Source organism: Ranitomeya imitator, chromosome 3, assembly GCF_032444005.1.
Source record: "Ranitomeya imitator isolate aRanImi1 chromosome 3, aRanImi1.pri, whole genome shotgun sequence".
NCBI classification, from domain to species: domain Eukaryota; kingdom Metazoa; phylum Chordata; class Amphibia; order Anura; family Dendrobatidae; genus Ranitomeya; species Ranitomeya imitator.
Genome location: NC_091284.1, coordinates 445,208,559 through 445,351,609, shown reverse-complemented (window position 1 = coordinate 445,351,609; position 143,051 = coordinate 445,208,559). Strand labels below are relative to the sequence as shown.

General features: G+C 45.0%; 1 protein-coding gene across 2 annotated transcripts; it reads left to right on the top strand.

Moving 5' to 3' along the window:
* Positions 1-29,233: 29,233 nt before the first annotated feature.
* GUSB (glucuronidase beta) lies at positions 29,234-121,629 on the top strand. Of its 2 annotated transcripts, XM_069757374.1 has the most exons (13): positions 29,234-29,493; positions 45,816-46,004; positions 51,058-51,239; positions 67,842-67,984; positions 72,921-73,108; positions 74,283-74,435; positions 77,986-78,164; positions 79,897-80,043; positions 86,528-86,612; positions 89,070-89,246; positions 93,697-93,832; positions 93,915-94,026; positions 121,515-121,629. In XM_069757374.1, exons 1-13 carry the CDS (start codon positions 29,290-29,292, stop codon positions 121,612-121,614), a joined length of 1,995 nt encoding a protein of 664 aa, XP_069613475.1. In that variant the 5' UTR covers positions 29,234-29,289; the 3' UTR covers positions 121,615-121,629. The 2 variants fall into 2 exon arrangements, with proteins under 2 accessions (XP_069613475.1, XP_069613474.1); XM_069757373.1 differs by lacking the exon at positions 121,515-121,629 and having other exon boundaries at positions 93,915-94,826.
* The last annotated feature ends 21,422 nt before the right edge of the window (positions 121,630-143,051 follow it).

The following is a 143,051-nucleotide window of genomic DNA, read 5'->3' as shown; positions in this document are numbered from 1 at the left end:
CATGCACGGAGCTGAGACTGACCGGAAGGAGGAAGAAGAGAGCACCACGCTGAAACCTCCTGACGGCAGAATGACAGGACGGAGGATCAGTGCGGCGCCTGAGGTGGTGAGCTAAAGGCAGGACAGAGTACGTGGAGGCAGCGGCCGCAGCAGAGGTAGTGGCAGCGCGGCGCCTGGTGCAGTAAGCAGGGAGCGGAGCAGAGGACCCGGGAGCGGAGGCAGCGGCGGCAGCAGCCGCAACGGAGGTGGTGGTAGCTGCAGTGGGGTAGCGGCAGCAGCGGTCGCCTGCATGACAGGCGTAAGAAGAGAGCCATGTGTGGATGCTGACGGTAGTGTTACATGAAGCTTGTTGATGGTTATAGGAAGTGATTGCAGTTATTTAATCCAAAGGGGGTGCAACCATATATTAAACTGAGGGTACCAACCATTTTGTTTGGATCATTTTGGGGATTTTGTGTGAAATGATGTCCAAATTGCCTTTTTTTCCTCAGTTTTTTTTTTTTGCGTTGTTCCAATACACACAAAGGAAATAAAGACGTGTATAACAAAACGTGTAAATGCCAAAATTTTCTGGGATAAATACTGAATTCTCTGAAACAATTTCAAGAGTGCCAACACTGTCACTTATTACATGGCAATCCATTTTGTTGTGTATAGTGCCATCCTGTTTTATATAGTGCCATAGCAACCTCTATTATGTATAGCGTAATGTATAGCACTGAACATAAAGGAAAAACAAGGTGCAGTCTTTTTATATCAGAGCATCTGTGTGTTCGTGACATGTCAAGTGATACATCAGATGCTGGAGAGGCTCATAATCTCTATACTGCTCAGGACCCTGACTACTCTTAATCTGTGCCCTAACATTACTTTCAGGCTCGGTTTTAGACAACGTGGTGCCCTGGGCAAAAGTTTAAAGTGGAGTTTCAAATGTTAACATATTGCACCATCACACAGAAACATTTTAGTTGTATTTACATGCGCTGAGTGAGAGGCGGACACTGACAGCTTCGGGCCCCTGTGCAAAAAATGTGTCTGGGCCCCCTCCTTTTATGGCGACAAAGTTACGTGTGTGTATATATATATATATATATATACATACATGGATATATATTACATAGTCTCCTTTATTATGAATATTGCTGTCCCTTTTACAGTGCCCTCTCTTGCTAGGTACAGCACCGTCCCTTACATGATGGGTTATTATATCCCCTTCATGACCTTGGGATTTTTCATTTTTCCGTGTTCGTTTTTCACTCCCCTCCTTCCCAGAGCCATAACTTTTTTATTTTTCCGTGAATTTGGCCATGTGAGGGCTTATTTTTTGCGGGACGAGTTGTACTTTTGAATGACATCATTGGTTTTAGCATGTCGTGTACTAGAAAACGGGAAAAAAATTCCAAGTGCGGTGAAATTGCAAAAAAAGTCTAATCCCACGCATGTTTTTTGTTTGGCTTTTTTGCTAGGTTCACTAAATGCTAAAACTGACTTGACATTATGATTCTCCAGGTCAGTACGAGTTCATAGACACCAAACATGACTAGGTTATTTTTTATCTAAGTGGTGAAAAAAAATTCCAAACTTTGCTAAAAAAAAAAAAAAAAAATTGCGCCATTTTCCGATACTCGTAGCGTCTCCATTTTTCGTGATCTGGGGTCGGTTGAGGGCTTATTTTTTGCGTGCCGAGATGGCGTTTTTAATGATAGCATTTTGGTGCAGATACGTTCTTTTGATCGCCCGTTATTGCATTTTAATGCAATGTCGCGGCGACCTAAAAAACGTAATTCTGGCGTTTCGAATTTTTTTCTCGCTACGCAGTTTAGCGATCAGGTTAATGCTTTTTTTTAATTGATAGATCGGGCGATTCTGAGCGCGGCGATACCAAATATGTGTAGATTTGATTTTTTTTTATTGATTTATTTTGATTGGGGCAAAAGGGGGGTGATTTAAACTTTTATATTTTTTTTATTTTTTTCACTTTTTTTTTACTTTTTTTTTTTACTTTTGCCATGCTTCAATAGCCTCCATGGGAGGCTAGAAGCAGGCACAACGCGATCGGCTATGCTACATAGCAGCGATCTGCTGATCGCTGCTATGTAGCAGAAATGGAGGTGTGCTGTGAGCGCCGACCACAGGGTGGCGCTCACAGCCACCGGTCATCAGTAACCATAGAGGTCTCAAGGACCTCTATGGTTACAATGGAGACGTATCGCCGACCCCCAATCATGTGACGGGGTCGGCGATGACGTCATTTCCGGCCGCCCGGCCGGATGCGGTAGTTAAATGCCGCGCTCTTCGATTGACAGCGGCATTTAACTAGTTAATAGGTGCGGGCAGATCGCGATTCTGCCCGCACCTATTGCGGGCACATGTCAGCTGTTCAAAACAGCTGACATGTCCCGGCTTTGATGCGGGCTCACCGCGGAGCCCTGCATCAAAGCAGGGGATCTGACCTCGGACGTACTATCCCGTCCGAGGTCAGATAGGGGATATAGAGCCATGTTTTTTTATTACATACCGTCCTCTCTTGTTAGATATATAATGCAATTATGGCTGATGGAGCATGGGAAAGCTTCTTTTCTAATAGAGGAGATGATGGACTGGTAGTCTGGTCACCGGCTACTCCATATCTAACAAGAGAGCGGACTATGTAATAAAAGAGGGCGCTGTGAATAACAAGCGCCCTAATGAGGTAATAATGAGGTAATAATGAGGTCCTGGTTATGGGGGACTTTAACTACCCGGATATTAACTGGGAAACAGAAACCTGTGAAACCCATAAAGGCAACAGGTTTCTGCTAATAACCAAGAAAAATTATCTTTCACAATTGGTGCAGAATCCAACCAGAGGAGCAGCACTTTTAGACCTAATACTATCTAATAGACCTGACAGAATAACAAATCTGCAGGTGGTTGGGCATTTAGGAAATAGCGACCACAATATTGTGCAGTTTCACCTGTCTTTCACTAGGGGGACTTGTCAGGGAGTCACAAAAACATTGAACTTTAGGAAGGCAAAGTTTGAACAGCTTAGAGATGCTCTTAATCTTGTAGACTGGGACAATATCCTCAGAAATAAGAATACAGATAATAAATGGGAAATGTTTAAGAACATCCTAAATAGGCAGTGTAAGCGGTTTATACCTTGTGGGAATAAAAGGACTAGAAATAGGAAAAACCCAATGTGGCTAAACAAAGAAGTAAGACAGGCAATTAACAGTAAAAAGAAAGCATTTGCACTACTAAAGCAGGATGGCACCATTGAAGCTCTAAAAAACTATAGGGAGAAAAATACTTTATCTAAAAAACTAATTAAAGCTGCCAAAAAGGAAACAGAGAAGCACATTGCTAAGGAGAGTAAAACTAATCCCAAACTGTTCTTCAACTATATCAATAGTAAAAGAATAAAAACTGAAAATGTAGGCCCCTTAAAAAATAGTGAGGAAAGAATGGTTGTAGATGACGAGGAAAAAGCTAACATATTAAACACCTTCTTCTCCACGGTATTCACGGTGGAAAATGAAATGCTAGGTGAAATCCCAAGAAACAATGAAAACCCTATATTAAGGGTCACCAATCTAACCCAAGAAGAGGTGCGAAACCGGCTAAATAAGATTAAAATAGATAAATCTCCGGGTCCGGATGGCATACACCCACGAGTACTAAGAGAACTAAGTAATGTAATAGATAAACCATTATTTCTTATTTTTAGTGACTCTATAGCGACAGGGTCTGTTCCGCAGGACTGGCGCATAGCAAATGTGGTGCCAATATTCCAAAAGGGCTCTAAAAGTGAACCTGGAAATTATAGGCCAGTAAGTCTAACCTCTATTGTTGGTAAAATATTTGAAGGGTTTCTGAGGGATGTTATTCTGGATTATCTCAATGAGAATAACTGTTTAACTCCATATCAGCATGGGTTTATGAGAAATCGCTCCTGTCAAACCAATCTAATCAGTTTTTATGAAGAGGTAAGCTATAGACTGGACCACGGTGAGTCATTGGACGTGGTATATCTCGATTTTTCCAAAGCGTTTGATACCGTGCCGCACAAGAGGTTGGTACACAAAATGAGAATGCTTGGTCTGGGGGAAAATGTGTGTAAATGGGTTAGTAACTGGCTTAGTGATAGAAAGCAGAGGGTGGTTATAAATGGTATAGTCTCTAACTGGGTCGCTGTGACCAGTGGGGTACCGCAGGGGTCAGTATTGGGACCTGTTCTCTTCAACATATTCATTAATGATCTGGTAGAAGGTTTACACAATAAAATATCGATATTTGCAGATGATACAAAACTATGTAAAGCAGTTAATACAAGAGAAGATAGTATTCTGCTACAGATGGATCTGGATAAGTTGGAAACTTGGGCTGAAAGGTGGCAGATGAGGTTTAACAATGATAAATGTAAGGTTATACACATGGGAAGAGGGAATCAATATCACCATTACACACTGAACGGGAAACCACTGGGTAAATCTGACAGGGAGAAGGACTTGGGGATCCTAGTTAATGATAAACTTACCTGGAGCAGCCAGTGCCAGGCAGCAGCTGCCAAGGCAAACAGGATCATGGGGTGCATTAAAAGAGGTCTGGATACACATGATGAGAGCATTATACTGCCTCTGTACAAATCCCTAGTTAGACCGCACATGGAGTACTGTGTCCAGTTTTGGGCACCGGTGCTCAGGAAGGATATAATGGAACTAGAGAGAGTACAAAGGAGGGCAACAAAATTAATAAAGGGGATGGGAGAACTACAATACCCAGATAGATTAGCGAAATTAGGATTATTTAGTCTAGAAAAAAGACGACTGAGGGGCGATCTAATAACCATGTATAAGTATATAAGGGGACAATACAAATATCTCGCTGAGGATCTGTTTATACCAAGGAAGGTGACGGGCACAAGGGGGCATTCTTTGCGTCTGGAGGAGAGAAGGTTTTTCCACCAACATAGAAGAGGATTCTTTACTGTTAGGGCAGTGAGAATCTGGAATTGCTTGCCTGAGGAGGTGGTGATGGCGAACTCAGTCGAGGGGTTCAAGAGAGGCCTGGATGTCTTCCTGGAGCAGAACAATATTGTATCATACAATTATTAGGTTCTGTAGAAGGACGTAGATCTGGGGATTTATTATGATGGAATATAGGCTGAACTGGATGGACAAATGTCTTTTTTCGGCCTTACTAACTATGTTACTATGTTACTAAAAATAACAAGAATACACTATGTAAAAGACAGCACTGTACATAACAGCAGAGGAAGCTATATAATAAGGGACGGCACCATATATAACTAGAGAGGATGGTATGTAATAAGGGACGGTGTTATACATGATAAAAGAGGAAACTAACTAAGGATGGTGTTATGCATAATAAGTGTATATACTATATACTAAGGGACTGTGTTAGACATAAGTGAGTACACTATATACTAAGTTACTGTGCTATACATAAGTAAGTACACTATATACTAAGGGACTGTGCTATACATAAAAAGTGACACTATATACTGAGGGATGGAGCTATACATACATAATAAGCAACTACACTATATACTAAGGGACTGTGCTATATATAATGAGTACACTATATACTAAGGGCCTGTGCTATGTATAATAAGTGAGCCCACTATATACTAAGGGACTGTGTTAAACATAATAAGCGATAATAACGTCTTCCTCCTCCTCCCCTGTTCCTAAATTCATTATAAATCCCCCTTCCTCCCTTCCCAATCCCCCACACCCCTCATTGTCCTCCTCCCCCCGCATCCCATTATTCCTCTCCCCCACCCCATCATAGCCTTCTCCTCCAGCACCCATCATTGCCCTTTCCACCACCTATATCATTGCCTTCTTCCCCACCACCCCCATCATTGCCCATTACACCACCTCCATCATTTCCTCCTCCCCTATCACCCCTATCATTGCCCTTTCCACCATCATTGTCCTTTCCACTACCACCATCATTGCTATTTCCCCCACCACCCCATCATTGCCCATTCCATCACCTCCATCATTTCCTCCTTCCCCACCCCACTTTATTGCCCTTTCCACCACCCCCATCATTGCTTTCTCCCCCACAACCCCATCATTGCACTCTCAATCACCCCATCATTGCCTTCTCCCCATCACCTCCATGATTTCCTTCTCCCCATCATTGCCCTCTCCTCCACCTACACACACAAACACATACCACAATTCACCTCTCTGCACGTTCACGCACACGCACGCACACACCACCACCACTTATCTCTACACACACGTACGTACACACATCAGACAACACCTCTCACCTCTCCGCATGCTCTCCCGCAGCCACAGCATCACAGTCGCTGGCAGCTTCCTCTCACTGGCACAGTGGCTGCGGCACTGAATTATGATGTCATCCTGCCGCGCCACTGACTGCTATGTGAGACAGGAAGCATGGGCAGGAAGCAGGACGGATCGCTGCAGCTCCGCTGCCATTTTCTCTTCTAGGAAGCGGAGTTGCAAGGATCTCTCCCTGCCTGCCGCATGAGTGCAATCTGGCCAGGGGCCCCCTCGGAGCCTCAGGGCTGGATAAACAGGCCAGATTACCTTCATTATTAGCCGCTCTTCAGGGGCCCCCCGGTGCCACTGGGCCCCGGTGCAGCCGCACAGGCTGCACATGCTGTATGGCTATATTCACACTTTGCGGTTTTTACCGCGGAACCGCCGCGATTTTGATGCTGCGGGTCCGCAGCAGTTTCCATAGCGTTTACAGTAACATGTAAACCCTATGGAAACCGCAAACCGCTGTGCACATGCTGCGAGAAAAACCGCGCGGGAACGCAGCGGTTTAAAACCCGCAGCATGTCACTTCTTTGTGCAGAATCGCTGCGATTCTGCACCCATAGGAATACATTGAACCGCTTACTTCCCGCATGGGGCTGTGCCCACGTTGCGGGAAGTAAGCGGATAATGTGCGGTTCCTACCCGGGGTGGAGGAGAGGAGACTCTCCTCCAGGCCCTGGGAACCATATTTGGGGTTAAAAAATAAAAAATCATGTTATACTCACCCTCTGAAGTCTCAGCGCTGCACGCGGCCGTCCGGTCAGAGTTGCTGTGCGACCAGGACCTGCGGTGACGTCGCGGTCACATGACCGTGACGTCACGAAGGGTCCTTCTCGCACAGCATCTTTGGAACCGGACCGCCGGGTGCAGCGTCCAGGAGATCCGGACATCAGAGGGTGAGTATAACCAATTTTTATTATTTTTAAAATTACTATTGATGCTGCATATTGCTGCATATGCAGCATCAATAGTATAGGCGGAAACCCGCAGCGGAAACCGCGGAACAAACCGCGATAAATCTGCAGGGAGAACCGCAGTTGTTTTGCCCTGCAGATTTATCAAATCCGCTGCGGGAGAACCCGCAGAAGGACAACGCAAAGTCTTCCACATAGTATAATGCCACCTATAGTTCTCATAGTATAATACACTCCCCATAGACCTCCCTATAGAATAATACACTCCCCAAAGTCCTCCATATAGTAGAATGCACACCCCATAGTCCTACTTATAGTATAATGCACTCCCCATAGTCCATCATATAGTATAATGCACTCCCCATAGACCTCTATATAGTATAATGCAGCCCCCATATAGTACACAGAGTATAATGCAGCCCCCACTTCATATAAGGAGTGTAATGCAGCCTCCATATAGTACACGGAGTATAATGCAGCCCCCATATAGTACACATAGTATAATGCCACGACACATATAGTACATAACACAGTATAACGCAGCATCATAGAGTATAACGCAGCCCCATTGAGTATATCGCAGCATCGTAGAGTATAACGCAGCCCCATAGAGTACAATGCAGCGATATAAAATATAATGCAGCCCCCGTAAATTATAATACAGCCCCCACAGAGTACAATGCAGCACCACAGAGCATAATTCAGCCCCATAAAATATAATGCAGCCACCACAGAGTATAATGCAGACCCCATAGAGTTTAGTGCAGACCCCATAGCATATAATGCAGCCTAATAGAGTATAATGCAGCCCCCACAGAGTATAATTCAGCCCCATATAGTGTAAGGAAGCAACCAGTATAATGCAGGACCCATACAGTATAATTCACACACCATATTACTCCAATATTATAGCCACTCACTAACTTAAAACTGAATAAATATATACTCACCTCTCATCGTTCTCCCTCTGCTCTGGTCTCTGCAGCATGTGTACTCAGCTTCACTGCTTGGCACAGGATGGCGCACGATGAAGTCACGCCCGCTGCTTCAGAAGCAGAGGGGGAATGATGGGAGAGGAAGCGTCACTTGGCGCTCTCTCCTCCATCATTGATTTCAACTGTATCGGTATCTATGATGCTGATACAGTTGAATGTGGAGGTGGGCGGAGCCGATGCTGGCCCTCATAGTGGCCTGCCTCTGGCTGGGGGCTCCTAGAGGAGAGGGACTCTAGGCAAATGCCTAGTTTGCCTGCACATAACGCTGGCCCTGCTTACTTGTAGATCTTGCCTTGTATTCTGAATATATCAAGCAATGTTTGGGGGTTTATTGCCCCTTTATTAGTTTCTTACCATTTGTATGCATATTTTATTCACTTAATTGTATTTGCATTTTAAGCTGTACATGCTTAAACCAGGAGGACAAATAATCCTATTAACGGGGATATCCGGGACTTTATAAAAAAAATGTACCTAAGCACTAACAAACAGTTAATTGCTACTTACCTGCCTGTTGTGCCTGGTGCTGTTCTTCTGTAAGGTTCCCGAGCGAGGTAGTCGTGGACACGCTGCTGCTTCTGCATGCTCTACCACTGTTAGGACTCAAACCCAGCAGCTCTTGTGCATCAGTGGACAGCTCTTCCCTCTGAGCTATTTAGCTCGCTGGACAGTTCCTTGCTGAACCAGATAATAGTACCCGTGTTGTTCCTGAGTGTCTCCACCCTGAGTTCCTGATTGTTTCTGCAGCGCCCCAGAGACCTGGTCGTTGCAGTATGGCACTCTGCCGCTAAGGAGAGTGGCGGTACGTCTGATGAAACTAAGGAGTTCTCCTGACCAGGTATCACCAGAGCACATTACACTTCACACTCCGGCCACTAGGGGGAGAAAAAGGCTTTATTTATTGGGCCACTCCTCACATTGGTAAAACTAGGGGCTGGGGAGGAAGTTGGTCAGAAGATGACTGGGTTGGAACCAAGCAACATCCCGTGGCAGGGGGTGTTGCAGGGAGAAGGCACAGGGGGGTCCCTGTCAGGCGTGGGAACCTGGCAGGCACCTAGCGAACAGAACAGAACGTAACGGAACCGCACCTGCACACCCTGCGGCGGTATCCATCCAGGAGAGAGACACGAAGGGAAGGATATTGTGGAACAGCGTAAACGAGATCAAGCACAAAGGAGAGCCAGTAAGAGTCATGCCGAGAGAGAGAGGCAACATCTTACTGAGGCGCGTAGTCGGTGGCCGGAACACCGTAGGAGTAACTGACTTCAGGCCTTACTTCAAACTCCGCCGGACAGTCAATTATAGGTTGGCTGTCTACCTTACTACACCTACGAAGACATAGTGGGCAACGGGTGGAGAGGGGCGTCTCTAGGGTCCCGGAAGAGCTCCGAGCCTTCCCATCAAACGGGTGGCGTCCTAGCCATAACATACCTGGGGGACATTAGAAACTAGTAACATCTGGAACCAAAGAACGAGAGAGAGCTGTAGAGAACAAACGAACGAGAACAGCAGTTGTGAGGACTATTCCGAATGCTCAGCAGGGTAGGACTACAACACACAGGCGCTAGTGGTAGGCAACGATTTCCATCTGCGAAGGAAACTCTGGATGTGCCCATCGGACCGGCCGGTCTCTGATAGCCCTGTTAAACGTGCTCTGGATTGAGGATCCTGAAGTTTTCAGTAAAGAGGTAAAGAAACTGCAACCCTGTGTCCTCGTTATTGCCTGCACCTCACACCATCACCATCCACCTTACTGGGAAGCCCTGGGGACACACTTCACCTGTGGGAAGTTATACCATCCAGCTGCCATTCCATCACCCCAGTGGACCCCACAGCAACATCGGTCACCCTGACCGAACACCACAGGTGGCGTCACAAACCCCTGACAGACTGTACCACCACCTTCATTGGACGCCCCTTAGCAGGGTCGCGGACCGGGTCTAGCCACCGTGACAGCCTCAGAACCGAACCAGAGAGGCCCGGTACCGAGAACCCGTGGCCCTGTGTCTGGGGGCGATCCATTTCCAGCCCGATTTCCTCATTGGCTCAACCCTGTGTTCTCCCGATTGAACACCCTACTTAAACCTGGCACTGCACTTCCTTCCTTGCAAGATTATTGTCTTACCAGCCTTTAGACTAGCTGCTTTCCACCTGCTGCTTGTCCTCAAGACTCTACTGCTGTTGCAATGTACCAACCTCTGGCTATTTCCTGAATACAATACCTGCTTATCCTTCCAACTATACTGCTGCACCATTTACCGACCTCTGGCTATTTCCTAACTACGATACCTGCTTATCCTCCCAACTATACAGCTGCACTGTGTACCAACCTCTGGCTATTTCCTGACTACGATACCTGCTTATCCTCCCAACTATATTGCTCCGTGTACCGATCTCTGGCTATTTCCTGACTACAATACCTGCTTATCCTCCCAACTATACTGCTGCACCGTTTACCGACCTCTGGCTATTTCCTGACTACAATGCCTGCTTATCTGTTGTGAATTCTGTTGTCGGGCTCCCTCCTGTGGTCATGAATGGTACTTCGGCTGGTTCTGTCCATGGACTTCCTCTGGTGGGTGTTTCTGAGTTTCCTTCCACAGGTGACAAGGTTAATTCGTTAGCTGGCTGCTCTATTTAACTCCACTTAGATCTTTGCTCTATGCCACCTGTCAATGTTCCAGTATTGGTCTTGTTCACTCCTGGATCGTTCTTGTCACCTGTCTTCCCAGCAGAAGCTAAGTTCCTGCTTGTATTTTCTTTGGTTTGCTATTTTTCTGTCCAGCTTGCTATTTTTATCGTTGTCTTGCTTGCTGGAAGCTCTGGGACGCAGAGGGAGCGCCTCCGCACCGTGAGTCGGTGCGGAGGGGTCTTTTTGCGCCCTCTGCGTGGTCTTTTTTTAGGTTTTTGTGCTGACCGCAAAGCAACCTTTCCTATCCTCAGTCTGTTCAGTAAGTCGGGCCTCACTTTGCTAAATCTATTTAATCTCTGTGTTTGTATTTTCATCTTTACTCACAGTCATTATATGTGGGGGGCTGCCTTTTCCTTTGGGGCATTTCTCTGAGGCAAGGTAGGCTTTATTTTTCTATCTTCAGGGCTAGCTAGTTCCTAAGGCTGTGCCGAGTTGCATAGGGAGCGTTAGGCGCAATCCACGGCTATTTCTAGTGTGTGTGATAGGATTAGGGATTGCGGTCAGCAGAGTTCCCACGTCCCAGAGCTCGTCCTTTATTATCAGTAACTATCAGGTCATTCCGTGTGCTCTTAACCACCAGGTCCATTATTGTACTGACCACCAGGTCATAACAGTACAGGTGGCCCAAAGTACTAATGCATCTCAATAGAGGGATAAGAGAAGTTCTGAGACCATTTTTTTTTCTTTGCAGTGTGTTTTGTCTCTCTTTTCCCCTTTACCTCTGGGTGGTTCAGGACACAGGTGTAAACATGGACATTCAAGGTCTGTCCTCTTGGATGGATAATCTCACTACAAGGGTACAAAACATTCAAGATTTTGTGGTTCAGAATCCGATGTCAGAGCCTAGGATTCCAATTCCTGATTTGTTTTTTGGTGATAGATCTAAGTTCTTGAATTTAAAAATAATTGTAAATTGTTTCTTGCCTTGAAATCTCGCTCCTCAGGTGACCCTGTTCAACAAGTAAAGATCATTATTTCTTTGTTACGTGGTGACCCTCAAGACTGGGCATTTTCCCTTGCGCCAGGAGATCCGGCATTGCGTGATGTTGATGCGTTTTTCCTGGCGCTTGGATTGCTTTATGACGAACCTAATTCAGTGGATCAGGCAGAGAAAATCTTGCTGGCTCTGTGTCACGGTCAGGATGAAGCGGAGATATATTGTCAGAAGTTTAGAAAGTGGTCTGTGCTCACTCAGTGGAATGAATGTGCCCTGGCAGCAATCTTCAGAAAGGGTCTCTCTGAAGCCCTTAAGGATGTCATGGTGGGATTTCCCATGCCTGCTGGTCTGAATGAGTCTATGTCTTTGGCCATTCAGACCGATCGACGCTTGCGTGAGCATAAAGCTGTGCACCATTTGGCGGTACTATCTGAGCATGGGCCTGAGCCTATGCAATGTGATAGGACTTTGACCAGAGCTGAACGGCAAGAACACAGACGTCGGAATGGGCTATGTTTTTACTGTGGTGATTCCACTCATGTTATCTCCGATTGTCCTAAGCGCACTAAGCGGTTCGCTAGGTCTGCCACTATTGGTACGGTACAGTCTAAATTTCTATTGTCCGTTACTCTGATTTGCTCTTTGTCATCCTATTCTGTTATGGCATTTGTGGATTCAGGCGCTGCCCTGAATTTGATGGACTTGGAGTATGCTAGACGCTGTGGTTTTTTCTTGGAGCCCTTGCAGTATCCTATTCCATTGAGAGGAATTGATGCTACGCCTTTGGCCAAGAATAAGCCTCAGTACTGGACCCAATTGACCATGTGCATGGCTCCTGCACATCAGGAGGATATCCGCTTTCTGGTGTTGCATAATCTGCATGATGTGGTCGTTTTGGGGTTGCCATGGCTACAGGTTCATAATCCAGTATTGGACTGGAAATCTATGTCTGTGTCCAGCTGGGGTTGCCAGGGGGTACATGGTGATGTTCCATTTTTGTCTATTTCGTCTTCCACTCCTTCTGAAGTTCCAGAGTTTTTGTCGGATTATCGGGATGTATTTGATGAGCCCAAAACCAGTGCCCTACCTCCTCATAGGGATTGCGATTGTGCAATTAATTTGATTCCTGGCAGTAAGTTTCCTAAGGGCCGATTGTTCAATTTATCTGTGCCAGAACACGCCGCTATGCGGAGTTATATAAAGGAATCCTTGGAGAAAGGCCATATTCGCCCGTCGTCATCACCGTTAGGAGCAGGGTTCTTTTTTGTGGCCAAGAAGGATGGTTCTTTGAGACCTTGTATTGATTACCGCCTTCTTAATAAAATTACAGTCAAATTTCAGTATCCTTTGCCGTTGCTGTCTGATTTGTTTGCTCGTATTAAAGGGGCTAGTTGGTTCACCAAGATAGATCTTCGAGGGGCGTATAATCTTGTGCGTATTAAACAAGGCGATGAATGGAAAACAGCATTTAATACGCCCGAGGGCCATTTTGAGTACCTGGTTATGCCATTCGGGCTTTCCAATGCTCCATCAGTATTTCAGTCCTTTATGCATGACATCTTCCGAGAGTACCTGGATAAATTCCTGATTGTGTATTTGGATGATATTTTGGTCTTTTCGGATGATTGGGAGTCTCATGTGAAGCAGGTCAGAATGGTGTTCCAGGTCCTTCGTGCGAATTCCTTGTTTGTGAAGGGGTCAAAGTGTCTCTTTGGAGTTCAGAAGGTTTCATTTTTTGGGTTCATTTTTTCCACTTCTACTATCGAGATGGACCCTGTTAAAGTCCAGGCCATTTACGATTGGACTCAGCCGACATCTGTGAAGAGCCTGCAAAAGTTCCTGGGCTTTGCTAATTTTTATCGGCGCTTCATCGCTAATTTTTCTAGTGTTGCTAAACCGTTGACTGATTTGACCAAGAAGGGTGCTGATGTGGTCAATTGGTCTTCTGCAGCTGTAGAGGCTTTTCAGGAGTTGAAGCGTCGTTTTTCTTCTGCCCCTGTGTTGTGCCAGCCAGATGTTTCGCTCCCGTTTCAGGTTGAGGTTGGAGCAGGGGCTGTTTTGTCGCAAGGAAGTTCTGATGGCTCGGTGATGAAGCCATGTGCTTTCTTTTCTAGAAAGTTTTCGCCTGCTGAGCATAATTATGATGTTGGTAATCGAGAGTTGTTGGCCATGAAGTGGGCATTCGAGGAGTGGCGTCATTGGCTTGAAGGAGCCAAGCATCGCGTGGTGGTCTTGACAGATCACAAGAATTTGACTTATCTTGAGTCTGCCAAATGGTTGAATCCGAGACAGGCTCGATGGTCGTTATTTTTCTCCCGTTTTGATTTTGTGGTTTCGTACCTTCCGGGCTCTAAGAATGTAAAGGCTGATGCCCTGTCAAGGAGTTTTGTGCCTGACTCTCCGGGTGTTCCTGAGCCGGCGGGTATTCTCAAAGAGGGGGTAATTTTGTCTGCCATCTCCCCTGATTTGCGGCGGGTGCTGCAAAAATTTCAGGCTGATAGACCTGACCGTTGCCCAGCGGAGAAACTGTTTGTCCCTGATAGATGGACTAGTAGAGTTATCTCTGAGATTCATTGTTCAGTGTTGGCTGGGCATCCTGGAATCTTTGGTACCAGAGATTTGGTGGCTAGATCCTTTTGGTGGCCGTCTTTGTCACGGGATGTGCGTTCTTTTGTGCAGTCCTGTGGGACTTGTGCTCGGGCTAAGCCCTGCTGTTCTCGTGCCAGTGGGTTGCTTTTGCCCTTGCCGGTCCTGAAGAGGCCCTGCACGCATATTTCTATGGATTTTATTTCGGATCTTCCCGTCTCTCAAAAGATGTCGGTCATTTGGGTGGTTTGTGATCGCTTTTCTAAGATGGTCCATTTGGTACCTTTGTCTAAATTGCCTTCCTCCTCTGATTTGGTGCCATTATTTTTCCAGCATGTGGTTCGTTTACATGGTATCCCGGAGAACATCGTTTCTGACAGAGGTTCCCAGTTTGTTTCGAGGTTTTGGCAATCCTTTTGTGCTAGGATGGGCATTGATTTGTCTTTTTCCTCGGCTTTCCATCCTCAGACAAATGGCCAAACCGAACGAACTAATCAAACTTTGGAAACATATCTGAGATGCTTTGTTTCTGCTGATCAGGATGATTGGGTGTCCTTTTTGCCGTTGGCTGAGTTCGCCCTTAATAATCGGGCCAGCTCGGCTACTTTGGTTTCGCCGTTTTTCTGCAATTCTGGTTTCCATCCTCGTTTCTCTTCAGGGCAGGTTGAGTCTTCGGACTGTCCTGGTGTAGATACTGTGGTGGATAGGTTGCAGCAGATTTGGACTCATGTGGTGGACAATTTGACATTGTCCCAGGAGAAGGCTCAACGTTTCGCTAACCGCCGGCGCTGTGTGGGTCCCCGACTTCGTGTTGGGGATTTGGTTTGGTTGTCGTCTCGTTATGTTCCTATGAAGGTTTCCTCTCCTAAGTTTAAGCCTCGTTTCATTGGTCCGTATAAGATTTCTGAGGTTATCAATCCTGTGTCATTTCGTTTGGCCCTTCCTGCTTCTTTTGCCATCCATAATGTGTTCCATAGGTCGTTATTGCGGAGATACGTGGCGCCTGTGGTTCCATCCGTTGATCCTCCTGCCCCGGTGTTGGTTGAGGGGGAGTTGGAGTATGTGGTGGAGAAGATTTTGGATTCTCGTATTTCGAGACGGAAACTCCAGTACCTGGTCAAGTGGAAGGGTTATGGTCAGGAAGATAATTCCTGGGTTTTTGCCTCTGATATTCATGCTGCCGATCTGGTTCGTGCCTTTCATTTGGCTCATCCTGGTCGGCCTGGGGGCTTTGGTGAGGGTTCGGTGACCCCTCCTCAAGGGGGGGTACTGTTGTGAATTCTGTTGTCGGGCTCCCTCCTGTGGTCATGAATGGTACTTCGGCTGGTTCTGTCCATGGACTTCCTCTGGTGGGTGTTTCTGAGTTTCCTTCCACAGGTGACAAGGTTAATTCGTTAGCTGGCTGCTCTATTTAACTCCACTTAGATCTTTGCTCTATGCCACCTGTCAATGTTCCAGTATTGGTCTTGTTCACTCCTGGATCGTTCTTGTCACCTGTCTTCCCAGCAGAAGCTAAGTTCCTGCTTGTATTTTCTTTGGTTTGCTATTTTTCTGTCCAGCTTGCTATTTTTATCGTTGTCTTGCTTGCTGGAAGCTCTGGGACGCAGAGGGAGCGCCTCCGCACCGTGAGTCGGTGCGGAGGGGTCTTTTTGCGCCCTCTGCGTGGTCTTTTTTAGGTTTTTGTGCTGACCGCAAAGCAACCTTTCCTATCCTCAGTCTGTTCAGTAAGTCGGGCCTCACTTTGCTAAATCTATTTCATCTCTGTGTTTGTATTTTCATCTTTACTCACAGTCATTATATGTGGGGGGCTGCCTTTTCCTTTGGGGAATTTCTCTGAGGCAAGGTAGGCTTTATTTTTCTATCTTCAGGGCTAGCTAGTTCCTTAGGCTGTGCCGAGTTGCATAGGGAGCGTTAGGCGCAATCCACGGCTATTTCTTGTGTGTGTGATAGGATTAGGGATTGCGGTCAGCAGAGTTCCCACGTCCCAGAGCTCGTCCTTTATTATCAGTAACTATCAGGTCATTCCGTGTGCTCTTAACCACCAGGTCCATTATTGTCCTAACCACCAGGTCATAACACTTATCCTCCCAACTATACTGCTACACCGTGTACCGACCTCTGGCTATTTCATGACTACGATACCTGCTTATCCTCCCAACTAGGATGCTGAACCGTGTACCGACCTCTGGCTATTTCCTGACTACAATACCTGCTTATCCTCCCAACTATACTGCTACACCGTGTACCGACCTCTGGCTAATTCCTGACTACAATGCCTGCTTATCCTCCCAACTATACTGCTCCATGTACCAACTTCTGGCTATTTCCTTACTATGATACCTGCTTATCCTCTCAACTATACTGCTGCACCGTGTACCGACCTCTGGAAATTTCCTGACTACGATGCCTGCTTATCCTCCCAACTATACTACTGCACTGTGTACCAACCTCTGGCTATTTCCTGACTGTGATACCTGCTTATCCTCCCAATTATATTGCTCCGTGTACCGACCTCTGGCTATTTCCTGACTACGATACCTGCTTATCCTCACAACTATGCTGCTGAATCGTGTACAGACCTCCGGCTATTTCCTGACTACAATACCTGCTTATCCTCCCAATTATACAGCTGCACTGTGTACCAACCTCTGGCTATTTCCTGACTATGATACCTGCTTATCCTCCCAACTATACAGCTCCATGTACCGATCTCTGGCTTTTTCCTGACTACGTTACCTGCTTATCCTCCCAACTATGCTGCTGAACCATGTACCGACCTCTGGCTATTTCCAGACTACAATACCTGCTTATCCTCCCAACTAGGATGCTGAACCGTGTACCGACCTCTGGCAATTTCATGACTACAATACCTGTTTATCCTCCCAACTATGCTGCTGCACCATGTACCGACCTCTGGCTATTTCCTGACTATGATACCTGCTTATCCTCCCAACTATGCTGCTGCACCATGTACAAACCTCTGACCATTTCCTGACTACAATACCTGCTTATCCTCCCAACTATACTGCTGCACCGTGTACCGACCTCTGGCTAATTCCTGACTACAATGCCTGCTTATCCTCCCAACTATACTGCTCCATGTACCGACTTCTGGCTGTTTCCTGACTACGATACCTGCTTATCCTCCCAACTATACTGCTGCACCGTGTACTGACCTCTGGAAATTTCCTGACTACGATACCTGCTTATTCTCCAACTATACTGCTGCCCTGTGTACCAACCTTTGGCTATTTTCTGACGATGCTACCTGCTGGTGCTGCCACTAGTAGTTGCAATTTCACTACTCCAACTCAGGTCAGTCTATAACAACCACCCTAAAGGATTATCGTGTCCCAATCCTGGTGTGCTGTTCGGTACAGGGTGCAGCTCACTTGTGGGCCATAGGCCTCCGCTGACTTCGGACTTCCATCTTTAGGAACCACCACACACAATCCAGGGGACACCAAGTACTTTTCAACAGTCAAACTTTTACTGAACAGTTCACAGTCATTACAGTGGAGCATCTCGGATAGGGCAGAACAGGTTACAGTCTTTCCCTTAGGTACTGGACATTACTTCAGCTCTAGTATTCAATCCCGATAAAGTGTCCCTTTTCCTGCTGTCTCCACTACCTCTAGGGATCCCTCCCCAGCTATGGCATTGCACCTGTATTCCATCATCCTCTGCCTTTGAGGATCCATGTCTATCTTCCTCTGCAGGTTCGATGTGCCCGAGTGCCCCAGCGACAATCTCGTGGTCCAAGGCCCGATGAATGGATGCGCATGAAGGAGTTGCATGGCAATCCACTGCCCCGAGTGATAGGCCCATGTTGGCCCTAGCAGCCCTCTGCACTTGAACTCAACAAAGCACTTGCTTAAACCTTCCACTACTCCTAACCAGCCATAACCATTAAGTACCTCTTCTTTTATTAACGCTATTCCCTTCCCATCTGTGGGCCTGTACCTAACATTTACTATTTCTTATCTATTTCCTATCTCCTACTGTATATTACTAATAATCCTTGCTTCCATTTATCTATAAACACTTATCTCTATACACTATCATGGGGCTTTGCCATCTGCCCCGCTTTCCTACACATTACTATAACATATTAAATAGGAATTATACACATATACATTAAATGCATAAAATGCATAACACTGTTCACATTACACAAGCATCCAGCGTTTATCTTCTGGATAGGGACCGGGTAGGACAGTCCACGTCCCTACACTATCCATAAGACCACTCCTGTCGGGAATTTAGAAGCCTCTGCTGACGTCACGTCTACAGAACAGAGGCTTCTTTTATGGTCTCTTCTGTAGACAGGGCGGGACTTCCATCATTCTGATTGACGCTGCCTAACTGTGAGTCCTTCTTTTCACTTTGATGTAGCTGTATCCTTCACTATTCGCAACATATATACAGAGTGTGCGGTGTACTATATTTTCTATGTACGTGGGGCTGTTATAGCCCACTACACCTGCACCTCGCTCCCTTATTACCCTGAGTGCGCGCCAATTTTCTCTACATAACTGTGGGAACTGTCAATCAGGAAGTCCTGAAGGCCGGTCACACAAATATTCATGTTAGCTTTATCTTTTGCATTTTGAATTGATAAATACGGTAAACTATTAACACTTCTTTAATTGAAAACATTCTTACTCTGTAGCAGTTTTTTTTGCGCTGGCATAACCCTTTTACACAGTCCAGGCTATCATTTACACTTTTCCTTTATTTTGGATTCACTTTTGTGTTTTGCAAAACAAAACCCTAGAAACCTCCCACTAAACTTCAATGTGTGATTGCAGCCTATTATCCGAATATAAAATCCAGAGCATCACTTTACATTTCTATGTTTAGAATTTTTTTTATTTAAATGCTTTAAAAAAAAGCAATGCACGTGATAAGTTATGTCTGCAGCTCATGTGGAGACCTATGTGTTGTCATGGTAACAGACCACTGAGTGTGTGTAGCTGGACCCTGCAGTCACTGGGTCCGATGATACAGTGACCGGAGGTGATCCTCCCGCAGAGAATCATTCCGCCACCTAGAGGTCACCTGAGTTCATGCTATCACTTGTGGCACCGCTGCATTTATAAAATTCTCACACAGCTGTAGTGGCGTAAAGTGAGAGCACGAACTCCGATGATACACAGCAGGAGTATTATCTCCGGTCAGTGTATCATCGGAGGCCACTGTAGAGAAGTTACATCTCCCGATGTGACAGTTCTACATGGGAGATCGTCGTGGGTCACTCGTTATTAAATGGATTATATCGGAACAGGGAGTATTTGTGTTAGGTTTTTTTTTTTTGCAGGAGAACGAGGAAAACTGTGTGTTTTATTTCATTAAAATACTTTATTCTGGCTGTGTTTTTATTTAACATGTAACAACTATAGGATTAGTAATGGATAGGTGTCTCATAGACGCTTCTCCATTACTAAGCCGTGGGCTTGATTTCACTTTCAATACAAAGGTGACATCAACCCCACAACTATTACCCCACTTGCCACCGCTACAAGGCAAGTGGGAAGAAAAGGGCTAAGTGCCAGAATTGGTGCATCTTTGAGGCGCGCCATTCCTGGGGCGGCTGAGAGCTGGTGTTTGTAGCCAGGAAGGGCAATATCCATGGCCCCTTCCTAGGCTATTAATATCAGCCTGCAGCTGTCTGCATAGCCTTTGCTGGTTATTAATTACTAGATTGTGGCCCGATTCGAACGCATCAGGTATTCTAGGATATGCATGTCCCCGTAGTATATGGACAATGATGATTCCAGAATTCGCGGCAGACTGTGCCCGTCGCTGATTGGTCGAGGCAACCTTTATGACATCATCGTCGCCATGGCAACCATTATGACATCTACGTCGATACTGTGCCCGTCGCTGAATCAGAAACGTGAGATGTCTACGTCCTTTATGACATCATCGTCGCTGTGCCCGTTGCTGATTGGTCAAGGCCTGGCGGCCTCGACCAATCAGAGACGCGGGATTTCTACGTCGATGCTGTGCCGGTCTCTGATTGGTCGAGGCCTTGCGGCCTCGACCAATCAGAGATGCGGGATTTCCAGGACAGACAGACAGACAGAAAGACAGACAGACAGACAGACGGAAAAACCCTTAGACAATTATATATATATAGATAGGGGGTGTGGAGAAACGGGGTCAGTGGGTGCCTTCATCCGCTGGCCCGGCTGTCTTTAGCAAGACTGCATGGACCAGGGCTCTTGCCACTGAACGCCCACTCTATCTCCCGGTGGGCAATACACTACACAGACAATACAGGGTTAAGGTAAAACAGTGTGGCAATACTTTATTGAACCACAACACACCATAACAAACAGAACAATCTCAGCAATTACCCCAAGATGGTGCACATTACAGGGCCTCACCCTTCCACTGACTCGCTAAGATAATGGAAGATGTTATATCAGAGCTCCCAGGGTCGCTATTCCACCTGTGATACACACACAGAGAAGAGATATCAACAAGCGTAGGAAGATGACAGAACAGTCCATAGAGTCCGTACAAGGTCAAAAGCCAGTTGACATGATGTCAGAGCTCCCAGGGTCGCTATTACACCTGTGATACACACACAGAGAAGAGGTAGCGACAAGCGTAGGGAGATGACCAAAAACTGTCCATAGAGTCCATACAAGGTCCAAAGCCAGTTGACACGAGAGTCACCACTTGGCTTATCTGACCATCTCCATGGAACCAGACGACCAGCGGGTCCCAACCCTGGCTTTCTCCAAACATTATCCATGGCCCAGAGATGGTCACTGGATCAGATCTGTGTCCTTCCAACCGGAGCCGAAAACCCCTAGGTTGTTTCCTATAGAATCATAGATCAGTGTCCCTCGTGATGGTGCCATGATGAATTGGCTGCAGTCCGTTCTCTTGTCTGTTGTGTGGTTTGCCGAAAGTCCGGCTGGTAGCTCTGTGTTACTACAGTCTCCCATGATGTGATCTCTGAGTCTTTTTATACCCAAGACATGTAAGCTATTTTTAGAATTACCCAGGGTCCTTCAGTCCAACATCAAGATAAGGTAAACAATGGTGATGGGATCAAGAAGCCCTATCAGCACACATCAATAAACAAAGCTTAACACACCCTTTGTACAGTCACTATTACAGACTTAGGGTACCGTCACACTCAGCAACTTTCCAACGATCACGACCAGCGATACGACCTGGCTGTGATCATTGGAAAGTCCTTGTGTGGTTGCTGGGGAGCTGTCACACAGACAGCTCTCCAGCGACCAATGATGTCCCCGGGTAACCAGGGAAAACATTGTGTTACTAAGTGCAGGGCCGCACTTAGTAACCCGATGTTTACCCTGGTTACCATTGTAAATGTAAAAAAAACCACATACTCACATTCCGGTGTCTGTCACGTCCCCGGCGTCATCTTCCCTGCACTCCTCCTGCAACCTGTGTCAGCGCCGGCCAGCCGTAAAGCAGAGCGGTGATGTTTTTTACATTTACAATGGTAACCAGGGTAAACATTGGGTTACTAAGTGCGGCCCTGCGTTTAGTAACCCGATATTTACCCTGGTTATCGCTGGATCGGTGTCACACACGCCGATTCAGCGATGTCAGCGGGTGATCCAGCGATGAAATAAAATTCCAGACTTTCAGCTCCGACCAGCGATGTCACAGCGGGATCTAGATCGCTGCTGCATGTCAAACACAACGAGATCGCTAGCCAGGACGCTGCAACGTCACGGATCGCTATCATTATCGTTGTAATGTTGTTCAGTGTGAAGGTACCTTTAACCCCTTAATCCCATATGACGTACTATCCCGTCCAGGTGACCTGGGACTTAATTCCCATGGACGGGATAGTACGTCATATGCGATCGGCCGCGCTCACGGGGGGAGCGCGGCCGATCGCGGCCGGGTGTCAGCTGCCTATCGCAGCTGACATCCGGCACTATGTGCCAGGAGCGGTCACGGACCGCTCCCGGCACATTAACCCCCGGCACACCGCGATCAAAGATGATCGCGGTGTGCCGGCGGTGCAGGGAAGCATCGCGCAGGGAGGGGGCTCCCTGCGGGCTTCCCTGAGACGATCGGTACAAGGTGATGTGCTCACCGTGTACCGAGCATCTTCTCCCTGCAGTCCCCGGATCCAAAATGGCCGCCGGGCTGCATCCGGGTCCTGCAGGGAGCACTTCCGGGTCAGGATCAGGCTGCAGCTGCAGCTCTAATCCTGCCCGGCTGTATGTTAGATCACCGATCTAACAGAGTGCTGTGCACACTGTCAGATCGGTGATCTGTGATGTCCCCCCCTGGGACAAAGTGAAAAAGTAAAAAAAAAAATTTCCACACTTGTAAAAAAAAAAATAAAAAAAAAATTCCTAAATAAAGCAGAAAAAAAAAAATATTATTCCCATAAATACATTTCTTTACATAAAAAAAAAACAAAAAAACAATAAAAGTACACATATTTAGTATCGCCGCGTCCGTAACGACCCGACCTATAAAACTGGCCCACTAGTTAACCCCTTCAGTGAACACCGTAAGAAAAAAAAAAAAAAAACGAGCCAAAAAACAACGCTTTATTATCATAACGCTGAACAAAGAGTGGAATAACACGCGATCAAAAAGACGGATATAAATAACCATGTTACCTCTGAAAACGTCATCTTGTCCCGCAAAAAACGAGCCGCCATATAGCATCATAACCAAAAAAATAAAAAAGTTATAGTCCTCTGAATAAAGCGATGCCAAAATAATTATTTTTTCTATAAAATAGCTTTTATCGTATAAAAGCGCCAAAACATAAAAAAAATGATATAAATGAGGTGTCGCTGTAATCGTACTGACCCGAAGAATAAAACTGCTTCATCAATTTTACCAAACGCGGAACGGTATAAACGCCTCCCCCAAAAGAAATTCATGAATAGCTGGTTTTTGGTCATTCTGCCTCACAAAAAAATCGGAATAAAAAGCGATCAAAAACTGTCACGTGTCCGAAAATGTAACCGATAAAAACGTCAACTCGTCCCGCAAAAAACAAGACCTCACATGACTCTGTGGACCAAAATATGGAAAAATTATAGGTCTCAAAATGTGGAGACGCAAAAACTTTTTTGCTATAAAAAGCGTCTTTTAGTGTGTGACGGCTGCCAATCATAAAAATCCGCTAAAAAACTCGCTATAAAAGTAAATCAAACCCCCCTTCATCACCCCCTTAGTTAGGCTAGGTTCACATTGCGTTAATGGGTTAACGCTAACGGACAGCGTTGCACGGCGAAAATGTCACAATTAACGCCGTGCAACGGGTCCGTTAGCACAACCATTGACAGCAATGTGATTTTCAGGTGTAGCGCATCGCTAGAGCGTGCCATTTTCGGCTCGCGCTAGCAAGGTGCCATTCTTTTGTGGCGCGCCTCAGACGCTGCTTGCAGCGTCCGCGGCGCGCCCGAGGTCCGATCCCCGATCTTCCAGAGCGGGGACGTTAACGCGACCACTAAACACGACACCTAAAAAGACATTGTGTTAGCGCAATCCGCTAGTGCTAAACGGATTTCCCTAACGCAATGTGAACCTAGCCTTAGGGAAAAATAATAAAATTAAAAAAAATGTATTTATTTCCATTTTCCGGTTAGGGTTAGGGTTAGGGCTAGGGTTGGGGCTAGGGTTAGGGTTTGGATTACATTTACGGTTGGGATTAGGGTTGGGATTAGAATTAGGGGTGTGTCTGGGTTAGGTGTGTGGTTAGGGTTACAGTTGGGATTAGGGTTAGTGGTGCGTTTGGATTAGGGTTTCATTTATAATTGGGGGGTTTCCACTGTTTAGACACATCAGGGGCTCTCCAAACGCGACATGGCGTCCGATCTCAATTCCAGCCAATTCTGCATTGAAAAAGTAAAACAGTGCTCCTTCACTTCCGAGCTCTCCCGTGCGCCCAAACAGGGGTTTACCCCAACATATGGGGTATCAGCGTACTCGAGACAAATTGGACAACAACTTTTTGGGTCCAAGTTCTCTTGTTATCCTTGGGAAAATAAAAATTTGGGGGGCTAAAAATCATTTTTGTGGGAAAAAAAAGGATTTTTATTTTCACGGCTCTGCGTTGTAAACTGTAGTGAAACACTTGGGGGTTCAAAGTTTTCACAACACATCTAGATAAGTTCCATGGGAGGTCTAGTTTCCAATATGGGGTCACTTGTGGGTGGTTTCTACTGTTTGGGTACATCAGGGGCTCTGCAAATGCAACGTGACGCCTGCAGACCAATCCATCTAAGTCTGCATTCCAAATGGCGCTCCTTCCCTTCCGAGCTCTGCCATGAGCCCAAACAGTGGTTCCCCCCCACATATGGGGTATCAGCGTACTCAGGACAAATTGAACAACAACTTTTGGGGTCCAATTTATTCTGTTACCCTTGTAAAAATACAAAGCTGGGGGCTAAAAAATCATTTTTGTGAAAAAAAAAAGAATTTTTATTTTCACGGGTCTGCGTTATAAACTGTAGTGAAACACTTAGGGGTTCAAAGTTCTCACAACACATCTAGATAAGTTCCATGGGAGGTCTAGTTTCTAATATGGGGTCACTTGTGGGGGGTTTGTACTGTTTGGGTACATCAGGGGCTCTGCAAATGCAACGTGACTCCTGCAGACCAATCCATCTAAGTCTGCATTCCAAATGGCGCTCCTTCCCTTCCGAGCTCTGCCATGCGCCCAAACAGTGGTTCCCCCCCACATATGGGGTATCAGCGTACTCAGGACAAATTGGACAACAACTTTTGGGGTCCAATTTATTATGTTACCCTTGTGAAAATACAAAACTGGGGGCTAAAAAATTTTTGCGAAAAAAAAATAAATTTATTTTAACGGCTCTGCGTTATAAACTGTAGTGAAACACTTGGGGGTTCAAAGCTCTCAAAACACATCTAGATAAGTTCCTTAGAGGGTCTAGTTTCCAAAATGGTGTCACTTGTGGGGGTTTTTAATGTTTAGGCACATCAGGGGCTCTCCAAACCAACATGGCGTCCCATCTTAATTCCAGTCAATTTTGCATTGAAAAGTCAAATGGCGCTCCTTCCCTTCCGAGCTCTGCTATGCACCCAAAAAGTGGTTTACCCCCACATATGGGGTATCGTCGCACTCAGGACAAATTGCACAACAACTTTTGTGGTCTAATTTCTTCTCTTACCCTTGGGAAAATAAAAAATTGGGGGCGAAAAGATCATTTTTGTGAAAAAATAAGATTTTTTATTTTTACGGCTCTGCATTATAAACTTCTGTGAAGCACTTGTTGGGTCAAAGTGCTCACCACACCTCTAGATAAGTTCCTTAAGGGGTCTACTTTCCAAAATGGTGTCACTTGTGGGGATTTCAATGTTTAGGCACATCAGGGGCTCTCCAAACGCAACATGGCATCCCATCTCAATTCCAGTCAATTTTGCATTGAAAAGTAAAATGGCGCTCCTTCCCTTCCGAGCTCTGCCATACGCCCAAACAATGGTTTACACCCATATACGGGGTATCAGCGTACTCAGGACAAATTGGCCAACAATTTTTGAGGTTCAATTTCTTCTCTTACTCTTGGGAAAATAAAAAATTGGGGGCGAAAAGATCATTTTTGTGAAAAAATATGATTTTTTATTTTTACGGCTCTGCATTATAAACTTCTGTGAAGCAATTGGTGGGTCAAAGTGGTCACCACACATCTAGATAAGTTCCTTAGGGTGTCTACTTTCCAAAATGGTGTCACTTGTGGGGGGTTTCAATGTTTAGGCACATCAGTGGCTCTCCAAACGCAACATGGTGTCCCATCTCAATTCCTGTCAATTTTGCATTTAAAAGTCAAATGGCGCTCCTTCCCTTCCGAGCTCTGCCATGCGCCCAAACAGTGGTTTACCCCCACATATGGGGTATCAGCGTACTCAGTACAGATTGTACAACAATGTTTGGCATCCATTTTATCCTGTTACCCTTGGTAAAATAAAACAAATTGGAGCTGAAATAAATTTTGTGTGAAAAAAAGTTAAATATTCATTTTTATTTAAACATTCCAAAAATTCCTGTGAAACCCCTGAAGGGTTAATAAACTTCTTGAATGTGGTTTTGAGCACCTTGAGGGGTGCAGTTTTTAGAATGGTGTCACACTTGGGTATTTTCTATCATATAGACCCCTCAAAATGACATCAAATGAGATGTGGTCCCTAAAAAAAAATGGTGTTGTAAAAATGAGAAATTGCTGGTCAACTTTGAACCCTTATAACTCCCTAACAAAAAAAAATTTTGGTTCCAAAATTGTGCTGATGTAAAGTAGACATGTGGGAAATGTTACTTATTAAGTATTTTGCGTGACATATCTCTGTGATTTAAGGGCATAAAAATTTAAAGTTGGAAAATTGCGAAATTTTCAAAATTTTCGCCAAATTTCCGTTTTTTTCACAAATAAACGCAAGTTATATCGAATAAATGTTACTACTAAAATGAAGTACAATATGTCACGAGAAAACAATGTCAGAATCGCCAAGATCCGTTGAAGCGTTCCAGAGTTATAACCTCATAAAGGGACAGTGGTCAGAATTGTAAAAATTGGCCCGGTCATTAACGTGCAAACCACCCTCGGGGCTTAAGGGGTTAAGGTACCTTCACACTCAGCAACTTTGCAACAAGAACAACGATCCGTGACGTTGCAGTGTCCTGGACAGCGATCTCGTTGTGTTTGACACGCAGCAGCGATCAGGATCCTGCTGTGATATCGCTGGTCGGAGCTAGAAGTCCAGAACTTTATTTCGTCGTCAGGTCGGCGTATATCGTCATGTTTGACATCAAAAGCAACGATGCCTGCAATGTTTTTACATGGAGCTAACAACCAGCGAGAACGATAAGTGAGTCGCCGTTACGTCCCTGGATCGCTCCTGCATCATTCTGGAGCTGCTGTGTTTGACGTCTCTACAGCGACCTAAACAGCGACGCTCCAGCGATCGGCTCGTTGTCTATATCGCTGCAGCGTCGCTGAGTGTGACGGTACCTTTAGGCTATGTGCACATGTCAGGATTTCTGGCAGAAATTTTCCTGACAAAAACCGGACATTTCTGCCAGAAATCCGCATGCGTTTTTTTTTTTGCGATTTTGATGCGTTTTTTGCGCGTTTTTGATGCGTTTTTTTTTTGCGTTTTTTTCCAAATGCATAGAATAGCGGGGAAAAAGCGAAAAACCCCGCAAAATTAATGAACATGCTGCTTTTTTACCACGATGCGTTTTTTTCGGCGAAAAAAACTCATCATGTGCACAAAAATTGCAGAATGCATTCTAAATGACAGGATACATAATGTATGCGTTTTTAATGAGTTGTATAGTGTTTTTATCGTGAAAAAGATATGAAAAAACCTGAACGTGTGCACATGGCCTTACACAGTATGTTAGATAGTGTATCAGTTGGCAAGTCTGTCTTCTTGACCCACCAGACATAAACACTTAAATTCACACGCCAATATACAAATAAAAAGCCAGTTCTTTTGGTTTGCAAAAACATGGTTGTCTGGGAAATTAAGATACAATCTGGTTTCTTCACAGGGGGACCCTACATCATTTTTCTTGGGGTCCCCTATTTTAATAGCCAGTAAAGCATGTATTTCTATGCAGCTGAACGCTACGCTCCGAGTGACAGCAGCAGTGCCGGGTACTGAGGTGCGAGGTGTGTGTTTAACTCTTTATGTACGATTTTATTACGTTTATTCCTAGTGATGAGCAAATATACTCGGTACTCGAGATTTCTTGGGCACGCTTGGGGGTCCTCCGAGTATTTTTTTTAGTGCTCGGAGATTTAGTTTTTCTTGCCGCAGCTGAATAATTTACATCTGTTAGCCAGCATAAGTACATGTGGGGGTTGCCTGGTTGCTAGGGAATCCCCACATGTACTTATGCTGGCTAACAGATGTAAATCATTCAGCTGCGGCAAGAAAAACTAAATCTCCGAGCACTAAAAAATACTCGGAGGACACCCGAGCGTGCTCGAGAAATCTCGAATAACGAGTATATTCGCTCATCACTATTTATTACTAAACATCGGGCTTGGTATTATCTATAGATATTCACTTATATTTGATTTGTGTGTGTGAATATTACATGTGAACATGGTATGTGATGATATTATGGTCTTAAATGGAGTATGGAAAAGAAGAGGTGGGACAAAGAAATGACACAATTTTTTTTTTGTGTTAAATAATATATCTTTATTTAGCTTGGAAAAACGCATACAAATCCGCGTTAAAAATCCACATCAAATCCGCACGGATTTTCAACTGTGTTTTCTACCAAGAGAGGAAGAATCCGCGCAGAAAATTCCACGTTCGCACATAGCCTACAGCACATAACAGTACACTCGGTCCCTGCAGTGGGAGCGCAGATAAGGTCACCATAAGGCTATATGCACAGGTAGAATGGTCCGCTGCGGATTTTTCCACAGCGGATTTGATAAATCTGCAAGCAAAAACGCTGAGTTTTTGCTGCAGATTTATAGCGGATTTACCGCAGTTTTCTATTGGAGCAGGTGTAAAACCACTGTGGAATCCGCAGAAAGAAGTGACATGCTGCGGAATGTAAACCGCTGCCTTTCCGCGCGTTTTTTTTCCGCAGCATGGGCACTGCGTTTTCTGTTTCCCATAAGTTTACATTGTAATGTAAACTCATGGGAAACTGCTGCGGACCCGCCAGAAACGCTGCAGATTCGCAGCAAATTCCGCATCATGTGCACAGACCCTAAACCCCACCCGCCTTCTCTCCCCCAGTACTTCCCACATTAGGTTCCTCCATCACGTGACAGAGCGGATCACGTGACCTGCCGCCGCTGTCACACACAGAGCAGGGAGAGAGCAGACCGTGGCCATGTGTGGACTATGGGGCTGCTGGACGGGGCTGCTCCTGGCCACAGGCCTCACTGCTGTGCTGGGGGGCGGCATGTTATATCCGAGGGAGACCCGCACCAGGGAGCTGAAGGAGCTGAACGGTATCTGGAGCTTCCGGGCTGATAATTCCCCTGATAGAGATGAGGGGTTCCGGCGGCAGTGGTACGGACGGTGGCTGAGAGAGGTCAGTGCCCGGAGTGTGCCCAGGTCTGGTGTCCTCTGAGCCATGGCGCTCCGCTCCGTTCCTGGGCGACCTCACAAGCCAGGCAATGGGATGGCAGACATGGCTGCGTCTCTGTAATAACGGGATAGGAGCATGTCACCTCCTCCTCCCCAGTGCCAGCTCCTGTGTGTCAGTGCCCCCTCCTCCCCAGTGCCAGCTCCTGTGTGTCAGTGCCCCCTCCTCCCCAGTGCCAGCTCCTGTGTGTCAGTGCCCCCTCCTCCCCAGTGCCAGCTCCTGTGTGTCAGTGCCCCCTCCTCCCCAGTGCCAGCTCCTGTGTGTCAGCGCCCCTCCTCCCCAGTGCCAGCTCCTGTCAGCGCCCCCTCCTCCCCAGTGCCAGCTCCTGTGTGTCAGCGCCCCCTCCTCCCCAGTGCCAGCTCCTGTGTCAGCGCCCTCTCCTCCCCAGTGCCAGCTCCTGTCAGTGCCCCCTCCTCCCCAGTGCCAGCTCCTGTCAGTGCCCCCTCCTCCCCAGTGCCAGCTCCTGTCAGTGCCCCCTCCTCCCCAGTGCCAGCTCCTGTGTCAGCGCCCCCTCCTCCCCAGTGCCAGCTCCTGTGTGTCAGCGCCCCTCCTCCCCAGTGCCAGCTCCTGTGTGTCAGCGCCCCCTCCTCCCCAGTGCCAGCTCCTGTGTGTCAGCGCCCCCTCCTCCCCAGTGCCAGCTCCTGTGTGTCAGCGCCCCCTCCTCCCCAGTGCCAGCTCCTGTCAGTGCCCCCTCCTCCCCAGTGCCAGCTCCTGTGTGTCAGCGCCCCTCCTCCCCAGTGCCAGCTCCTGTGTGTCAGCGCCCCTCCTCCCCAGTGCCAGCTCCTGTCAGCGCCCCCTCCTCCCCAGTGCCAGCTCCTGTGTCAGCGCCCCCTCCTCCCCAGTGCCAGCTCCTGTGTCAGCGCCCTCTCCTCCCCAGTGCCAGCTCCTGTCAGTGCCCCCTCCTCCCCAGTGCCAGCTCCTGTGTGTCAGTGCCCCCTCCTCCCCAGTGCCAGCTCCTGTCAGTGCCCCCTCCTCCCCAGTGCAAGCTCCTGTGTCAGCGCCCCCTCCTCCCCAGTGCCAGCTCCTGTGTGTCAGCGCCCCTCCTCCCCAGTGCCAGCTCCTGTGTGTCAGCGCCCCCTCCTCCCCAGTGCCAGCTCCTGTGTGTCAGCGCCCCCTCCTCCCCAGTGCCAGCTCCTGTGTGTCAGCGCCCCCTCCTCCCCAGTGCCAGCTCCTGTCAGTGCCCCCTCCTCCCCAGTGCCAGCTCCTGTGTGTCAGCGCCCCCTCCTCCCCAGTGCCAGCTCGTGTCAGCGTCCCCTCCTCCCCAGTGCCAGCTCCTGTCAGTGCCCCCTCTTCCCCAGTGCCAGCTCCTGTGTGTCAGCGCCCCCTCTTCCCCAGTGCCAGCTCCTGTGTGTCAGCGCCCCTCTTCCCCAGTGCCAGCTCCTGTGTGTCAGCGCCCCCTCCTCCCCAGTGCCAGCTCCTGTCAGTGCCCCCTCCTCCCCAGTGCCAGCTCCTGTGTGTCAGCGCCCCCTCCTCCCCAGTGCCAGCTCGTGTGTCAGCGTCCCCTCCTCCCCAGTGCCAGCTCCTGTCAGTGCCCCCTCCTCCCCAGTGCAAGCTCCTGTGTGTCAGCGCCCCCTCCTCCCCAGTGCCAGCTCCTGTGTGTCAGCACCCCTCTTCCCCAGTGCCAGCTCCTGTGTGTCAGCGCCCCCTCCTCCCCAGTGCCAGCTCCTGTGTGTCAGCGCCCCCTCCTCCCCAGTGCCAGCTCCTGTCAGTGCCCCCTCTTCCCCAGTGCCAGCTCCTGTGTGTCAGCGCCCCCTCCTCCCCAGTGCCAGCTCCTGTCAGTGCCCCCTCCTCCCCAGTGCCAGCTCCTGTGTGTCAGCACCCCATCCTCCCCAGTGCCAGCTCCTGTGTGTCAGCGCCCCCTCCTCCCCAGTACGACCTCCTGTGTGTCAGCACCCCATCCTCCCCAGTGCCAGCTCCTGTGTGTCAGCGCCCCCTCCTCCCCAGTGCCAGCTCCTGTGTGTCAGCACCCCATCCTCCCCAGCGCCAGCTCCTGTGTGTCAGCGCCCCCTCCTCCCCAGTGCCAGCTCCTGTGTGTCAGCACCCCATCCTCCCCAGTGCCAGCTCCTGTGTGTCAGCGCCCCCTCCTCCCCAGCGCCAGCTCCTGTGTGTCAGCGCCCCCTCCTCCCCAGCGCCAGCTCCTGTGTGTCAGCGCCCCCTCCTCCCCAGCGCCAGCTCCTGTGTGTCAGCGCCTCCTCCTCCCCAGCGCCAGCTCCTGTGTCAGCGCCCCCTCCTCCCCAGTGCCAGCTCCTGTGTGTCAGCGCCCCCTCCTCCCCAGCGCCAGCTCCTGTGTCAGCGCCCCCTCCTCCCCAGTACGAGCTCCTGTATGTCAGCGCCCCCTCCTCCCCAGTGCCAGCTCCTGTGTGTCAGCGCCCCTCCTCCCCAGTGCCAGCTCCTGTCAGCGCCCCCTCCTCCCCAGTGCCAGCTCCTGTCAGCGCCCCCTCCTCCCCAGTGCCAGCTCCTGTGTGTCAGCGCCCCCTCCTCCCCAGTGCCAGCTCCTGTGTCAGCGCCCTCTCCTCCCCAGTGCCAGCTCCTGTGTCAGTGCCCCCTCCTCCCCAGTGCCAGCTCCTGTGTCAGCGCCCCCTCCTCCCCAGTGCCAGCACCTGTCAGCGCCCCCTCCTCCCCAGTGCCAGCTCCTGTGTGTCAGCGCCCCCTCCTCCCCAGTGCCAGCTCCTGTGTGTCAGCTCCTGTGTGTCAGCGCCCCCTCCTCCCCAGTGCCAGCTCCTGTGTGTCGGCGCCCCTCCTCCCCAGTGCCAGCTCCTGTGTCAGCGCCCCCTCCTCCCCAGTGCCAGCTCCTGTGTGTCAGCGCCCCCTCCTCCCCAGTGCCAGCTCCTGTGTGTCAACGCCACCTCCTCCCCAGTGCCAGCTCCTGTGTGTCAGCGCCCCCTCCTCCCCAATGCCAGCTCCTCCCCAGTGCCAGCTCCTGTGTGTCAGCGCCCCCTTCTCCCCAGTGCCAGCTCCTGTTTGCCAGCGCTCCCTCCTCCCCAGTGCCAGCTCCTGTTTGTCAGCGCCCCCTTATCCCCAGCGCCAGCTCCTGTGTCAGCGCCCCCTCCTCCCCAGTACGAGCTCCTGTATGTCAGCGCCCCCTCCTCCCCAGTGCCAGCTCCTGTGTGTCAGCGCCCCCTCCTCCCCAGTGCCAGCTCCTGTGTGTCAGCGCCCCCTCCTCCCCAGCGCCAGCTCCTGTGTCAGCGCCCCCTCCTCCCCAGTACGAGCTCCTGTATGTCAGCGCCCCCTCCTCCCCAGTGCCAGCTCCTGTGTCAGCGCCCCTCCTCCCCAGTGCCAGCTCCTGTCAGCGCCCCCTCCTCCCCAGTGCCAGCTCCTGTCAGCGCCCCCTCCTCCCCAGTGCCAGCTCCTGTGTGTCAGCGCCCCCTCCTCCCCAGTGCCAGCTCCTGTGTCAGCGCCCTCTCCTCCCCAGTGCCAGCTCCTGTGTCAGTGCCCCCTCCTCCCCAGTGCCAGCTCCTGTGTCAGCGCCCCCTCCTCCCCAGTGCCAGCACCTGTCAGCGCCCCCTCCTCCCCAGTGCCAGCTCCTGTGTGTCAGCGCCCCCTCCTCCCCAGTGCCAGCTCCTGTGTGTCAGCTCCTGTGTGTCAGCGCCCCCTCCTCCCCAGTGCCAGCTCCTGTGTGTCAGCGCCCCCTCCTCCCCAGTGCCAGCTCCTGTTTGCCAGCGCTCCCTCCTCCCCAGTGCCAGCTCCTGTGTGTCGGCGCCCCCTTATCCCCAGTGCCAGCTCCTGTGTGTCGGCGCCCCCTCATCCCCAGTGCCAGCTCCTGTGTGTCGGCGCCCCCTCATCCCCAGTGCCAGCTCCTGTGTGTCAGTGCCCCCTCCTCCCCAGTGCCAGCTCCTGTGTGTCAGTGCCCCCTACTCCCCAGTGCCAGCTCCTGTCAGTGCCCCCTCCTCCCCAGTGCCAGCTCCTGTGTCAGTGCCCCCTCCTCCCCAGTGCCAGCTCCTGTCAGTGCCCCCTCCTCCCCAGTGCCAGCTCCTGTGTCAGCGCCCCCTCCTCCCCAGTGCCAGCTCCTGTCAGTGCCCCCTCCTCCCCAGTGCCAGCTCCTGTGTGTCAGTGCCCCCTCCTCCCCAGTGCCAGCTCCTGTGTGTCAGTGCCCCCTCCTCCCCAGTGCCAGCTCCTGTGTGTCAGCGCCCCCTCCTCCCCAGTGCCAGCTCCTGTCAGTGCCCCCTCCTCCCCAGTGCCAGCTCCTGTGTGTCAGTGCCCCCTCCTCCCCAGTGCCAGCTCCTGTGTGTCAGTGCCCCCTCCTCCCCAGTGCCAGCTCCTGTGTGTCAGTGCCCCCTCCTCCCCAGTGCCAGCTCCTGTGTGTCAGTGCCCCCTCCTCCCCAGTGCCAGCTCCTGTGTGTCAGTGCCCCCTCCTCCCCAGTGCCAGCTCCTGTCAGTGCCCCCTCCTCCCCAGTGCCAGCTCCTGTCAGTGCCCCCTCCTCCCCAGTGCCAGCTCCTGTCAGTGCCCCCTCCTCCCCAGTGCCAGCTCCTGTGTCAGCGCCCCCTCCTCCCCAGTGCCAGCTCCTGTCAGTGCCCCCTCCTCCCCAGTGCCAGCTCCTGTGTGTCAGTGCCCCCTCCTCCCCAGTGCCAGCTCCTGTGTGTCAGTGCCCCCTCCTCCCCAGTGCCAGCTCCTGTTAGTGCCCCCTCCTCCCCAGTGCCAGCTCCTGTCAGTGCCCCCTCCTCCCCAGTGCCAGCTCCTGTGTCAGCGCCCCCTCCTCCCCAGTGCCAGCTCCTGTGTGTCAGTGCCCCCTCCTCCCCAGTGCCAGCTCCTGTCAGTGCCCCCTCCTCCCCAGTGCCAGCTCCTGTGTCAGCGCCCCCTCCTCCCCAGTGCCAGCTCCTGTGTCAGTGCCCCCTCCTCCCCAGTGCCAGCTCCTGTCAGTGCCCCCTCCTCCCCAGTGCCAGCTCCTGTCAGTGCCCCCTCCTCCCCAGTGCCAGCTCCTGTCAGTGCCCCCTCCTCCCCAGTGCCAGCTCCTGTGTCAGCGCCCCCTCCTCCCCAGTGCCAGCTCCTGTCAGCGCCCTCTCCTCCCCAGTGCCTGCTCCTGTGTGTCAGCGCCCCCTCATCCCCAGTGCCAGCTCCTGTGTGTCAATGCCCCCTCCTGACCAGTGCCAGCCTTCATGTATGTGACCCACTCTCCTCAACAGGGCCAACACCTTGGCAAGCACCCTACCTTAGTCAGTAACTATGTGTGGTAATGCACCCATCTCACCATTACCAGCTTTTGTGTGTAAGAAAGAACCCCCCCGCCCCCCCTTCCCCCTGGTGCCTTCTCTTTATGACTTTCACCCACCACGGCGCTGGCTTATTTTTTGTAGTAAAGCCTCTTCCTGACAGAGGCAGCTCCTATGTGTGTTGCAGCTTTCATGTGTAGCAGAGCACTTTGCCCCATTGGTGCCCTTTGTTCTATGTGGCAGAGCATCATCACCAGTGCCAGCTCTGGTGTGGGGCATAGCACCATTGCCTTTGGTGCTGACTGAGTGGCAAAGCACGTTACCCAACACAGTGCCAGCTTTTTAGCATAGTACAGTACCCTTGTCAGCACTGGCATCTTTTTGTGTAGCAAAGGACCATTCTCATCAGTGCCAGCTCTAATATGTAGGAAATCAGAAGGGAAAGAAATGCGAGTTGTTGCTCAGCTGCTTGTGTCGGGCAGGGCAGGCACAACACTGCTGTACAGGTGAGTATTCTTAGGCTATGTGCACACACTGCGGATTTTGTTGCGGATTGGCAGCTGCGGATTCGCAACAGTTTTCCCTGAGTGTACAGCACCATGTAAACCTATGGAAAACCAAATCCGCAGTGCACATGCTGCGAAAAAAACTGCGTGGAAACGCAGTGTTGTTTATTCCACAGCATGTCAATTCTTTGTGCGGATTCCGCAGCGGTTTACACCTGCTCCTCAATAGGAATCCGCAGGTGAAATCCGCACAAAAAACACTGGAAATCCGCGGTAATTCCGCAGTCAATCTGCAGTGTGGATTTTTCTGCGGATCTACCAAAATCAGTGCGGAGAAATCCACGCACCATTCCAGCCTTATTCCGTCAGCTGCGTCTGCTGAATCCCGGGCCCACGTGTATGGGGTCTACAGACTGGTTATGTGAAGCAAACAAATCATGGACTTGGTGAGCGCTGCCTGGAAGATGAGGATCCAAGAGGTAAATATAAAACCTTTATTATCTCGGAAAGAATCCTGGGCCACATGTACGGTTTCTGTATTGGATGTGGATGTGGTGACCCCTTTTACAAGCTATATATTTTGTAATATAATAAGCTACTGTAGGTTCTAATACGCTGTATATGTAATAGGCTATGTTCAATTTTACAGTTACTGTTTTTTTTCTGGATGACGAGAAATATTACCGTTAAAGCCATATACAGTAGGTGTTACAAATGTACGATAACCCTAGGCCTATCAGTCCGAGAGTAATTTAAGCTTTGCTCCCCTTTTAAACGAGTTTATGTAGTTATTCTAAATGCTATGGCTTATAGTATAAAACCGAGTTCTAAAGGAACAGCATTTGGTCGACTGTCAACAAGGTTGCGGACCTGCTGGTCGTTTGGCGGTGGTCCACATGTAATTTATGGTAGTACCCAGCTATTTGTGTGCGGCTACACTGCATTTTATTATGCACCACTTATTTTTAATTTTTAATTCCTCCTACACAAGTGACCCCATTTTGGAAACTAGACCCCCCAAAGAGCTTATCTAGATGTGTGGTGAGCACTATGAACCCCCAACTGCTTCACAGAAGTTTATAATGTAGAGCCATGAAAATAAAAAAAAATCATATTTTTTCCACAAAAATGATCTTTTCACCCCCAAATTTTTACTTTCACAAGGGTAGCAGGAGAAATTGAACCCCAAAAGTTGTTGTCCAATTTTTCTTGAGTATGCTGGTACCCCATGTGTGGGGGGGACCACTTTTTGGGCGCACGGCAGAGCTCGGAAGGGAAGGAGCGCCGTTTTGGAATGCAGTCTTTGATAGAATGATCTGTGGGCGTTATGTTGTGCTTGCAGAGCCCCTGATGTACCTAAACAGTAGAAACCCCCCCACAATTGACCCCATTTTGGAAACTAGACACCGCAAGGAACTTATCTAGATGTGTGGTGAGAACTTGAATGCCCAAGTGCTTCACAGAAGTTTGTAATGCAGAGTCGTGAAAATAAAAAAATATTTTTTAGCCCCCAAGTTTTTATTTTCACAAGGGTAACAGGAGAAATTGGACCCCAAAAGTTGTTGTCTAATTTATCCCGAGTACGCTGATGCCCCATATGTGGGGGTAAACCACTGTTTGGGCGCACGGCAGAGCTCAGAAGGGAGGGAGCACCATTTGACTTTCTGAGCGCACAATTGGCTGTCGTGTTTGGAGACCCCCTGATGTACCTAAACATTGGAAAGCCCCCAATTCTAACTCCAACCCTAACCCCAACACACCCCTAACCCTAATCCCAACCCGATCCATAATCCTAATCACAACCCTAACGATAATCACAACCCTAACCCCAAAACAACCCTAATCAAAACCCTAAATCCAACACACCCCTAATCCTAATTTCAAACCTAACCTCAAACCTAACCCTAATCCCAATACACCCCTAACCCTAATCCTAACCTTAACCCTAATCCCAGCCCTAACCTTAACCCTAATTCCAAACCTAACCCTTATCCCAAACGTAACCCTAATGCCAACCCTAACCCTAATACCAACCCTAATCCCAACTCTATCCCTAACTTTAGCCCCAACCCTAGCCCTAACTTTAGCCCCAACCATAATTTTAGCCCCAACCCTTAGGCTAGGTTCACATTGCGTTAGCGTATGCGCTAAACGGACTGCACTAACGGACTGCGTTAATGCAATGTCCAAAAAGTAATCGCGTTTAGCGATCTGCGCTAGCGAGAACTGACCCAAAAACGCTGCAGACAGTGTTCGAGGTCCATTCCAAAATAACGGCACATTGCTAACGCATGCCAAAAATGGCATGCGTTAGGGATGCGTTAGATACATTGCGGTCATTGGGTGCGTTAACGGATCCGTTACATTGCGTTAGTGGCGCTATGTAACGGATTCCGTTAGCGGATACCCACTAACACAATGTGAACCTAGCCTAACCCTAGCCCTAACCCTAAATTTAACCTTAGCCCTAACTTTAGCCCCAAACCTAACCCTAGCCCTAAGGCTACTTTCACACTTGCGTCGTGTGGCATCCGTCGCAATCGTACCGATGCAAATGTGAAAGAAGCCTGCCCCAACCCTAACCCTAAATTTAGCCCCAACCCTAACCCTAAATTTAGCCCCAACTCCTCTAGCTGCTGGCCGGCAGATCATGGCGGGCGCACTGCGCATGCGCCCGCCATTTTCTTACCGGATGAAGAAGCCGGCGGGCAGGAGGGGACGCAGGAGGACCCAGGGACACCGGTAAGTATAACTGGGTCCCCGAATCCCCCTATGTGATCGCACATCAGAGGACAGAGAATGACGTCACTTTTTTTTTTTTTGCGGCCGCCGGTAAACAGTTAAATACCGGCGATCGCAAAACAGGGGTCAGTAAAAACCGACCCTGATCATGTTCTTTGCCGGCGATCGCAACCCTGGGGTTGGTTAAAAAAAAACCCGAATCATGTTCTCTGGGGTCTCGGCTACCCCCGGCAACCGAGACCCCAGAGAACATCCGACTCTGGGGGGCGCTATTCACTTTTTCCACAGCGCTGTGGATTAAGTACCCTTAACTGCTGCCGTTAAAAGGCGTATCGGCGGTCATTAAGGGGTTAATATAGGTCACTGATAACATAGTAAATTAATTATACAAAATTGGAAATACGCATAAAACATGATTAAAATACAATATTATAATCCCCTACATATGACTTGATGTATGAATGATCTGAGTTTTTCTATCCAATAAGGAAGTTAGCCTGGGCTAGCCTCTGGGAGGATTCGCCATATTAACCCTTCCTTATTTCGTATACCTTCATTCAAACCACTAGGCTTTAAAGCTGATTGTTTGAAAATCCGTTAGGATTCTCTATTAATATAGTTTCTTAAAGGGAACCTGTCCCCCCGTTTTTTCAGATTGAGATATAAATACTGTTAAATAGGGCCTGCGCTGTGCGTTACTATAGTGTATGTAGTGTACCCCGATTCCCCACCTATGCTGAGAAATACATTACCAAAGTCGCCGTTTTCGCCTGTCAATCAGGCTGGTCAGGTCGGGTGGGTGTGGTGACATCGCTCTTTTCTTCCCCAGCTTTCCGTTGGTGGCGTAGTGGTGTGCGCATGTCGCAGTGATGAATCCACTGCGCGCACGTGAAGAAGCAGCGCGCGATCTGCGCTATTACCCCCTGTCATCGGTGGGGGCGGCCATCTTCCTGGGGCTGCGCGTGCGCAGATGGAGTGCTCTGCTGCACGGGGCTTCAGGAAAATGGCCGCGGGATGCCGCGCGTGCGCAGAAGAGATCGCGGCGGCCATTTTCCCAAAGCCTCGGCCAGGAAGATGGCCGCCCCCACCGATGACAGGGGGTAATAGCGCAGATCGCGTGCTGCTTCTTCACGTGCGCGCAGTGGATTCGTCACTGCGACATGCGCACACCACTACGCCACCAACGGAAAGCTGGGGAAGAAAAGAGCGATGTCACCACGCCCACCCGACCTGACCAGCCTGATTGACAGGCGAAAACGGCGACTTTGGTAATGTATTTCTCAGCATAGGTGGGGAATCAGGGTACACTACATACACTATAGTAACACACAGCGCAGGCCCTATTTAACAGTATTTATATCTCAATCTGAAAAAACGGGGTGACAGGTTCCCTTTAAAGCAGTTAGTGTATCCTCTGGTGTCTGTTCTATTGTTAATTTTTAACTGCTTGGACCTTTTTGATGTTCTGTTAAATAGTGTCTCGATAAACTGTGGTTAGTAACCCATTGCAAATGTGATCTCTCTGCTTAGTCATCCTTTTGAGTAGTGATTGTATGGTCCTCTCCACATAGTGAGGAGTAGCTACATTGTAATAAATACAGTGCCTTGCAAAAGTATTCACCTCCCTGGAACTTTTCAACCTTTTCCCACATATCATTCTTCAAACATAAAGATGCCAAATGTAAATTTTTGGTGAAGAATCAACAACAAGTGGAACACAATTGTGAAGTTGAATGAAATTTATTGGTTATCTATATATATAATTGTCTAAGGGTTTTTCCGTCTGTCTGTCTGTCTGTCTGTCTGTCTGTCCTGGAAATCCCGGCTCTCTGATTGGTCGAGGCCGCCAGGCCTCGACCAATCAGAGACTGGCACAGCATCGACGTAGAAATCCCGCGTCTCTGATTGGTCGAGGCCGCCAGGCCTCGACCAATCAGCGACGGGCACAGCGACGATGATGTCATAAAGGACGTAGAAATCCCGCGTCTGATTGGTCGAGGCCGCCAGGCCTCGACCAATCAGCAACGGGCACAGCGACGATGATGTCATAATGGTTGCCATGGCGACGATGTCATAAAGGTTGCCTCGACCAATCAGCGACGGGCACAGTCTGCCGCGAATTCTGGAATCATCATTGTCCATATACTACGGGGATATGCATATTCTAGAATACCCGATGCGTTAGAATCTGGCCACAATCTAGTTTTAAATATTTGTGGAAATTCAGAAACTGAAAAGTGGGGGGTGCAATATAATTCGGCCCCTTTACTTTCAGTGCAGCAAACTCACTCCAGAATATCATTGTGGATCACACAACTTGAATTGCAATTTAGAAATTGATTTATAAGAAAAATATCACCTGTGATACGAGACTGAAACTCCCTGCCCCCTTCTATGATCATATCACAACACAGACACTATGACCCCCCCACAGCGTTAACCCCTTCATGACCTTGGGATTTTTCATTTTTCAGTGTTCGTTTTTTCACTCCCCTCCTTCCCAGAGCCATAACTTTTTTATTTTTCCATCAATTTGGCCATGTGAGGGCTTATTTTTTGCGGGACGAGTTGTACTTTTGAACGACATCATTGGTTTTAGCATGTCGTGTACTAGAAAACGGGAAAAAAATTCCAAGTGCGGTGAAATTGCAAAAAAAAGTGCAGTCCCACACTTGTTTTTTGTTTGGCTTTTTTGCTAGGTTCACTAAATGCTAAAACTGACTTGACATTATGATTCCAGGTCAGTACGAGTTCATAGACACCTAACATGACTAGGTTATTTTTTATCTAAGTGGTGAAAAAAAATTCCAAACTTTGCTAAAAAAAAAAAAAAAATTGCGCCATTTTCCGATACTCGTAGCGTCTCCATTTTTCGTGATCTGGGGTCAGTTGAGGGCTTATTTTTTGCGTGCCGAGATGACGTTTTTCATGATTGCATTTTGGTGCAGATACGTTCTTTTGATCGCCCGTTATTGCATTTTAATGCAATGTCGCGGCGACCTAAAAAACGTAATTCTGGCGTTTCGAATTTTTTTCTCGCTACGCTGTTTAGCGATCAGGTTAATGTTTTTTTTTTAATTGATCGGGCGATTCTGAGCGCGGCGATACCAAATATGTGTAGATTTGATATTTTTTTTATTGATTTATTTTGATTGGGGTGAAAGGGGGGTGATTTAAACTTTTATATATTTTTTTTTTTTCACATTTTTTTAACTTTTTTTTTTTACTTTTGCCATGCTTCAATAGCCTCCATGGGAGGCTAGAAGCAGGCACAGCACAATCGGCTCTGCTACATAGCAGCGATCATCAGATCGCTGCTATGTAGCAGAATTGCAGGTGTGCTGTGAGCGCCGACCATAGGGTGGCGCTCACAGCCACCGGTGATCAGTAACCATAGAGGTCTCTAGGACCTCTATGGTTACCATCCTGACGCATCGCCGACCCCCGATCATGTGACGGGGGTCGGCGATGAAGTCATTTCCGGCCGGAAGCGGTAGTTAAATGCCGCTGTCTGCGTTTGACAGCGGCATTTAACTAGTTAATAGGTGCGGGCAGATCGCGATTCTGCCTGCGCCTATTACGGGCACATGTCAGCTGTTCAAAACAGCTGACATGTCCTGGCTTTGATGCGGGCTCACCACGGAGCCCTGTATCAAAGCAGGGGATCTGACCTCGGACGTACTATCCCGTCCGAGGTCAGAAAGGGGTTAAGATCTCACAGATGAAACTGACATTGGTGTATTTGGCGGATTGATCGTTTTTTTTGTTTTGTGTTTTTTTTTTTTTTTATTTAACCCCTTCACCCCAAAGCCTGTTTTCACCTAAGTGACAGGGCCAATTTTTACAATTCTGACCACTGTCCCATTATGAGGTCATAACTCTGAAACGCTTCAACGGATCCTGGTGATTCTGACATTGTTTTCTCGTGACGTATTGTACTTCATGAAAGTGGTAAAACTTCTTCGATATGACTTGCATTTATTTGTGAAAAAAACAAAAATTTGTCGGAAATTATGAAATATTAGCAATTTTCAAACTTTTAGTTTTTATGCCCTTAAATTAGAGAGTTATATCACACAATATAGTTAATAAACAACATTTCCCACATGCCTGCTGTACATCAGCACAATTTTGGAAACATATTTTTTTTTTTGTTAGGGAGTTATAAGGAGTTATAAGGATTTCTCATTTTTGCAACAAAATTTGCAAAACCATTTTTTTTACGAACCACCTCACACTTGAAGTGACTTTGAGGGGTCTATATGACAGAAAATGCCCAAAAGTGACACAATTCTAAAATCTGCACCCCTCAAGGTACTCAAAACCACATTCAAAAAGTTTATTAACCCTTCAGGTGCTTCACAGGAATTTTTTGAATGTTTAAAAAAATTGAACATTTAACTTTTTTTTCACAAAATTTTTACTTCAGGTCCAATTTGTTTCATTTTACCAAGGGTAACAGGAGAAATTGGACCACAAAAGTCGTTGTACAATTTGTCCTGAGTACGCCGATACCCCATATGTCGGGGTAAACCACTGTTTGGGCACATGGCAGAGCTCGGAAGGGAAGGAGCGCCATTTGACTTTCCAATGCAAGATTTGCTGGAATTGAGATTGGACGCCATGTCGCGTTTGGAGAGCCTCTGACGTGCCTAAACAGTGGAAACCCCCACAAGTGACACCATTTTGGAAAGTAGACCCTCTAAGGAACTTATCTAGATGTGTGGTGAGCACTTTGAACCTCCACGTGCTTCACAGAAGTTTATAATGTAGAGCCGTAAAAAAAATTTCTTATTCATTTTCACAAAAAATGATCTTTTTGCCCCAAATTTTTTTTCCCAAGGGTAACAGGATAAATTGGACCCCAAAAGTTGTTGTCCAACTTATCCTGAGAACGCTGATACCCCATATGTTGGGGGGAACCAATGTTTGAGCGCACAGGAGAACTCGGAAGGGAAGGAGCAGTGTTTTAGTTTTTCAAAGCAGAATTGGCTGGAATTGAGATCGGACGCCATGTCGCGTTTGGAGAGCCCCTGATGTGCCTAAACAGTGGAAACCCCCAATTCTAACTGAAACCCTAATCCAAACACACCCCTAACCCTAATCCCAATGGTAACCCTAACCCTAGCCCCAACCCCAACCCTAACCCTAAGCCTAGTCCTAATCCTAGCCCTAGCCCTAATGGGAAAATGGAAATAAATACATTTTTTTACATTTTATTATTTTTCCCTAACTAAGGGGGTGATGAAGGGGGGTTTGATTTACTTTTATAGCGTTTTTTTGGCGGATTTTTAGGGTTGGCAGCTGTCACACACTAAAAGACGCTTTTTATTGCAAAAAATAGTTTTTGCATCACCATATTTTGAGAGCTATAATTTATCCATATTTTGGCCCACAGAGTCATGTGAGATCTTGTTTTTTGCGGGACGAGTTGACGTTTTTATTGGTACCATTTTCGGGCAGATGACATTTTTTGATCGCTTTTTATTCCGATTTTTATGAGGCGGAATGAACAAAAACCAGCAATTCCTGAAATTCTTTTAGGGGGGGGCGTTTATACCGTTCTACGTGTGGTAAAATGGATAAAGCAGTTTTATTCTTCGGGTCAGTACGGTTACAGCGATACCTCATTTATATCATTTTTTTATGTTTTGGCGCTTTTACACAATAAAAACTATTTTATATAAAAAAAAAATTGTTTTTGCATCGCTTTATTCTGAGAGCTATAACTTTTTTATTTTTCTGCTGATGATGCTGTATGGCGGCTTTTGTTTTGCGGGACAAGATAACGTTTTCAGCGGTACCATGGTTATTTATATCCGTCGTTTTGATCGCGTGTTATTCCACTTTTTGTTCGCCTGTATGATAATAAAGCAATGTTTTTTGCCTTGTTTTTTCTTTTTTTTTTCTTTGCGGTGTTCACTGAAGGGGTTAACTAGTGGGATAGTTTTATAGGTCGGGTCGTTACGGACGCGGCGATACTAAATATGTGTACTTTTATTGTTTTTTTTTAATTTACATAAATAAATGGATTTACTGGGAATTGTTTTTTTTCTTTATTTGGGGATTTTTTCAAATTTTTTTTTATACATTCTATTTTTATTTTTTTTTTTTACTTTCTACCATTGTCCCAGGGTGGGACATCACTGTATTAGATCAGATCGTTGATCTGACAGTGCGCATAGCACTCTGTCAGATCAACGATCTGACAGGCAAGTTCAGGAGGCTTTCCGGCGCCTGCTCTGAGCAATTTCATGACCCGGAAGGAGTCCCGCGGCCATCTTGGATCCGGGGACTCCTTCCGGGTCACCGGAGCAACGCGATCTCATCGCGTTTCTCCGGTGGGAGAGCGCAGGGAGCCCCCGTCCCTGCGCGATCCGCCTCTATGCCGCTGTCACTACTGACAGCGGCATCAGAGGGGTTAAATGCCCGCGATCGGCGCTACCGCCGATCGTGGGCATTGCTGCGGGGTGTCAGCTGTCATATACAGCTGACACCCGCACCCGATCACCGCGGCGCTCAGCGCGAGACCGCGGTGATCGGTGCGCCGTACTAGTACTGCTGCTGGCACAAATGCAGTGCCGGCAGCGCAGTACTAGTACGGCGCATGTCACGAAGGGGTTGGTGCAATGTAATTTTTCTTATTTGTTCTCATGCAAAAAATAATGTAGGATCTCTGATAGAATTGTATAATTTCTTATTATTGGCCAAAATTTTAAAATCCCCCTGTTTTTATGGGACTGTCTGATAGTGGTAATGCAACTACCGTATATTTAATTTTCCTATCTAACTTTGTTTAATTCTTTTTTGTTTTATTACTGCTTCCTCCATAAAGGCAATCTATTTGATTAAGTGTTTTTGTGCATCTGTATGCATCACTTAGGACATAGAATTTCTTGGATATTTTTTCTCCTTGCATCTTTTTTTGGAGGACTCCTGTCTCATGAAATCTGTATCATGAGTACAATTTTTTTTTACATGTCTATACTGTCCAGTTTACAGTTAACTATAATAGGAACATCCTCTGATATCTGTTCTAACAGCTATAACTCCTTCACAGACTCCAAAACACATAGTGTAATAAAAGTTTTATACTTTATACTCTTGGATCCTTGTCTTCCTGGCAACGCTCAACAAGTCAATGATTTTTTTTTTTTTCATCACATTATCAGTCTTTTTGTGCTCTGCCACACAGGGTGGACTGGAGCAGGGGCGCTGTGCTGTGCAGGTGGGCTGGAGCAGGGGGCACGCAGGAGGGTTGGAGCAGGGGGCGCTGTGGCGGGCTGGAGCAGGGGGCGCTGTGGTACGCAGTAGGGCTGGAGCAGGGGGTGCTGTGGTACGCAGGAGGGCTGGAGCAGGGGGCGCTGTGGCGCGCAGGAGGTCTGGAGCAGGGGGCGCTGTGGCGCGCAGGAGGTCTGGAGCAGGGGGCGCTGTGGCGCGCAGGAGGTCTGGAGCAGGGGGCGCTGTGGCGCGCAGGAGGTCTGGAGCAGGGGGCGCTGTGGCGCGCAGGAGGTCTGGAGCAGGGGGCGCTGTGGCGCGCAGGAGGTCTGGAGCAGGGGGCGCTGTGGCGCGCAGGAGGGCTGGAGCAGGGGGCGCTGTGGCACGCAGGAGGGCTGGAGCAGGGGGCGCTGTGGCCCGCAGAAGGGAGCAGGGGACTCTGTGGCATGGTGGAGGAGGGGCCGCTGTGCCGCGCAGGAGGGCTGGAGCAGGCACACTCCACTGCGCAGAAGAGCAGGGTTGCTGGCAACCAATGTTAACTGATTTGCACACATTTGATACATTCACATATGTGATTAGTGATGTGATAAGCTAGGTCTTTATACACTTGATTATACAGAAATATAATAACCTCTGCAATGTTTCACCCCATAGACTGGCCCAGTTCTAGACATGCCAGTGCCTGCCAGCTACAACGATATCACTCAGGACATTGGCTTAAGAAATTTCATTGGATGGGCATGGTATGATAAAGAAGTTTGGGTGCCCAGTCGTTGGTTGGAAGACTTGGCCACTAACAGAATCGTACTGCGCGTTGGCAGTGCCCATTATTTCTCTATAGTGGTGAGTACTGCATTACTAAGGAATATACAAACCTATATAATTGATGCTTATGTAGGAATAGAGCTTGATATCAGAAGCTCTGAATCCTAGAAGGCTAGGCGATTGATATCCCGCTAATATGTCTAGATTTTATTTCATTAAAGATCAGGCCGCCGCTTGTTATTTTACAGTGAAGAGGTTTTCTGGATTCTTTCTAAAGAGGGGAAAATAGTAGGGAAAGTTTTATATAAAAAAACAAACAAAAAAAAATCATTACTTACCCCTTCCATCACTTCAGTAATGTCCCCAGTAAGTTCCAGCACTTGCGTCCCATCCAGTACTCACATAGCTCTGAAGCCTATCACTGGATTCAGGGTTAGGAGAATAATGGATGGGATGTTTGCCAATGGATGCTATATGTGCAAACCTCACCTTCGAGGCCAGTGATTGACTGCATCTGCTGTGGAAATAATGGATGGAGCATCCTCACCGCCCGAGAGGCATAAGATTCGAGAAGTAAGTATTGGTTATTTCTGTATATTATAAAACTCCTGACACTTTGCCAACTTTTGAAAAGTCCAGGAAAACCTCTTTAAAGATGAATTTGGTAGGGGACAAGCACCGATCACCACAATGAAGGAGATTGTTCATCTCATTTTAAAGGTCTTTGTGCACCTTTGGCGTCACCGAACCACCGTTAAGTACAGCTTCCCACCTAATAGTTTTCCATAGATCTCTGCCTTTACCTGGCTCCTGTAAAGCAAGAACTGTCAGTCAAGGATGAGGAGGAGATGTGTGGAAAATAAGTAGTTAGGAAGTTGCACTGTTAGCCAACACAAACGATTGTTCAAACCAAGTATGCAAAGATTCCCTTTATCCCCTTTGTGCTTATGGACGTAACTGTGCGCCCTGAGCTGGGTTGAACATACGTGGACAGGACTCAGGAGCTGAGCTCACTGCACATGCGGCTGAAGCCGGCTAGATGCTGAGCTTCGGTCACATCTGTTAACCATTTAAATACCGCTGTCAATCTCTGACGGGCATTTAGGTAACTTTTTCCCAATTTAAAATAAAGAAAAATATCTGGTATCACCACTTCTGTAAAATTTAAACACGAAATTAATTAACCCGAATGGTAAATGCTGTAACGAGAAAAAAGAAAAAAATCAAAACACCAGAATTGCACTTTTTCTGTCACCGAACCTTAAAAACAATACAGTAAATAGCAATCAGTGGAAGTGTCAGTTGACCCCACAAAAAGCAATCCTTCAAACTTCTCCATTGATGAAAAAGTAAAAACTTAGAGTTTCTGAAAATGAGACCGCATTAAAAATATATATATTTATTTATGGCAAAAAGTGTTGGCATCCTTGAAATTGTTCCAGGAAATGAAGTATTTCTCCCAGAAAATTATTGCAATTACACATGTTTTGTTATACACATGTTTATTTCATTCTGTATGTATTGGAACAAAACACAAAAAACTGAAAAAAAACAAAAGTCAAATTGGACATAATTTCACACACAATCCCAAAAATGGGCAGGATAAAATTGTTGGTACCCTCAACTTTAATATTTGATTGCATAACCTTTGGAATAAATAACTGCACTCAATCACTTCCTTTAACCATAAATAAGCTTCTTAGGCCATGTTCACACCATCCTTTTTTTAATGCGGAACCGCCGCGATTTTCCCGCTGCGGGTCCGCAGCTGTTTTCCATGCAGGGTACATTACAATGTACCCTATGGAAAACAGGAACTGCTGTGCCCACATTGCGGAAAATCCCAAAAAAAGCCGCGCTGAATAGCTGCGGTAAAAAAGAAGTACCATGTCACTTCTTTTTGCGGAACTGCAGCGGTTCTGCACCCATTGACCTCCATTGTGAGGTCAAACCCGCAGTAAAACCTGCAGACGAAAAAAATATCTGCGGGTTTTCTGTGGTTTGTGGTGCAGAACCGCTGCAGTGTCGCTGCCCCCCCGTGCTCCGATGCCACCCCCCGTGCTCCGACGCCCCCCCCCCGTGCCCTAATCTCCCCCCCTTATACTTACCCGGCCTCCCGGTGTCCGTCCGGCCGTCTTCTCCCTGGGCGCCGCCATCTTCCAAAATGGCGGGCGCATGCGCAGTGCGCCCGCCGAATCGGCCGGCAGATTCGTTCCAGGCACATTTTGATCACTGTGATAACCTCACAGTGATCAAAATAAAAAAATAGGTAAATGCCCCCCCTCCTTTATCAGGTAGTAACAATAATAAAATAAAGAATTCCCCCCCCCCCCCACTACAGTAGAACTAGGGTTAGGGGTAGGGTTAGGGTATTTTCAGCCATTTTAACCCTAAAAAAACTTCCTAGAAAACAAACAGACTCTGCAGAGAAAACTGCATAAAAAACTGCACTAAAAAACGCACCAAAAAGCACCAAAAAGCGCACCTGCGTTTTCTGCCAAGAGCTGCGGTTTTTAGTTCAGAAAAAACAGCAGGGAAATCAGGAACATGTGAACATGGCCTTACACCTCTTGACTGAAATTTTGGACCACTCTTCGTTTGCAAACCGCTCCAGGTCTCTCATACTTGAAGGATGTCTTATCCTAACAACAGTTTTAAGATCTCTCCTCAGGAGTTCAATGGGATTTATATCCATACTCATTGCTGGCCATTTCAAAACTCTCCAGAGCTTTGTTTCAATCCATTTTTGTGTGTTTCTTGAAGACTATGTTTGGGGTTATTGTCCTGAAAGAAGACTCATGACCTAGGATGCAAACCCTGCTTTCTGACACTGGGCACTACATTGAGTCACAAAATCCGTTGGTAATTTTCAGATTTCGTGATGCCTTGCACATAGACAAGACACCTAGGGTCAGAGGCATTAAAACAACCCCAAGACATATGTGAACTTCCATCTTATTTGACTGTAGGTACTGTGTTCTTTTCTTTGTAGGCCTCATTCCATTTTCGGTAAACAGTAGAATGTTTGCATTACAAGAAAAACTCTTATCTTGGTGTCATCTGTCCACAAGATGCTTTCCCAAAAGGAATTTGGCTTCCTCGCGTACATTTTGGCAAACTGCAGTTTATCTTTTTTAAACTTTTTTTATCAGCAGTGGGGTCCTCCTGTTTCTTCTTCCATAGCCTTTCATTTCTTTCTAATGTCGACGTATAGTTCGCGCTGATACTGGTGCACCTTGAGCCTGCAGGATAGCTTGAATTTCTTTGGAACTTGATTGGGGCTGTTTGTTCACCATATTTACTATCCTGCGTTGCAACCTTTCAGCAATTTTAATTTCATAGTCCTAGTTAAATTTGTGGCTCAAAAAGTCACTCCAAAAGGTATATAGCAAACATAATCCTCTAAGGGGTATACCAAAAAGAGGATAAGAAGCTCCGCCCCCGGAAGAAGCATTTTTGCGAAACGGCGCTCGTTGGGTGTCGGGAGAGCGCAGCCAGCTGTCCTCACATGTCTGCATGACCCCAGGGCACTTGCATCTATCTCCTCTACAGGATTGCACAGGTAATAACACCGACTTTATATCCTTACCTATATCTCCTATAGCAGCTTATGCAGCGATTAATAGGAATTCCCTTATCAGCGTTTGAGTAGCTTTAATTATATAGCACCAGCTGCTCTGGATACAGGAATATCCTTTCGCTGGCTTCTCTCTCCCCTTACCACTTGGAGGTCCCATTTTGTGTCTTTCTAATATACTGTATTTTTTCTCCCCCCCCACACCCCCCCTGTTTTTAACAATTGCATTAATAAACAGCAATTTTAACTCTAATACATTGTTCATTTCACTTCTTATCCTCTTTTTGGTATACCCCTTAGAAGATTATGTTTGCTACTTTCATCAATTTTACCCTGCTGTCCACATTCAGGGAGATTAGCTACAGTGCCATGGGTTGTAAATTTTTTGATTATGTTGCGCACCGTGGACAATGGAGCATCAGGAGATGGACTTGTAAACTTGAGATTGTTAATATTTTTCAACAATTTTGGTTCTGAAGTCTTCAGACAGTTCTCTTCTCCTCTCCTCCTCTTGATAGTCCCCATGCTTAGTGTGACACACACACACACACACACACACACACACACACACACACACACACACCACAGATTAAGCAAACCTCTCCCCTTTTTATCTGGTTTCAGGTGTGATATATTGCCACACCTTTTACTTGCCACAGGTAACTTGGAACAAGCATCACATGCTTGAAACAAAGTTCTTTGCTCAGAATTTTGAAAAAATGCCAACAGTTTTGTCCTGCCCATTTTTTGGAGTTTTATGAAAATGATGTTGAATTTATCTGCTTTTTTGTGTTGTTCTAATACACACAAAGGAAATAAACATGTGTATCACAAAACATGTAACTGCAACAATTTTCCGGGAAAAAAAACTTTATTTTCTGGAACAATTTCAGGGGTACCAACACTTTTGGCCATGACCATATATATGCATGTCTGGTATTATCTTGATCGTACAGACTTGGAGAATTACATTACTATGGACAACTTGTCCTACAAAAAACAAGCCCTCATGCCGCTATGTCAACCAAAAAGGGGTGGGGGGGTGGGCGAACGAAAGCGAAAAAGTGCCCGAGAGGAAAATTGTTTTCAGGTCCAGATTTCTGTGAAAAAATTCTTAACATAGCTTTATATGGTACCATACTGTGTACTGTCATGTTCTTGAATGTATACTGGTGTGCAATAAGGTTCTCCTTCAAATACATTTATCGACTATACAGATGAAAGGTGATACATGTATGACTACAGAGTCGCAGCACTCCTAAGAACAAGTGCCCTTTTACTCTGTGTGTACAAACATGGTAAGAAAGAATAGAATGGAGCGATAGAGACCATACTACGTACAGTCTGTGAGACTGACTGGGACTGCTGTTATGATTTTGCCCACGCAAAAAGAAACCCACATAGTCCACTAAGCATTAGACAGGAAAAAAAAAATCGAGCAAATATTGTGCAAAGTGTTGGACAAAGGGACGTTTCCAATGTGTTTTATTTTTTTTCATTTGAGTTTGCTTTTCATTGTTTTGGTCTTTAAATACTACTGTGTCTTGTTTGCAGTGGGTTAACGGTGTTCAGGTAACACAGCATGAAGGAGGCCACCTGCCATTTGAAGTCGACATATCCACTGTTCTAAAAGGTAGTTTAGGATCTCCCTGTCGCATCACTATTGCTGTGAATAATACCCTCACTCTAAACACCTTACCTCCAGGATCCATCGAATTCATGAATGACCCCGCACGGTAAGTTTGGTGTTCGGTCCACAGCCTTTTCTACTAGTTCTTCAGTTTTAAACATTGGGCCAGATGAATGAATCCTTTTTACTATTTAAACAGTGTGAATTTATCACAGTGTCTTATGCTTGATGGTATATTTTGCAGCATAATTTTGGTGCACATTGTGACATTTTTTTTTTAATTAAGTCCCATTTACTTCCTGGCCACTCTTAGCTGACTCTCCCATATTCTTCACCAAGCGTTCTTGTGTTCTCTATGAGAAAGCGGCCAGCCTACACATCGGCCGGCTGGTAATCTCTGGGAGAAAAATATGATCATCCAGTCTGAAACCGGACACTCCCAATTCCCATTTCCTCCAACAATCAGTCGATCGGCAGCCTCATATATAATAATTAGACTGTTGGTCAAAACCGTTGATATCGGCGGGATCGACTGACTGACTAATCTAATGTGTATGCCTCTACTTGTCAATTGAGACCAAAAAAATGTGGAAGACTTGTAATAAATGTGGTGCAAGATACTTGATTTGTGGTGCATTTAGCCAAAAGTATTCTACATTTAACATGGTAGATCTCCTATAATGTCAATTTTGGAGGAATTGTATTTTAGATATTATGAAAACTATTAATTTTGGAGGGACTATTTTGCAACAAATGAACAGGTGCATGCACAGATGCATGCACAAAGAGGTAAAATTTGCACAGTGGCGTAGCCAGACATTACACAGAAGGTGCATCCATTAACCAGAAGAAAGGAAAGTGGGCTATTGGAGTTGAAAAAATAATGCATAGGCCCTGTCACACACCTAAAAATAGAAGAATAAAAGGATCAATCAAAACGTCAAATCTACCCCAAAATGGGGTCTATTCCATAAAAACCCAGTGTAGACAAAAATTAATTAAAAAATAAATTAAATTAAGGACGGGAAGACAACAATAAGAACTGTAAAAAAAACGACATAGGTACAGGGGTGCACACCCAGAATTAGTTAAAAAACACAAAAACAAAACAGCGAGTCAATTATACATAGTGAGGTATGATGCTAGCAATTGTATAAATCTATATATGATGTAAGAATTGCTGTTTTATATATTTTCCCCTAAAAAAAAGCTAATAAAAGTATGCTAATAACTTATTTGTAGCACAAAATATGATTCTACTGACAAGTACAACTTCGCCTGAAGTCAGGAAGCCCTCACACGATTGTCGCCCAAAAATAAAAAGTTATTGCTCCTGGAATGTGGCAATGAAGAAGTGAAAAATAGAAATGGTTTGTAATTGGTGTCCAAAACTGTCTATGTAAGAGGCTAAAATGTACATAAGGTGTACACAACCGAAGGGCTGGGTACCCTGATAACTAGCCTAAAGTTCATCCACAGTGCACCCTAAAACAATGTACACAAGCAATGTCAAGAATGAATCTAAGCCTAAACTGTTAGGCTGTAAGGGTTAAATAATAGTGATGAGCAAACGTGCTCGGATAACGTGTTATCAAAGTATCTTCTGCGTGCTCATATAATATGTTCAAGTACCCGTGGCTGCATGTTTTGCGGCTGTCGGACAGCAGCTACACATGCGCGGATTGCCTAACAGCTGCAAACCATGCAGCTGCAGGGACTCGACCATGTTATCCAGTTACACGTGAGCATGCTCGGATGACACGTTAACTGAGCTCATGCGCTCATCACTATTAAATAATCAATACCGAAGCTTGTATTTTTGAGGCGAGTGTGAGGAGGAAAACTCCATGAATTACGTCACTTTATGTGGCTTCCTCAGAGATGCTGTCCCAAAGTGTACCCTGTAATGACTTGCACGCTTTTGTTTTTTCCTCCCTTTATTCCTAATAATACAACTTTTTTATTTTCTATCAACATAACTGTAATCAATCGCTTCCTATACCATAAGCAAGCTTCTTACACCTCTCAACTGGAATTTTGAACCATTCTTCTTTTGCAAACTGCTTCAGGTTTCTCATATTTGAAAGATGCCTTCTCCTAACAGCAATTTTAAGATCTCTCCACAATTGTTCAATGACATTTAGATCTGGACTCAGATCTAGAACTCGCCAGCGCTTTGTTTCAATCCATTCCTGGGTGCTTCTTCAAATATCTTTGGGGTTATTGTCTTGCTGGAAGACCCATGATCTAGGACACAAACCTGACACTGGGCACTACATTGCGACCCAAAATTTGTTGGTAATCTTCAGATTTCATGATGCCTTGCACACATGCATCCAGTGCCAGAAGCAGCAAAAAACCCCAAAACCTCTTTTGAACCTCTACCATGTTTGACTGTATAGGCACTGTGTTCTTTTCTTTGTAGACCTCATTATGTGTTCAGTAAACAGTAGAATGATGTGATTTACCAAAAAGCTCTATTTTGGTCTCATCGCTCCACAAGACGCTTTCCCAGAAGATTTTGACTTACTCTCGTACATTTTGGCAGACTTCAGTCTAGCTTTTTTAGGTCTACAGTATATATCAGCAGTGGGGTCCTCCTGGGTCTCCTGCCATAGCTTTTCATTTAAATCAAATATCGACAGATAGTTTGCGCTGACACAGATGCACCCTGAGCCTGCAGAACAACTTGAATTTCTTTAGAATTTTCTCTGCGGTCCACATCCAGGGAGATCAGCTACAGTGCCATGGGTTGTAAATTTCTTGGTGATGTACCGTGGACAAAGGAACATCAGTATATCTGGAGATGAACTTGTAACCTTGAGGTTGTTGATATTTTTCAACAATTTTGGTTCTGAAGGTCTCAAAGAGTTCTCTTCTGTTTCTGTTCTCCATGCTTAGTGTGGCACACACACACACACAATGCAAAGATTGAGTTAACTTCTCCCCTTTTTATCTGCGTTCAGGTGTTATTTTCATATTGCGCACACCTGTTACTTGCCACAGGTGATTTTGTTGAAAAAACATCACATGCTTGAAACAAAGTTGTGTACCCACAGTTTTGAAAAGGTGCCAACAATTGTGTCCTACCCATTTTGGGGGTTTTGTGTTAAATGTCCAATTTGCCTTTTTTTCCCTCTTTTTTTTTTTTTTTTTTATATTGTTCTAATATACACAAATAAAATAAACGTGTATAACAAAACATGTAAGTTTAATAAATTTTCTGGGAGAAATACTTCATTTTATGGAACTATTTCAAGGGTGCCAACACTTTCAGACATGACATGTATATATAAAGTAAGTATCGTGCAAAAGTCTTAGGCAGGTGTGGGGAAATATGCTTTTAAAAATAGACATATTTAATAGTTTATTTTTAATCAATTAATAAAATGCAAAGTAAATGAACAAAAACGAAATCTAAATCAAATCACAATTTGGTTTCACCATGATTTCCCCTCAAAACAGCATTAATTCTTCAAGGTGCATTTGCACACATTTTTTGAAGGAGCAAGACGGAGAGGTTGTCCCAAACGTCTAACCACAGATCTTCAATCCTTTAATGTAATCTCACACAGAATAAATTATGTTGACATCAGGGCCATATTATCACTGTGAGCGAGCTGAGTGTGACCTGAACGTAAGTGTGAACGGCGGTAAGTGTGACTTGTGATTCAGTGACTTTGGAGTCAGGGAGTTTCCAAGGGAGGAATTGCTGTCTGTATTTTAATAATACTTTTGTATTTATTTTTATTTAAAGCTTTTGTCTGGTGCAATCCCCATTAGGAAATGTGCTCCACTATTGTTAATGCCATCCAGTGCACATCTTGCCACATGTATGCAGTCCTTGATCAGCCGGTCGAGGGTGCATACTGCTGTGTGAGATGTGAGCACGCTGTGCATTTGGAAACCCAGATTCTGGATCTAAATGTGCAGCTGGCAACACTGAGATCCATAGACAATATGGAGGAGTCTTCTGCTCACTGAGCAGACGCTCAATGGGATAGATGAGGGGGGATGGTAGGATGGAGCCGCAGGACAGTGAAGCAGCAAGCTGGGTGACAGTTAGGCTAGGGTCACATTGCGTTTTAGTGTGAGCGCTAACGGACAGCGTTGCACGGCGAAATTAACGCCATTCAACGCGCCCGTTAGCGCTCCCATAGCCCGCAATGTAACCAGCGCATTGCTAGCGCGTGTCATTTTCGGCACGCGCTAGCGATGTGTCGGTCATTTGCAGCGCGCCTCGGATGCTGCTTGCAGCGTCCGCGGCGCGCCCGAGGTCCGTTCCCCGCTCTCGCAGATCGGGGATCTGCGAGAGCGGGGACGTTCACGCGACCCCGAAATGCGGCCCCTTAAAAACATTGCGTTAGCGCAATCCGCTAGCGCTAAATGGATTGCCCTAACGCAATGTGACCCTAGCCTTAGAAGGCCGGGTAGAGGGAAGAGTGCCAGGGAGGCTAGTCCTGATCTGGCACACCCCAATAAGATTGCTAAGTTGGCAGATGAGGGGGGTGCCAGTACAGGGGTAGCACTGCTGCAGCAGGGCATGTCCTCTGAAAGCCGGAGGAGTGACTGCTCCAGTAAGGAGGGAAATAGGAGAGCAGGGCAGGCCAGACAGGTGCTGGTAGTGGGCGACTCAATTATTAGGGGAACAGAGAGGGCAATCTGTCACAAAGACAGGGATCGTCGAACGGTGTGCTGCCTACCTGGCGCTCGAGTCCGACACATCGCTGATCGGGTGGACAGATTACTGGGAGGGGCTGGTGAGGACCCAGCGGTCATGGTGCACATTGGCACAAATAACTAAGAGGTAGGTGGAAGGTCCTTAAAGATGATTTCAGGGAATTAGGCTGCAAGCTGAAAGCAAGGACCTCCAACGTGGTATTTACCGAAATACTGCCTATGACACGCCAGAGAGGCAACGGGAGATTAGGGGAGGTTAATAAGTGGCTCAAGAATTGGTGTAGGAAGGAGGGGTTTGGGTTCCTTCAGAACGACTTCTCAGTTGGCTACAGCAGAGGTCCCCAACTCCAGTCCTCAAGGCCCACCAACAGGTCATGTTTTCAGGATTTCCTTTGCATTGCACAGGTAATGCAATTATTACCTGGGCAAGACTAAGGAAATCCTGAAAACATGACATGTTGGTGGGCCTTGAGGACTGGAGTTGGGGACCCCTGGGCTACAGGCTCTACGCTAGGGACGGGCTGCACCTCAATGGGGAGGGTGCAGCTGTGCTGGGGGAGAAAATGGCTAGAAGGTTGGAGGAGTGTTTAAACTAGGAATTGGGGGGGGAGGGTATTCATTTTATAGGCGGGGAAGATAGTGCAGATAGAGACCTGGGCACAAATAAGGAAGATGGGGGTGGCGGCATGGGGGGTGGGGTTAGAACAGTTAATAATTTAAGAAAAAGAATAGAGGTGCAGAGAGATACATAAAATGTATGTATACTAATGCGAGAAGCCTCACCAACAAAATGGACGAATTAGAATTAATGTTGTTGGAGTATAATTATGACATGGTGGGGATATCTGAAACGTGGCTGGATGAGAGCCATGACTGGGCTGTTAACTTACAGGGTTATAGTCTGTTCAGAAATGACCGAATGGATAAGGGAGGGGTGTGTCTGTATGTAAAATCGTCCTTAAAACCCATCCGGCGTGATAATATAGGTGAATTTAATGAAAATGTAGAGTCCCTGTGGGGGGAGATAAGGGGAGGGGGAAAAAATAATAAATTACTGATAGGGGTTTGTTATAAATCCCCAAAAATAATGGAAGCAATGGAGAATATCCTTGTAAAGCAAATAGATGAAGCTGCGACTCAAGGAGAAGTCATTATTATGGGGGACTTCAACTACCCTGAAATAGATTGGGGAACAGAAACCTGCAGTTCCAGCAAAGGTAATCGGTTTTTGACAACTATGAGAGACAATTACCTTTCACAACTGGTTCAGGACCCAACAAGAAGGGGGGCACTGCTAGACCTAATATTAACCAACAGGCCAGACCACATATCAAATATAAGGGTTGGGGGTCACTTGGGGAATAGTGATCACAAAATAAGTTTTCATGTATCCTTTAATAAGATGTGTAGTAGAGGGGTTACACGGACACTAAACTTCAGGAGGGCAAATTTCCAACGAATGAGAGATTATCTTGGTGCAATTAACTGGGACGATATCCTGAGACATAAAAATACACAAAGAAAATGGGAGACATTTATTAGCATTCTGAATAGGACCTGTGCACAGTATATACCGTATGGGAATAAACATACTAGGAATAGGAGGAAACTAATATGGCTAAATAGAGCTGTAAGGGGCTCAATAAGTGACAAAAAGAAAGCATTTAGAGAATTAAAGGAAGTAGGTAATGACAAGGCATTAAATAAATACGGAAAATTAAATAAAGTCTGTAAAACGCAAATCAAGGCAGCAAAGACTGAGACAGAGAGACTCATTGCCAGAGAGAGTAAAAAATAATCCCAAAATATTCTTTAACTACGTAAATAGTAAGAAACTAAAAAATGATAGCATTGGCCCCCTTAAAAATAGTCTGGGTGATATGAGGATGAGGAAAAAGCCAATATGCTAAATGACTTTTTTTCATCAGTATTTACAAAAGAAAATCCCATGGCAGACAATATGATCAGTGATAACAAAAATTCCACATTAAGTGTCACCTGCTTAACGCCACGTAGGCGTCATGAAAGTCGGTGCCAATCCGACCCATGACGCCTATGTGGCGTCATGAAAAGATTGCGTCCCTGCAGATCGGGTGAAAGGGTTAACTCCAATTTCACCTGATCTGCAGGGACAGGGGGAGTGGTAGTACAGCCCAGGGGGGGTGGCTTCACCCCGTCCCCCGTGGCTACGATCGCTCTGATTGGCTGTTTCACTTTCAACAGCCAATCAGAGCGATTTGTAATATTTCACCTATTAAAACTGGTGAAATATTACAATCCAGCCATGGCCGATCCTGCAATATCATCGGCCATGGCTGGAAACACTGATGTGCCCCCACCCCACCGATCGCCCCCCCCCCCCCCCCAGCCACCGATCTGTCCTGTGCAGTGTTACGCTCCCCTCCGTCCTCTTGTCCGCTCCCCCCGTGCTCCGATCCACCCCCCCCCCCGTGCTCCACCCCACCCCCCCCACACTCCGATCCACCCCCCTGTGCTCCCCCCCCCCCCATCATACTTACCGAGCCTCGCGGGGTCTGTCCGTCTTCTCCATGGGCGCCGCCATCTTCCAAAATGGCGGGCGCATGCGCAGTGCGCTCGCCGAATCTGCCGGCCGGCAGATTTGTTCCAATGTGCATTTTGATCACTGTGATAGGTTATATCACAGTGATCAAAATAAAAAAAATAGTAAATGACCCCCCCCTTTGTCACCCCCATAGGTAGGGACAATAATAAAATAAATAATTTTTTTTTTTTCCACTAAGGATAGGGTCAGGGTTTCGATATGTGCACACGTATTCTGGTCCTCTGCGGATTTTTCCACTGCGGATTTGATAAATCCGCAGTGCTTAACCCCTGCTGATTTATGGCGGATTTACCGTGGCTTTTCTTCGCATTTCACTGCGGTTTTACAACTGCAATTTTCTATTGGAGCAGTTGTAAAACCGCTGCGGAATCTGCAGAAAGAAGTGACATGCTGCGGAATGTAAACCCCTGCGTTTCCGTGCAGTTTTTCTGCAGCATGTGTACAACGATTTTTGTTTCCCATAGGTTTACATTGAACTGTAAACTCATGGGAAACTGCTGCGGATCCGCAGCGTTTTCCGCAGCGTTTTCCGCAGCGTGTGCACATACCCTTAGAATTAGGCTATGTGCACACGGTGCGGATTTGGCTGCGGATCCGTAGCGGATTGGCCGCTGCGGATTCGCTGCAGTGTTCTATCAGGTTTACAGTACCATGTAAACCTATGGAAAACCAAATCCGCTGTGCCCATGGTGCGGAAAATACCACGCGGAAACGCTGCGTTGTATTTTCCGCAGCATGTCAATTCTTTGTGTGGATTCCGCAGCGTTTTACACCTGTTCCTCAATAGGAATCCGCAGGTGAAATCCGCACAAAAAACACTGGAAAACCGTGGTAAATCCACAGGTAAAACGCAGTGCCTTTTATCCGCGGATTTTTCAAAAATGGTGCTGAAAAATCTCACACGAATCCGCAACGTGGGCACATAGCCTTAGGGTTAGGGTTGGAATTAGGGTTGTGGTTAGGGTTGTGATTAGGGTTATGGCTACAGTTGGGATTAGGGTTAGGGGTGTGGGGGGGTTAGTGTTGGAATTAGAATTGAGGGGTTTCCACTGTATAAGCACATCAGGGGTCTCCAAACGCAACATGGAGCCACCATTGATTCCAGCCAATCTTGTATTCAAAAAGTCAAATGGTGCTCCCTCACTTCCGAGCCCCGACGTGCGCCCAAACAGTGGTTTACCCCCACATATGGGGTACCAGCATACTCTGGACAAACTGCACAACAATTACTGGGGTCCAATTTCTCCTGTTACCCTTGTGAAAATAAATAATTGCTTGCTAAAACATCATTTTTGAGGAAAGAAAAATGATTTTTTATTTTCACGGCTCTGAGTTGTAAACGTCTGTGAAGCACTTGGGGGTTCAAAGTGCTCACCACATATCTAGATAAGTTCCTTTCGGGGTCTAGTTTCCAAAATGGGGTCACTTGTGGAGGGTTTCTACTGTTTAGCCACATCAGGGTCTCTGCAAACGCAACGTGACGCCCGCAGAGCATTCCATCAAAGTCTGCGTTTCAAAACGTCACTACTTCACTTCCGAGCCCCGGCATGTGCCCAAACAGTAGTTTACTCCCACATATGGGGTATCACCGTATTTAGGAGAAACTGGACAACAAATATTGGGGTCAAATTTCTCCTGTTACCCGTGGGAAAATAAAAAATTGCAGGCTAAAAAAATCATTTTTGAGAAAAGAAATTTTTTTTTTTATTTTCATGGCTCTGCGTTATAAACTTCTGTGAAGCACTTGGGGGTTCAAAGTCCTCACCACACATCTAGATTAGTTCCTTTGGAGGTCTAGTTTCCAAAATGGGGTCACTTGTCGGGGAGCTCCAATGTTTAGGCATACAGGGGCTCTCCAAACGCGACATGGTGTCTGCTAACAATTGGAGCTAATTTTCCATTCAAAAAGTCAAATGGCGCGCCTTCCCTTCCGAGCCCTGCCGTGTGCCAAAACAGTGGTTTACCCCCACATATGAGGTATCGGCGTACTCGGGAGAAATTGCCCAACAAATTTTAGGATCCATTTTATCCTATTGCCCATGTGAAAATGAAAAAATTGAGGCGAAAATAAATTTTTTGTGCTTTTTCATTTTTACGGATTAATTTGTGAAGCACCTGGGGGTTTAAAGTGCTCAATATGCATCTAGATAAGTTCCTTGGGGCGTCTAGTTTCCAAAATGGGGTCTCTTGTGGGGGAGCTCCAATGTTTAGGCACACGGGGGCTCTCCAAACGTGACATGGTGTCCGCTAAAGAGTGGAGCCAATTTTTCATTCAAAAAGTCAAATGGCGCTCCTTCCCTTCCAAGCCCTGCCGTGCGCCCAAACAGTGGTTTACCCCCAGATATCAGGTATCCACATACTCAGGACAAATTGAACAACAACTTTCGTGGTTCAGTTTCTCCTTTTACCATTGGGAAAATAAAAAAAAGTGTTGCTAAAAGATCATTTTTGTGACAAAAAAGTTAAATGTTCATTTTTTCCTTCCATGTTGCTTCTGCTGCTGTGAAGCACCTGAAGGGTTAATAAACTTCTTGAATGTGGTTTTGTGCACCTTGAGGGGTGCAGTTTTTAGAATGGTGTCACTTTTGGGTATTTTCATCCATATAGACCCCTCAAACTGACTTCAAATGTGAGGTGGTCCCTAAAAAAAATGGTTTTGTAAATTTCGTTGTAAAAATGAGAAATCGCTGGTCAAATTTTAACCCTTATAACTTCCTAGCAAAAAAAATGTTGTTTCCAATATTGTGCTGATGTGAAGTTTACATGTGGGAAATGTTATTTACTATTTTGTGTCACATAACTCTCTGGTTTAACAGAATAAAAATTCAAAATGTGAAAATTGCGAAATTTTCAAAATTTTCGCCAAATTTCCGTTTTTATCACAAATAAACGCAGAATTTATTGACCTAATTTTACCACTAACATGAAGCCCAATATGTCACGAAAAAACAATCTCAGAACCGCTAGGATCCGTTGAAGCGTTCCTGAGTTATTGCCTCATAAAGGGACACTGGTCAGAATTGCAAAAAACGGCAAGGTCATTAAGGTCAAAATAGGCTGGGTCATGAAGGGGTTAAGTACAGTCATTGGTAGACCATTATTTTTAATCTTCAAAGAGTCCATAATAACAGGGTCTGTGCCACAGGACTGGCGTATAGCAAATGTGGTGCCAATATTCAAAAAGGGGACAAAAACTGAACTTGGAAATTATAGGCCAGTAAGCTTAACCTCTACTGTGGGTAAAATCCTGGAGGGCATTCGAAGGGATGCTATGCTGGAGTATCTGAAGAGGAATAACCTCATGACCCAGTATCAGCACGGGTTTACTAGGGATCGTTCATGTCAGACTAATTTGATCAGCTTCTATGAAGAGATAAGTTCCGGACTGGACCAAGGGAACCCAGTAGATGTAGTGTATATGGATTTTTCAAAAGCTTTTGATACGGTGCCACACAAAAGGTTGATACATAAAATGAAAATAATGGGGATAGGGGAAAATATGTGTAAGTGGGTTGAGAGCTGGCTCAGGGATAGGAAACAAAGGGTGGTTATTAATGGAGCACACTCGGACTGGGTCGCGGTTAGCAGTGGGGTACCACAGGGGTCAGTATTGGGCCCTCTTCTTGTTAACATATTTATTAATTACCTTGTAGGGGGCATTCAGAGTAGAATTTCAATATTTGCAGATGACACTAAACTCTGCAGGGTAATCAATACAGGGGAGGACAATTTTATATTACAGGATGATTTATGTAAACTAGAAGCTTGGGCTGATAAATGGCAAATGAGCTTTAATGGGGATAAATGTAAGGTCATGCACTTGAGTAGAAGTAATAAGATGTATAACTATGTGCTTAATTCTAAAACTCTGGGCAAAACCGTCAATGAAAACGACCTGGGTGTATGGGTGGATGACAAACTCATATTTAGTGGCCAGTGTCAGGCAGCTACTACTAAGGCAAATAAAATAATGGGATGCATTAAAAGAGGCATAGATGCACATGAGAAGAACATAATTTTACCTCTATACAAGTCACTAGTTCAACCACACTTAGAATACTGTGCACAGTTCTGGTCTCCGGTGTATAAGAAAGACATAGCTGAACTAGAGCGGGTGCAGAGAAGAGCGACCAAGGTTATTAGAGGACTGGGGGGTCTGCAATACCAAGATAGGTTATTACACTTGGGGCTATTTAGTTTGGAAAAACGAAGACTAAGGGGTGATCTTTTTTTAATGTATAAATATATGAGGGGACAGTACAAAGACCTTTCTGATGATCTTTTTAATCATAGATCTGAGACAGGGACAAGGGGGCATCCTCTACGTCTGGAGGAAAAAAGGTTTAGGCATAATAACAGACGTGGGTTCTTTACTGTAAGAGCAGTGATACTATGGAACTCTCTGCCGTATGATGTTGTAATGAGTGATTCGTTACTTAAATTTAAGAGGGGACTGGATGCCTTTCTGGAAAAGTATAATGTTACAGGTTATATATACCAGATTCCTTGATAGGGTGTTGATCCAGGGAACTAGTCTGATTGCTGTATGTGGAGTCGGGAAGGAATTTTTTTTCCCCAATGTGGAGCTTACTCTTTGCCACATGGTTTTTTTTTGCCTTCCTCTGGATCAACATGTTAGGGCATGTTAGGTTAGGCTATGGATTGAACTAGATGGACTTAAAGTCTTCCTTCAACCTTAATAACTATGTAACTATATATGTAAGATGCCTCCTTTATGGTATTACAAGATGGATAAGTATTTGCATATATTGATCAGCATTAAGGACCCTGTTAAAGAGTACCTGTCACATCACAAAATGCTATTAACCTGCACATATGGGGTTAATCTGCAGGTTAATGGCTTTCGGGACCTGCCCAGTACCAGCACATTGAGTCTTCTGCTGGGAAGAAATGTAACTTTTTTTCCCACAGCAGCAGTCAACACTCTGTGTATAGAGAGCGGCCGCTGTAACCACACTCCCTCCCCTGTCACTGACTGACGACTCGCTCAGCATTAGAGTCTGCTGCCAGTCAGTTCCGGGGGCACAGTTACAGCCGCTGCTCTGTACACGCAGAGAGTCACGTTGGCACCACCCCATGAATTAAACCCCAACACTATCGAGAGGGAGGCAGAAGTTCATTTCCTCCCAGCAGCGGGGCACAAAGTGCTGGCTCTGGGCAGGTTCAGAACACTATATTTAACCTGCAGATTTCTGGTGTGTGTTTTTTTCACATGAGAGGTTCTCTTTAATTTTTATCAAATCCTCAACTTCCTTTTTTGAAAGATTGCCCCAAGCTTGCAAGGACCCTCCACCGTACTTCACTTCGGAAGGGAAGTAATCATGATGTATCTTACATCTGTTGAGTCTGTTGTTTCATTTGCCGTCCACTACGTTGCCCCTTTTTTGGTGTCCTCAAAGCTGACAAATACAGGCAAATATTTATCCATCATGCAATACCATCAAGGAGTTGTCTAACTTAAAATTTATTCTGCAGCAGGACAGCAACCACAAAGATATAGCCAGTGTAATTTAGAAATATCTTCAGCGTAAAGAGGAACAAGGAGACATAGAAGTGATGATATAGCCATAAGAAGATCTGTGGGTAGTTCCCTAGGATGTTTGCAACAACCTTCTGACCAAGGTGTGCAAGTGTACCTAGAAGAAGTAATGCTGTTGAAGGCAGAGGGTGATCACAGCAATTTTTGTTTGATCCCCAGCATCAGTTTTGTTTTTTTGTCCTTGAGGGGTAACCTACATCTGGAGTGTCTGGTTGCTGAACAAAAATAGAAGAGAAGGCACTTACCCAGGCGTGGGCCGGTCGCCTGAAAGAGAGGCTGTGTGCCTGCTGCGTCCCATTGGGGGCTCTAGTTGGCATGTGGGCGTGGGTGGCGACTGCATTTCCATGAGTCGAGTGTGCGTATGCATGGGGTGTGCTGCAAGACGTGCGGCCAGATGACTTCCAACCCGGACTTGATCGTTCACTTCTCACATTAAATTGCGGTTGAGAATGCCAGAAGAGCATGTTTGGCTCCCTCTTTACCTCCAGTTTGACAATGGAGCAGCAGCAGAATTTATGTCGTAGCAGCGGCAATCGCACTGGTTATGAAGAAGCCACCAAAAATGACGCTGAGACGAGCCATCAGAGCAACAGCACTAATAGAGCGGATTGGATTGGATCCACAACTTCCAGAGCAGATTGTTCTGGTGATATGATTCTGCTTCAATATCTTGTATCCTTGGTAGCCTTTGGTAGAGTGGTGAGTGACTTTTGTGAAAGTTCGCCTTTTTATAATAGGTCCTTTCTCTTTTTGCTTGTTGGGAGAGACCTAGGAAATGCTTAAACATAAAGAGTTCTCTTTGCTGAGAAGGCTTGCCCATCTCGTGGCAGAAGAGACTCTGCAGTGCTTGTGTTGAAAAGACAGTATGCGAAGAGTCTTCTAATCTTGCCATGAAGTTAAGGTAGCTTTTTAGGGCGGAGGTGAAGAGGGGGCATGGAGCTAAAAAAAAGTGGCAAACCTTTCCCGTAAATGAGAAAATCCAGGCCTTCATTAGAAAAGATCGAATTATAAAAATAAATGAGAAGAAAGGTTCCCTGCCCTCATTATCCGGGGATGTATCCAGAAGAAGTTTCTTTGAAGATGCCGCAGCCATATGGGCTAACACACCTAAAATGTGTCAGTGGCCAAGGCATCTAAAAGATCTACATTGCCTTTTGAGGACAAGAGAATAAGAAGTTGTCCACCACTTGGACAAGTCCTTCTCATACCCCACGCTTGGCCCTGATGAAATAAAAAACTTACACTCTCCTCCCGCCCAGCGCTTTCCTCTTCATGTTCAGTTCATACGAAGGCGGGGACAGGGACACCAGCACTGATTGGGCACCAGGCTCAGGTGTCACAACACCGGGACAAGAGCTCCGAGACTACGAGTGCCAACACCGCTGGAACGCCACCGGAGGTGAGTATATGCTATTTTTTAATTTTATTGGGGTCAAACATTTAGATAAAGAACGGGTTGTCCTAGTAGTAGACAACCCCTTTAAAGATCCTTTAGCTAGGACAGCAGATGTTTATACTGTGTGCAGGACTATATGGGGCCCATCATACTGTGTGGAGTACTATGTGGGGCCATCGACATCTCTCACCTCCTCTTGATTACTGATTCATCCATAGGTGGGGACAGAGGCGCCAGCTCTGATTGGACGCAGGGCAAGAGAGGGGAGAATAAGCTTTTCTTGTAACTAGGGCAAACATTCACATTGAGAATGGATTGTCCTAGTACTGCGTATCCCTTTTAAAGGGTCTGTAGAGCCCAGGTGCGCTGAACTTCTAGCAGTGGGATGCAGGATATATACAGTGGGGCAAAAAAGTATTTAGTCAGTCAGCAATAGTGCAAGTTCCACCACTTAAAAAGATGAGAGGCGTCTGTAATTTACATCATAGGTAGACCTCAACTATGGGAGACAAAATGAGAAAAAAAAATCCAGAAAATCACAGTCTGGTTTTTTTTAACAATTTATTTGCATATTATGGTGGAAAATAAGTATTTGGTCAGAAACAAACAATCAAGATTTCTGGCTCTCACAGACCTGTAACTTCTTCTTTAAGAGTCTCCTCTTTCCTCCACTCATTACCTGTAGTAATGGCACCTGTTTAAACTTGTTATCAGTATAAAAAGACACCTGTGCACACCCTCAAACAGTCTGACTCCAAACTCCACTATGGTGAAGACCAAAGAGCTGTCAAAGGACACCAGAAACAAAATTGTAGCCCTGCACCAGGCTGGGAAGACTGAATCTGCAATAGCCAACCAGCTTGGAGTGAAGAAATCAACAGTGGGAGCAATAATTAGAAAATGGAAGACATACAAGACCACTGATAATCTCCCTCGATCTGGGGCTCCACGCAAAATCCCACCCCGTGGGGTCAGAATGATCACAAGAACGGTGAGCAAAAATCCCAGAACCACACGGGGGGACCTAGTGAATGAACTGCAGAGAGCTGGGACCAATGTAACAAGGCCTACCATAAGTAACACACTACGCCACCATGGACTCAGATCCTGCAGTGCCAGACGTGTCCCACTGCTTAAGCCAGTACATGTCCGGGCCCGTCTGAAGTTTGCTAGAGAGCATTTGGATGATCCAGAGGAGTTTTGGGAGAATGTCCTATGGTTTGATGAAACCAAACTGGAACTGTTTGGTAGAAACACAACTTGTCATGTTTGGAGGAAAAAGAATACCGAGTTGCATCCATCAAACACCATACCTACTGTAAAGCATGGTGGTGGAAACATCATGCTTTGGGGCTGTTTCTCTGCAAAGGGGCCAGGACGAATGATCCGGGTACATGTAAGAATGAATGGGGCCATGTATCGTGAGATTTTGAGTGCAAACCTCCTTCCATCAGCAAGGGCATTGAAGATGAAACGTGGCTGGGTCTTTCAACATGACAATGATCCAAAGCACACCGCCAGGGCAACGAAGGAGTGGCTTCGTAAGAAGCATTTCAAGGTCCTGGAGTGGCCTAGCCAGTCTCCAGATCTCAACCCTATAGAAAACCTTTGGAGGGAGTTGAAAGTCCGTGTTGCCAAGCGAAAAGCCAAAAACATCACTGCTCTAGAGGAGATCTGCATGGAGGAATGGGCCAACATACCAACAACAGTGTGTGGCAACCTTGTGAAGACTTACAGAAAACGTTTGACCTCTGTCATTGCCAACAAAGGATATATTACAAAGTATTGAGATTAAATTTTATTTCTGACCAAATACTTATTTTCCACCATAATATGCAAATAAAATGTTAAAAAAACAGACAATGTGATTTTCTGGATTTTTTTTTCTCAGTTTGTCTCCCATAGTTGAGGTCTACCTATGATGTAAATTACAGACGCCTCTCATCTTTTTAAGTGGTGGAACTTGCGCTATTGCTGACTGACTAAATACTTTTTTGCCCCACTGTATGTTTAATGTTATAACATTAAACTACTTTTTGGCTTACCTGTGTGCATAAATGAAATCCTGACTACCAATACCACCGCTACTGCAAATCACAATGTACAGCATGAGAATGTTAAGGCCAGTGATTGGTTGCAGCACGCACATGGTTAAATGGCACATCATCACTGTAGTCAGGGAAACAAAAACCATGTAGGAACATGTTAGCAGCAAGAAATTCAATAGATGTTTTTTTTTGTTTTTTTAGGGGGGAGATCTCTGAAAGCCCCTTTAAATGTGGTGGAAAAGTGTTACAAGTGCCTTTTTAGTTTTTTTTATTGTATTTCATTGTTTCATTCATAGTAGCCATTGGCTATTTTTCTTGTACAATTCATGACCTATTCTGTATCTAGATCAGTGGGTAGATAAGCTATTTGAATTTGTACCATTGTCTGATCGAAGATGTAAAATACATAACTCACACCATGGTCTTATTTTTCGTCATAGATATCCTAAAGGATATTTTGTTCAAAATACAGAGTTTGATTTCTTTAATTATGCCGGAATACATCGCCCTGTGGTTCTTTACACAACTCCGTCGGTGTACATTGATGACATCACCGTTATTACTGACAGATGGGATAAAACAGGTAAGAATTCTTATGTCATCCAGTTGCATGGTCCTAACCCCATAACGACTACTGATACTAATTAAAACTGCGTTCATTAAGGGGCCCTATTCCCTCATAGCTGTTTTAAAACGGCTGTGAGAAATAAAGTAATAGCGCCTCCAGAGTTGTAAATTCGATGTGTTTTCTACTGCTGGGGGTAGCTGAGGCACTGGAGAACGCAGTCGGGGCTGTTTTTTTACAGTCCCCAATCACGTTATTTCCCATATGGCCTTCATGTAAAAAAATGTTTAAATCCACTAAAAAAAAAAAAAACAAACAAAAACTTTCTCCTCTGATATGATCTATTATGTCACAGAAGTGAGAAATGGTGTCATCAAGTCCCCCACGGTATCTCCAGCCCCCATCCCCCCTCCTCTTCTTCCCAAAGCAAAATGGCGGGCATATGCACTGTGCTCCCGTTTGATCTGTCAGCTGGCACCATCATGAGCCAATTAGATTGGTTCCTGATGTTTAATCACTGTGATAGATCTTATCACAGCGATCAAACCCCAAAATGTTTTCAAAATATGACAGCACTTGGGCTTTGCCTCTCTTCTCCCCCTATAGTTGGTCTGCGAGAGTTAGAGAGATGCACAAAGTGCAGTCCTGTCTTTGAAAGAAAAATCAAAGTTCAAGATCAATTTGAATAAATCCTTCCCCAATCTTCTATTCTGATCCCTGATCTCGCCCACAACCCTCGTGTCATCCCCTAATAGGATTCCCTTTTTTACATTTTATTTCACTGAATGAAATATTCCAGTTGCAAATCTTTATTCAGTACATAGTGGAACGCGTTGAGAACAATAAAACATAAAAATGTTCAATGTAAATCATAAGGGTATGTGCACACGTCAGGATTTCTTGCAGAAATTTTCCTGACAGAAAACGGACATTTCTGCCAGAAATCCGCATGCGTTTTTACTGCGATTTTACCGCGATTTTGATGCGTTTTTTGTGCGTTTTTTCCCAAATGCATAGAATTGCGGGAAAAACGCAGAAAATCCGCAAAAATAATGAACATGCTCATTTTTTTTTTACCGCGATGCGTTTTTTTCGCGGAAAAAAACGCATCCATGTGAACAAAACATGCAGAATGCATTCTAAATGATAGAATGCATAATGTATGCGTTTTTAATGAGTTTTTAATGAGTTTTTAGCGCGAAAAAACCTGAACGTGTGCACATGGCCTTATTAATATCCTATGGAGGTCTGGATTTGGAATGCTACTCAAAATCAAAGTGGAAAATCAAATTATAGACTGATCCCGCTTCAGTGGAAGTGCCTCAAGCCAATGAAATGATGGTCAGTAGTTTTTGTGGCCTGTATGACCTCCCAACAATGCTTGGGCATGCTACTAATGAGGCGACAGATGGTCTCCTGAGGGATCTCCTCCCAAACCTGGATTAAAGCATTAGTCAACTCCTGGACAGTTTGTGGTAACGTTGGTGGATGGAACGAGACATTATGTCCCAGATGTGCTCAATTGGATTCAGGTCTGAGGAACAGGCAGTCCAGTCCATAGCATCAATGCCTTCATCATGCAGGAACTGCTGACACACTTCAGCCATATGAGGCCTAGCATTGTCATCATCGGAAGGAACCCACGGCCCATTGAACCTTCATATGGTCTCACAATGGGTCTGAGGATCTCATCCCAGTGCCTAGTGGCAGTCAGAGTACCTCTTTGGTAGCACATGGAGGGCTGTGCTGATTTCCAAGGAAATGCCTCCCCACACCATTACTGACCTACTGCCAAACCGGTCATGCTGGAGGATGTTGCAGGCAGCAGAACGTTCTCCATGGTGTCTCAAGACTGTCATGTCTGTCACATGTGCTCAGTGTGATCTGCTCTCATCCGTGAAGGGCATAGGGCACCAATGTCAAATCTGCCAATATTGGTGTTCTCTAGCAAATGCCAATCGCCCTGCACGGTGTTGGGCTGTAAGCACAACACCCACATGTGGACATCTGGCCCTCATACCACCATAATTTGAGCTGACATATGGATGATAGTGGCCTTCTGGAAGCCATTTTGCAGGGCCCTGGCACGGCTTCTCCTGTTCCTCCTTGCACAAAAGGAGCTACCAATCCTGCTGCTGGATTGTTGCCCTTGTACGGCCCCCTCGACGTTTCCTGGTTTACTGGCCCATCTACTGGTTTCTGCTCCATGCTCTGGACACTGATGACATACACAGCTACCTTTCTGGCCACAGATCGCATTGATGTGCTATGTTGGAAGAGTTTTGCACTACCTGAGCAACCTCTGTGGGTTGTAGACACTGCCTCATTCTACTGTGCGTACCTCTAGGGGTGAGAGCAAAATGCAAAAGTGACCAAAACAGCCAAAAAGGATGAGAACAGAGAAGTGGTCTGTGGTCTCTACTTGCCACCTGCAAGAACACTCCTTTTATAGGGGTTGTCTTGCTAATGGCCTATAATTTCTACCTGTTGTCCCATTTGCATAACAGCAGGAGAAATTGATTCACAGTTTTTCTTCATAACTAGGCAGGTTGATCTCACAGTGTGATTGACTTGGAGTTACATTGTGCTGTTTAAGTATTCTCTTGAGAAGTGCGTGCATATGTGTATGTAAAAATAGATATATACAACTAGATGGCAGCCCGATTCTAAAGAATCGGGAGTCTAGAATCCATATATACTTTATTTATTCAAATGTAAGAATAATACAATTAATAAATAATAGTAAGAAAGAACAAAAATAATAGGCAGTATATGGAGAAAACACCAAACAAAAGTTCAAAATTGGTGTGAAAATGTCACTGAACCACTTCACAACTAAATTCATATAGTTTTGGTAAATGGTATTATCATTTTTTTGACGAAATTCGGCAGGAGCTTGAAGAGCAACGTCACTGGGCCCGCCTCCACGCAGTAGAAACTTGCTGTGAGGTAAAAATTCAAAAATCACACCAAAATGGCGGGCGGAGTGTGTCACAGTACGGCACGTTTCTGATTGGTCGCTCGCAGCAGGCGGCAACCAATCAGACACTGGATACTGTTGACGTCACTTAGCTCCGGACATTAGCTCCGGACATTAGCGCCGCACATTAGCTCCGGACATTAGCCCCGGACATTAGCTCCGGACATTAGCTCCGGACAAAGCCACGGAAGTTGGCACAAATTGCAGGAAGTAGTATTCTAGGCAATTATATATTAGATGTACACACACACACACACACACACGAGAAGCAGAGGACAGGAACTCCATAGCGCCACCTGCTGGAGAAAGCAATCTTACAGGTCACTATAATGGGCCTTGAAATGTGACTTAGGATAAAATGATAAAATCCAATCAAGAATCTCAAAAAGTTTATATGTCTAGAATAAAAACAAAATGACTAATATTAGAATTGTTCCGGGAGTGAGACAGAATCTGCCTCTGAAGCAGAACTGTCTTCAGCCAGTGACGACTTCTCTTCCTCCATGAGATCCCACAGCCTGATGATAAATGGAGTCAGTCATCACTGCTGAAATATCACAGGCAGGGCCAAGTTCCGCAGTCGCCCCATCGTTGTGGTAGCCCGACCATTCCTTTTCCCTCGCTTATGATCTTCCTTCTGACAATTCATTCACTCCAAGCATGTCAAATATAGTGTCATATTCTATAAAATGTGCGAGCACACAGAGAAGTACACCTCCACCTTTCTAATTTACGAAGGTAAAGACCTCCAAATAAACCCTCCAAACTGCTCCCAGACAGTTGGCATCCTGGGTAAAATTGTCTGGGAACTAGTAATGTCATTTCTGCATCAAGGGTATCGCATGTATACTGAAAACTATGACACGATTATCTCCCCATAATTCTAAAAATCACTCCATGCAGCAAATACAAGGGCCTGTGGGACAGTCATAAACAAAACAAGTAGGTTTTCCATCACAGTTGGTGTTCGGCCGTTTGGAAAAAGGGGTGTCATTCTCACTTGCAGGTGACCAACTTTTTGCAGTGGAAGTGGAATGACTGAAGAGACATCTACATGCTGACCACGCTGCATATGGACACTGATACAGACGATCGCAGCTTCAAGTCCCCTAAGGCTACTTTCACACTAGCGTTTTTTGCAATACGTCGCAATGCGTCATTTATGGGATAAAACGCATCCTGGAAAATTGTTTGCAGGATGCGCTTTTGCCCCATAGATTAACATTAGCGACGCATTGACGAACGTCGCAACCGTCGTGCGACGGTTGCGCCATGTTGTGGCGGACCCCCAGGAGCAAAGAAAAGTTACATGTAACGTTTTTTGCTGCCGACGGACCGCTTTTTCCGACCGCGCATGTGCGGCCGGAACTCCGCCCCCACCTCCCCGCACCTTACAATGGGGCAGCGGATGCGCAGGAAAAATGCATCCGCTGCCTCTGTTGTGCCTCCGTTTCACTGCTGGCGTCGGAACCTCGGCCCGACGCACTGCGACTGGCCGAGTCTGACGCTAGTGTGAAAGTAGCCTAAGAGACTAGTTAAAGTAATAAAACAAAATGTTTTTAAAAATCTGAAGAAAAAAGAAACTCAAAACACAAGTTCACCCCCCTACGAAAAAGAAAATGCCAGAATTACGTGTTTTTTTTGGGGGGGCCAATGCAACATTGCAATAACAGGTGATCAAAACTTCATATCTACCCCAAAATTTTATCCGTACAAACATCAGCTTGGGGCGCAAAAAATAAACTATCATACTGACATATATCCTGAAAATTGAAAGCGTTCTGGGTCTTGGAAAATGGCTACACAAGCAAAGGGCCCAAATTTCCAAAAAATGTTTTCACCACTTAAAAAACGGAATTGCAGAAATGAAAAATCACCTGGTCATGAATAGTTTATGGACGTTTGGTCCCAGTAGAGTTTTACTACTCAGAACACCTCTAGTCAATCATTACATGTTTGTTTTTTTTTTGACAGGATTTGTAAGGTATCAAGTATCTGTAGTTGGCTCAGAATATTACTCGGTAGCTGTTACCTTGCGATGTAAATTTGATCAAGTTGTAGCCTCGGCGCAGGGGGCTATAGGAGAGCTGAAAGTGGCCAATGCAAATTTCTGGTGGCCGTATTTAATGGATGAAAACCCTGGATATCTCTATTCGCTTGAGGTAAGGTAGACCCCTACAAATTTATATTTTCTTCAGGCATTGTCCAGTATTGGGAACGCTACGTATCGGTGAGCTCTACAACACTCCACTGTTTTAGACTTTTTTTTTTTTTTGTGCTGGGTCATAGGAGCCGGGCTATGAAAATAATGTCAGTACTAGAATCCTCTTATGACGCACGGCCACGAGACCTTATGATGGCCATACTTGTCCCAGACAATAGAGGGCAGCATACTACACTATTTTCCAGTATTTTTTATGGAAGCTATCCAAGAAGTATCGTTTCTCCTTGCGGAGAGTGACATGATAAGCGTATCGTTGAGGAGACGTAAAGCCACAATGCTCCTCTGGGAAATATGCAAATTGTCTCTTCAGAGAGGAAGAGGACTAGAACTCTAGTGCCACCTATTGGAAGTAGCAATCCTAACAGTCAATGTCGACTCTTTAACGAGCCTTGTCACATGATAATAGCCAAACCAGAATCTCAATTTGCAGACACTGTGTTTTGGGGTACTGCCCCTCGTCAGTGCAAAGTGGAGATCGGGTTTGGCTGATTGAGAGGCGTCTGACCAGAATCCAAGAAGTATCGTTACTCCCTGCGGAGAGTGACATGATAAGCATGTCGAGGTGAGGAGACTTAACACTAGGACTACTACTAGTTCTCTGAAGAGACAATTTGCTTATGGAAGCTATAAATGTCTTAGTCACATACCAAGCTTTCAGGAGTATAATAAAGCCCGGCATACACATGATATGGCTGCCAGCAGCGTTCAGATGTCTCACCAATACACAGGAGCGCTTGTGTAGATGAGCATTCCTGTTTTCTCGGAGACATTTCTGGGGGTGGCTTATCTCCGAGAGCACAAAAGGATTGGCAGTCTAAATTCTGACATGCCAGACCAATATTTCCCGCAACAATAAATTGTCCAGAGTTCCCATACACCTTAGCGTTAATGCCCAACCCATCGATATTGGCAGGAATAGCTGATGTGTTTGGGGCCATAAGCGTGCCTCAGAAAATGCATATATGCTCTTTAAAGCACTATAATATTCATGGCAACTATAGCTTTGTCTCTTACCTCTGAACACTTCTCAGCCCATAAGTGTGCATTATAGATATTTTAGGTTGCCATATTTCTTTTTATAAAAGATATTTCAAAGAAATTGTTAATTTTAGGTGAAAATAAATGCGAATACACAAAGTGGTGTGTATGAGGATGTCTACACTTTACCTGTTGGGATAAGAACAATCCAAGTGTCCGCTCAGCAATTCCTCATCAATGGGAAACCTTTCTACTTCCATGGAGTAAACAAGCATGAAGACTATGATGTAAGTAAGCAAAGTCATTGACTAATTGGAATAGTGTACTCGACTATGTTAAATTTGTAAAATAAACAAATGTCCAGGAGGCGCTGCCCTAAAAACTGAATCAATTTGCAGCAAATATAGTGATGAAAACCACCCTATTCATCCAAAAATTAACACTATTAAAGTTATAAAATGTATATTTGCGCTAAAATGTCAGTATAAAAATATAAATAGAAACATGACACCTTATTGAGTAGGCCAAATATTAATTAGGTGTAATTTTCATGTGACATACCTCAGTCCTTATATGCTGTACACAGTCGTATTTCCCCTTGTCATGAAAGGTCCTTTTAGTGATGTCTGTTAGGTGCCAATATATGAATGCTGACAAGTGCCAATAGGGATAGATGATGAAAAAGCTGGGCGGCAGATGCCGATGCTTTGGGGGTCGCCGTCCTGGCCGGTGACAGGCGTACCCCGCAAAAAGCTAGACAAAATGTGCCGTGCACAGGCACAGAAAGCTCTATCCGGAAAATAGAGCCGGCAAGGTGCAGAGCAGCTGCAGGACCTTGCGTGACATCACTGCCACGTGATGAGTCACGTGACCGGCTACGGAACGCGCACCAGACCAAATTCCAACGCGTTTCGGAATCGCTGATTCCTTCTTCAGGTAAGGTGTGCGATGTGTGCATCCTATTTAGAGTGCCAGATCATATGCAATTGTCTTATTGGTTGAAAGCAAACCGCTCCACTTCGCTATTGAGACCATATGGTGCTAAAGTGTTCATCTCAAAAATGCATTTCGTTTCTGCCCTGGACATCTGATGAATGAAATTGCCTCCACGTCCATCTCTTTTAACTATTTTTGGCCCCGTGACCTGAATGTCCTTCACTGAGCTCCCATGATGTGTTATAAAGTGCATAGATAAGGGAAATCTGAATCACATCAATATTTGGTGTGCCCACTCTTTGCCTTCAAAACAACATCTGTTATTCTAGTTACACTTGTACAAAGTCAGGAAATTTGTAGGATTATAATCCATGTATGAGTAACACATTTTTATCAAAAGGGTGATATTGATCAGCATTTTCATATAGGTTTAAACACAGTTATTAACTGAAACAAATAGTTGTATAGGAGGCGTAAAACTAGGTGAACAACAGACGAACTCTGCTACATAGGTGAGTTTCTGGAAGACAACTTAAAGTCACAGTGTCACAGGTCATGGCACCATGGCAAAACTGAGCACAGCCACAAGACACAAGGTAGTTATACTGCATTGGCAAGGTCTCTTCCAGGCAAATATTGCAAAGCAGACCGGGGGGGTTTCAGGATATGCTGGTCAAGCTTTTTTGAAAAAGCACACAGTGGCTGCCATAGACATATCATCATACCTCCCTTCAATATTAAAGTATATTCAGTAGTGCCATCAATTCAGAACTGGCAAGAACGGTGGGACCCAGCTACACCCATCTACTGTTCAGAGAATTCTGGCCAAAAGTAGTCGTCATGGAAGTATTTCAGCCAAAAACCATACCTTTGACATAGAAGCAAGGCCAAGGTAATCAAATATGCACACAAATATAGGAACCAGGATGCAGAAAAATGGCAGCAGGTCCTCTGGACTGAGCAGTCGAAATGTGAAATATTTGGCTGTAGCAGAAGACAGTTTGTTTTCCAGATAACTGGGGGTGTTACAATAATAAGTGGTAGCAGGCAATAGTGAAGCATGAGGGAGCTTCCTTGCAAATGTTGGTCTGCATTTCAGCAAATGAAGTTGGAGTTTTGATCAGGATTAATGGTGTACTCAATACTGAGAAATACGGGCAGAAGCTTTTCCGACATGCAATACTAAAAAAGAGCCATCTAATTGGCTCCAAATGTATTCTGCAGGACAAGGACCCCAAAACATGCAGCCATTGTCATTAAGAGCGTGGATAAGAACAAGAAGTTCTGGAAGAGATTGTGTCCCCGCAGAGCACTGATATCAACATTGAGTCTCTGTGGGATTAAATGAAGATACAGAAAGATCTGTGGTTAGTTCTCCATAATGTTTGGAACAACCTCCCTGCTGAGTCCCTTCAGAAACTTTGTGCAATTGTACCTAGAAGAATTTATGAATTGATGCTGATTTGAAGGCATAGGGTGCTCACACCAAATATTGATTTGATTTAGATGTCTCTTTTGTTCATTCACTTGGCATTTTTTCTTTGCTAAAAATAAACTTAGCATTTTTTTTTTTTTAAAGCATTCTTTTTTTCCCATACCTGCCTAAAACGCTTGCACAGTACTGTATACGTCATAATTGCACAGGTACAACCTCTGTATCAGTGCGATTAGTTATCGGAGCCGTTCTGATATACATAGTTGAGCTCCTGCTGGAACTGCGTGGATTGCTAAGAACACCGATCCCAACAGCTTAACCTCTCAGATGCTATGGTCGAAGTGACAACAGCAGAGGAGTGTGAATGCGCAAGTGTATCCTCCCGTCAGAACACTCGCCACTCCTCACCATCATTCATGGAATGCCAATGGGTTTGTCCAACACATGAATTAGTAAAATGTAAATCTCGGAAAAAGAACCAATGGCATAACTGTGTTTTTTCTCCCCATAAATAAATATTAAAAGTTAAGTAATTACATATTCCTCAAAATAATTCCCCTGACAAGTACAAGTCATTCAAAAAAACAAGTCCTCATATGGATACATCAATAAAAACAATATGACTTCTGGAGTGCGTCATTGAAAAATAGACCTTGTCCATAGAGGGTTCATTTAAAGCAACCCATGAGCAAATTTGGTCAACAAGTTACTAGTGATGAGCGAATATACTCGTTACTCGAGATTTCTCGAGCACGCTCGGGTGTCCTTCAAGTATTTTTTAGTGCTCGGAGATTGTTTTTCCGCAGCTGAATGATTTACATCTGTTAGCCAGCATAAGTACATGTGGGGATTCCCTAGCAACCAGGCAACCCCCACATGTACTTTTGCTGGCTCGAGTAACGAGTATATTTGCTCATCACTACAAGTTACCTATTGCCCAAAGTGTCTCCCAAATGCAATACAGACATAGGACACTTGAGAATAAGACCTATGCCTTCACGATTTATTCAGTACTCTGAATTTCCTTTTATGGAAGGAGCAATAAAGGGTCTGTTGCCCCTGATGCCTTGTATAAATATCTGTATTTAAACCCTAACCACTCTGGACATTTTCTTTAGTTAAAAATGCCTATACAGCCAATCCCTATATGTGTTTTCTTATCTCCTGTGACGTTTTGTTCTAGTCGTAGCGTTCACTGGGGCTTCACCAGGAGGGTGGCCTGCTGTTGCTTCTCCACAGCTTCTATCACCCCTCTGAAGCATGACATATAGAGAATTTTCAAATAAAGCAAACTACAAAAATGGTCAGGGTTTAAAAATGGATATCGGACAGCCCCCTTTATAGTACAATAAAATATATATTCACACACACTATATTATTCATTTTCTTTAGTTTCTAACATAAATGTGTTAACTCTAAATAAACATTATAGCATTTATAAACCAACTGATCATTTGCTTCTCAAGATTAGAGGGAAAGGTCTGGACTGGTCTACAATCGTGAAGGATTTTAACCTGTTAAAGTGGCTGGGAGCAAACTCATTCCGGACTAGTCATTACCCATATGCTGAAGAGATCATGGACCTGTGCGATAAATATGGTATTGTGGTCATCGATGAATGTCCAGGAGTGGGCATAAGACAGGCGTAAGCAACACTTATTGTAATTGTTTATCGTCTGCTTTTTTTTTTTGCAAAAAAACTATAGAGAATAGAAGATCTTAAGATGAGCTTTTCTTCACAGGACTTTTTAGAAGGGGTTTCTAAGATCACAATATTGGTGGACTTTCCTTAATAGCTAATTAAAGGGAACCGGTCACCCCCAAAATCGAAGATGAGCTAAGCCCACCAGCATCAGGGGCTTATGTACAGCATTCTGTAATGCTGTAGATAAGCCCCCGATGTATCCTGAAAGATGAGAAAAAGAGGTTAGGTTATACTCACCCAGGGGCGGTCCCGGTACGATGAACGTTGCGGTCCGGCGCCTCCCATCTTCTTACGATGATGTCCTCCTCTTGTCTTCTCGCTGCGGCTCCGGCACAGGCGTACTTTCTCTGCCCTGTTGAGGCGCCGGGCCTCTCTGACTTTTCCTGGCGCCTGCGCAGTGCAGTACTTTGCTCTGCCCTCAACAGGGCAAAGTACGCCTGCGCCGGAGCCGCAGCGTGAAGACAAGAAGAGGATATCATCCTAAGAAGATGGGAGGCCCCGGACCGCGACGCCCATCGTACCGGGACCACCCCTGGGTGAGTATAATCTAACCTCTTTTTCTCATCTTTCAGGATACATCGGGGGCTTATCTACAGCATTCCAGAATGCTGTAGATAAGCCCCTGATGCTGGTGGGCTTAGCTCATCTTCGATTTTGGGGGTGACAGGTTCCCTTTACTATCAAATCAGTAGGAAGACAGCTCTCGGCACCACTACTTGGAGCTGCTTTGCAGAGGTCAGCGCACTGTCTACCTAGTAGTAACTGTGCAGCATTGACCCATTGCTGTATATAGGAAAATGCTTCAACCACTAACCCTGCGTAGTAGATCATATGCAGATGCACACCAAGATGTTAACATTGGCTGCAGTTTAAACAACTTTTAAAGTGGGGTAGAATCTTAACATTTATTGGACAATGGTGGTGGAAGACATAAATACAAAAAACAACTATACCTACCTCGCATACTGGCGCTACTCCTCAGAACTCAGTACTTGTCTGCAGTCAGTCTCCTGGCATCAGCATAGGCAGGGGGTGTCACATAATCGTCTGAAGCCTGCACATTTAGTCCAAACAGAAATCTGTTCTGATGGGATGCCCCCATTGGATTTTGATGCCAGGAGACTGGCGGGGGACACAATGCTGAGTGCGGAGGATTATATCGGGCTAGGAGGTAACTATAAGATTTTATTTTTTTATTTCATGGGCCTGTTAAATTTAACTTTTGTAGTAGTGGACAACCCCTTTAAGATTGGTGATTATTTCTTAATATGTGACACATGGAATCATTTAAAACATTTCCTCCTTTCCATCTATAGCAATCTCTCATTTATTTTGCACATAAAGTTATTGCACACCCTTACCATCACATGCGTAGCGCAATTGGTTCTAGAGCCTTAACGTGAAAGCTTTTAAAGTACAAAAATGCTTTGTAATATCTGATGTAGGCTGGAAGTGTTGGCATGACCACTGTTTGGTCACACATTCCAGTGGTGTCCACAGTTCTGAATACTTGTACTTGTCGGTTAGTATTAGCTATGCATATAGTATAAATATAAGCGTCAAGGGGTGGACCCGCCAAATGGAGTATTGTATTATTATGCATAACTGGATATACATGTACTGTGAATATTTCCTTTGATCTGTGCCTTGTTTTTCTTTGTGTTACTATTAGAGAAAGTTTTGGAAACAAGTCTCTGCAACATCATTTAGTTGTCATGGAGGAACTTGTACAAAGAGATAAAAACCGACCTTCAGTGGTGATGTGGTCAGTGGCCAATGAGCCGGCCTCTCAGCTGCCTCCTGCAGGATATTATTTTAAGTAAGTGGGTAACCTTGCCGAATACAACAAAGCATCGTCCCATTTATCATTATTACCATATTGGTACAAAATGGTAATATGTTGTCAAATTTATTTTCCCTGTATGTATCACCATCATGGCCTTTTTATGATTTTGCTGTCCTGGTCCTAGCGCAGTGCTGGACAAGTACATTTTTGTCTTTTGTTGTCTAGGTGAACAACTCAAATGCAAGTCTGGAGTTTTTCCATTAAAAAAGTGGAGCAGATTGCCACTATATGATTTGCACTCGTGCAATGATGTTTCAATGCAGATATTACTCTATAGCTGTCAGTGATAATGCACTTTCACGTACACTAATAAAACCAGAATGATAAAAATTAAAACAAAAAAAATAACATCCTTATGCCTGTACATTTTCTAAAATTGTCACCTGGCACATTGTAAAAATTACACCATCTTCATACAATTTTGCATCAAAGCATATTTTGTTAAATGTTTGAACTTTTAGCCACAAAACCAGAATTTTTAAGCAGGATGAGCTGTATCACTTACTCCTAAAAATAAAAGTGTAAGATGTATAGAAATATCATATAACTACTGTTAGTTACAATCCACATATTGTCATACGATCATGAGAGCATAAGATCACAATTGTTCTACAATGCAGATTCAGTAAAAAATGGCAGGATTAGATAGAGGGCAGTTGAGAAATTGCTCGTTTTCTCCTCCATTAGTGAAAGTAAATAGTGGTAACACAAACAATTTGACTCCAGGGGCTCAACTACATGAGTATACCATGTGGCTGTGGTGCCTGTATTTAGTTCAAGGCTGATGTGATAGCTACACATCACAACTTCTGCTGTCTCCATGAGTAAAGGTACCGTCACATTAAGCGACGCTGCAGCGATATAGGCAACGATGCCGATCGCTGCAGCGTCGCTCTTTCGTCGTTGTGTGGTCACTGGAGAGCTGTCACACAGACAGCTCTCCAGCGACCAACGATGCCGAAGTCCCCTAGTAACTAGGGTAAACATCGGGTTACTAAGCGCAGGGCCGCGCTTAGTAACCCGATGTTTACCCTGGTTACCATTGTAAATGTAAAAAAAACCAAACACTACATACTTACATTCCGGTGCCTGTCGCGTCCCTCGCCGTCACCTTCCCTGCACTGTGTAAGTGCCGGCCGTAAAGCAGAGCGGTGACGTCACCGCTGTGCTCTGCTTTACGGCCGGCCGGCGCTGACACAGTGTGGGAAGCTGACGGCGAGGGGACGCAACAGACACCGGAATGTAAGTATGTAGTGTTTGGTTTTTTTTACATTTACAATGGTAACCAGGGTAAACATCGGGTTACCAAGCGCGGCCCTGCGCTTAGTAACCTGATGTTTACCCTGGTTACAAGTGAAGACATCGCTGAATCGGCGTCACACACGCCGATTCAGCGATGTCAGCGGGTGATCCAGCGACGAAATAAAGTTCTGGCCTTCTAGCTCCGACCAGCGATCTCACAGCAGGATCCTGATCGCTGCTGCGTGTCAAACACAACGATATCGCTATCCAGGACGCTGCAACGTCACGGATCGCTATCGTTATCGTTCAAAAGTTGCTGAGTGTGACGGTACCTTAAGACTGACGAATTCTGCCAGTCTGCGACACACTATCTTTTCCTGTGTGCCCACGTGATCACATTTATATGCACCCTTGACAATGTTCCAGGAAATTAAATGTCTTCCAGAAAATTATTGCAATCACACATGTTTTGTGATACTCATCCTTTTTGCATATTGAAATAACACGAATCAAAAGGCAAATTGGACACAACTTCACACACAACCCCAAAAATGGGCTTGACAAAATTGTTGGCACCCTAATCTAAATATTTGGTTCAATACCGGTTACATATCTCTACTGGAATTTTGGACCACTCTTCTTTAGCAAACTGCTCCAGGTCTCTCATATTTGAAGGGTGCCTTCCCCACCAACAACAATTTTAACATTTCTCCACAGGTGTTCAATGGGATTTAGATCAGGACGTATTGCTGGTCACTTCAGAACTTCCCAGCGCTTTGTTTCCTTCCATTCCTGGGTGCTTCTTGAAATAAGTTTGGGGTAATAGTCCTGCTGGAAGACCCATGACTTAGGACAGAAACCCTGCTCTCTGATATTAGGCACTACATTGAGACCAAAAATCCTTTGGTGATCTTCAGATTTCAAGATACCTTTCACATAGACAAGGCACCCAGAGACCGCAAAACAACCCTGAAAACATCTTTGAACTGCTGATATATTTTACTGTAGGTACTATGCGCTTTTCTTTGAAGGCCTCATTACATTTTCTGTAAAAAAGTACAGTAGAATGATGTGCTTTACCAAACAGCTCTATTTTGGTGTCATCTGTCCACAAGATGCTTTCCCAGAAGGATTTTGGTTTACGTACATTTTGGCAAACTGCAGTGTAGATTTTTATGTCTCTTGAGTCAGCATTGGGGTCCTCCTGGGTCTCCTGCCATAGCATTTAATTTGTTTCAAATGTGGACAGATAGTTTTCACTGACGCTGATGCACCCTGAGCCTGCACGACATCATGAATTTCTTTTGATCTTGATTGAGGCTGCTTATCCACCATCCTGTGTTGCAACCTTTCATCAGTTTTTCTGCGCTGTCCACTTCTAGGGAGATTAGCTGCAGTGCCATGGGTTGTAAACGTCTTCATTATGTTGCACACCATGAACAAAGGAACATCAAGATCTCTGGAGATGGACTTGTAACCTTGAGATCATTAGTATTTTTAAACAATTTTGGTTCTCAAGTCCTCAGATAGTTCTGTTATCCATGCTTAGTGTGACACACATCGACTCAATTGTTTGCATTGTGTGTCTTCTTTTCCCCTTTTTATCTGGTTTCAGGAGATTTTTCATATTACCCACACCTATTACTTGCCACAGGTAAGTTTGAACAAGCATTGCATGTTTGAAACAACGATGTTTACCCACAATTTTGGAAAAGTGTCAGCAATTTTGTCCTGCCCATTTCGGGGGTTTTGAGTGAAATTATGTCCAGTTTGCTTTTTCTTTCTTCTGTTTTTTTTGTGGCGCTCCAATACACAGAAAGGAAATAAACCTGTGTCATTGCAATACTTTTCTGTGAGAAACACTTAATTTTCTGGAACAATTTCAAGAGTGCCAACACATTTGGCCATAACTGTATGATATTTGCATACTTGCAGTTACGTGCTGACTAGCCACATTAGGCTTCTCTCAATAGAAGAGAGCAGCACGTGTCTATTTGGCCCATGACCGCAAGAAGGAAAATTGCATGTGACCAATGATTTACACGGGGTATACAGGGGAATCGTGACAGTGTCACAAATTGGCAGTCTTTATTTATATTAAGTGTCTGCAGACTTTGCTTCTTAGAACTTACAATCCCTTTTTAATATACTTCAGTCATTTGCTATAACTACAATTATTTCACTAGGTTCAAAGTAACAGCTCATTGTGATGAACTTCAATTCTCTATCGCATCATTGGGGACACAGTAGATCATGGATGTTTGAAGCTGCCTTTAGGAGGCTGACACTAGGCAAAAAGTTGGCTCCTCCTCAGCAGGGTATAAGCACCAACTAGCACAAAGCTTTCCAGTTTTAGCTTTGTGTCAGTAGGAGGCAGACATGGGGCTGGGTCACGGGTTTCTACCTTAGGGTTGTGTTGTTTTTTATTATTCTTTTCCCTTTTTTTCTTTCAGATTCAGCTTGTGACTATGGGAAACCGAGTGTAACCGCTCACTCTGTCTTCCCACCTTTATAGACTTAGAGAACAGTGTGGTCTGATCCACATCATACCCTGTCTGGTCTACGCGGCAGAACCCTACCCCCTAGTGTGTTTCGGGGCAGCCAGACGGACAGTCCTTGCCATCTGTTCCCAGCTTGATCTTCGACCATAACGAGACGGCTCGGGGGGGGGGGGGGGGGGGGAGAGCAGACCGATTCACAGTGAGTCTCCTCCCATGGCTCCTGAAGGCTATTATTCATTTTGTGAAGGAGTCGAGACTGCATCCAGACCAGGGACTTTCGTTTTCCATGTGGTCGCCGGCAGTGGGGGGCTCCTGACAGTCATCAGACACAGGATTGGGCTTGACTAAGACACCCCACCTTCCCCATCAAATGGCTCTGTCCTTAACATGGGGCTCATCGTTCTTTTAGTCGATGTAGGAGTTGCATTGTATTTCTCTATCCATGGTGCAGTTCCACGCTCCTGGGTCAGTTCGCCTGCTGGGCTGCCTCTATTACAGTCTGTAGCTGATCTACCCAAGGTTTCCCAGATCTTGGTCGCGGTCCTTGTCCATCTGCCTAAACCATCCGTCGCCTCTGGTACTCCCAAGAGCTCCCCGGATAAGATCGGATCCATGTACCTATTTGCGCCAACATGGCAGATCACATATAAGATCCAAGAAACGGGTGAATTCCAGCTCCTCCTTTGGATCTCCCTCACCTTCCACATCCTCCAGAATTTTTTCCGTCTCATGTTCCTCCTCTCCTGATCCCTAGGCAATCATTGAGACCGACCTTTGCTCTGAGTCAGACTTGGACCTCGATTCTCGCCAGGCTCCCAAGGTTCAGGACATGATAGACAGTCTCATAGTAACCGTGGATCAGGCTCTCAATATTGAAAAAGAGGTCCTATTGCCCACGAAGCTGACAGTGTCCTTCAAGAAACACCCTTGCAGGTTTTCTCCAACTATAAGGAGTTTGTCTAGATATTCTCCAAGGAGTGGGAGCATCCGGAAATACTGTTTCAAAGGAGACATGGATATTTTGTAGTCCTTTCCCTCCGACCTACTCAAAACTTGGGCTGAGTCCCCTGTTGTGGGCCCTCCAACATGATTCTCCCTCTTCCTGATGGCACTTCTCTCAAGTACCCTACCGACAGACATATCAAATTTCTAGCCAAGTCTGCATTTGAGGCCACGGGTGACACACTCTGCCCTGCCTTCGCCTCCACCTGGGTCTACAAATCGGTCGCCGCCTGGGCGAAGCTCTTTCGTCTGGGTATCCTTTCAGGTGCCCTATCCCATGAACCTCCCACACGATCTCGCAGATCATGTGGGAAAATATCTTCTTTCTGCATCTATAGACGCTGCTGGTTGATTGACGCTGGTTTCCAACAACATTGTGGCCATACACAGAGTCCTGTGGCTCAAGGCTTGGAATGCAGATGCAGCCTCTAACAAATTTCTCACCAGCTTTCCCTTCCAGGGCCTCCTGCCTGTTCAGAATCAGACTGGATCAGATCATCACCGATGTTCCCGGCAGAAAGAGCATCTCTCATCTGCAGCCAAGACCCAAGTGTCCTCCGTGCAGGAAGTGCACAATACAATTTCGCTCCTTCCTCCGGGACATCCAACCGTCGGGATCGGATACCTTCTCAGGAGAAGAGGAAGAGACCCTCGTTTAAGCCAGCCAGTTTCTAGCGGCCATGAGGTTGACAAAACAAGCCCTTCCGATCCAGATGAAATAGATTTTCTTCCGCATGACGGGTGGTCCTCGCCTGGGAACTCTCCTAGGGTGGGCAGCCATCTTTTAGTCTGGGACTTGTGGCTTTCTATAGTCAATGATGCCTGGGTCAGAGAGGTCTTCAGCAAAGGTTAGGAAAAAATATTTAATCTCTCCCACTTTATCATTTTTTTTTTCTAGTCCCATCCCTCAAGGAATCCCTTCCTGATTCCTATTTTTTTTTTGTTCGTTTTTTTTCAAGCCATCTCCTCCTTCAGTCAGTTATCATCATTCCCATTCTTCTTCCGGACCACTTTTCGGGTTTCTGTTTAAACCTTTTTGTGGTTCCAAAGAAGGACAGTTCTGTTTGTCCTATCCTGGACCTCAAACTCCTGAAAAAGTGAGATTGCCTTTGACATTTCAGATTGGAGTCCCTCCGTTCAGTGATGGCCTCCATGGAACCCGCTATGTTCCTCTGTTCAGTGGACATCCAGGACACCTACCTTCCCATCCAGATCTGTGCACCTCATCAATAATTCCCCCATTTCGCTGTTCAGGATTTACCTACAAATTTATGTCCACACCCCCCCACAGTGTTTTCACGAAGATCATGGCACCTCTTACCTCCCAAAGGGATTCTAGTTAACCTCTACCTGGAAAATCTTCTCATCAAAGCTGTATCCTATCTGGACTGCTGCAAGATACGCTTTCTCGTCAGGGCTGGCTCATCAACAGGGCGAAGTCCTCTATGATCCCAGCCCAATGCCTAGTTTTCCTGGGCATGCTGTTGGACATTGCATACAACAGAGTCTTTATTCCGAAGGAAAAAGCTTTTTTTTTTTACCTAGTGTCAGCCTCCTAGTGGCTGCAGCATACACCCATGGTCTCCTGCGTATCCCAATGAAGACTCTGAGAAACAGATTTTACGATGAGTACTAACTTCGTTAATATCACCAAGCTTATATTTTGATAAACAATTATTGTTATTTTTTTTAATTTTTTTTTACTTCCACAGGACAATCATTGCTCACACTAAGGATTTGGACAGCACTAGACCAGTAACTTATGTCAGCAATGCAAACTTTGAGAGGGACCAAGGAGTAAGTAGTTTTAACTTAATCACAATTTACAGAATTTACAGTGGTGATGGCGAGATTAAATTAAAAAAGTCAGATAAATTGTATGGATAAAAGTACTGGGATACCCTACAAATTAAATGGAACTAGGTTTTCCCCATATGATGTATGGCCACCACCTTAGGTCCTTTAATACAGCATACTGGAATGCTGTAAAAAAAAAAAAAAAAAAGTACCCAATCCAGTCTGCAGATCTCAAAAGGGAACTTTTATCATACTTACCGATGTCGAGGTCTTGACCCGGCTCCTCCTCGCTTTGTGCGATTGCCGTCCTACTTCTCCGATTCTTGTGGGTGACGCGTCCTACGTCATCCACAGTGTCCTCTGTAGCTCTCCTGCACTACTATCTGCCCTGCCAAAGGAGAGCAAGGTACTTTATTGCGCATGTGCCAGGAAAGGACAAAGATGAATCAGTAGTTAAGCTGGCGCATGCACACTACAGTACTTTACTTTGCCCTCTGCAGGCCACATAGAAATGCACCTGCGATGGAGAACACTGAGTGGATGACGTAGGACGCATCATCCACATAAACCAGGGAAGGAGGATGGCAGTTGCTAGAAGAGATCAAGACCGACAGACTCATCGGACCGCCCTGCCTGTATTTTATTAGGATCTGCAGACTGGATTGGAAGCTTTTCTACAGCACTCTGGTGTGCTGCAAAACAATTAAAACCCGCAGTGGAAAAACCTGTGATCCTTTCCCTTTAAACCTACAGGCTCATTTATGACATCCCATTCTAAATTCGTAGTTATTAAAGGGAGTCTTTCTGCAGGTTTTTGCTATGTAATCTGATAGCAGGATGAGAGAGGGGCAGAGACAATGATTTCAGCAATGTTACTTACTAGGCTGTGTACTGTTGTTTCAATACAATGAACGTTTTATCAGCAGAACATTATCACTGCCTGTAATATATCTGGTGTGTCTCCTAGATGAACCATGCCCCCAGCAGTAATTAGCAGCTTTCTGTGCACATTGTATAGTGACAGTAAGCTGTTAATCAGTGGTGTGGACAGGTCAGCTTTCTGAGCTCTGCTTCATCTAAAAACGCTGTCACAACTACAGCACCCGGTAAACAAAGTGATACATCATTGGAATCCGGGTTTCTTTTCCTTCATTTTGCTGCTCTCGTATGAGGTAGCAAAAACCTGGTGACAGATTTTATTTAATATGGATCTGGTCCTCTCTTTGCGGGTAGTATGGCTTCCCCTCTTCTGGGAAGGCTATCTACTACATTTGTGTGTTTTGGAAATGTTTGCTCATTCATCCAAAACAGCATTTGTGAGGTCAGACACTGATGAGAGTCCCTGGTGCACAATCTCTATTCTAGTTCTGCCCCAAGGTGAACAATGCAGTAGAGGTCAGGGCTCTGTGCGGTTTTCTATACCAAAGTGTCCCAACCATTTCTTTATGGACCTTGTTTGTGCACTGGAGCACAGTTATGCAGAAGCAGAAAAGAGCCTTCCCCAACCTGTTCCTTGAAAGTTACAAGTATGCAATTGTCCAAAATGTTCTGGTATGCTTGAAGCATTGAGGTTTCCTTTTACTGGAACTAAAGGGCCTAGGCCAATCCATGGAAAACAACCTCACAGTATTATTACCCTCCACCATACTTTACACTTGTCACACTACAGTCGGACAGGCAATGGTCTCCTTGTATTTGTCAAACCGAGACTCATTCGCCAGACCGAGAACACATTTCCGCTGCTCCAGAGTCCAGTAGTGATACTCTTTACACCACTGCATGTGATGCTTGGCATTGTGCTTGGTGATGTAAGGCTTGTGTGCAGCTGCTTGAAACCCAAGCACTATTCTCCTCAGGACTCGATGATATTTGGGAGGGAAGAAGTTTCAGGAACTGACTTGTTACAACAGTGGCGTTTATTACGGTACCCTGCTCAAATTCAGTGAGCTTATTAGAACGAGCTAATCTTTCACAATATCTGTAAACTGGTTTAATGTTAATTGTATAATCAGTTTGTTGTTTTCTTTATTATTCCCCCATATATTCATTCCCTCCACAAATTTCCCATTTTTTTTTTGTTGCCCAATTCTCGCCTTACCTTTTCTTATTATAATATAAATCAATAAAATATTTGAAAACAAATAGCTGTAACAGCAGACTGCATGGCTAGGGGCTGAATGATAAACCTGCATTTAATGATCGAGGTGTGTTCCAGTACTTTTGTCCATGTAGTGGTGGGCAGTCTGAGATGTCTTTAGGTTATTTTCTGTATGTCCAGCAGCCCTTCTGTAAAATGAACAGATACAGTATGTGAGTTATCCACATTTTATCACAATGGTCCCCTGAAATGCCAGAATGACCAGGAAAATCCAAATGCATTTTATAGAATTTCTGCCCGATGTTTCGCCACAGTGCAAAATAACATGATGTTTTTGTTGTACATTTATATGTGTCTAGGCTCCATATGTGGATGTGATCTGTGTCAATAGCTATTTCTCCTGGTACCATGACCCTGGTCATCTGGAAGTAATTCAGCTCCAGCTAAATAACCAATTTGACAACTGGTATGACAAATACCAGAAACCTATCATACAGACCGAATATGGCGCAGATACTATACCAGGCTTCCATAGTGTAAGTATCTTATTACTTCCAAGGGATGGCTCAGAAAGCTATCCCTGTCCACACCACTTATGCACACTGGGGAAAATAAGTATTTGATAAATAAATACATTAAAAAAACATGCGGGGTCCTCTCTATTTTTGATAACAAGCGCAGGTAAAGCAGACAGCTGGGGTTTAGTATTCTCACGCTTGGAAGGTCATCCCCCATCCTAAAAATAGCAGCAGCCCCCGCAAATGTGCATCCATTAGTTCATCAACTTTGGCTCTTTGCCTGGCTCTTCCCACTTGCCCTGGTGCATTGGCAAGTGGGGTAGTTGATATTGTTGAGAAACTTGGTGACAGTTATTTGAACATTTCATTATTATATCACATAGCCTGTTAGACAGCCAATATATACAGTGGGGCAAAAAAGTATTTAGTCAGTCAGCAATAGTGCAAGTTCCACCACTTAAAAGGATGAGAGGCGTCTGTAATTTACATCATAGGTAGACCTCAACTATGTGAGACAAACTGAGAAAAAAAAATCCAGAAAATCACATTGTCTGTTTTTTTAACATTTTATTTGCATATTATGGTGGAAAATAAGTATTTGGTCAGAAACAAAATTTCATCTCAATACTTTGTAATATATCCTTCGTTGGCAATGACAGAGGTCAAACGTTTTCCGTAAGTCTTCACAAGGTTGCCACACACTGTTGTTGGTATGTTGGCCCATTCCTCCCTGCAGATCTCCTCTAGAGCAGTGATGTTTTTGGCTTTTCGCTTGGCAACATGGACTTTCAACTCCCTCCAAAGGTTTTCTATAGGGTTGAGATCTGGAGACTGGCTAGGCCACTCCAGGACCTTGAAATGCTTCTTACGAAGCCACTCCTTCGTTGCCCTGGCGGTGTGCTTTGGATCATTGTCATGTTGAAAGACCCAGCCACGTTTCATCTTCAATGCCCTTGCTGATGGAAGGAGGTTTGCACTCAAAATCTCACGATACATGGCCCCATTCATTCTTTCATGTACCCGGATCAGTCGTCCTGGCCCCTTTGCAGAGAAACAGCCCCAAAGCATGATGTTTCCACCACCATGCTTTACAGTAGGTATGGTGTTTGATGGATGCAACTCAGTATTCTTTTTCCTCCAAACACGACAAGTTGTGTTTCTACCAAACAGTTCCAGTTTGGTTTCATCAGACCATAGGACATTCTCCCAAAACTCCTCTGGATCATCCAAATGCTCTCTAGCAAACTTCAAACGGGACCGGACATGTACTGGCTTAAGCAGTGAGACACGTCTGGCACTGCAGGATCTGAGTCCATGGTGGCGTAGTGTGTTACTCATGGTAGGCCTTGTTACATTGGTCCCAGCTCTCTGCAGTTCATTCACTAGGTCCCCCTGCGTGGTTCTGGGATTTTTGCTCACCGTTCTTGTGATCATTCTGACCCCACGGGGTGGGATTTTGCGTGGAGCCCCAGATCGAGGGAGATTATCAGTGGTCTTGTATGTCTTCCATTTTCTAATTATTGCTCCCACTGTTGATTTCTTCACTCCAAGCTGGTTGGCTATTGCAGATTCAGTCTTCCCAGCCTGGTGCAGGGCTACAATTTTGTTTCTGGTGTCCTTTGACAGCTCTTTGGTCTTCACCATAGTGGAATTTGGAGTCAGACTGTTTGAGGGTGTGCACAGGTGTCTTTTTATACTGATAACAAGTTTAAACAGGTGCCATTACTACAGGTAATGAGTGGAGGAAAGAGGAGACTCTTACAGAAGAAGTTACAGGTCTGTGAGAGCCAGAAATCTTGATTGTTTGTTTCTGACCAAATACTTATTTTCCACCATAAAATGCAAAAAAAATGATAAAAAAACAGACAATGTGATTTTCTGGATTTTTTTTTCTCAGTTTGTCTCCCATAGTTGAGGTCTACCTATGATGTAAATTACAGACGCCTCTCATCTTTTTAAGTGGTGGAACTTGCACTATTGCTGACTGACTAAATACTTTTTTGCCCCACTGTATATATATTTTTTTTTTTCTCAGCCATGGACATTTGACATCATTCTCCCTGGAAATCCTTTCATTGCCTCTTTTATACCAGATCTATCATGTAGTCACAATATTGACTGCCTTTATAATACCGTATATACTCGAGTATAAGCCGAGATTTTCAGCCCAAAAAAATGGGCTGAAAGTGCCCCTCTTGGCTTATACTCGAGTCATGGTCGGCGGGTGAGGGGGAGCAACGACTGTCAAATACTCACCTGCTCCTGACGCGATCCCTGCATGTCCCATGGTCTTCGGGCGCGGCAGCTTCTTTCCCTGTTTAGCGGTCACTGGTACCACTCACTAAAGTAATGAATATGGACTCCACTCCTATAGGGGTGGAGCCGCATATTCATTACTGTAATGAGCGGTACCATGTGACCTCTCACTACAGGAAGAAGCTGCTGCGCCCAGAGACCGTGGGGACATGCAGGGACCGCGTCAGGAGCAGGTGAGTATTTCATATTCACCTTTCCGCGTTCCACCGACGCTCCGTCTTCCGCGTCCTCTGCACTGACTGTTCAGGTCAGAGGGCACGATGACATATTAGTGTGCGCGCCGCCCTCTGCCTGAACAGTCAGTGCGGACTGCGGAGAGACGGGAAGCTGAGGAGCAGCAGGCAGCGACGAGAGGCGAGTATCTCATTTTTTTTTTTTTTAGTGCAGCAACATTACATGTGGCACAATGTTATATGGGGCATCTATGGGGCCATAAAGAACTGTATGGAGCATTATATGGGGCTCCTGATTCAATATATTCAATATGGATATTCAAAAACACTTAGCCTACTGATGTCTCAATTAATTTTACTTTTATTGGTATCTATTTTTATTTTTGACATTTACCGGTAGCTGCTGCATTTCCCACCCTAGGCTTATACTCGAGTCCATAAGTTTTCCCAGTTTTTTGTTGCAAAATTAGGGGGGTCGGCTTATACTCGAGTATATATATGGTAATTTTTTAAGATTTTTGTAATTTTGCACATTTCTTATTTCACTTGCCTTTCATTGTCTTGCATGTCGCTCCATCATGATTTTAATTGTTTTTAATTGCATTTTTTTGCCTGTCGTGGCATTGTTTTTGTAATAAAGCCTCTTTCTATTATTGCTTTGTGTGCTCTATATTTTGCGCTCTTTTTCTTTACTATTTATACATGGCATGTTATTTATTGACACATTAGATATTGTGGTGCATTAATTGCCATACAGCTTCCAGAGAATTGTGATTATGTTGCTATATACCCAATCATTGTATTAACTCCTGCATTTTGATTATTGTTCTTTACAGGAACAATTCATAGACCTCTATATTCCTCTAGTGGTATATTGTAGTTGCTTGGCCTCTTCTATATAGATTTTTTTTCAGGGATTTTTGGGCTGATATTATTATTCCCACTCTGGTACTCATGAATTTTTTTGTGTCTCTCCCTCCACATTTGGAGGTTTTTAGCCCTTTCTTTTTTTATTCATCTACTTTTTATTTTAATTGTTCATTAATAAAAATTGACTTTTATTCTACTTTTGTTGGAATCTCTTCTTGTCTGGTGGCAACTATGCCACTAATAGCCATTTTTTGATGTATATTATCTGAAGTGTCTAACAGCTATTTATTTTGCAGACATATTGGTATTATCACTATGCACAGGTGGTGGCTGGAGAATACTCTCATCAGCATCGCCTGCTCTTGCTGCTATCAGCGAGAGCAGGTGACACTGATGACATTAGCCATCATCAATCGACGCCTGACCGGCCGTAACCTTTTCGCAACCGCTGGCTCACACGCTGTAGAGTTGTGTGTTAGTTGTGTGTTTCGTGGGGGACAGTTCTTAGGACATGTAGTCACAGAAGTAAAATCTAACCAAAAATGTTAAGGTTGAAACAGTGGGATCCCAATGATGTCCACACATTGGACCCTGATGATTTATCGGTCCCTGCTGATGCTCACAACAAAACTAAAAATTAACCATGTTAAATTATGTTGCTGATTTACATAGAGGAACTCAAATACTATACATTTTTATTCGTGATGAGCGAGTGTACTCATTACTCTGGTTTTCCCGAGCACGCTCGGGTGATCTCCGAGTATTTTGTAGTGCTCGGACATTTAGTTTTTGTCCCTCAGCTGCATGATTTACGGCTGCTAGCCAGGCTGAATACATGTGAGGAATGTCTGTTTTTAGGTATTCCCCACATGTATTCAGCCTGTCTAGCAGCCGCAAATCATGCAGCTGCAGCGATGAAAACTACCTCCGAGCGCGCCAAAATACCTGGAGATCACACGAGCGTGCTCTGGGAAACCCGAGTAACGAGTACACTCGCTCATCACTAGTTTTTATATATAATGTGGGCTATGTATGTTGGAATCTAACTGAATACTGTAGGTTCTTATTTCCAGTGCTTTACACATGAATACGCTGTCTTTGGATTTCAGGACCCCCCATTAATGTTTACAGAGGAATATCAGGCATTAGTATTAAAACATTATCACTCTGTACTGGATGAAAAGAGGACGAAATGTGTAATTGGAGAACTGATATGGAACTTTGCAGACTTCATGACAGCGCAGAGTAAGTCCTGTCTATCTATCTATCTATCATGAGCCAGTTACTTATATATTATTTACATTCAATATTCATTTTCCCAATGCAGCCGTTACAAGAGTTGTGGGGAACAAGAAAGGAATCTTCACCCGTCAGAGACAACCCAAATCATCCGCTTTTATCCTGCGGGACAGATACTGGAAGCTGGCCAATAGCACAGGGTATCTACACAAACCTACTGTATAAACTTTCCACCTGTTACACTCAATATTTTTACAAAAGGAGCTGCCATAGACTTGCTTGTGGACTGCCTAAACCGCCTTTGGGAGAAATGATCTGCACCAGTTGTGTGATGATAGAAAGTCACACATGATGGCGTAAATCATATTTGCTAAATAATTCACATTCCTTTTCTCACCTCCAGACACTTTTCAAAAGTGGGCTGTATAGACCACAATTTGGTGCAAATCTATATCTACTTGGACGTGGGTGTGATTTCACTTTTTGAAACAAATTTATTAAGCGGTGTGTGTGTGTCTCTTAATAAATTTGCTGGTTTACTCCTATGACCAAATTTATTAAGCGGTGTGTGTGTCTCTTAATAAATTTGCTGGTTTACTCCTATGATCAAATTTATTAAGCGGTGTGTGTGTCTCTTATTAAATTTGCTGGTTTACTCCTAGGAAGTATAGATTAAGACTGCTACCTACACAAGTTTTAGAACATATGAATGTTTCAAAAAAGCCAGAAATAGCCTGTGAACCTCTTATCGCTAATAGAAAATATGCTAAAAGTGCCTTGAATGTCCTGATGTCAAATTGCACAATCTATGTACTGTAATATACTGGGGTATACTCGACCCCAGTCTTCATTTCTCTTTATGAGTGAGGGTATTAGAATGTTTATCTGAAATTTGTTTTTACAGTCATAGAGCAATTTTCCAATTTAGGCATTTTGGTATCTTTAAATGGGAATGAAAATCATTGATTGCAATAAAAAAAGAAAAACATTGCATGAGTAACTAATCTGAAATCTTAATCTCACATTTTATGAAAGTTGCATAATTGCATATATTTGTTTTGCAAAGTACTAATAGATCTTGTATATGCCCATGCAAAAAACATCATATATGTCTGAGCAAAAAGAAAATCATTAAAATAATAATAACAATAAAAGCTAAAAAAAAAAAGTACAGAAAAAGTGAAGCTGCACTACCCAACATTAATACTTGGAGTGGGGGCAACATCCCCAGTACAAAGGATCAAGGTCTTCATGAATACTTTCTTTAAAAAAAAGAAAAAAAAAAAGTGGCACACAAAATCCACATAATACATCGATGCATAGTCACCTTCCTGCACCCCAGCAGATTCAGCCCGGGCTGTTCCAGAGGTCTGTCAGCTCTTGATGCAGTGCTTTCCCCGTTCGGATGTTACCGGACCACTGCAGCCTGAGTTGGCTTCCTAACAGGACAGGCACTGCTTCCAGAACAGGCAGAGACTTCTAGAATGGGCCAGGCTGGATCCACAGAGTGCTGGAGGGCGAGTATACCTCCATTTATTATTTTCAGACAACTCCTTTAATCGGAAACCTTGTCCTATGGACCGAATAAAGTCTGCTGCACATTAACTGAATTTGGTGTGCTGGCTTTTTTTTTTTTTTTTTAAGAAGGCATGAAAGTGATTCGGATTTGCATTTTTAAAACAGGACATTATGCGATTTGAAAAATATTATTTGTAATAACTTATTTTCAACAGTCATAATAATTGCCAAATGGGGCTACATACATCAAAAATTGCAGTTGTTAGATGAAGCCTATCTTAGGCATCAGGAACAGCAGGATACTGGCCAAGATATAAAAAAACTAATCGAAACTTGGAAAGACAAAACACTTAACTTGCTAATATGAGATTAAGGCTGGGGTCACACTTGCGAGTGTGATGCGAGAAGCTCTCTCATCAATACCCAGCACTGCCGCAGGCACTTGGGACTGGATTGTGCGGCTGCATGCTCCGATCCCGAGTGCTGGCGGCAGTGCCGGGTATTGATGCAAGAGCTCTCGCGAGTTTCTCGCATCACACTCGCACGTGTGACCCCGGCCTAACCCTTTATAACATACCGTATACACTTGTGTATAAGCCAACCCGAGTATAAGCCAAGGCACCTAATTTTGCCTCAAAAAAAAAACTGGGAAAACTTATTGACTCAAGTATAAGCCAAATATGCATTGTTCCCTCATCCCCATCCTTGTCTTCGTGGCTCCTTATTCCCATCCTTGTCTGCATGGCTCCTTATTCCCATCCTTGTCTGCATGGCTCCTTATCCCCATCCTTGTCTACATGGCTCTTATTCCCATCATGTCTGCATGGCTCCTTATTCCCATCCTTGTCTGCATGGCTCCTTATACCCATCCTTGCATGCTTGCATCCTCATCCCTGTCCTTGCATGCGTGGTCCTCATTCCCCATGAGAAAAGCATAAAAGCAAACAAGAAAAACCCCATCCTACTTACGTTCCCTGTGCAGCCTCGCAGCATCTTGTTCAAGTGCCAGCAGCTCATGTGGCCAAGCGGTCATGTGTCCCCGCTCATTAAGGGAATGAATATTCACCTCTCTCCATACCTATGGGAGTGGAGAGAGATGAATATTCATTACCTTAATGAGCAGGCACCCGTGATAGCCTGGCGGCTGCTCCTATAACTGTACGCGCTATAAGAGAAATTAATATTCATTACCAGTGCAGTGAATATTCATTTCTTTTTAGCAACGGGCAAAGGCTTTAGCTGCAGCCGTCGGCTCATGCCTCCTGTGGCCCGCTGCAACGCCGCTCCCCCTTCCCGCCGTCTTCTGGCACAGTGACTCGTGAATAAGCCAAGGGGGGCGTTTTCAGCACACAAAAATGTGCTGAAAAACTCTGCTTATATACCAGTATATACGGTATATAATGTATAGATAATGAGTCCTTAATATAAAACAGCAATTTTTTAAATCCGTGAGCTGTACAACTATTAGATTCTAGATAATTATGGCTTCCAATATGTGTATTTAATTCTCCATAATGCCTATCTTGACTTAGTCAATATAAAAATCATATTAACAGTATACATTTCACTGTTGTAAATAGTTGTAAGTAGTTCCCTGACTAGTATGACAGTGCATGCTTGGCCGGAATGAGCGCTGCCCGAACACTAACCACAGCACTAGGTGTGCATTCTAACTATGAAGGAGTCAGCAGTGCAAACTCAGTAGGGGGCGGGTCCCCCTTTCATCATTGCCTCCTGTTAGTGGCCGCCACTTGCTACAGCCAGAATTGTAGCGAGCAGCTTCAAAGAGCTAGAAAGACCAGTATTGTTCCCTTACTGTCTTCATTGCATACACAAAATGGTCCAATCTTTGAATAAAATCTTTATTTACAGGCATTCATCAAAAGGGGTAACAGTGTACTGTACTGTAGCCCGGTATACATATTACATCATTCTTACATATCATATTAGATTAGAGTCATCCTGAGGGTATGTGCACACGTCAAGATTTTTTCCTGACAAAATCCGGAGATTTCTGCCAGAAATCCGCGTGCTTTTGTTGCACGGAATTTGCGTGTTTTTGACGCGTTTTTTGCGCGGATTTTTGGCGTTTTTTTCCAGACACTCCAATTTGATGGGAAATCCGCAAAAAATCCACAAAAATAATGAACATGCTCGTTTTTTTTGCGGAAAAAAACGCAAACATATGCACAAAAAATGCAGAATGCATTCTAAATGATAGGATGCATAATGTTTGCGTTTTTTTAGCGATTTTATAGCGTTTTTATCAGGAAATTCCGCAAAAAAACGCTAAAAATCCGGACGTGTGCACATACCCTGACCGTTCAAGATGGAATAGTGTCTGAGCAGGTTATGGACATGCTTCCCCTCAAGATAAGCTTTTTCAAAGGTGCATGTTACACGTTGGGACAAGGGTGTTGAATGAGCTCCGGTCAACGCAGATAACGGTCACGTCATCCATGTAAAGAGAGCACTTGACCTTGTTTCGTACCGGTAAAGCGATCTCTCAATTCTGCCACATAGCCTCTGCAAAATGTTCTATAATAAACAAGAGGTGAGAGAGGGCTGCTTTGTCTGACTCCAGAGAGGACCGGAAGGGGTCAGTCTTCTAGCTTTTCACCAACAACATGCTGTGAGTATCGAGGCACATCAGTCAGATATATGAACAAAACATGTTACCACAACCTAACCTGTGCACCCCCTTGCAAATGAACTTATGGGAATCACAGTTGAAAAACTTTTCCTAATCCAGGGAGACTAGGGCCACGTGTCCACAGCGGGCCTTGATGTACACGACTGTGTCCCGTAGGAGAGCGAGGCTGTCTGCGATGCGACATGCGGAGATACCACAGGTCTGGTCCGGATGGATGATTGGTGCTATGACCGTCTACAGTCTGTTCGCCATCGTTTTAGTCCGGATCCTGTAGTCCACGATCTGAAGAAAACTCCAAAACTGAGGCATTCAGGCCTTCACCACCATCTCCTCGTACGGTTACAACAGATCCAGACACATTAGGTCTCACAGCGCTACATGGAGCTCTGTTGGAAGACTGCCACTGCCCGGGGTCCTACCGGTCTTAACAGATTAAGCAATTCACCTACCGCCAGAAGGGTCTGCAGGGTCAAAATGGTTAGATATACCTGACGGGAACATTTAGAGGTCGGTAGTCTTGCGAGAGTAGAAGTCGCTGTAGATAACGCTGCCGACCCACATCGTATGTTTCCTCTCTCGTCTTGCAGTTCTTCCAGTGGCGTGTGGCTGTCACTGAGTTTCCTGAAAAAGAATAAATTACGTTTCTCACCCTTCTCAAAGTTCTCCACTTTGGAAGGGAAGATGATTCCTCCTTCGTGACTTTTCAGGCTTTTATTGGTTTCCTCCAACTCCTTACAAGTATCAACCGCAGTGAAGAAGGTCCTGCAGCGACCGCAGCTTGCACGACAGTCCTCCAGAAGTACCTCTTCTCACTTGCCTGTTGACTCTTGGCCTGAAAGAAACATTGAAGCTCAAATTTAACATACTCCCAACAGTCAAACGGTTTGTAAGCTCCGCTTCCAGGACCGCAACGTTGGCAGCTCCTTGATGATTTCAGCCTGTGCCAGCAGAGAACAATTCAGCTGCCAGGGCCAGAGAGAAAATGATGGCCTAGGACACCTTGAAAGTGAATGGCTAAGAGAAATGACAGGCAACCATAGAGTGCCTACTGTATCTGACTGCCTGAGAGGTGAAGACAAAGTCAGTCCTGGAGCACAGCCAGCCATCGGGTTGGCTCCAAAAATAGCTTGTAGAGCCTCTCCCCATTTAACCCATAACATCCACGAGAGAGGCCTCTCCTTTTTCTCGAAGAGCAGCTTGGATGCGACATCCAACTTGGTAGACATGCCTGAACTACATCCATCCTTCTTACTCGAGCATTTGAAATCCTTGGCCAGCACTACGATCCTGGTGGTGGCAAGCAGAGGTCGCAGGGCCAGGAGGAGCTCCAGGTGCTCATTCTTCACAGGAGAAGCGTACACGTTGACGTAGCTTACAGTTTCCCCTGCCCAGGTGTTGTATCTGACCAGTAACCTGCCGAAGACTAGCTCCTGAACAAAATCAAGCATGAAAGCACCTGATCAGAATAGTGACACCTCCAGTCACCTCTGCCAGACCAGTAGGACGGACCGTGGGACCACTCCCTAGCCAGATGGTTGAAAGACCTAGGGGAGCGAAGAGCACATTCCTGCAACATATAAACATCACACAACTGAACAGTAAGATAGGCGTAAGCAGTCTGACATCTGGACTTGTCCCTGATACTCCAAACATTGATGGAAAAGATGTTAAGATTAGCCATCATTAGGAAAAAGAGAGAAGTTAGCGCACGTGATGCGCCCTAGTTAGCACTCCAGTCGGGTGGATCCTCTTCTCTGGTGACTACTAGAGACGTGATCTCCAACAGGCCCTCGTCTTCTAGCTCATTGTTTTCCAAACCCCATCCTCACGGTCCCTCAACGCATCATGTTTTCAGAATTTCCTTAGTATTGAACAGGTGAGAGAACCTTTGGCAGTTTCTGATACCTTTAATAATAATTCCATCACATGTGCAATACTAAGGAAGTTCTGAAAACATGATATGTTTGGGAAACACTGTTCTAGATGACAGCAAAGTTAGGATCTCCGTGGCTTCCAGTTCCTCCACCTCTGGTTCGGCCACCAGGGCTCTCACTATTTGCTCCATCTCTTTTGGCGCCGAGAGAATAGTCCAATGTCAGCTCTTATATTGACCTATTCAATGATGCACTGAACATAGCAGGAGCAAGTATCTGATCCTCTCTGAAGTTGCTCACTACACTTCAGGGTGAATCTGTGTAGTGGGAAGCAGTGATGAAAAGGGGGCCAGCCCCGTATTGTGTGCACGCCCCTGACTCCTTCATTGTCAGTGTGCACACACAGTGGCCACAGTTAGGGTTCAGGTAGCATGTGATGTCCGAGTCATGGAACTGCTCAAAATACTAATTGAAGGCCACGTAACATTGCACCAAGATCTTGGCCACACTAAGATTGCCCCAAAGCCCCCTCATTTGCATATGGAATATAAAGCTCTTTCAAGAAATTACTGCAGTGAAATGACTTGTGCTAATATGATCTTTATAGGGGATAAGTCAACTCTAACTTTTTGTAGTTTAGTCTGCATTTCAGGGGTAACAGACTCCCTTAAGACATTTATATGCATGAGGTTCTAAGGGCCCGTTCAAATGTCAGTATTTTTTAGATTGAACTAGTACTCTCTGGTCTCTGGGGCTGTTAACATAGTTTCAGTGTTGAAGGGACACATAAGACCATCGAGTTCAACCTATACCCTAACTGGATCAAGACGAGAAAGGGAAAACTGCAATTGGGTAGACACAAATACCTCCTTATTAGAAGAGTATATCCTTCAAGACTCCAAATATGGCAATCAGAATGCAGTAGTTTCCTGGATCAAAGTTCCATCACTGAATTTAGTAACCATAACATGTAATATTATATTTTTCGAGAAAGGCATCCAGGCCCTCCTTGAACTTTTGTAATGAATCAACCATTACAACATCATGTGGCAGAGAGTGCAGAGAGTTCCATAGTCTCCCTGCTCTTACAGTAAAGTATTACTTTCTTAACATGTCGGTGTATTTTTTGCAGTCTGAATTCTGTATCAAAACACAAAATTATGTCTGACTTTGATCCAAATAAGAGATCAAACTTGTCAGTGCAAGTATATGGGTACGTGAAAATAAAATCAGACAGTCAGTCAGTCACAGTCAGATACTATTCGTGTATTGTACGATTTTCATGTTTGCTTAAAGGAAAGCTTGGGGAAAACATCTGATATGCAAAAAAAAAAAAAAAAAGTTAAAACTGTCTCTAACCAAACACTACTGAAAATATGATCGCTGATGAACATCGGTCTCATTGCCTAAGGGTACGTGCCCACGATCAGGATAAGCAGTGTTTTGGACACAGCTGACCTGCACTGCATCCGAAGCATAGTGGATGTGATTTATAGAAAACTCATGTCCACTGTGCTTCTATTTAATGCTGTGTAAATTCTTCCACGGTGCAGGTTTACGAGCCACAGCATGTCTACTTCAGTAGTGGAGATGCTAGTAATGGCAGCATAGTCTCCCCCACAGCCATTCATTAGATGGATTAAATCCACATGGTTCACCAAACACGCTGCAATTTCCTGATCGTGGGACTTAAGCTTAGTTATAAAGGGAATCTGTCACAAGGTGTTTGGTACCCTGTTGTGAATTCTGTGATCAAGCTCCCTCCTGTGGTCACAAGTGGTACTGCGGCTTCTGAGTTTCCTTCCTCAGGTGATGAGGTTAAGTCGTTAGGTGCTGCTCTATTTAACTCCACCTAGTGCTTTGATCCTGGCCTCCAGTCAATGTTCTAGTATTGGTCTTGCTTCCTCCTGGATCGTTCCTGTGGCCTGTCTGCTCAGCATAGCTAAGTTCTGCTTGTGTTACTTTTGTTGCTATATTTTCTGTCCAGCTTGCTTTCATTTGTTTTTCTTGCTTGCTGGAAGCTCTGAGACGCAGAGGGAGCACCTCCGTACCGTTAGTCGGTGCGGAGGGTCTTTTTGCCCCTCTGCGTGGTTGTTTGTAGGTTTTTGTGTTGACCGCAAAGCTATCTTTCCTATCCTCTGTCTATTCAGTAAGTCGGGCCTCGCTTTGCTAAATCTATTTCATCTCTGTGTTTGTACTTTCTTCTTTCTCTCAGTCATTATATGTGGGGGGCTGCCTTTTCCTTTGGGGAATTTCTCTGAGGCAAGGTAGGCTTATTTTTCTATCTTCAGGCCTAGCTAGTTTCTCAGGCTGTGCCGAGTTGCATAGGGAGCGTTAGGCGCAATCCACGGCTACCTCTAGTGTGGTGTGATAGGATTAGGGATTGCGGTCAGCAGAGTTCCCACGTCTCAGAGCTCGTCCTATGTTTTTTGCTTATTGTCAGGTCACTTTGTGTGCTCTGAACCACTAGGTCCATTGTGGTTCTGAATTACCTATTCATAACAGTACTGGAGGCCCAAAGTACTATGCTTCTCAATAGAGGGAAAAAAGAAGTTCTGAGACCATTTTTTTTCCTTTGCACTGTGTTTTGCCTTTTTTTTCCCCTAGACATTTGGGTGGTTCAGGACACAGGTGTGGTGATGGACATTAAAGGTCTGTCTTCATGTGTGGATCTTCTCACTGCAAGAGTACAAAATATTCAAGACTTTGTGGCTCAGAATTCTATGTTAGAACCAAGAATTCCTATTCCTGATTTGTTTTCTGGAGATAGAGCTAAATTTCTGAGTTTCAAAAATAATTGCAAACTGTTTCTGGCGTTGAAACCTCGCTCCTCTGGTGACCCAGTTCAACAAGTTAAGATCATTATTTCTTTATTACGTGGCGACCCTCAAGACTGGGCATTTTCCCTTGCGCCAGGAGATCCTGCATTATGTAATATTGATGCGTTTTTTCTGGCGCTCGGATTACTGTGCGATGAACCTAATTCAGTGGATCAGGCAGAGAAAGATTTGCTGGCTCTGTGTCAGGGTCAGGATGAGATAGAGATTTATTGTCAGAAGTTTAGAAAGTGGTCTGTGCTCACTCAATGGAATGAATGTGCTTTGGCAGCAATCTTCTGAAAGGGTCTCTCTGAAGCCCTTAAGGATGTCATGGTGGGATTTCCTATGCCTGCTGGTCTGAATGAGTCTATGTCTTTGGCCATTCAGATCGGTCGACGCTTGCGTGAGCGTAAATCTGTGCACCATTTGGCGGTATTATCTGAGCATAAACCTGAGCCTATGCAGTGCGATAGGACTTTGACCAGAGCTGAAAGGCAAGAACACAGACGTCAGAATGGGCTGTGTTTCTACTGTGGTGATTCCACTCATGCTATCTCCGATTGTCCTAAGCGCACTAAGCGGTTCGCTAAGTCTGCCACCATTGGTACGGTACAGTCGAAATTTCTTTTGTCCATTACTTTGATCTGCTCTTTGTCTTCCTATTCTGTCATGGCATTTGTGGATTCAGGCGCTGCCCTGAATTTGATGGACTTGGAGTTTGCTAGGCGCTGTGGGTTTGTCTTGGAGCCCTTGCAGTGTCTTATTCCATTGAGAGGAATTGATGCTACGCCTTTGGCCAAGAATAAGCCTCAGTATTGGACCCAGCTGACCATGTGCATGGCTCCTGCGTACCAGGAGGATATTCGCTTTCTGGTGTTGCAAAATCTGCATGATGTGGTCGTGTTGGGGTTGCCATGGCTACAAGTCCATAACCCAGTATTAGATTGGAAATCAATGTCTGTGTCCAGCTGGGGTTGTCAGGGGGTACATGGTGATGTTCCATTTCTGTCTATCTCATCATCCACCCCTTCTGAGGTCCCAGAGTTCTTGTCTGATTACCGGGATGTATTCGATGAGCCCAAGTCCAATGCCCTACCTCCGCATAGGGATTGTGATTGTGCTATCGAGTTGATTCCTGGTAGTAAGTTTCCTAAGGGTCGACTGTTTAATTTATCTGTACCTGAGCACGCCGCTATGCGGAGTTATGTAAAAGAATCTTTAGAGAAGGGTCATATTCGCCCGTCGTCATCGCCATTGTGAGCAGGGTTCTTTTTTGTGGCCAAGAAGGATGGTTCGCTGAGACCTTGTATTGATTACCGCCTTCTAAATAAAATCACGGTCAAATTTCAGTACCCCTTGCCGCTGCTATCTGATTTGTTTGCTCTGATTAAGGGGGCTAGTTGGTTCACCAAGATAGATCTTCGTGGTGCATATAATCTTGTGCGTATTAAACGGGGCGATGAATGGAAAACTGCATTTAATACGCCCGAGGGCCATTTTGAGTACCTAGTTATGCCATTCGGGCTTGCCAATGCTCCATCAGTATTTCAGTCCTTTATGCATGACATCTTCCGAGAGTACCTGGATAAATTCCTGATTGTATACTTGGATGATATTTTGGTCTTCTCGGATGATTGGGAGTCTCATGTGAAGCAGGTCAGAATTGTGTTCCAGGTCCTGCGTGCTAATTCTTTGTTTGTGAAGGGATCAAAGTGTCTCTTTGGTGTTCAGAAGGTTTCATTTTTGGGGTTCATTTTTTCCCCTTCTACTATCGAGATGGACCCTGTTAAGGTCCAGGCCATTCATGATTGGACTCAGCCGACATCTCTGAAGAGTCTGCAAAAGTTCCTTGGCTTTGCTAATTTTTATCGTCGCTTCATCTGTAATTTCTCTAGTATTGCTAAACCATTGACCGATTTGACCAAGAAGAGTGCTGATGTGGTCAATTGGTCTTCTGCTGCTGTGGAAGCTTTTCAAGAGTTAAAGCGTCGTTTTTCTTCTGCCCCTGTGTTGTGTCAACCAGATGTTTCGCTTCCGTTCCAGGTTGAGGTTGATGCTTCTGAAATTGGAGCGGGGGCTGTTTTGTCGCAAAGAGGTGCTGATTGCTCGGTGATGAAGCCATGCGCCTTCTTTTCCAGGAAGTTTTCGCCTGCTGAGCGAAATTATGATGTTGGCAATCGAGAGTTGCTGGCCATGAAGTGGGCATTCGAGGAGTGGCGTCATTGGCTTGAAGGAGCTAAGCATCGCGTGGTGGTCTTGACTGATCACAAGAACTTGACTTATCTCGAGTCTGCCAAACGGTTGAATCCTAGACAGGCTCGTTGGTCGCTGTTTTTCTCCCGTTTTGACTTTGTGGTTTCGTACCTTCCGGGCTCTAAAAATGTGAAGGCGGATGCCCTGTCTAGGAGTTTTGTGCCCAACTCTCCGGGTTTGCCTGAGCCGGCGGGTATTCTTGAAGAGGGAGTAATTGTGTCTGCCATCTCCCCTGATTTGCGGCGGGTGCTGCAAAAATTTCAGGCTAATAAACCTGATCGTTGCCCAGCGGAGAAACTGTTTGTCCCTGATAGGTGGACGAATAAAGTTATCTCTGAGGTTCATTGTTCGGTGTTGGCTGGTCATCCTGGAATCTTTGGTACCAGAGATTTAGTGGCTAGATCCTTTTGGTGGCCGTCTCTGTCGCGGAATGTGCGTTCTTTTGTGCAGTCCTGTGGGATTTGTGCTCGGGCTAAGCCCTGCTGTTCTCGTGCCAGTGGGTTGCTTTTGCCCTTGCCGGTCCCGAAGAGGCCTTGGACACATATCTCTATGGATTTTATTTCAGATCTCCCCGTCTCTCAAAAAATGTCGGTCATTTGGGTAGTTTGTGATCGCTTCTCTAAGATGGTCCATTTGGTACCCTTGTCTAAATTGCCTTCCTCCTCTGATTTGGTGCCATTGTTCTTCCAGCATGTGGTTCGTTTACATGGCATTCCAGAGAACATCGTTTCTGACAGAGGTTCCCAGTTTGTTTTGAGGTTTTGGCGAGCATTTTGTGCTAGGATGGGCATTGATTTGTCTTTTTCCTCGGCTTTCCATCCTCAGACAAATGGCCAAACTGAACGAACCAATCAGACCTTGGAAACATATCTGAGATGTTTTGTTTCTGCTGATCAGGATGATTGGGTGTCCTTTTTGCCGTTGGCTGAGCTCGCCCTTAATAATCGGGCCAGCTCGGCTACCTTGGTTTCGCCGTTTTTCTGCAATTCTGGGTTCCATCCTCGTTTCTCTTCAGGGCAGGTTGAGTCTTCGGACTGTCCTGGTGTGGATACTGTGGTGGACAGGTTGCAGCGGATTTGGACTCATGTAGTGGACAATTTGACCTTGTCCCAGGAGAAGGCTCAACGTTTCGCTAATCGCAGACGCTGTGTGGGTCCCCGACTTCGTGTTGGGGATTTGGTTTGGCTGTCATCTCGTTATATTCCTATGAAGGTTTCCTCTCCTAAGTTTAAGCCTCGTTTCATTGGTCCATATAGGATTTCTGAGGTTCTTAACCTGTGTCTTTTCGTTTGACCCTTCCAGATTCTTTTTCCATCCATAACGTATTCCATAGGTCATTGTTGCGGAGATACGTGGCACCTACGGTTCCATCTGTTGATCCTCCTGCCCCGGTTTTGGTGGAGGGGGAGTTGGAGTATATAGTGGAGAAGATTTTGGATTCTCGTGTTTCGAGACGGAAACTCCAGTATCTGGTTAAGTGGAAGGGTTATGGTCAGGAAGATAATTCCTGGGTCTTTGCCTCTGATGTCCATGCTGCCGTTCTTGTTCGTGCCTTTCATATGGCTCATCCTGGTCGGCCTGGGGGCTCTGGTGAGGGTTCGGTGACCCCTCCTCAAGGGGGGGGGGGTACTGTTGTGAATTCTGTGATCAAGCTCCCTCCTGTGGTCACAAGTGGTACTGCGGCTTCTGAGTTTCCTTCCTCAGGTGATGAGGTTAAGTCGTTAGGTGCTGCTCTATTTAACTCCACCTAGTGCTTTGATCCTGGCCTCCAGTCAATGTTCTAGTATTGGTCTTGCTTCCTCCTGGATCGTTCCTGTGGCCTGTCTGCTCAGCATAGCTAAGTTCTGCTTGTGTTACTTTTGTTGCTATATTTTCTGTCCAGCTTGCTTTCATTTGTTTTTCTTGCTTGCTGGAAGCTCTGAGACGCAGAGGGAGCACCTCCGTACCGTTAGTTGGTGCGGAGGGTCTTTTTGCCCCTCTGCGTGGTTGTTTGTAGGTTTTTGTGTTGACCGCAAAGCTATCTTTCCTATCCTCTGTCTATTCAGTAAGTCGGGCCTCGCTTTGCTAAATCTATTTAATCTGTGTTTGTACTTTCATCTTTACTCTGTCATTATACAGGTCCTTCTCAAAAAATTAGCATATAGTGTTAAATTTCATTATTTACCATAATGTAATGATTACAATTAAACTTTCATATATTATAGATTCATTATCCACCAACTGAAATTTGTCAGGTCTTTTATTGTTTTAATACTGATGATTTTGGCATACAACTCCTGATAACCCAAAAAACCTGTCTCAATAAATTAGCATATTTCACCCATCCAATCAAATAAAAGTGTTTTTTAATAACAAACAAAAAAACCAACAAATAATAATGTTCAGTTATGCACTCAATACTTGGTCGGGAATCCTTTGGCAGAAATGACTGCTTCAATGCGGCGTGGCATGGAGGCAATCAGCCTGTGACACTGCTGAGATGTTATGGAGGCCCAGGATGCTTCAATAGCGGCCTTAAGCTCATCCAGAGTGTTGGGTCTTGCGTCTCTCAACTTTCTCTTCACAATATCCCACAGATTCTCTATGGGGTTCAGGTCAGGAGAGTTGGCAGGCCAATTGAGCACAGTAATACCATGGTCAGTAAACCATTTACCAGTGGTTTTGGCACTGTGAGCAGGTGCCAGGTCGTGCTGAAAAATGAAATCTTCATCTCCATAAAGCATTTCAGCCGATGGAAGCATGAAGTGCTCCAAAATCTCCTGATAGCTAGCTGCATTGACCCTGCCCTTGATGAAACACAGTGGACCAACACCAGCAGCTGACATGGCACCCCACACCATCACTGACTGTGGGTACTTGACACTGGACTTCAGGCATTTTGGCATTTCCTTCTCCCCAGTCTTCCTCCAGACTCTGGCACCTTGATTTCCGAATGACATGCAAAATTTGCTTTCATCAGAAAAAAGTACTTGGGACCACTTAGCAACAGTCCAGTGCTGCTTCTCTGTAGCTCAAAAGTGGCTTTACCTGGGCAATGCGGCACCTGTAGCCCATTTCCTGCACACGCCTGTGCACGGTGGCTCTGGATGTTTCCACACCAGACTCAGTCCACTGCTTCCTCAGGTTCCCCAAGGTCTGGAATCGGTCCTTCTCCACAATCTTCCTCAGGGTCCGGTCTCCTCTTCTCGTTGTACAGCGTTTTCTGCCACATTGTTTCCTTCCAACAGACTTACCATTGAGGTGCCTTGATACAGCACTCTGGGAACAGCCTATTTGTTGAGAAATTTCTTTCTGGGTCTTACCCTCTTGCTTGAGGGTGTCAATGATGGCCTTCTTGACATCTGTCAGGTCGCTAGTCTTACCCATGATGGGGGTTTTGAGTAATGAACCAGGCAGGGAGTTTATAAAAGCCTCAGGTATCTTTTGCATGTGTTTAGAGTTAATTAGTTGATTCAGAAGATTAGGGTAATAGGTCGTTTAGAGAACCTTTTCTTGATATGCTAATTTATTGAGACAGGTTTTTTGGGTTATCAGGAGTTGTATGCCAAAATCATCAGTATTAAAACAATAAAAGACCTGACAAATTTCAGTTGGTGGATAATGAATCTATAATATATGAAAGTTTAATTGTAATCATTACATTATGGTAAATAATGAAATTTAACACTATATGCTAATTTTTTGAGAAGGACCTGTATGGGGGGGGCTGCCTTTTCCTTTGGGGAATTTCTCTGAGGCAAGGTAGGCTTATTTTTCTATCTTCAGGCCTAGCTAGTTTCTCAGGCTGTGCCGAGTTGCATAGGGAGCGTTAGGCGCAATCCACGGCTACCTCTAGTGTGGTGTGATAGGATTAGGGATTGCGGTCAGCAGAGTTCCCACGTCTCAGAGCTCGTCCTATGTTTTTTGCTTATTGTCAGGTCACTTTGTGTGCTCTGAACTTCAAGGTCCATTGTGGTTCTGAATTACCTATTCATAACAGTACCCCATCAGAGCAGCATGCATGATGTAGGGGCAGAGACCTGTATTCCAGGGATGCATCACTTACTGGGGTGCTTGCAGCAGTTTTGATGAAATCTGTTTTATCTGCTGCAGATCTAGCAGTTCTCTGAATACTGAGCTTTGTATAATCCCACCCACCCCACTGATTGGCAGCTTTCGGTGAACACTGTGCATGAGCAGAACGTTGAGGCCAGGGTTATACAGAGCTCATGAATATGGAGGACTACATAGCAGCAGGTTTATTAGTCTTGCAGTTATAATCTCCCGCTGAAAAAAAGATCAAAATGACAGCAATCAACAAGTGACATATCGCTGGAATCGGGGTCTCTGGACCTACATTATGCTGCTCATCTTTTTGAGCCTTAAAGGGAATCTGTCTCCAGGTTTTTGCCACCTTATTGAAGTGTAATGTACGTTATGAGAGGACATATCCATGATACATAGTGATCAATAACCCCTATGATGATATATCAATACCTTCCCCCACACCACGGTCAAAGTTTCCACTTCTCACTTGCTTCTTGTTCTCTTTGTTTCCAGCCATTGGCAAAGTCCCTAAGTCCACATACTTTCCAAATAGCTGATAAGCTACGAGTGATTTAACTGTCGAAATCTGTCTCTTTTCAGAAACACTGCTAAGATTGTTTGGATAGTACTTTATACACCATATTCCACACACCCTGTTTTTGCCACCATTATAGAATGCACAAGACCTACATTTATATTCATGAATTAAATTTTACTCTAAAGCATTTACCCACAATATCTCCTGTTAGTTTAAAACTGCATTGATTATTCTTAAAGGGAGCCTGTCATTACCGATAAATCTTAACCTGAAGATATAGGGACAATTTGCAGGTTAATAGCATTATGAAGGTGCCAGCTACAGTACAGAAAATGCAGCACCTGGAAGAAAATGAACTTTAATTTCCCTTCACCCATTACGGCACACCTGAGAGAGGGATCCGCCCAGCCAGGACAGGAACCTACTGAAATTAAAGGGCAGTACCTCTCCCCCGCTTCAGTTGGGTTCTTGTCCTTGATAGGATTCCCGTACTGAAAATGAACGGTAACCTGTAATGGGTGAAAGGAAAAGGTTGGAAGAACAGGTCCCGTACCTGTGGCATCGGCCTTAGGGTGGCTGGAAGCGCTGTCCATGGGTCCTCCAGGGGCTCTGTGCACACATGGGCAGCACAGTCAGCTCTGCCCTGGCTCGGTCCACCGCGCTGCCCTTCTGCTGCGTTCCCCGGGCCGGCTGCCAGCTGGTCTCAGCATGGTAGAGCGGCTGGGGCATCTTCCGGCGAGTACTGCCGATGTCACAGGCGCAGGGCATGCTGGGTAGGGGTGTGCCTGAGTGACATCACAGAGGTGCGCTGGAAACAAGATGGCAGCACCCTATGTGACGCCAGCCGGGATTGGAATAGGACAGCGTTCCCGGCCGGCTTTTGCGGGGGAGGGCAACCGTCAGAACCAGAAGGGAGGCCCCACGAGATTGCACTGATTACCCCTTCTAAAGGGCAAGTAGCGGAGCAGGTGGCTGCTGAAGCCAGATCACCAGACCTGGCGAATATGGCCCAAGCAATCTTCAGCAGCATCCAATACAGCCAACAGCTCACCATCAGCGTTGACACAATGAAGGCAGCCGTTGGAGTGGCAGGAGCAGCAGCCATCCCAGCTAGAGGAGTAGGGCATCCCAGGAATCCTCAGTGTCCAGAGAGGATACGTTATGTGTCCCTCCGCAGCCTCCACGTCCGGTACCCTTGAATGACATGGGGGGGGCCAGTGATCTCCATGAATGTCATCATGTTGTTAACGAGCCCCTTATTATTTGTTTAAATCATTAGGAGAGGCCTAGGAAAGATATTATAAATAAGAGGAACAGGGAGTGCGCGCTAAGCAAGGGCCCCCTGGTGGTGAATTGGCAGAAGGACCTCTGCTCCAACTTAATCCACAGAACCATTAGTAAGGAGACCCATGATTTCGCAACAAACCTTCGATCCGTTATTAGATCCGAAGTGGAGGGCTCCCTTAAAACCCTGTTGAAAGAGGGAAGAAAAAGCTTAGAGAGTTTTCCGCTAACTCTGACTCTTCTAAATCACAGGGTCAATGCTCCTCCTCCTCCTCGGACAGTGACACGGGGGGGGGGGGAGGGGGCAGACTGCTTTCCCATGGAGGACATGGATAGACTACTTAAGGCCATTAGGACAACTATGGGCCTAAAGGAGGAAAAAGCAGCCAAGTCCCTTGAGGACGTCATGTTTGGAGGATTAGAGGAAAAGAAAAAAACGTACCTTTCTGGTCAGCGCTAAGATTCAGGCCCTCCTTAATAGAGAGTTGAAGAGGCCAGAGAAATCTGGTGCCCTGCCCTCATCTTCAAAAAGGAGATATCCCCTTGAAGAGAAGGATGCAGAGTCATGGCATAAGGTCTCTAGAATCGATGGCACTGTATACAGATTATCTAAGAGGTCAGCGTTTCCCTTGGAAGATTCAGGGGTCCCAGGGCCGGCTCCAGGTTTTCGAGGGCCCCGGGCGCAAGAGTCTCAGTGCCCCCCCCCCCTTTAACACATACCATGATTCATGATGCACAGATACAGCAGAGAAATATAGGTATAGTACAATGCCAGATTTCACTTCTTACATGAGTGATAGCTATTGTAAATTATACAATACCATACAGAAAAGGCTTTATATAAATCAACCCCTTATATGCCAATTTATGTGACCTACTCCCTCTTCCACAGTTGCCAGTAAGTATTTTATTGTTAGCTAAACTTGCTGCAAAGAAAAAACTGCATACATTGAATGACAATTTTTTAATGGAAAACTTTTTACAGTAAACATTAGAAAGTGAATGTAGAACATTTGTAAAAGTGAAAAATGGGTGGCATATAGCACAGCCACGTATATAGCAGTCACATAGTATATAGCTCAGCCACGTAGCATATAGCACAGCCCACGTAGCATATAGCACAGCCCACGTAGCATATAGCACAGCCCACGTAGCATATAGCACAGCCCACGTAGCCTATAGCACAGCCCACGTAGCCTATAACACAGCCCACGTAGCCTATAACACAGCCCACGTAGCCTATAACACAGCCCACGTAGCCTATAACACAGCCCACGTAGCCTATAACACAGCCCACGTAGCCTATAACACAGCCCACGTAGCCTATAACACAGCCCACGTAGCCTATAACACAGCCCACGTAGCCTATAACACAGCCCACGTAGCCTATAACACAGCCCACGTAGCCTATAACACAGCCCACGTAGCCTATAACACAGCCCACGTAGCCTATAACACAGCCCACGTAGCCTATAACACAGCCCACGTAGCCTATAACACAGCCCACGTAGCCTATAACACAGCCCACGTAGCCTATAGCACAGCCACGTAGCCTATAGCACAGCCACGTAGCATATAGTAAAGCCACGTAGTATATAGCACAGCCCACATAGTATATAGCACAGCCCACATAGTATATAGCTCAGCCCACATAGTATATAGCACAGCCACGTAGTATATAACACAGCCCAGTAGTATATAGCACAGCCACGTAGCATAAAATGGCTCATCTTCTGGCGGCCCGCGGATCCAGCCCATGCCTTAGCGATGCTCCCGTTCCCAGTGATGCTTTGTGGCAATGACCTGTGATGACGTACTGGTCTCGCGTGATCCTATGTCATCTGGGGTCATTTCGCAAGGTATCACTGGGAACGCGAGGAGGGGTAAGGCTGGGGGGGCCGCTGGAAGGTGAGAATAGAACAATATTTTTTTTTATTTTTAACATATCTTTTTTTCTATTGATGCTGTATAGGCAGCATCAATAGTAAAAAGTTGGTCACACTTGTCAAAATGGGCCCCCCGTCTCGCTAGGGCCCCGGCACTTGCCCCGGTGCTGACGCTGGCCCTGCAGGGACCCATTAGATAAAAAGGCTTTCCCTAATGATTTGGTTACAGCAGCTGGAGGAGCAGCTTAAGTCCAAGGTGTCAAGAGATAGAATCCGGTCAGACATGTCTGTATTTTACAGAGCTGCAGCATTCCTGGCGGATACATCCGCTGACTCTGAGACTGGCACCCAGGTCGGCTAGTCTATCAAACGCGGCAAGACGGGCCTTATGGCGCAAAGGCTGCCCAGGAGATCTGCAGTCAAAGAACAAGCTATGGTTCTTACCGTGTCATGGTCAGTTTTTATTCGGTAAAAGGCTGGATGACATCCTGGAGAAAGAGGGTGACCGGAAGAAGGGCTTTCCCAGGTTCTCAGTGGAGCAGAGAAGATCTTCCTTTTGGAGAAAAAAAGTCAATAGGGGACGTCCTCCGGGAGAAAGAAGGAAGTGGGAAGACAGAGGAAAAAGAGAGTCTGGATTCATGTTCGGCTATCCTTTCCTACACTTCCAAGAAGTCCTCACAATGACTTCAGAACAGCAGTAGGGGGAGGCTTTCCCTCTTTGCTCAGGCCTGGGAAAACATCTCCAGCACCTGGGTCCTGAATATAGTGAGGGAATGCCTGAGGATAGAGTTTCACCATCATCCACGTCAAACATTTGTAGTAACCCCCATCGGCAGAACAACTTGCTCTAGAGAAAGATTCTGGGCCTAGTGGACAAACAGGTCTTACACGAGGTACTGGGCGAACAAAAAGGAAGCGGATTTTATTCTCTTCTCTTTTTGATAAAGAAGCCAGATGGCTCATTCAAAACCATCATAAATCTCAGAGGTCTCAATCGCTGGGTAAAAAAATCATACGTTCAAGATGGAGTCACTGAGTATGGCCATAAAACCTCTCCATCACAATTGTTTTATGGTGGTAGTCGACTTAAAGGATGCTTACCATCACATCCCAATCCATCCGGACCATCAGAAATACCTGAGGGTAGCCCAATACATTCAAGGCGAAGTCAGACATTTTCAGTTCCGAGCTCTTCCCTTTGGACTGTCGATAGCCCCGAAAGCATTCACCAAAGTGATAGCGGAGATGACAGCCTTCTTCTGTATCCAGAACACAGTTATCGTTCCTTATCTGGACGACTTTCTGAAAGAGATGTCGCAGATCGGGAGGAGGGAAGTGTGTGGGCGGAGACTGTGCATGCATGTGTGAGTCTGTGTAAGCAGCCATTGTCTGATGGGACTACTGCTCCCATCTGGCTATGAAGGAATGCTCACAGTGACCGCATTGCCGATGATGGGAAAGTAGTCTCATCAGACAATGCATGTGTTCAGTAGTAAAAAAAAAACATACAGGGCATACATTACAGACAGTACATATAACATACAGTACATACTCACCAATCACCTAGTTCCCGAAGCCCTCGATCTCCTGTAGTAAAAATAATATAATAAACCAACCTATACTTACCTTTCCGCTGTAGTGCAGTTAATAACGAGTGTCCCATGACGATCTCCCGTGTAGAACAGTGACATCGGGTGATGTCAGTGCTCTACAGGGCCTCCACAATTAACAGGCCGAGGTAATCCTCCACAACGTATCCCTCCGCCGCTGCCGGGAGAGAGGTCACCCGAGTTCATTCTCTCATCGGCAGCGCTGTGTGAGAAAGTTCCTAAGCAGCATTGCCGTAAAGTGAGCCTGAACTCAGGTAACCTCTTTAGCGATGCACTGCAGGAGCCATTGTCTCCTATCAGTGCATCGTGGGAGGCCCTGTAGAGCAGTGACATCACCCGATGTCACAGTCTTATAGGGGAGTTCGTTGTGAGACACTTGTTATTAATTGGACTACATTGGAACAGGGAGTATACTGTTGGTTTATTATGCTTTATTTTTTGTAGGTGATCGAGTGTCATCGGGAAATTAGGCGTGGTTGTAAGTATGGTGAAATTAAGAATATTAAAATACTTTTTTCTGGCTTAGTCTTTCACTACTATAGGATTAGTAATGGATAGGAGTCTTATTGATGCCTCTCCATTACTAACCGGGCTTAATGTCACCGTACAATCAAAGGTGACATTAACCCCTTATTACCCCATGTGCCACTGCTAAAGGGCAGTGGGAAGAGAGAGGCTAAGTGTCGGAACTGATGCATCTTACTGATGCACCATTTCTGGGGCGGCTGGGAACTGGTATTTGTAGCCGGGGGGGGGCAATATCCATGGTCCCTCTCTAGGCTATGAATATCAGCACGCAGCTGTCTGCGTAGCCTTTCTGGCTATTAATTATAGGGGGACCTCACATCATTTTTTTGGTGGGGTACCCTATTTTACTAGCCAGTAAAGGATAATTCATATAGCTATATATAGATATTCATAGCCTGGGAAGTTTCATGGGTATTACCCCCTTCCCAGGCTAGAAACATCGGCCCCCCAGTCGTTGGCTTTCCCTCTCTGGTGCAGAAAATTGCGCGGGAGCCCACACTTTTTTTTTTTTTTTTTTTTAAATTAAAGATATTGTGTGCAGATTGTGTGTATTTAACTATTTATGTACCATTTTATTAGGTACATTACTAAACATCGGCCTTGGTATTGTCTATTATCTATTTTCTATCTATATCTATTATTATTTATATAGCACCATTAATTCCATGGTGCTGTACATTAGACGGGGTTACATCAAAGTACAAATATCACTCACAGTAAACAAAACTAACAATGGCAGACTAATACAGAGGGAAGAGGACCCTGCTATTGCTGGCTTACATTCTACAGGATTATGGGAAAGGAGACAGTAGGTCGGGGGTTGCAGTAGCTCTGATGGTGTTGAGGTGGTCCTTACAGGTTGTAAGCTTCTTTGAAGAGATGGGTTTTCAGGCTCCGTTTGAAGGATCCAAATGTGGTGGATAACCGGATGTGTTGGGGCACAGAATTCCAGATGATGGGGGATATTCGGAAGAAGTCTTGGAGGCGATTGGGTGAGAAGCGAATAAGCGTGGAGGAGAGAAGGAGGTCTTGGTAGGACCGGAGATTACGTGAGGGAAGGTATTGAGAGATTAGATCGGAAATGTACGGAGGAGAAAGGTTATGGATGGCTTCGTAGGTCAGTGTTGGTAGTTTAAACTGGATTTGCTAGGAAATTGGGAGCCATTGAAGGGATTTGCAAAGAGGGGAAGCAGGAGTGTATCGAGGAGAGAGGTTAATTAGTCGGGCAGCAGAGTTAAGGATGGACTGGAGAGGTGCGAGAGTGTTAGAAGGTAGGCCACAGAGGAGGATGTTGCAATAGTCGAAGCTGGAGATGATTAGGGCATGCACAAGCATTTTGGTAGAGTGAGGGTTGAGGAAAGGACGGATTCTGGAAATATTTTGAGCTGGAGGCGACAGGAGGTGGAGAGAGCTTGGATGTGCGGTTTGAAGGACAGGGCAGAGTCAAGGGTTACTCCCGAGGCAGCGGATTACTGGGACAGGGGAAAGTGTGAATTAATTTATTGTGATAGATAGATCAGGTAGGGAGGGTATGCGAGATGGAGGAAAAATTAGTTCAGATTTGTCCACATTGAGTTTGAGGAAGCGAGAGGAGAAGGTGGTTATGGCAGATAGACGCTCTGGGATTCTGGAGAGCATAGAGGTGACATCTGGGTCAGAGAGGTAGATCTGAGTGTCATCAGCATATAGATTGTACTGGAAGTCATAGGACTTTTTGAGTTGTCCCAGGCCAAGGGTATAGATTGAGAAGAGAAGGGGTCCCAAGACAGAGCCTTGAGGTCACCAATGTGCAATTGGTAAGGTATGAGGAGATCCAGCCTAGGGCAAAGTCTTTTACCCCAAAGGAAGAGAGGATCTGTAGTAGAAGGCAGTGGTCATCTGTGTCGAAGGCAGAGGACAGGTCTTGAAGGAGGAGTATAGAGAATTGTCTGTTAGCTTTGGCTGTAAGTAGGTAGTTTGTAAGTTTGGTCAGGGCAGTCTTAGTGGATTGGTGGGGATGGAAGCCAGATTGTAGGTTGTCAAAGAGCGAGTTAGATTCAAGGTGAAAGGAAAGTTCAGCGTGGACGTGCTGCTCAAGGAGTTTGGAAGCAAATGGGAGCAAAGATATGAGGCGATAGCTGGACATAGCGTTTGGGTCAAGGGATGACTTTTTGAGGATAGGTTTGATTGTGACATGTTTGAAAGCAGAGGGGAAGGTACCAGAAGTTAGTGATAGATTGAAGAGATGGGTTAGGTGTTGAACAACTGTTTAAGGTTGTGGGATAAGGAAGATACAAGGCATGCAAAGTAGGCCTGTTTAGCAGAGGTGAGAGCTGATTTGAATGCGAGTATTGCTTGTTTGAGTGCAGTGAAATCATCTTGCGAATTCTTCCAATGCCGTTCTGCAGTTCTGGATACTTGCCCAAGCTTTTTAGTGATGTTATTGTTCCGGGGTTGTCTATTGATTCGTCGCACTCTGCTATGCATGACAGGGGCGACCGAGTTGATGGCTGATGCAAGAGTGGCATTATAGAAACTAGTGACTGTGTCATGGTGTGAAGCTATGGAGGACAGTGGCCGAATAGTCAGAGTGTGTGCGAGTGTCTAGATGTGCGAGGTTTCTGCAGGGGGTGTGCATGTTGCTGGACATGGGTGACAGGTGTGGAGGACGGTGATGAGAAAGTGAGTAGATGGTGGTCAGATAGAGGGAGAGGGGAGGTTGTGAAGCTAGATAGGGAGCAGAAACGGGTGAAGACCAGGTCTAGTGTGTGTCTGTGTGTGGCTGAGGAGGACCACTGAGTAAGTCCAAAAGATGAAGTAAGGGACAGGAGTTTGGAGGCTGCTGACTGGTAGGTGTCAATGGGGATGTTGAAGTAACCCATGATGATGGTGGGAATGTCAGCAGAGAGAAAGTGAAGAAGCCATGTGGAGAATTGGTCAATAAAGGCAGTGGTCGGACCCGGAGGTCGGTATATGACGGCCACTTGGAGGTTGGAGGGAGAGTAGATGCGGACAGAGTGGACTTCAAAAGAGGGGAGGATAAGGGAGGGAAGAGGTGAGATTGGGTTAAAGGTGCAGTTAGAAAAAAGGAGAAGGCCCACTTCTCCACCATGTCTGTTGCCAGGGCGAGGAGTGTGGGTGAAGTGGAGGCCGCCGTAACATAGCGCAGCAGGGGAGGCTGTGTCAGAGGGTGTCAGCCATGTTTCGGTGAGGCCCAGGAAGGAAAGATTGAGAGGTAAAGAGTGGAGTTTATTGCAGACCGAGCGAGCATTCCAGAGTGAGCCAGAGAGAGGGAGCAGGGTGGTGGGCGTCAAGGGCATCGGTTTGAGGTGGGCAAGGTTTCGGATGTTTATATTGGTTTGGGAGCAATAGAAGGGGGTAATAATGGGAGGTATGAGATGTGGCAGTCCAGGATTGGGAGATATGTCGCCAGCAGTGAGGAGAAACAGAGAGACAGAGCAGGTGGGAGGAGAGTGGGCGGCTTGTTTTGTGTTTTATTAGGAGAGATCTGAGGTTGAGGAGCAGGTCAGATGGGGAGGCAAGAGGGAAGGAGAGATTATTACTTGGTTAGAGGGTGCTGGGGTTTGGGGATAGCAAAGGAGAGTGAGGAGTAATGGAGCCAAATTTGTTAGAGCGTATGTCAGTATGATGAGAGGAAGTGTAGAGGAAAGAGAAAGAAATTTAGTATATTTAATAACCGTGGTTAGGCATACCTTCTGTTGGCTCATTTCTGGCATATTTCTGCTGTTATCCTTTTATCTATCATCAATCTATCTGTTATCTACCTATCATCAGTCTGTCTGTCTGTATATCTGTCTGTCTGTGTGTATACATTATTGTTCAATGGAGTATGTAAAATAAGAGGTTGGAAAAAGAAATGACATCACAGTTCTTTTTTTTTTGTTGTTAAATAATAGATCTACAAATACAAAAACACATACAAATACGCATGAAAATCTGCATCAAAAACACACGGATTTTTACCTGCGTTTTCTGCCAAGAGATGCAGAATCTGCACCGAAAATTCCACAGGCAAATCCGCAACGTGTGCACATACCCTAACAATTTTTTTTAGATATTGGACACGGGTTTATTTTTTTTAATGGGGCAGGACAAAAGACAGTGATTTCAATGGAAAGTGGCATTTTTATTCATTCTTTTCTTACCTTCTATTTTTTTATTCATTCATTTCTTTTGCACTCTCCGCCCCTTCTCTAAACTCATAAAAAACCTTTTGGGGGCATTTAAATATTTTATTTTATTTCCTTGTAACAGAGCGATATTAGCCCCAATTACAGGGGAACTGCTGTCTGGGTTTTGTATGACAAGGCAGCTGCTTTTCCCTCCGTATACCCAGTGATCACATGACCACTCTGCATGTGCAAGCTTCCCATTACTGAATACATTACACGTCTAGCGCTGTGTATACACCGATAGAGAACGCACAGATTTCTACTCATCACAATGTTAATTATTGACTGTATGCTGATGCCATCCATGTGCTATCTGTGACTTTCACAGATCCATAGACTTGGATTCCTGATTAAGATCAAAAAAGGACATTACTCCATGATTTTTTGCAGACCACTCTATTTGCAAATAGATGCATATATGTGAACAGCCCCACCGACTATAATGAATACATGTTCTATCTCTGAAAATTACAAAAACTGATAGAACACGTACGTCACGCACGGGCATCCAGTTGAGGTCTTGGAACAAGTTTCCCCCTATCCTGCCAATAGGTGATAACTACAACATCGGTGGGAGTTTCATCGCCAAGACTCAACCAATACTGAAATCGTGACTTTGTAAATGCCCTGTATGAAGAGTGTTGTTCAGCATGCCCACCACCAATATATTAATTGTCTATAGGACTGCCTTAGATGTGCAGATTTTATTGATATACAGGGGTTGGACAAGATAATGGAAACACCTAACGTTTTGGCATCATAATCTTCGAACATGTGATAAACATGCAAACCGTGACATGGTAATGTTTTGTAGTTGATTATTTGTGTTATGTGATGTGTATGTAAATTAACTGTTTGTTTTGCATAATTGTAAGAACATTGATGAGAACCTGATACCAATGGCAAATGGCGGATTTTCAGAGGCCAAATTGTTGGTGCTCGTATGGCAGGTGCTAGTAGTGTAACAGAAAGTGCCCAAATGCTTGGCGTGTCAAGAGGTACTGTCTCCAAAGTAATGACTGCGTTTGAAAGGGAAGGGAAAAAAAGTCCGTAGTAAAGCACAGGTCCGGCTGAAAGTCAAAGTTGACTGAGCGAGACCGTCGGACTCTAAAGCGAATTGTGAGAGAGGATCGCAAGACCACGGCTCCGAAAATCACTGCTGAGCTCAATGAACACTTACAGAACCCAGTTTCCACGAAAACTGTTCGTCAGGAGCTGCACAAATGTGGATTCCACGGAAGAGCTGCCATTAGAAAATCCCCTGCTCTCAATGACAAATGTTTCCAAGCGTTTAGGGTGGTGTAGAAACCTCCAGAATTGGTCCCTCGAGCAGTGGAAAGATGTGATATTCTCAGACGAATCATCGTTTACCCTATTTCCGACCTCGTGTATGTTTGGAGACAGCCGAAAGAAGCATTCCATCCAGACTGCCTTCTCCCAACCGTAAAACATGGTGGAGGTTATGTGATGATCTGGGGTGCTATTTCAATGAGATCCGCAGGGCCAATGATATCCCTTCATGGAAGAATTAATGGCCGAGATTATTTAGGCATTTTGGGCGACCACGTGCATCCAATGGTTCAAGCACTGTTCCCAGAGGGGAACGCCATCTTTCAGAATGGTAATGCACCAATTCATACAGCTAGAATCGTTAAAGCATGGCACAAGGAACATTTTAATGAAGTTGAGCATCTCATCTGGCCCCCACAATCCCCAGACCTCAACAGTATTGAGCATTTATGGTCGATTTTAGAGATTCAAGTTAGATGTTGATTTCCGCCGCCATCGTCGCTCAAAGAACCGGAGGGTGTTTTAACTGCAGAATGGGCTAAAATTCCTTTGAAACAATTCACACCTTGTATGAATCCATACCTCGGAGACAAGGCATCCTACGCAACAAGGCATCCTGTTTAAACAGGACATGTACTACCGAGAATCATGATGTCTGTCAGTGTTGCCCAAATCCAGTCATCAAGAACCAGACTAATTCATAATAGGACTTTTCTGTTCACATACACCAGTGTTCCCCCAATTCCAGTCATGTTTTCCGGATTTCCTTAGCATTGCACAGATAATTGCACCTACACAAGCAATAATTCCATCACCTGTGCAATACTAAGGAAATCCTGAAAACATGACCGGATGGTGGCGCTTGATGACGACAAGAGTTGAGTGAACACTGGTCTATATGAACAGAGCAGTTGTATTATAGATTACTTTGTAGTAATGAACGCGCTCTGATAAGGTGTTATCCAAGCATACTCGGGTGCTCTAATACTATGTTCTAGTTCCGGCGGCTGCATGTCTCGCTGCTGTTCGACAGCCGCAACACATGAAGGGATTGCCTAACAAACAGGCTATTAAATGACAGCCTCTTACCTTTTATGTAGCGGATCATCTGTGAATTAAACGTCTGCCATCCGCTAGTGTAAATAGTTGGAAATAAAGGATTGTATGTTCTCCATTCAATGATATTTGATCATTCTTAACTCATAGTTTCACTTTGCTTCTTTCCCAATTAAAATAGCTCCTCAGATTCTCTGTGGAAGAATTCTGCCATTCGTGATACCTTCTGTAGCAAGAGAGAAACCACTGGATTGTACAAACCAGACATTGGCTACTGCTAAAATAATTTTGGTTCAAGTTGCTTCAAGAAAAAATAAAAATTACAAGGAAGACCAACGTGACACTTGCAATTTTCTTATTAACACTGTAACATTGGGGGTTATAATTAAATTAGTGACCAAATGTACAATTGGTACATATATACAGTACAGACCAAAAGTTTGGACACACCTTCTCATTTAAAGATTTTTCTGTATTTTTATGACTGAAAATTGTGCATTCACACTAAAGGCATCAAAACTATGAATTAACATGTGGATTTATATACTTAACAATAAAGTGTGAAACAACTGAAATTATGTCTTATATTCTAGGTTCTTCAAAGTAGTCACCTTTTGCTCTGATGACTGCTTTGCACACTCTTGGCATTCTCTTGATGAGCTTCAAGAGGTAGTCACCGGGAATGGTTTTCACTTCACAGGTGTGCCCTGTCAGGTTTAATAAGTGGGATTTCTTGCCTTATAAATGGGGTTGGGACCATGAGTTGTGTTGTGCAGAAGTCTGGTGGATACGCAGCTGATAGTCCTGAATAGACTGTTAGAATTTGTATTATGGCAAGAAAAAACAACTACGTAAAGAAAAACGAGTGGCCATCATTACTTTAAGAAATGAAGGTCAGACAGTCTGAAAAATTGGGCAAACTTTGAAAGTGTCCCCAAGTGCAGTGGCTCACATGAGGACCGCCCCAGAAAAGGAAGACCAAGAGTCACCTCTGCTTCTGAGGATAAGTTTATCCGAGTCACCAGCCTCAGAAATCGCAAGTTAACTGCAGGTCAGATTAGAGACCAGGTCAATGCCAAACAGAGTTCTAGCAGCAGACACATCTCTACAACAACTGTTAAGAGGAGACTTTGAGCAGCAGGCCTTCATGGTAAAATAGCTGCTAGGAAACCACTGCTAAGAACAGGCAACAAGCAGAAGAGACTTGTTTGGGCTAAAGAACACAAGGAATGGACATTAGACCAGTGGAAATTTGTGTTTTGGTCTGATAAGTCCAAATTTGAGATCTTTGGTTCCAACCACTGTGTCTTTGTGCGACACAGAAAAGGTGAACGGATGAACTCTACATGCCTGGCTCCCACCGTGAAGCATGGAGGAGGAGGTGTGATGGTGTGGGGGTGCTTTGCTGGTGACACTGTTGGGGATTTATTCAAAATTGAAGGCATACTGAACCAGCATGGCTACCACAGCATCTAGCAGCGTCATGCTATTCCATCCGGTTTGCGTTTAGTTGGACCATCATTTATTTTTTAACAGGACAATGACCCCAAACACACCTCCAGGCTGTGTAAGGGCTATTTGACCAAGAAGGAGAGTGATGGGGTGCTACGCCAGATGACCTGGCCTCTACAGTCACCAGACCTGAACCCAATCGAGATGGTTTGGGGTGAGCTGGACCACAGAGTGAAGGCAATAGGGCCAACAAGTGCTAAGCATCTCTGGGAACTCCTTCAAGATTGTTGGGAGACCATTCCTGGTGACTACCTCTTGAAGCTCATCAAGAGAATGCCAAGAGTGTGCAAAGCAGTCATCAGAGCAAAAGGTGACTACTTTGAAGAACCTAGAATATAAGACATAATTTCAGTTGTTTCACACTTTTTTGTTAAGTATATAATTCCACATGTGTTAATTCATAGTTTTGATGCCTTCAGTGTGAATGTACAATTTTCATAGTCATGAAAATACAGAAAAATCTTTAAATGAGAAGGTGTGTCCAAAGTTTTGGTTTGTACTGTATATATACTAGATGGAGGCCCGATGCTATTGCATGGGGATGGCGGTAATGTCACGATGGGGGCAGGCTTTGCAGCATTGAGAATCTCTCCCCCCCCCTCATGTGCCCTCCTATCCACTCTCTTTCCCCATGTGCTGACTTCTCCCGTCTGTGCTCTCTTCTTTGACCTGTCTACCCCATGTGCTATCCCCCTTGTCTGCTCTCTCCTTCCTATGCTGTGTTCTCCCCTTATGTGCTGCCCCGTTTGAGCTGTCTCCCTGTCTCTCTCCATCTGCTGTCTTCTCCTCCTGTCATCTCTTCTTTGACCTGTGTACCCCATGTGCTCCGGTGTGGTGTACTGGTTCCAATGAGTCATCTTGTGAGCATGGTATTGCTGTTAAGACTGGAGATTTCTGTTTGCGGCGCTGTTGTTGGCTAATGGCATACTGTGATAATGTAATGACTTTTGCAGCAGGGGACTCGTGTGCTTGACGCCTACGCTTATATACATTGTTTTTGTCCCAGCGATGCTGTTGCTCTTCAAGAGTCTCATTTGCCCGTTGTTGTCTTCGACGTTGTGCCTTTGCGGCTTTCATTGTCATTGGTGTACTTTTTAGGAGGAGCCATGTTGGCGTTGATATTTGCTTTTTAAAGTGGTTTTCCCATGAACGAAAGTTCATTTTAATAATTGTCTGTCTGACCGTGTGCAGAACATACCACAGCTCATGGGCAGGGGAGAAAGCAAAAGACAATACTGACATTACAGCAGGAGATCGCAGAGGATACATTTTGCGAGGTAAAATATTGTTTAAAAAGAGTCAGTGAAATATTGTACCTGACAAAATTAATCCTGTGATCCCCTGCTGTAATGTCAGTATTGTGTTTTGCTTCCTCCCCTGCCAAGATGTGGTATGCTTCGTACACGGTCAGACCCAATTTTTAAAATGAACTTTAATTCGTGGGAAAACCCCTTTAATGTTACCGGCTTCCTCTGCCTGTAGATATGTTGCGTATCTGCCGCCGAGATCAGCCGAATGATTCACTGCGCCTGCGTGGAATTTGCGCAGGTGCAGTTAATCAGACCGCTGCCATCTTTGTGCAGATAGTGGCGGTCACATTAAAACTGCACATGTGCTCCTCCTGTACAAAGATGGCGGCTGTCAGGGAATCATTCGGCTGATCGGCGGCGTGTTCGCGACGGTGTTTCGCTGGTGGTACCGTGCAAGAGGCTGGTATCACCAGCAGTTTCCATATTGGGACACCAATCACTTGGGTGTCCCAATATGGAGGTCTGTGAACTTCCGCCGCTTGGAATTCTGGGTTCCGAACACATCTGGACGGAACAGATTTTGCAGTTCAGTTTAAAAAAACAAAGACATATGGCCGACCCCACAAAGTATACTAGGCATGATTTCTATCTGTCAAATATATGGATGGAGCTCATATGCATAAAATGGATGTGTGAATGAGCCTTAATGTCGTCTTGTTAGATTATTTCAGCAGGTGTTGGCTGTAATACTCTATGGAGAGAGCATCCACTTGTCCTCAATCATTTGGAACTATGTTTTATAAGAAGAAATACTGTGTGCAGAATTATTAGGCAAGTTGTATTTTAGAGGATTATTTTTATTATTGATCAACAACTGTGTTCTCAATCAACCCAAAAGCCTCATAAATATCAAAGATTAATATTTTTGGAAGTTGGAGTGGTTTTTTTTTTTAGATTTGGCTATTTTAGGAGGATATCTGTTTGTGCAGGTAACTATTACTGTGCAGAACTATTAGGCAACTTAATAAAAACCAAATATATTCCCATCTCACTTGTTTATTTTCACCAGATAAACCAATACAACTGCACAAAATTTAGAAATAAACATTTCGGACATGCAAAAACAAAACCCCCGAAAATTAGTGACCAATATAGCCACCTTTCTTTATGATGACACTCCACAGCATTCCATCCATAGATTGTCAGTTGCTTGATCTGTTTACGATCAACATTGCGTGCCGCAGCCACCACAATCTCCCAAACACTGTTCCGAGAGGTGTACTGTTTTTCCCCCCTGTAGATCTCTCATTTTATGAGGGACCACAGGTTCTCTATGGGGTTCAGATCAGGTGAACAAGGGGGCAATGTCATTTTTTCTTCTTCGAGACCTTTACTGGCCAGCCACGCTGTGGAGTAGTTGGAGGCATGTGATGGAGCATTGTCCTGCATGAACGATACCAACTTCTTCCTGTACCACTGCTTGAAGAAGTTGTCTTCCTGAAACTGGCAGTAGGTCTGGGAGATGAGCTTCACTCCATCCTCAACCCGAAAAGGTCCCACAAGTTCATCTTTGATGATACCAGCCCGTACCAGTACCCCACCTCCACCTTGCTGGCATCTGAGTCGGAGTGGAGCTCTCTGCTGAGCTCTCTCAGTCTTAAGATATTTCTTGGCCCAGTCTTGACGTTTTATCTTATGTTTCTTGTTCAAAGGTGGTTGTTTTTCAGCCTTCCTTTCCCTGGCCATGTCCCTGAGTATCGCACACCTTGTGCTTTTTATTACTCCAGTAACGTTGCAGCTCTGAAATATGGCAAATGGCATCTTCACGCTTGGTTTTCCTCTATTCAGGGGCATTTTTTTTTTTTTGCACAACACGCTTCTTGCAACCCTGTTAGCTATTTGCCCTGAAACGCTTGATTGTTCGGTGATCACGCTTCAAAAGTTTGGCAATTTCAAGACTGCTGCATCCCTCTGCAAGACATCTCACAATTTTGGACTTTTCAGAGCCCGACAAATCTCTCTTCTGACCCATTTTGCCAAAGGAAAGGAAGTTGCCTAATAATTAAGCACGCCTTATATAGGGTTTTGATGTCATTAGACAACACCCCTCCTCCTTACAGAGTGATGCACATCACCTGATTTACTGAATTGGTAGTTGGCTCTCATGCCTGAACAGCATCACGTGATCATAATACAACTTGACTAATAATTCTGCACACAGTGTAATGTTTTGAATCCTTCCATTTAGTTTGGCATGTAGAGGGTGAGATCATTCATCCAAACAACTCTTCCCCAATCCTTATCTTATCTGCATGGCCAGCTTTTGGCTAAATTCAGATGAACATTTTTGGACAAGTCATGTCTGCAGTGCGTGAACATGATTGGCTCCATGAGTTCGCCCGCCTAGAGGACAGCGCAGGAGCTGCCTGCTATTTACATCTGCTATTCTGGTCTGTAAATCAAGCCAGACCAGCTTATGTGGAAGGTTCCCACCCCCCCCCCCCCCCCCCGCCCCCCCCGCCCCCCCCATGTGGACCTGAGGCCTGTATGGAAAATCACCCATGTGGTCCGTTTAATGCCCGTTGCGCGCACATAGAGCAAAAAATACATTCATGTGAAGAGAAATGGTTTTGACCGGAGAGGAAAACTTCTCATTGAGCATTCAGTCATATCAGGAAAAGGCAGCAAATGTGCAGGTTGGACACGTTTGTGTAATTCACATTTATAGCTGCCTAAAAAAAATACAAAATCCGAAAAAGAAAAATGTATGCATGAACCAAAAATAATAATAAAAAAGTGCACATTTTATTAACAAGAACAAAAACTAAATTTCAGACCAGGTTAAAAAGTGTGGAACCACAGAGTGGCACCAAACACCCACCATATATCAAATAGAGGCTGTATACAATAGATTATGTACTAGAAAAAAAAACTTTTCCAGGGTAGTGTATACAAAAGAGAAAATGATGTAGTCATGATATTCACAGAGAAAACTACAAGTCCAACAAGCAGATGTTCAATGGAGTACAAACATTACTTCTTGTGGGTGATGGTGCTGCCATTTTTCTTCGGATTTTATTTTACTGTACTGAATTTCATATATGTCCATCTTTTTGTTTTGGCATTTTACCCTTTTACACAAATGTTTTTTTTTTATGATACCATAATTGTTGACTGAAACTCCCCCCTCCTAAAAATAAAAAAAAATACAGTAGACTGTTTTTTTTCTACATTTATTTTATACCAAATATTATATGCAACAAGAAAAAAATTCTTACATATTTACATGATGCTCTTTGTTAGTACATACACACACACACACACACACACACACACACACTCAGATGTAGCACTTTTGAAGACCACCTAACTTCAATTACCGTACCTATTTATGCAGAGTTAGACACAGTATTTCATACATTCTGGAGGTACATTGACATACTATTATGGCCATGCTCTCAATGGCTTTAGATTTAAAAAATGTAGGCCATTACTGCCCTGGTGGGTTGTTTGTTTTTTTTCAGAAATAATTTTTTTTCTCCTGGAAGTATGGCATCCTACAATTATCTAGCACCAGCCAAGAGATGCAGGTTGATCCATAAATTTACATTTGAGATGCCAAAACAAAACCTTACAGTGATCTGTCATGAAATTGGCATCATTATTGGGAATAGCCATGGATTTAAAAATAAATAATAATGCAACAAAACAGGTTTTTAACTGGAAGTCAATTTGAAAGCTGCTGTAAAATGTCTAATGTGTAATATAAGCTCCCTGCATTTCTTTATAAATTTTACGTATGCTGCAAAACCACATCTCATCTGGAAAGTTAGTGTAATTTGTAATTTTAGGCTGCACTCCTGTTGAATATCTTAATATTTTCATGGATATATTCAAACCCTGCAGATTTATTGTAGTAATCTCAGTACAAGTCATCTCAATGGGATGTGTGGAAATCGATTCATATTTGTGAGAGGGAACCCTATTCCGATACATGGAATGGATTTTGGCTGCGTGTGAAGATACATCATGTCTACCAGACTCCTGACATTTGTTCAGTTCAACAATACTTGTGTAGTATTTTCTTCTACCAGTAAAAGTCCAATTTGATGCCATGGCTTCTATTGACCAGTTTCACTCTTAGGGCGCATACAGATGTCTGTGAATCTTGGTCCGATCACAGACCGTAAGGCACAGACTGACCGCATGGTACCTGACCCAAGTGCGACAGCCTCATGGAAATGTATGAAGTGGTCATGCTCCAGTTGGGAGCCCCGTGGCCATTCCGTGCATTGCAGTATGTGATTGGGCCGAGATGCACGGCCTCCATGAACCCTAAGCCAGTCTTTACCTATAACACAAATACTGCATTTTTATTCACATTATTTCTGTGCCAAAATATGCAATAATCTTTTCTCATTATTGTAGATTTATATACATATTGTCCCTTATTTTGTGTTTTTTTGTGCAGACTTGTTAGTATTTTATTGCTCCTTTAGTACAGAAAAGCTTTCATTTGGCATTTAAAAATGCGATTTTTTTTTTTTACATGGGTTTTTTTCCCCACGCTCCCTCTAGAAGCATAAAACTTTATAGTGCAATGATGCTTTTACCTGTACAGTGGGCATGCAGATTCACAGAGTTCAATACATTCTATGGGTGAAATTTCTCTTGCAGAGACTAGCGTCTCTAAAAGAGAAATTGACATGCTGCGGTCTGGAGAGACACGCCGCATGTCCATGTCTGCTGGTGAGCCGTGGGTGTCTGTGGGCGCACGGTGGACATGTGATTTCTTGAAATCCCATCCACTATGCTGGAACATCTGGACTTTGTAGGTTTGACGCGGCACAAGTACGCAGTATCCAACCCGCAGCAGTTACTGATCGTGGGCATGTACCCTCAGGGTCACCAACAAATTGAAGCAATACCAGTTTGGGAGTTATCAACCAAAGCTTTGCACATCAACATCAATTCACAAGTAGGAGTAATATTTTAATGTTAGAGTTAAACATTAGGGTCGGACCGGACGAGAGGCTTTTTAGATCTAATTTGCGGTTCTGCATGTGAACCAGCTGTCTCCTTATAAAATCAATGGTTGAAGGGGCAATTTTGAGCATGTAGCAAGCGCTGCCTGGTGGCCAAGTCACACACTCGTGCTGAACAGTGTTAGATTGATTAAAAAAAAAAAAAAAAAATCTTGCAAGCTTTGCTTCGCTAACTATTTTCCCATATCAGTTTGCTTATACAAGTGATCCCTAATAAACCTGCCACGTAACCTCGTGCCACTTTGATATGTCACAAAGGCCAAAAATAGTAATATAATCTAATTCCACAAGCATGCTAGGAAAAAATGAGAAGAGTTACCGTAGTTTTATTTTGAGTTGTGGAACCTGTCTTGTGTGCTAGCAAGATGTAAGAGACCAGGGGGATATGTAGTTTTGTATCTGTACTACTCGGAGATTGCAGATGGCATTTTCAAGCAGACAGGTGCCCATTACAAAATGAATACAATGCAGCCAAATGGTTGGTTTTTGTCTCAGATTTTAACGTGGTCACAGATCGGAAATTGAAAACATTCATAAACCCACTACAATATTTTGTGGGGGAGATGTGGACTCGTTCAACAGAGAAATTCTTTCTAGTAGACTAAAAAAGATAGAATCCAACTAGTGACAGACCCTCTTCATCTGTGCCGATCTGATGAACGTCTAGGATGCCGGGGGCCATTGAGTGCTTTAATACTGTGTTAAATTCTAGCTGGATCCTCAGAAATCTTGGAAGTCTTGCGTCTCTGCCGCACTCGCTGGTTCACAAGTATTTTTCAGAGTGTATATGAGAATAGTTGGGTGTATGGGTAGCGTCATCTGACTTACAAGCTGCGAGTCCAGCCACCATTAATAAGGCTGGTTTCTCAGAATCCAGAGCAAGTTATGGAAAGCTATATATTGCCGCACCTGCTCTCTTCCCAGAGCTCTACTTCAAAAAGTCAGCAACATGAGTCGTGAGCTTTAAGATAGAAATGTCACATACATATTACACTAATAAAGAAAGGCCTTTTCTGGAACGGTTCATGGTCTGGGAAATCCAGCAATTCTTGTAAAAACATGACTATAATAGGGAGAATGTTGTGTAACCCTTCAAACCCCTGTCATCTCTGTAGACGTGCACATACCACATTAATCCAATTATTAGTCTGCTTTGGTTCCGACCTATCAGGATCATCACTTTGAAGGGATGGGTCACCAAATATCACAATTCAAACTGTACACTATTTAATATCTTAGACATGTTGCTGCGTTCTTACTTTGTAAACTAATCTCAGCCCGATTGTATAATGCGGAGCTGTAAGTGCAGCTATTTATAAAAAATAAAATGCACATTTTAAGATCAGGCAGAGATACTGTCACAGAAGAATTATATAGCAATTCTGATATAGACTTCCAAAGTAATTACACCAGCCTTATCAGGTCTAAGCCCTGTTTAATATCATCTGTAGTTAGTGTTGTGAATTTTGGCAACTGATCTACTTTCATAGAAGTAAAATGCATGTATTAAGTGATACAACAAATATTTTGATTAAAGAACATAACTCTGTTAGGTTTTAAATATTAAAATGAAGGTCATGTAACAGGATATATTCCAGTTTCCCAAGAAAAGACTTAATAAATACAGCCCTTGGGTGCAGGAGCAGCACCTCGGGGAAGGATATCTTCACCATCAATTTGTGATCAGTACTTACTGGTTGCAGTCTTCCGTTTCCAGCACTGGCACGGTTTCTCTCCTGGATCACATGACTAGCCTGATCACTCCAGTGTTTGCTGTGTTGACAGGAAGTCACTTCTCAATGTAAGTCTGAGGTTCAGCACAAGGCTCCCATAGGTTTACATTAGAACTGCAGTCACAAGATGTCAGAGAGGGACCAATGCAGAGCTGGAAATGGCAAAAGACAGCCACCACTAAGTATGTTACTACACGCACTAATACCCATTTGGTGGTGAAATATGGAAAAAATGCTGAAAGGGAACGTTAAAGAAACACTGTACTTACAGTGTGCTAATATAGTAACTGATTGCTGTCTTCTACAGTATCCCACAACAGCGATTCAGACTCTGAATCATACTTGGGACCCAAGAGTCGCTTTTCAGTGTAAGTCTAGAATGAGGCTCCATAGGCGTACATTGTAAAAGAGACTTCTGGCTCATGCAGAGTGATCCAGAGAGTCAGAATTGCAGTCACATGGCTTGGAGGGCAAGCTGAATGCCAGAGAAAACTGTGATCGGTGAGTATATTAACACACTGACACTACACTAACGTTTACCCAGGTTTGGGGAATTAATAGTAGTGCTTCTTTATCATTTATTTTAGAGAAGGACTCTTAGGCCTCCTTCACACATCAGTGTCTCCAGTATGTCTTACACGTAGACCCATTCAAATCTGCACACATCAGTGTGGTTCCATGGACCGTGTCTGCATGCAAAACACATTGACATGTCTGTTTTTTTGCTGGCAACAGTGCACAATACTTGCCACACAATGTGCACACTGATGACACAAGTATTACATTGGTGTGTCATCAATGTCTCACATACCGCCATCTGAGAAAAGCAGTACAATTAGCGCTGTTCCCGAGTTCCAAATCCAGCTTTCACCATTATCACCCAGTCTCCTTGCAATCAACCCGACCAGGCGCTGTACTAACCAGTAAAGGCTAAGCAAGCAGCTGTGAGCCATTATTAATAGGCTGGGAACCTTTACGGCTATTTGGCCCTTCCCAAAATATTAATACCAGCCCCCAACTGTAGGCTTTCCCGCAGCTGGTTAGGAAAATTAAGTAGAACCCCTCTTTTTTTTTTATTTAATACATGTGATACACAGACAGCAGGTGCCGACTCCAACGCTCAGCAGCGTGGTGCTGATCGCAGGGAGACCAGACGACGATGAAAGCTGGATTCAGCACCCAGCCGCCGGGGAACAGCAAGAACTGTACTGCTTTTTCCCGAAACACTGGTACATTTCACACTGATGGTGCACACAGAGAGCACCTGTACTGGTTTTTTTCAGTAACTAATATCAGGAAGTGTGAGAGGCCTTACCAAGAGCAAAACACTACAGCAGTGAAGAATGAGCCATTTATACACCACTCGTAACAAGTCAGGAGATGATAGAGTAGCATTTGTCTTAACTGTTAAATTTGCAAAGAACAGGTGCATCATAACACACGTCAACAAAAATCCTTGCAGTCCCCTCAAAAAAACAAAAAAAACAAAAAAAAACAAGGCAAACAAAATGAAATGCACCCACGCAGTAGACTTCATGGAATCTCTATAAACACACTGTTATCTACATTCTGAGCTACAGTAATTCATTACCAGTGCCCCTCAAGCGCCTTTCATTAGGACAGCTGACGCGATATCCCAATTTCAGTGCGGATCTAATTCATTCGGTTCAATGAAGTATGTGTAGTAGTTTTGAAGTTGGGCCCATATATTGTTGGAAAAACCCAAAAGGAGTGCACACTGGCGCTTAAATCCAAATATTGGGGCTGTTACTGTAAAGAACTATTTGTAAAGTTTATCGCTTTGTATTTCAAGCCTTTCCGGCACGACAACCCCTTTAATAGAAACTGTTGTGTATTAGCAGATGCCACTAGGGGGAACATCATATATTGCGGCATACTGTACTGGAGTTCAGTACTTCTGTATGCAGTAAGCTCCCTCTAGTGGCAGCTCCAGGTAGCCACCATCTTATCTTTTCATTCACAGGTCTGGGTCAGACAAAACGCCATGACCAGTAAATATATGGCTACCACTTAACCAGCACTGAATTAAACTGTCATAAAAGGGTGGACATTATTCATTATAACCGTATTTCCGCTATCAAAAAAAGTAACTGCCCAAAGGGGCCGATTCCCATTTTACCCTCAGGTCCCACTTTTGTACTCTACATGTGAATAATCCCCAATACCCATATATGTCACCATATGTTCAAGGGTGGGACCAAAAACAAGAAGCCCACTCCGGGGTAGGTTCTTTATGACTGGTTTTCTGGACCCAAAAGAAAATACAATTGAGAGAATTCAGTGCAAGTGGACCGAAGCAAGATTGCATGTGTTGGTCAACAACAAGCTTTAACTGTACTTTACTATTACTGATGAGCGAATATACTCGGTACTCGAGATTTCTCGAGCACGCTCGGGGGTCCTCCGAGTATTTTTTAGTGCTCGGAGATTTAGTTTTCATCGCCTCAGCTGAATGATTTATATCTCTTAGCCAGCATAAGTACATGTGGGGATTCCCTAGCAACCAGGCAACCCCCACATGTACTCAGCCTGGCTAGCAGCTGTAAATCATTCAGCTGCCGCAATGAAAACTAAATCTCCGTGCTCGGGAAATATCAAGTAACGAGTATATTCGCTCATCACTACTTTAATATACCACTTGGGTCAATCAAAAAAAATGTGGAGTATTTCACCCTCTGGAAGCACATACAAAAAATACATGCATCTTCAAATTGTAAAAAGTAATGCTTTATGGTAGTCATTTTATTTGTTTTAGACATACACCACAAGAAACATTCAGTATCCAACTGTTTGTAGTGTTTAAATAGGCTAGGTTACAGTACAAAAAAAAAAAAAAGACAGGTACCCGGCGAAAGGAAAGAACACTTTTGTACCAACTTTTGTATGATAAAGTAGTCTGATTTCCCCATTTAGCCACAGAACGTGTGGTTCCATTGAAGGGCCCAGCCGTAGCTTGGGAGTAGTGCTGGAGACATAACCTTCTGGTCCAGGAGGTGACGGGAGCTCCTGCACACTGGAATACTGTAATAGGGCCACACTATTAGAACACAATGATTGCACAATGGAATGTTGTATAGCCGGCCGCACAATATCAAGAAAGTAGCTCGCCCATGTAAACAACCTCAGAATAGTAAGTCTTAGGCACATTGGCCTATGATCAAGAACTTACCAAATTGGTACCTCGTGTCTTTAAATCACAGGTTTGCAGCAGTCCTATGGGACGTGCAGCACTTAACACTTAGTAACAAGGAGAGGCAACCGTAGCTAATGCAGAACTACTGCTTCCCATGATGCTCTGGCTGAGGTCAAGCTCGTCAATCTGTACAGCAGGTCTTGGGGATATACTTCAACCTGTGAACCAAAAGCTAAAGTGCCACTAACCAACTGTAAAAAGGTGCTATTCAGTACAGCTTTGTATCCTTGATAGTGGTCAAGGGGATTTTCTTAAATGACACAAAAACATACTTCAGTGCAATAAAAAAGTAAGTAAAAAAAAAAAAAGTTAAAAAGTGGGATAATAAAAAAAAAAAAAAAAAGAAGGAGATAACCTCTTACCAACATCGAATTAAGAAAATATAGTGGTGACTCAAATGACGTTCTGAAAGTCAAAAGTTTGTGCCTATATAGCATGGTTTACCAAACGTGGATTGTGTGTATCCTTAGACATCTTGTATAGCTGAATAGTACTTTCCCTCTGTCTGCAGCGGTGATGTCACATTAACACCACTGCGGTCAATCAGAGCAGCTTGTGCAGTCTACATGGCGCTAGATACAGGGAGGCTGGGTTGTTGAATTTTTTTTTTCCAAATATCTGTCGCAGCTTAAAGCATAACGTCTTCTGAAAGACAACAAACCTTTCCCAGTATGGGTAGTTTCCACAAACGTATTCTGAGCACAGAAGCAGCTATACAGACAGCTTCAGTAACATTCATTAGGCTGATTGATACATAGGCTTGTAAGAGTTTATGGAATATAGAATACGGTCACAGACCTTGGTAAGTTCAATGGGATTTGGGTTTTTTACCACGAAAATTCAATGCAGTTCTTGTAAAAGGCAAAAAGCAGAAGGCACTTTAACCTATATTCTGACATCACTTCAAGTCTGGCAAAGCTCTCGCTAAATGAACAACCTAAAAGAAAAGACCGTGGTAGAGACCAACCTAAAATAACAAAAATGGTCTGTACGCAAACCAAATAGCCAAGAACCGTACATCTCAACGTAAAGGTCCAGCCCCGTCACCGTAGGGAGACGTGAGGCTTGATTCTAGCATATACCGATCATGGCCGTAGGGTACAGAGGTCATCACAAATCTAAGTCAGTCACAAGACATCAAGGCTTTAGAAGAGATATGTTACCAACACTATATAAAACCTAGACGTCCGTTCAGTTCCCCTAATCTGCACACTATATAGAGTAAACGACTATATGAGCAGAGGGGCTCCAGCCACCAGCATATGCTCAGCGTGAGAGCAAGAAGTCACATCTCCTCGGCATAGGTCCCAGATTACAAATCTCTGTACATGCAGGTGCTAAGATCTAACATGGTTACGTCCTCCAGCAGCATCATGCATGTACCATATGGAGTCCGGATCCCTCCGCTTATGTAGGACACAGACCAGGAAACTGCAGTCATGGCATAAAACGGTTAACACAGGCAGCAGGTGCAGAGCAACATTAAACTGACAATTTGTGGTTTTCATTGGGGCTGGTCACCCATATTCAGCAGTTCCCATATACGATCAGCTACAGGAAAATGCCCAACGCCACAACTGCTCTAATGGGATGTAGCGAGATGATAATACTGAGCAGACTACGATATACCAGAGAACAAGGAGTAGATCTGCTCTCACAACACCAGAACATAGTCACCATCTTTTCCTACTATTTAATGTTTGTGGATGTTTAGGTCCGCTAGACCCAGGCCATTCAATATTTGTCTTTTATGCTGGGGCTTCAAAAAACGTAGAAAAGTAAAATAAGGCTACGTTCACACTAGCGTTGCGCCGCCCTGCGTCAGCGACGCAACGCGCGATGCACGAAAAAACGCGCGCAAAAACGCGCGCGTTTTGCGACGCGTGCATCGTTTTTTGACCAAAATCGGACGCACAGAAAATGCAACTTGTTGCATTTTCTTGCGTCCGACGCTAGCATCGGAAACGACACAAGTGTCGAAAAACGCCACCCTAAAAACGCACGCGTCCCCTATGTTAAACATAGGGGCGCGTCGCCGCTGCGTCGCCGGCGCAACAGCGACGCACATTGGCGGAACGCCAATGTGAACGTAGCCTAAGCCAACAATTGGGTCAATTATGTTGCTAAACCTAGTCGCTGTATGTAAAGAATGCAGCTTATGATTATGAAAATTACAAATTTGCAAAGCAGCTGCTCTAGACTATGCTCAGAGTCTCCCCACAATCATTGAGAGCAAGGACTCAAACACTATTACCCAAGACTCATTCATCAGAAAGACCTTTCCACATGGATAAAAGAGTCAGCTCCTCATCCGGACCCTCATGATATTTTAAAACCGCATTATTTTAAAAAAAATGACCATCAATTTTATTAATTTGCATCCTAAAAATTTTAGGATAGGTTTTAGCAAATATGGCAAACTGTCATTGTCCCTTTTGAATGTTTATTAAAAAAAAAAAAACAAATACAGTGGGGGGAAATAAGTATTTGATCCCTTGCTGATTTTGTAAGTTTGCCCTTTGACAAAGACATGAACAGTCTATAATTTTAAGGGTAGGTTCATTTTAACATTGACAGATAGAATATCAAAAATAAAATCCAGAAAATCACCTTGTTTAAATTATATACATTTATTTGCATTTTGCAGTGAGAAATAAGTATTTGATCCCCCTGGCAAATAAGACTTAATACTTTGTGGCAAAACCCTTGTTGGCAAGCTCAGCAGTCAGAAGTTTTTTGTAGTTGATGAGGTTTGCACACATGTCAGCAGGAATTTTGGTCCACTCCTCTTTGCAGATTATCTCTAAATCATTAAGATTTTGAGGTTGTCACTTCGCAACTCGGAGCTTCAACTCCCTCCATAAGTTTTCTATGGGATTAAGGTCTGGAGACTGGCTAGGCCACTCCATGACCTTAATGTGCTTCTTTTTGAGCCACTCCTTTGTTGCCTTGGCTGTATGTTTTGGGTCACTGTCTTGCTGGAAGACCCAGCCACGACCCATTTTTATTGTCCTGGCGGATGGAAGGAGGTTGTCACTCAGGATTTTACGGTACATGGCTCTATCCAGCCTCCCATTGATGTGGTGAAGTAGTCCTGTGCCCTTAGCAGAGAAACACCCCCAAAACATTATGTTTCCACCTACATGCTTGACAGTGAGTCATAGGCAGTATTTCTCTTCCTCCAAGCACGGCGAGTTAGTGCCAAATACCTCAATTTTTGTCTCATCTGACCACAGAACCTTCTCCCAATCACTCACAGAATCATCAAGGTGTTCATTGGCAAACTTCAGATGGGCCTGCACATGTGCCTTCTTGAGTAGGGGGACCTTGCAGGCACTGCAGGATTTTAAACCTTTACTGCGTAATGTGTTACCAATGGTTTTCTTGGTGACTGTGGTCCCAGCTGCCTTGAAATCATTAACAAGTTCCCCCCGTGTGGGTTTAGGCTGATCTCTCACCTTCCTCAAAATCAAGGATACACCATGAGAAGATTTTTTTATGGTGCCCCAGATTGATGTCGATTGACAGTCATTTTGTATTTCTTCCATTTTTTTTTTACTATTGCACCAGCAGTTGTCTCCTTCTCACCCAGCATCTTACTTATGGTTTTGTAGCCCATTCCAGCTTTGTGCAGGTCTATGATCTTTTCCCTGACATCCTTATAAAGCTCTTTGGTCTTCCCCATGTTGTAGAGGTTAGAGTCTAACTGATTAATGGAGCCTGTGGACAGGAGTCTTTTATAAAGGTGACTATGTAAGGCTTCTTTCACACTAGCGTCGGAATCTCCCCGTCGCAATGCGTCGGGGAGAGATTCCGACGCTAGCGTTTGCTGCATTGCACAATGGAGGCAGCGGATGCATTTTTCCGGCGCATCCGCTGCCCCATTGTAAGGTGTGGGGAGGTGGGGGCGGAGTTCCGACCGCGCATGCGCGGTCGGAAAAAGCGGTCCGTCGGGAGAAAAAAACGTTACATGTAGGGTTTTTTTCTCCCGACGGTCCGCCAAAGCACGACGCATTCGTCGCAAGACGGATGCGAAGTGTGCAAATGCGTCGTCAATAGAAGTGTATGGGGAAAAAACGCATCCTGCAAGCACTTTTGCAGGATGCGTTTTTTCTGCAAAACGACGCATTGTGACGGATTTAAAAAAACGCTAGTGTGAAAGTACCCTACGGCAGCTGTCTTTAATGCTGGTAATGAGGTGAGCGTTTATCTGGTCTGTAGGAGCCAGAACTCTTAATGGTTGGTAGAGGATCAAATACTTATTTCTCACTGCAAAATGCAAATATATTTATATAATTTATACAATGTGATTTTCTGGATTTTATTTTTGATATTATATCTCTCAATGTTAAAATTAACCTACCCTTAAAATTATAGACTGTTCATGTCTCTGTCAGTGGGCAAACTTACAAAATCAGCAAGGGATCAAATACTCATTTCCCCCACTGTAAATAAAAACAAATCTTGGCTAATTCACCTAGGTTTGGGAACCACTGGTTTAGAGGGATTATATTGCGCTTTATACTTAGTTTTGGGGATGAAATCCTGTTAACAAATTCCCTTTAAAATAACCAGTTATATGTGAAGTGCATGTAGCTCTTTCAAAGTCAAAGCAATACCTTTACGTGGCCAATCCGTTCCTATGTCACTGAGAATTCAGTGTTTGAATTGATGTGCAAATGAGGCTGAAGGACTATGGTAGATCTGGAGCCTCTGTCACTCCAGCTCGGTTCCCGACCAGTACAGTCTCTTCTTGCTTGACTGACAACCTCTTTGCTGTGTGACGTCAGGAAAGCAATTAAGCATGAGAATGCAACACTTGACGGAATAGAGCCAGAATGGCAGAGGCTTCAAATGCTCATATGCATATCAATTCTAATGCTGATGTTTCAGGAATAGATTAACACAGACTGGCCATGTAAAAATATTGCTGGACTTGTCTTTGAAAGGGCTACGTCCACATGTAAATATAGTTTAGGGTGTGAAATCCTACTAATAAATTCCCTTTAATGGGGTTAAACATGGCATGTTTTTCTTTAGAAGCAAACCTTATACAGATCCCATTGGTACATGCACATGTTAAGTATTTGCAGGAAAAAAAAAAAAGGGGGTGGCAAAAAATCATGCATATTTTACTATTTATGTGAATGGGTAAAAAAAAAAAAAAAAGCTGTAAAAACACTGAAAGCATGTTGATATGCTAAAGATTTGAAACTACTTCAAATCTCCATGAAAAAACAGCAGCATGTGCATGAGAATTCTGAGATTTTGATGATACTATAAACTTCCACGGCTTTCAATCCTAGAAAGTATAAGGCTATATTCACACTTAGCGGTTTTTACCGCGGAACCGCCGCGATTTTGATGCTGCGGGTCCGCAGCAGTTTCCATAGCGTTTACAGTAACATCTAAACCCTATGGAAACCGCAAACCGCTGTGCACATGCTGCGGGAAAAACCGCGCGGGAACGCAGCGGTTTACAACCCGCAGCATGTCACTTCTTTGTGCAGAATCGCTGCGATTCTGCACCCATAGGAATACATTGAACCGCTTACTTCCCGCATGGGGCTGTGCCCACGTTGCGGGAAGTAAGCGGATAATGTGCGGGTGGTACCCGGGGTGGAGGAGAGGAGACTCTCCTCCAGGCCCTGGGAACCATATTTGGGGTTAAAAAATAATAAAATCTGGTTATACTCACCCTCTGATGTCCGGAGCTCCTGGGCGCTGCACGCGGCTGTCCGGTCAGAGTTGCTGTGCGACCAGGACCTGCGGTGACGTCGTGGTCACATGACCGTGACGTCACGAAGGGTCCTTCTCGCACAGCATCTCTGGAACCGGACCGCCGGGTGCAGCGCCGAGGGATCGGGACGTCAGAGGGTGAGTATAACCAATTTTTATTATTTTTAACATTACTATTGATGCTGCATATTGCTGCATATGCAGCATCAATAGTATAGGCGGAAACCCGCAGCGGAAAACGCGGAACAAACCGCGATAAATCTGCAGGGAGAACCGCAGTTGTTTTGCCCTGCAGATTTATCAAATCCGCTGCGGGAAAACCCGCAGAGGGACGCCGCAAGGTGTGAACATAGCCTTAGTGTCCTAAAAAGACACTGAATGACGAATACCGAAAGAGGGGCTCTGTGCCAGGACAACATGAATCATACCAGAAAAACAGTAATGTACAAAAAGACACAGCGATACAAGCATGGATTAAAATTGGTGGGTGAGGACCTGTGGGAATCGCACTGATACATGAATAATTCATAGATCACAAGTATTTAAGAACTAAAGAGAAGTCTGCATCAGTATTCATTGACATATAAATGTACAACTAGTAGTGATGAGCGAGCATGTTCGGGTGTTATCCGGGTATCTTGGACGTAGTCCCCACGGCTGTTAAGACAGCAGCAACACAAGCCTAACAAGCAGGCAATCCCCGGATGTGCTTTGGATGTCAAACAGACGCAAAATATGCAGCCGCAGGGACTCGAACGTGTTATCGAGCACACCGTAGACACTCGGATAACACGCAAGTGTCAGTACCAGAAGCCTGACTTTTCTACATTGCTGGGAATCTGTCACCTCATTTTTCGCATATAAGCTGCGGCCACCGCCATCAGGGGCTTATCTACAGCATTCTGTAAAGGTACCGTCACACATAGCGACGCTGCAGCGATACCGACAACGATCCGGATCGCTGCAGCGTCGCTGTTTGGTCGCTGGAGAGCTGTCACACAGACAGCTCTCCAGCGACCAACGATCCCGAGGTCCCCGGTAACCAGGGTAAACATCGGGTAACTAAGCGCAGGGCCGCGCTTAGTAACCCGATGTTTACCCTGGTTACCATCCTAAAAAGTAAAAAAACAAACGCTACATACTTACCTTCCGCTGTCTGTCCTCGGCGCTCTGCTTCTCTGGTCTGGCTGTGAGCGCCGGGCAGCCAGAAAGCAGAGCGGTGACGTCACCGCTCTGCTTTCCGGCTGACCGACGCTCACAGCCAGAGCAGGAGGAGAGCAGAGCACAGCGCTGGAGGACAGACAGCGGTAGGTAAGTATGTAGTGTTTGTTTTTTTACTTTTAGGATGGTAACCAGGGTAAACATCGGGTTACTAAGCGCGGCCCTGCGCTTAGTTACCCGATGTTTACCCTGGTTACCAGCGAAGACATCGCTGGATCGGTGTCACACACGCCGATTCAGCGATGTCTACGGGGAGTCCAGTGACGAAATAAAGTTCTGGACTTTCTTCCCCGACCAGCGATCTCCCAGCAGGGGCCTGATCGCTGCTGCCTGTCACACTGGACGATATCGCTAGCGAGGACGCTGTAACGTCACGGATCGCTAGCGATATCGTCTAGTGTGACAGTACCTTAATGCAGTAAATAAGCCCCCAATGTAAGCTGAAAGATAAGGAAAACAGGTTATATTACCTGGGGGGGTGGTTCGGGTCCGATGGGTGTCGCAGGTCCGGGTCCGACGCCTCCCATCATCTTGCGATGACATCCTCTTCCTCGCTTCCGTCGTGGCTCCTGCGCAGGCGTAATTCTCTGCCCTATGCTGTAGATAAGCCTCTAATAGCGGTGGCCGCAGCTTATATGCGAAAAATGAGGTGACAGATTCTTTTTAAGTGTTATAATATCATGGCCATTATTAGTATGAGGTGTTGTCCTGGCACAGATCCCATCTTTCAGTTTTTATGGTACTGTAAGATGCAGCATTTTGGTGCAGTAATGTCTGCTGAAAATACTTAATGTGTGCACAAGTCCTATTAGTACAGGGAAAATGGGATAAGAAACCTGAAAATGAATGCAAAATGTAAACCACATAACATTAGCGCCCTGGTCAGATATCACGTCCACCATGAAATGACTAACATGCAGTGAGTCAGACTGGACTCGGGCCAATGAAGCAGCTGAGCCTACATCTTTAATTGGAATGCGTCATCATAGATTGGCCTATTTAAAGCAAACCTGCCAGTAAGAAGGTAACTGGGAAACCAGAGGTCCTGTACCTGCATAAGACAAAATAATACCTACTCAGCTGTAATCTGCGGCTCCATAGTGCCAAAATTCATGTTGTGTATCTCTATGGAAATTAGCGGGAGAGTCCGTTCACGTGCGGTCCTTGGCTCCTCTCTTCCCTGTGGTACCGGGAGAAGTGGAGAGGAGGACCATGAGCACGGATTTGCCCACCACTGTGAGCCTTGTAAGAATGGGATTAGGCCATGAATAAGCACTAGTGATGAGCGAGAGTACTCGTTGCTCGGGGGTCCTCCGAGTATTTGTTAGTGCTCGGAGATTTAGTTTTCCTTGCGGCAGCTGAATGATTTACAGCTACTAGCCTGCTTGATTACATGTGGAGATTCCCTAGCAACCAGGCAACCCCCACATGTACTCAGCCTGGCTAGTAGCTGTAAATCATTCAGCTGCCGCCATGAAAACTAAGTCTCCGAGCACTAACAAATACTCGGAGACAACCCAAGCAACGAGTACACTCGCTCATCACTAATAAGCACCATGGGCAGTGTATTTACATCAGCACCTCATGTTTTCTAGGTACATTTTTACTGACAGGTGCCCTTTACCTAATGCCATGATTGTGTAGTGTTTACTCGTACCCTTTAACCTTACCCTTGTGGAAATTAGCTTTTTTACTGGAAGCCAGTACATTTTCACCAGGCCATGCTGCCCTCTATTCCAGCCTTGAATGAGGTCCCGCACAGCACATTTACGCAGGATTACAGCCATGACTGTTCGGAGCTGCAATGCCACCCGGATGGCCAGGACACAGTGGCGCACTAAAAAGTAATGTTTTTGGCTTTCAGAAAACCTGTTTCTTTCCACAAGGAGAACATTAAAAAGTATTACATACACACGATACCACCATGACATTAGATACGGAGGGAATCATGCAATGATGGGGTCATTTTAAAGTGATCCCATTCCCCAACTGTTAAAGCACTAC

Excerpts from the sequence above, each read along its gene's own strand:
- GUSB (XM_069757374.1), top strand. The coding sequence starts at position 29,290 with ATGTGTGGACTATGGGGCTGCTGGACGGGGCTGCTCCTGGCCACAGGC. Across the intron at positions 67,985-72,920 it reads TGACAGATGGGATAAAACAG|GATTTGTAAGGTATCAAGTA; the intron begins GTAAGAATTCTT and ends TTTTTTTGACAG. Across the intron at positions 80,044-86,527 it reads CCTGCAGGATATTATTTTAA|GACAATCATTGCTCACACTA; the intron begins GTAAGTGGGTAA and ends TTACTTCCACAG.